At 51.6% G+C, this 116,182-nt stretch overlaps 5 protein-coding genes across 12 annotated transcripts; all 5 read left to right on the top strand.

Annotated features, from left to right (window-relative positions):
• Positions 1–1,021: 1,021 nt before the first annotated feature.
• ZNF541 (zinc finger protein 541) lies at positions 1,022–34,134 on the top strand. The gene is made up of 15 exons (XM_055311568.1): positions 1,022–1,328; positions 5,624–5,867; positions 7,498–9,325; positions 11,290–11,348; positions 12,843–13,002; positions 13,224–13,397; positions 14,293–14,617; positions 20,979–21,042; positions 21,668–21,810; positions 22,204–22,307; positions 23,510–23,585; positions 24,326–24,414; positions 33,306–33,446; positions 33,613–33,794; positions 33,908–34,134. The coding sequence occupies exons 1-15, from the start codon at positions 1,022–1,024 to the stop codon at positions 34,074–34,076; spliced, it is 4,065 nt and encodes a 1,354-aa protein (XP_055167543.1). The 3' UTR covers positions 34,077–34,134.
• Positions 28,748–29,047, top strand: LOC129500785 (mitochondrial import receptor subunit TOM6 homolog). Its single transcript, XM_055311569.1, has one exon. It carries the CDS (start codon positions 28,748–28,750, stop codon positions 28,970–28,972), a length of 225 nt encoding a protein of 74 aa, XP_055167544.1. The 3' UTR covers positions 28,973–29,047.
• A 4,834-nt stretch (positions 34,135–38,968) lies between the features above and the next one.
• On the top strand, positions 38,969–62,737 carry NAPA (NSF attachment protein alpha). 2 transcript variants are annotated; one of them, XM_055310281.1, is made up of 11 exons: positions 38,969–39,206; positions 48,083–48,162; positions 50,710–50,826; positions 56,656–56,702; positions 57,916–57,993; positions 58,251–58,306; positions 58,413–58,497; positions 59,328–59,432; positions 60,507–60,575; positions 61,168–61,218; positions 61,965–62,737. In XM_055310281.1, exons 1-11 carry the CDS (start codon positions 39,109–39,111, stop codon positions 62,064–62,066), a joined length of 888 nt encoding a protein of 295 aa, XP_055166256.1. In that variant the 5' UTR covers positions 38,969–39,108; the 3' UTR covers positions 62,067–62,737. The 2 variants fall into 2 exon arrangements, with proteins under 2 accessions (XP_055166256.1, XP_055166257.1); XM_055310282.1 differs by lacking the exons at positions 38,969–39,206; positions 48,083–48,162; positions 56,656–56,702 and having other exon boundaries at positions 50,767–50,826.
• Positions 62,738–65,443: 2,706 nt separating this feature from the next.
• KPTN (kaptin, actin binding protein) lies at positions 65,444–74,009 on the top strand. The gene is made up of 12 exons (XM_055310297.1): positions 65,444–65,688; positions 66,023–66,105; positions 66,228–66,312; positions 66,406–66,460; positions 67,482–67,557; positions 67,679–67,752; positions 68,142–68,251; positions 68,334–68,411; positions 69,025–69,103; positions 69,839–69,974; positions 70,063–70,245; positions 71,919–74,009. Exons 1-12 carry the CDS (start codon positions 65,466–65,468, stop codon positions 72,045–72,047), a joined length of 1,311 nt encoding a protein of 436 aa, XP_055166272.1. The 5' UTR covers positions 65,444–65,465; the 3' UTR covers positions 72,048–74,009.
• A 494-nt stretch (positions 74,010–74,503) lies between these two features.
• SLC8A2 (solute carrier family 8 member A2) lies at positions 74,504–104,669 on the top strand. 7 transcript variants are annotated; one of them, XM_055310293.1, is made up of 11 exons: positions 74,632–76,232; positions 78,250–78,325; positions 78,673–79,717; positions 83,911–84,575; positions 90,706–91,128; positions 95,077–95,180; positions 95,338–95,355; positions 97,072–97,196; positions 97,512–97,611; positions 101,676–101,954; positions 103,271–104,669. In XM_055310293.1, the coding sequence occupies exons 3-11, from the start codon at positions 79,043–79,045 to the stop codon at positions 103,645–103,647; spliced, it is 2,766 nt and encodes a 921-aa protein (XP_055166268.1). In that variant the 5' UTR covers positions 74,632–76,232; positions 78,250–78,325; positions 78,673–79,042; the 3' UTR covers positions 103,648–104,669. The 7 variants fall into 7 exon arrangements, with proteins under 7 accessions (XP_055166267.1, XP_055166270.1, XP_055166266.1 ...); XM_055310292.1 differs by lacking the exons at positions 74,632–76,232; positions 78,250–78,325 and adding an exon at positions 74,504–74,574 and having other exon boundaries at positions 78,669–79,717; XM_055310295.1 differs by lacking the exons at positions 74,632–76,232; positions 78,250–78,325 and adding an exon at positions 74,528–74,574 and having other exon boundaries at positions 79,028–79,717.
• Positions 104,670–116,182: the final 11,513 nt, after the last annotated feature.

Raw genomic sequence — 116,182 nt, forward strand, 5'->3', positions numbered from 1 at the left:
TTTTTTGCATTTGCTTCTCCATTTGTACTGTCTCAGCTTCTCATTCGTATTTTCCATTTATCTCTCTGTGCTGAATTCTAGGGGAATTTCCTCAGATTGCTCTGCCAGTTTATTATTTCTCTCTTCAGCACTGTTTTTCTGTTGCTTAACCCTTCCAGTGAGCTTTGAATTTAAATGTCTTCATGCAAGTTTCACTAGTTTCTTTAAAAAAATATTTGTTCTTGTCCCATACTGACTTACTCTTTTTCTCATGCTAGGTTTTATTGTCTCTCATCACCCTATTTCCTTCCTAATTCTTGGAGTACCTCTTTAGGCTTGTGTGCAGTTTTTCCTTTTTTTTTTTCTTTTCTTTTCTTTCCTTTTTTTTTTTTTTTGAAGACTTTATTTATTTGAGAGAGAGTGCATGAGCTGGCAGGGGGAGAGTAGAGAGAGAGGAAGAAGCAGACTCCTCACTGAACAGGGGGCCCATTGTGGGGCTCAGTCCCAGGACCCTAGGATCACGACCTGAACCAAAGGCAGACACTTAACCAACTGAGCCACCCAGGTGCCCCTTCTTTAAGTTTTCTCATTGCTGCTGGCACATGGGGTTTTTACCTGTCTCTTGAGCTTGGCTATATATTAAAAATTATCTTCTGTCATATTTCTCTGTGTTTATAGCTGGAGAAAGAGGTCAGTTCTGTCCATGTTGCCGGAAATCCTTTCATTTATTACTTACAACAACCTTATGATGGAGGTACTCTATGCCCAGTTTACAGATGAGGAAACTGGGGCTCGTGGAGCTTAAGTGACTTGCCCACATTCACATGGCTGTTAAGTGGCAGAGAACAGACCCAAACACAGGTCTGTTTGAATTCCAAGTCTGCGCTCTATCCACCATGCTGTATTGCTATCTCATAATTTTAATTCCTCCTCATTCATTTTTAGGAATTAGACATCAACAAGAGCTTTTCCTCCCTGACTCCTTACACGGTCTTGCTTGTTTGGAGAGTAGGTCTTAGCCAAGACCTGGCAGTGGAGAGCCATGGACCAGTACAGCCTTGGGGACGAGGGTGCCCTTCCTCCAGAGATGCATCTCCCTTCGTTTTCCGAGAGCCAGGGACTCAATTGCAGCGACACCCTCAACCGGGATCTGGGTCCCAGCACACGTGACCTGCTCTATGCTGGCCTGAGTGGTTTGGACCTGGACTCCAGCCTCCCCACGCCTGACATGCCCAGTGAGGCACTGGAGGACAACTTAGATACCCTGTCCCTGTACTCCGGGAAGGACAGTGACTCCATGAAGCTGCTGGAGGAGTATGCAGATCCGGAATCTCAGGCTTCCTTACAAGGTGAGGCTGTCCACCTGGGTCCGAGGGCCTACAGGGCTGTGTGAAAACCCCGGTGGCCAACTATGAGATTCCTTCTGCATGGAGTGGATAAGAAAATATTTACCTTCTACAGGTGAATAGGGAACAGGGATAATCACTTTCTTTTTTTTTTAATTTTTATTTATTTATGATAGTCACACATAGAGAGAGAGAGAGAGAGAGAGAGGCAGAGACACAGGCAGAAGGAGAAGCAGGCTCCATGCACTGGGACCCCGACATGGGATTCGATCTAGGGTCTCCAAGATCGCGCCCTGGGCCAAAGGCAGGCGCTAAACCGCTGTGCCACCCAGGGATCCCTCACTTTCTTTTTTAACTTGGGAATTGTTTCCAGTGTTCTGGTCAAGGACTGAATATTGATCCTAAGAAATAATGTTGAGAAACTTGGCCGTTTCTGAATGTCCTAATCTTGTGTGTGATGTGGGCAGACCTTTGAGTTCACAGGAGACTTTCCTACCAATTACATCTCAGAGGCCCCTTTCACATTTTCAGAATGCCCTGGGATCCTGTCTGTCTGCCACTTGGCTGTCTAACCTTCCCTAGCCTCAGTATCTTCATCTGTGAAGTGGGGGGGATGATAATGCCCACTCTGCTTCCTCAGAGTGATAGTGAAAGCAAGAGAAGAAATGTATGTAAAAGCACTGTGTGAACTGTAAAACATGGGACAGATGGTATTTTCATCCATATCAATAGAGTTCATCCCTGACAGTCCATTGATTTAGTTCTAAGTTTCTCTCTTCAACAGCAGAGGAGCAAAAGGAGAGCTGATGGAATGGCTAAATGCCATGGTGCAATTTTCATTTGGTTTTTTGGTTTGCTTTCAGGGTTCCCTTACAAGATAAATCCAACCTAAAAAATTTTTTTAAGATTTATTTTTTAATAGAGCACATAAGAGGAGGGGCAGAGAGAGAGAATCTCAAGGAGACTCCCCACTGAGCCTGACTCCGTGTTCAATCTCACAACCCCGAGATCATGCCCTGAGCCAAAATCAGAAGTCAGACACTCAACCAACTGAGGCACCCAGGTGCCCCAAATTAGGTTTTTGCTAACTCTTTTCCTGGGTTCTTGGGTAAGTAGCTTAGATGGGTTGACTGAGCCAGAGCTTTTCGATAGTTAATTCATACCACATGCACGGAGGACCACGTCCATGATGGCTCTGCAGAACAGATGTTAATGTCAGGATAAGCAGCTCAGGAAATGTCCTGAAGACTTGCTAAAATGAAAAACTCATGAAGCCTCCTCTCCATACAAGACGCAGTAGACTAAGGGTCAGCCTTATCACCATGTTGGAGTGATAGCTGACACAAAATCCTAGAATCATGGGACATGTGCAGTGTTTAGGCACTGGGCCAACCCCAGGGGATATGGGATTAGGTGCTCAGCCCTGGCCACAGGAGCTACCTGAAAAATGCTGGTAGTGTGAATATGGGTGCATTTTGCTGAACAGAGAAACCATGGCTTTCATTAGGTTTTCATGGGGGTTCTGTGTCCCTGCCTGCAAAATGCATTACAAATCATTAACCGACTTTTTTTTTAATTTATTTTATTTACTGATTCATAAGAGACAGAGAGAGGCAGAGACATAGGCAGAGCGAAAAACAGGCTTCCTTTGGGGAGCCTGCTACAGGACTCTGTCCCAGGACCCCGGGATCATGCCCTGAGCCAAAGGCAGATGCTCAACCACTGAGCCGTCCAGGTGTCCCACAAATCATTAACCTAGTTCATTTTTCCTAATTTATTTTATTTTATTTTATTTTATTTTATTTTATTTTATTTTATTTTATTTTATTTTATTTTTATTTATGATAGTCATACAGAGAGAGAGAGAGAGAGAGAGAGAGAGGCAGAGACACAGGAGGAGGGAGAAGCAGGCTCCATGCCGGGAGCCTGACGTGGGACTCAATCCTGGGACTCCAGGATCGCGCCCTGGGCCAAAGGCAGGCGCCAAACTGCTGAGCCACCCAGGGATCCCCTTTCCTAATGTATTTTAAACTTGAATTTTTTTTATATCTCATAAAAAGAGGAGTCCACTGTACATTAAATTCTAACTCCTTATACTTCTCCAGCTTAACTTCAGGCCAGTGTAACACTTGTGTTCATTTTCCCAATTAGGAAAATAGTACACAGTTACTAATGAAAACTTAGGAAATAGAGAAAAGTAACATCAGGAAAGCTCCCCAGCCTGGCTCCCACATGTAGATTTTGAAAAACATGACTGAAGGCACTAAGAAAAACATGGTTTTGCTCAGGGGCAGTGAATGTGTGATGCAATTTGAGGTTTTTTAAAAGTAGCGTATTTGCTTATTTGCTTTCTTCCCTCATCATTATAAATTACTCCATCGTGCTCTTTGATTCTTGCTTCTTAGACTGCGTTTCTGTGAACAACTTTTTTACGCGTCGAATTTCCTTTTTTGGCCACGTTCTTTGAACATATTCCTTCAAGGAGGTTTGCCTGTCAGAGAACATACACCGTTTTTTTGTTTTGTTTAGATTTTATTTATTTATTCACGAGAGACAGAGAGGGGCAAAGACACAGACAGAGGGAGAAGCAGGCTTCATGCAGGGAGCCCGATGTGGGACTCAATCCCAGCCCTCCGGGATCATGCCCTGAGCCTAAGGCAGACATGCAACCACTGAGCCACCCAGGCATCCCAATACACCGTTTTATAACATATTTGTAACACTGCCTTCTGTGAGCATCATGCAGCTTCTCAGGCCAGAGCCTCTGCCTGATTTTCAGTGTCCTTGTCAAATTTTTACAACATTTGGTTTTCTGGTTTATTTATTTTTAAATTTTATTTATTTGTTGTAGCTCAAGCAGAGGGAGAGGGAGAAGCAGACTCCCTGCTGAACAGGGAGCCCTATGTGGGACTCCATCTCAGGACCCCAGGACCATGACATGAGCTAAAGGCAGATGCTTAACCAACTGAGCCCTGGGCCCTTGGATTTTTGGGTCCTGCCCCTGGCAGCACCCCAGAGAAGTGGAGGTTTCTGAACTTGCCATCTCATGAGGCAGTCTGAATCCATTCAGATACTCCTCTAAAGAGAAGGAGTATCTTCCACTGTTGGTCTGTCCAATAGATGATTGTGGAGTGTCCATGAGTGCGAGGAGGGAAATGCTGGGGATAGCAGGAGCCTGCAGAGTCCTCGCATCCATGGCCCCTGCATTTCCAGTGATTTGAAATCAGCTTCTCTTTAGTCTGGAGGAAAGCAAACCTATCTCTGTCCCTTGGAACAAAGCAGAAGCAGTCTGTTCCCTCCCTACTCACTGGCCCTGGAGATACTTGACAAACCCCACTTCCCCCCATTCCTCAGGTGAATGATTTTGAACATACCTTTTATCATTTTACCCAGAGGGACACAGAAAACATGGAAATGCAAATGCATTCAAATACACAAGAAGAGTAAAAGAAGAGGCCCACAATCCTACCAGTATATGCCATTCTCTCAGCTTGTTTTCTATTCAGATTTATTTGTCTTTTTGTGTTTTGTAGCAGGTTGCTGTTTTCTCAGTGAGTAGCGCGGCGTGAACATCCATTTGTGTTGGATGTTTTTCCATAGTTTTATCTTTTTTTTAAGATTTTATTTATTCATTCATGATAGACATAGAGAGAGAGAGGCAGAGACACAGGCAGAGGGAGAAGCAGGCTCCATGCAGGAAGCCTGACGTGGGACTCGATCCCGGGACTCCAGGATCATGCCCTGGGCCAAAGGCAGGTGCCAAACCGCTGAGCCACCCAGGGATCCCCTATAGTTTTATCTTAAATGCTGTTCTAGACCACTCAGACCATCAAGCAGTCACCTGTGTGCCCTTTTATCAAATGTTAGGTTGTGTCTAAAGGAAATCCAGGCAGTGCTGCTGTTAACTACTTTGCTAGTTACTTCTTTGTATAAATCTGTATATTTTTACTTTAAGATCCCAGAGGTGGAATTGGCTGGAAGAAAGGATTTATACTTTCCTAAGGCTTTAGATTGTATTTTTCTAGGTTGACCTTCTGAGAGCACCATGGGTGGCCTGGCCCATGTTGGTCAGTCACCTCCTCACCTCCATGTCCTAGGAGTGACAGCTGCTGTCCCTCTGCATGGCCTGGCTGGGATCCCTTCTCTTTCACATCCTTTTCTCTGTGCTCAAGGTGGCTGAAGCTGGAAGACGCTGTCCTGACCCCAGTGGGTCATGGCCCCAAGACTTGCCGAGTGCCTTAGCCATGCCCTTTGTCATCCCCACATGTCTGTAACCTGTGCTTTCTCCTTCTGTTTAGACCTGGGCCTTGGCGTGCTCAAGATGACTAAGGAGGCTGATGAAGGAGGCAGGGCTACCTGTGGGAGTACCAGGAAAGGCAAGCGGCAGCACACTTCCCCCCAGAACCCGCTTCTGGACTGCAGCCTCTGTGGGAAGGTGTTCAGCAGCGCCAGCTCCCTTAGCAAGCACTACCTGACGCACAGCCAGGAAAGGAAGCACGTTTGCAAAATCTGCAGCAAGGCCTTCAAGCGCCAGGACCACCTGTATGTGGGAGCACGGTCAAGGGGCCAGTGGGGAGTGGGCATGCTCCCACTTCCCTTAACGCCCTCCCAGGCAACCAGGCCTGCCCTCAGCTGGGGTCCCCTCCCACTCCCAAGATGGCTGTGACCCATGTGCAGATGTACCTCCCTTCTCCCAGTGCCAGTGCTCCTGAGCCCAGGGCTCGCTCCTCCCAGGGCAGATCACTTTTCCCAGCCCCCATGTTCACACCAGGGAGGAAATCACTGCCTCGATTCTGCAGGCAGGACCCTTGTGGGTTTCAGGACACATAAGGGCTCACTCCCAAAAGAATTTTGTCACACAGGGAATTGGGCTAACTTTAGAGAGAAATGTTTTGGAGGCCCTGGCAGGTGTCCGAGGAGAATGGATCTGCGTCTCATGAGGAGTGTGGATGGGAATAACTCAGGGGCCTGAGAGATTCTGAAATGCCTGTTTATAGAATATGTTAGTGGAGCATTAATTTTTTTTAACTCCATTTTGCCCTCCGAAACTCATGATTTAAAAAATAAAGCCCACTTTTTTTTTTTTAATAAAGCCCACTTTAAGAGTTAGCCAGAATTCCCTTTGTTCTCAGTATCTTGGAAAATCATGAGCTTTTCTTGCTAATGAGGCAGGAAAGGCAGACTTTTTTCAAACTAAGAGACTTGCCAGTGGTAGATGGCAAATCCTTGCATTTTTAGGATGCACCTAACTATGGTTGGGGCTAGAAATGGAATCTCCCGACTCTTCTCTGCAGCTGCCCTCAGATGGAGGCCAAGGCCAGTCTTTGAGGAAGGGCTGTGTTATTTATTGGAGATACCCCATGTGTCATGTTGATTAGACTGTCCAAGGGAGGGCTGTTGGGAACCCAGAGCAAGACAGGATATATTAATGTACATAGAAGTATGATATAGATGTAGTACATATTTGTATTCTTTTATAATTGCAGAAATTACAGAAGGCACATTTGACTGCTAGAAAGTTTTTACTGATGGAGCATCTGTAATTTTTTTATTTTATTTTATTTTTTTTTTTTGCTGGAGTGGGTTCCAGGTAGCTGTCTCCTTAGAGGAGTGCTATGGGAAGGCAAAGGCTCTTTTGGCTAAGGCAATGGTTATCCTGAAGATAGCATCTCCTTCACTGTGTCCTGCAGAACCTTGGTCCTCAAGGATGCTAAAAGGGGCTGTTTAAATAAATGGTTCTGTGGGCACATAGGTTTGAGAGATATGGGAGGTTAAAGAGATGTCTCTCTATGCACTATATAGCTTTTAAATTTGCTACGCCGAACCTCCAAGGAGCAAATGGTGTTTTTTTCAAAACTTCCTTGCCAGCTGAGCCCACGTCCTCAGGGAGCGACTCTGGAGGACTGGTGTTCCTTGGGAACTCACTTTGGGGAACTCCAATCTGGCTTTCATTGATTTTTTTTTCCCCTCATATAAGGGTTTTGCTCAAAGGTGAGGGAGGGGAGCACCCCTTGCATTGCTTTGCCCATAAGAGTGGCTGCCTGGGTCTTTCCTCAGAAAGGCTCAGTGTAGCTTCTGATAAGTGCCACCCCCTGGGGACACACCTGGGGTTCTGCATGTGGTAAGGGGCAGCTGAGAAACCTGCTGACTGACTTCTCTCGTGTGACTCCAGGACCGGGCACATGCTCACCCACCAGAAGACCAAGCCCTTCGTGTGCATCGAGCAGGGCTGCAGCAAGAGCTACTGTGACTACCGCTCCCTACGTCGGCACTACGAGGTCCAGCATGGTCTGTGTATCCTGAAAGAAGCCCCCCCGGAAGAGGAAGCCTGCGGGGACTCCCCCCACACCCACGAGGGGGCCAGCCAGCCTGCACCCGCTGGCCTGCGATCTCTGGTGCCCCCAGAAGCCAGGTCCCCCAGCTCCCTCTTGCCCAACCGAGACCTCCTGCGCTGTATTGTGAGCAGCATTGTCCACCAGAAGATCCCTTCTCCCGGCCCGGCCGCCGCGGGGCCCTCAGATGGCAGTGAGGGGAGGAACACAGCCTGTCCCTGCGCACCCTCTTCCGGGCCCTCCTCCTGCACCCCAGGAGGCATCCCAGTGGCCCCTGGAAACCTGGGCTTTGACGTTCCGGAAGAGCCTCGTCCCCCAAGGAAGGAGCCTGCTGCAGCCATGTTCACATCAAGAGCAGTGGAGAATGGGGGCACTGACCTGGCCGAGTCTGAGCCCCCTCTGCTCCCAGTGCCGCCCACCCTGGATGGGTGGCCTGAGGGTGGCCCCCTACCTGCCTGCCTGCCTCTGTTCCGAGGCCAGACTGTCCCCACCAGTTCCCAGCCAGCCAGCCACAACTTCCAGTGGCTCCGGAACCTGCCCGGCTGCCCCAAGAACAAAGGGAACAATGTGTTCATGGTCCACAAGCCTCCGTCAGTGCCGTCCCGGGAGGGCTGCGAGTCAGCCCCTGGCCCCAGCAGCACCTCCCCCGTGGGGGAGCCCTTGCCCAACTCAGGCCCCAGTCTGGAGGACGCGTTGCCCTTCCCTGCCACGCTCCTGAAGGCACCTGGGGAGGCTTCAGGAGACCCCAGATATGTTGGCGGAGAAGACAACTCCTGGGTTTCCAAGAAGAGCAAGTTTGACTGTGACTCCTTCTTGCGGCAGAACCCCGGGGAGCCCAGCCTCCCAGAAGCCCAGAAGCCCAGTGGGCTCCCATCGGATGCCACTCCACTCTTCCGGCAGCTGTTCCTGAAGTCCCAGGAGTCTCTGGTGAGCCACGAGCAGATGCAGGTGTTCCAAATGATTGCCAAGTCCCAGCGGATCTTCTCCCAGCTGCCGGGGCCCGAGGGCAAGCAGGCTACCCTGAAGCCACTGCCGGGGCCGTGGCCGCAGCAGCCCCCACCACCAGCAACTCCTATTGACTCTCTCCATGCTGGCCCTGGAAACCCGGAGCCAGAGGGGTCCCCAGGCCGCAGGAAGAAAACCACACCCGGGTTCCCCAGAGAGGCCTCTCCAGGCGGCACCAGACGGGACACCAAGGGAGGACCAAAAGTGGCCACTGCTCCGCTGCCCCTCACAGCGGCATCATTGGACCCTCCTGGGAATCCAGACATCTCCTCTCTGGCCAAGCAGCTGAGATCCACTAAAGGGACCTTGGACTTGGGGGACATCTTCTCCCCCGGGGGCCCCCGGCAGACCCAGTTAGGTGGGGAGGAGACCCTCGGAGCCCTGCTCCCTGGGAAGCAGGCCCAGGCGGAGAATGGCCCGGCTTTGGGGGCCGGGAAAGGCGAAAAGAGCCAGGCCTGCACCCGGGGCGGAGGCTACAGGCTCTTCTCCGGCAACCCTAGGTCCCAGCGCTTCTCAGGCTTCAGGAAGGAGAAGGTGAAAATGGATATGTGCTGCACGGCCTCCCCAAGCCAGGTAGCCATGGCCTCCTTCTCATCAGCTGGACCACCAGCAGAGCCACCCCAGGACTCCAAGTCCAAGCTGACCATATTCAACAGAATCCAGGTACGTGGGCCCTGCCCTCATGCCACCCCCAACCTCTGACCCACCTGTCCAGGCCCCAGGCCAGAGTCTCCTGCGTCCCATGTGTGACTTGCTTCTGCACCTATTGGTTGGCCGGATCCCTGGGGGGAGGATCCCTGGGGGTCCTCCTCCAGAGCAGATTTGCTGAGATTGTGGCTCTTCTTGTCACCCCCTCCCCCGAAAGAGCCAGAATGAGGTCTTCAGCGTTGTCAGAGACCCTTCCCTCCCCACCCCATCCCCCTGAGCTTTTTCTGCTGGCTTGCTTTTTGCCTCTCACTTCCTTTTGGATTGCCCTCCTTAAATTCTTCAGGGACATAAAGGTAGAGTTCTGCCCCCGTAAATGTTCCTGCGCATGACGCCCTGCCACTCCTGGTGGGAGTCTTGGTCCCGATGCCAGCCAGCGCTTGTGGAATGGTAGCTCCGTCCTTGCGGGTGGCATCCACCAGGTCTGGGTGCAGAGAGTTGGGCCATCCTTCCTCGTGACGGCCCGGGGTCCAGCACCCTTCCTGTCACCCCAGAGCTGTCTTTTTCTTCTCTCTCTCTCTCTCTCTTTTTTTTTTTTTTTGACAGCACACATGATTTAATTCACCATGTTGAAGTGTACTCTCCAGTGGCTCTCAGTATATTCACAGGATTGTACATCCATTACCACTCTTTGCCAAACGTTTTCATCACCCCAAACAGAAGCCCTGTACCCTGAATTGTCACCCCCAATCTCTCCATCCCTCCTGACCCCTGGCAACCATGAATCTACCTGTGTCTATGGGTTTGCCCTTTCTGGACATTTCACGTAGTTGAAGTCATACACTATGTGGCCTTCTGTGTCTGGTTTCTTACACTTGGTGTGGGGTTTTCAAGTTTTGTCTGTGTTCTAGCACCTGTCAGTGCTTTGCTCCTTTATACAACTGAGTAATATTCCACAGTATGGACGCATCACGTTTTGTTAATCCATTCATCAATTGGCTTTGGGTTGTTCCCACTCCTTGGCCATGGGGAATAGTGCTGCTGTGAACATCTGTACACAAGTTTCCATTCAGACATAGGTTTCCATTTCTCTTGGGAAATGCTTAAGCGTGCAATTTCTAGGTCATAAGGCAACTCTGTGCTTAACCGTCCAAGGGACTGCCTGACTTTTCCAAAGTGGCCACGCCATTTAATATCCCCACCCACAGTATAGGAGGACTCTGCTTTCTCTGCATCCTCACCAACCCTGGTGGTTCTCCAGGTTTTTGTATCCCAGCCATCCTCCTAGGTGTGATGTGGTATTGCATCACTGCTTTGATTTGTTTTGCTTCAGTGGCTAATGCCACTAAGCATCTTTTCATGTGCTCAGTGGCCATTTGTAAATCTTTTTTAAAAAAGATTATTTATTTATTTATTCATGAGAGACATGGAGAGAGAGAGAGGCAGAGAGAGAGGGAGAGAGAGGCAGACACAGGCAGAGGGAGAAGCAGGCTCCATGCAGGGAACCTGACGTGGGACTTGATCCCGGGTCTCCAGGATCACACCCCAGGCTGAAGGCGGCACTAAACCACTGAGCCCCCCGGGCTGCCCCCCATTTGTAAATCCTTTACACTAAGTGTCTTTTAGACCCTTTGCCCATTTTTAAATTGGGTTATTGGACTTTTTCTTATTGAGCTGTATATGAGTTCTTTATATATCATGAATACAATCCCTTGCCAGGCCTGTGACTGGCTGTGATTTTCTCCCATTCTACCATTGTCTTTTCACTCTCTTGATGGTATCCTTTGAAGCACAGCAGTTAGAAATTTTGATGGAGTCAGATTTGTCAGTTCTGTCTTTTTGTTTTGGTCTTATCTGGGAAACCAGTGCATCCTCTAGGGTCATGAAGAATCACACCTATGCTTTCTTCTCAGAGTTTTACAGTTGTAGCTCTTGTATACCTTCTTTCCAATATGTTGGCTCACATGTATTTTCATCTTTAGGGTGGAAATATCTACCGGCTCCCCCATCCGCTGAAGGAGGAGAATGTGGCAGGTGGATGGTAAGTTCAGAAGCCATGCCCTGCACACCCTGGGGGAGCTCAGCCCCTCAGATTCCTCAGGTGGCCTTTATGCCCTGACCCTGGGTCACCCGAGTTCTGGATACTTTAGTCTTATTTTTTTTTGTAAATTTATTTTTATTGGTATTCAATTTGCCAACATACAGAATAACACCCAGTGCTCATCCCGTCAAGTGCCCCCCTCAGTGCCCATCACCCATTCACCCCCACCCCCTGCCCTCCTCCCCTTCCACCACCACTAGTTCGTTTCCCAGAGTTAGGAGTCTATGTTCTGTCTCCCTTTCTGTTATTTCCTACCCATTTCTTCTCTCTTCCCTTCTATTCCCTTTAACTATTATTTATATTCCCCAAATGAATGAGAACATATAATGTTTGTCCTCCGATTGACTCATTTCACTCAGCATAATACCCTCCAGTTCCATCCACGTTGAAGCAAATGGTGGGTATTTGTCATTTCTAATGGCTGAGTAATACTCCATTGTATACATAGACCACATCTTCTTTATCCATTCATCTTTCGATGGACACCAAGGCTCCTTATAAATAGCTCCTTTAGCTATTGTGGACATTGCTGCTATAAACATTGGGGTGCAGGTGTCCTGGCGTTCACTGCATCTGTATCTTTGGGGTAAATCCCCAGCAGTGCAATTGCTGGGTCGTAGGGCAGATCTATTTTTAACTCTTTGAGGAACCTCCACACAGTTTACAGTGAGACTGAAGAAGGAGAAATTAAGGAGTCAATCCCATTTACAATTGCACCCAAAAGCATAAGATACCTAGGAACAAACCTAACCAAAGAGGTAAAGGATCTGTACCCTAAAAGCTACAGAACACTTCTGCTTTAGTCTTGAAGAGGTATGCACCCGGCTGTGAAGATTTGTGGTATCCTGTCTCCGCTTCTTAGGGTTCAAGAGTTATCAGTTGATCAGACTTAAAAATGAAAAAGAAAAAAAAATAAAAAGAAAATGAAAAAGAGGGATCCCTGGGTGGCGCAGCAGTTTAGCGCCTGCCTTTGGCCCAGGGCGCGATCCTGGAGACCCAGGATCGAATCCCACGTCAGGCTCCCAGTGCATGGAGCCTGCTTCTCCCTCTGCCTATGTCTGCCTCTCTCTCTCTGACTATTATAAATAAATACAAAATTAAAAAAAAAGAAAATGAAAAAGAAAAAAACAAAAGGAAATTAGTGATGGGGACAGAGTCCCATTCTCCTGTTCTTCCCTCCTGCCATGTCTCCTCACAGTAACCAGCAAAATGGGGGCCCCGCAGACTGGGACCCAGGATCGAATCCCACGTCAGGCTCCCAGTGCATGGAGCCTGCTTCTCCCTCTGCCTATGTCTGCCTCTCTCTCTCTGACTATTATAAATAAATACAAAATTAAAAAAAAAAGAAAATGAAAAAGAAAAAACAAAAGGAAATTAGTGATGGGGACAGAGTCCCATTCTCCTGTTCTTCCCTCCTGCCATGTCTCCTCACAGTAACCAGCAAAATGGGGGCCCCGCAGACTGGGCAGAGCCAAGGAGCACTTATGTCTGCAAGAATTGCAGCCAGATGTTTTATACAGAGAAAGGGCTGAGCAGCCACATGTGTTTTCACAGCGACCAGTGGCCATCACCTCGAGGGAAGCAGGAGCAGCAGGTGAAGGGGCGCGCGCAGTAGGTTCTTGCTTTCAGGGTTTCTGGCAGGCTTTTTGGGGAGTAGGTGCCTGGATGTCATCTATCTCAGGATGGAGCTGTCCCCCTGGGGGAAGCCTGGGCAGGGGTTCCAGGAGTCAGGGCTGTCCGGCGCTTCAGGCCAGAGCAGCTCTTCCTGTCCTGCCTACTAGGAATCTGAAAGAGCCTTCTGTTTTCTGCATTTAGGTGTTTGGCACGGAGTTTTGCAAGCCACTGAGACAGGTGCTGAGGCCAGAGGGGGACGGGCAGACTCCCCCAGGGGCTAAGAAGTCCTTGGACAACACAGCTGCAGCCCCTTTGGCGATCCCTGTGTCTGCGCCTGTAGCTCCAGCAACCCGACCCATTGGGAGCGCTGCCAAGGTGGGTGCTGGTCAGTCCACTTCCTTCCTGCTGCTTCCCCTACCTGCTGGTGGAAATGGCAAGGGAAAGCACAAACCAAACATCAGAAAAATGTCTGAGTCTCAGGAAGCTTGGTTTGCGTGTTCAATCAGTCATTAACTCCCACTGAGCTTCCCTGGTGCCAGCCTGTGGACTTGGTGACCATGACAGCCCTGGGCCTGCCAGTCCGGTAGAGTCAGTGGACCTGTCCCCAAACAGTGATGCCCCAGAGTGCACGGAGCTGAGAGCATCCCAGAGGGGCCCCAGGGACTCAGCCTGAGGAGATCAGGGAGGTCTTCCTGGAGGAGGGTGTGTCGGAGCTGAGACGTGGAGGAGAGGAGGAGTAGGCCTGGCAGAGAGGAGGGACTGCATGGAGGTGAGACAGAGCATTGTAATTTCAAGTGACCAGTCTCCCCAGCCTCTACTGGAGGATCCCACCAGGCAAGCCCAGGCTAGCCTTGGGGGATGAGGTGCACGGATGCCATTGCCCATCTCACAGGACCTGTTGCTGTTTCTTATTCTGTGATATGGCTGCACTGTCTCTGGCCCCAACTCTGTGCGGGCCAGGCCTTTTAACAACTGAAACCAGCCTTCCCTGTTTGCACATTGCTCTGTGTCAAGGCCTCTTTGAGGGCACAGATGCATGGGAGGGCTCCAGCCTCAAATGTCACCAGGCTTAGTTAGGATCTGGGGTATGGCTCAAACATAGTAGCCCTGCTTGGCTCCCTTTTCTGAGGGCGCCAGGCGTGGTCACATGGCCCTGAGTCTCCGGAGTCTGTACTCTCTGCCCACTGTCCTGCTATCCCAAAGACAGAGCTGTGGGGCAGGTGGTCTCCAGTACTCCCATGCCATTCTGAACTCTCTTCTTCTTCTCCAGGGACAAGAGAAGGATGGGGAAGACAGAGACAGCAAGGAGAGCAGCCAACACAGGAAGCGGAAGAAGCGCCCCCAGCCCAAGTCACTGTCCATCCCTCCCGCACCCTCTTCGTTAGGGGAGCTGGGCCTGGGAGGATGCCACCAGAGCTGTCTGAGGTCCCCAGTGTTCCTGGTGGACCGCCTCCTGAAGGGGTTGTTCCAGTGCTCTCCTTATACACCACCCCCCATGCTCAGCCCCATCCGCGAGGGCTCTGGGCTGTACTTCAACACCCTCTGTTCCACCTCCGTTCACGCCGGGCCCGACAAACTCATCAGCAACATGCTTGGTGAGTGAGGCTGGGCATTATTACAATCTCTGCTCAGCATGCGGTTGGCCTGCTATGGGCCAGGTCCACTCCCTCCTGCCATATTTTTTCCAGAGATTCTCTCTGGTCTGTGGCTGTGCCTGACTATGAGTGCCATTGCTGTTCATAGGTATCCCAGGACCATCTGGGACCAGCAACCTTCTAGATACTTAGAGTGTTACACCTAGAAAGAAAATCTGGAGACTGTGTAGCCTGAAAACCCTTCTGCCTGGGCTCTATAAGTACTTTTTAACAGTGTTGCTGAAATAGAATTCACATACCATGAGAACCACCCGTTTAAAGTATACAGCATTTTTTTAGTGTATTCACAGGGTTCTGCACCGATCACACAATCTAATTTTAGAGCTTTTTGATCACCCCCAGAAGAAGCACCGAATCCATGCATCACACGCACATTCCACAGCCCCCATCTCCAGCTCTGAGCAACCTCTAATCTGCATTTTCTCTCTATGGATCTGCCCTTTCTGGACATTTTGTACAACTGGAATTATATAGTAGGTAACATTTTGTGTTTAGCTTATTCACTAGCATCCATGTTCATCCATGTTATAGGATGTGTCCGTGCTTCTTTCCTTTTTCGCTCAGATAACATCCTGTTGTCTGAACATAACTGCATATTATTTATCCATTCATCAGTTGATGGGCATTTGGGTGGTTTCTGCCTTTTGGCTATTGTGAATAATGCCGCTCTTGAATATTCACGTACAGGTTTTTCTTGGACGTATGTTTTCATTTCTCCTGCGAATACCCCCAAGAGTACAATTGCCAGGTCATAGAGTAACTCTATATTTAGCCATTTAAGGAGCTACCAGACCATTTTCCAAAATGACTGGACCATTTTAAATTCCCACCAGCGTTGTATGAAAGTTCCAGTTTCTTCATATCCTTGTCAACACTTGAGATCTTTTTTTCTTATATAACCAATCTAGTTTTGAGCTACATTTCCCTGATAGCTGTTGAGATTGAGCATCTTCCTGCATGCTTACTGTCCATTTGTAATCTTTTCAGATCCTTTGCCTATTTTTTTGAATAGGGTTGTTGTCTTTTTATTATTCAGTTGTAAACTTTCTCATATATTCTGGAATTAAGTCCTTTATCAGATATACAGTTTGCAGATTCTCTCTCATTTTCGGCATCATCTTTTCATTTTATTTGTGGTCTTGTTTGCAGGACTAAAGTTTTTAATTTTGATGAAGTCCAGTTTATTTTTTGTCACTTGTGCTTTCAGCATTGTATCCAAGGTTTTTGCCTGACCAAAGCTCACGAAGATTTACTTCTTTGTTTCCTTGTAAGAGTTGTATCATTTTCAGTCTTAAATTTGTGTCTGATCCATTTTAACTCTTATATATTGTGTAAGGCACGAGTCCAGATTCACTCTTTTGCATATGGATATCAGCTGTTCCAGCACCATTTATTGAAAATACTATTCCTTTCCTCTTGAATTGGCTTGGCTCCCTGTGGAAACTCAATTGACCATAAATGATTTGAGATTTTTTTTTTCTTTTTTAATACTGTCATTAATAGTTATAAATTTTTCTCAGAGCACTGCTTTAGCCACATTCATAAGTTTCAGTATGTTGTATTCTTATTTTCATTTATCTCAAAGTATTTTCTGATTTCTTTTTTTTTTTTTAAGATTTTATTTGTTTAAAAGAATGAGCAAGCACAAATGGGAGGGACAAAGGGAGAGGGCTGAGCAAGGAGCCTGACATGGGGCTCAGTCCCAGGACCTTGTGACCTGAGCCGAAGGCAGACACTTAACCAGCTGAGTCACCCAGGTGCCCCTAAGCATTCTTTTATTTTATTTTTTAAATATTTTATTTATTTATGTATTCATGAGAAACACAGAGGGTGGGATCCCCGTTTTTTTTTTTTTAATTTAATTTATTTATTAATGAGAGACACGGAGACAGGCAGAGGGAGAAGCAGGCTCCATGCAGGGAGCCTGACATAAGACTCGATCCCAGGTCTCCAGGACCAGGCCCTGGACTGAAGGCGGCTCTAAACCACTGAGCCGCCCGGCCTGCCCATCATTCTCTTTTAATATTACATTGATACAGCTGGATTTACATCTTTCATTTTGCTTTTTATTTCCTATTTGTCTCATGTCAATGTCATTTTCTCCTTCTGTTCCTCTTTTTCTGCTTTCCTTTATATTAAGTGAATGTTTTCCTATATAACACATCCGTTCCTCTAATGTTTCACTTTTTCTTAGTCATTTCTTAAGAGTTGCTCTAGGACTTAAACATATGTCTTAATTTATCATGGTGTGTTCAGTTGTGTATTAATAAAATACAGAAATATTGCTACCGAGTTCCATTCCTTCTAGCCTTTTTTTGCTATTACTGTTATATATATATATAGCAATATGTTATATATATGTATATACATAGACATATACTTGAGAAACTCAGAAATATGTTATTGTAATTATTAACTTATATAATTTTATGCTATATGAAAAAATATTAAAGGAAAACAGGTATTATTTATAGAGTTTGTTATATTACCCTTCTTATTTACTGTTACTGAAAGCTTCATTTATTCCTGTGGATTCAAGTTACTGTCTGGGGTATTATTTCTTTAGTGTAGCTCCTTTATGATATTATTGTCACCTATAGTGTATTTCTATATTTTATAGCCCCACAATACATATTGTTTTGTGCAATTGCTTTCTGAGTCAATTAAGAGAAGAAATAAGTGATTATACTTTTATAATCATCTTTACCAACATCCTTTGTTTTTTTGTTTTTTTTTTTGATTCACATCACTATCTGGTGTCATTTGCTTTCAGTCTAAACTTTTTTTGGGTTTTGTTACCATTTTTTTTAAAGATTCCATTTATCTATTCACGAGAGACACAGAGAGAGGCAGAGACACAGGCAGAGGGAGAAGCAGGCTCCATGCAGGGAGCTCGATGCAGGACTCAATCCGGGACTCCAGGATCACGCCCTGGGCTGAAGGCAGCGCTAAACCGCTGAGCCACCCAGGAATCCCCGTTTTTGTTTGTTTTTTTTTTAATTTAATTTATTTATTGATGAGAGACACAGAGAAAGGCAGAGACGTAGGCAGAGGGACAAACAGGCTCCATGCAGGGAGCCTGACACGAGACTGGATCCTGGGTCTCCAGGATCACTCCCTGGGCGGAAGGCGGTGCTAAATCACTGAGCCACCTGGGCTGCCCGATCCCCGGTTTTTGTTATCATTATGGAGATACAATTTACATAAAATCCATCCCTTTAAAGTATGTATTACAGTGGTTTTTATTACATTCACAGAACTGTGCAGCCGTTGCTACCATTAATTTTCAGACATAGTCATCACCCTCTAAAGAAGCCCCACACTTCTTAGCAGCCACTCCTGTCCCTGACCCCCACCCCCAGCCCTGAGTAACCACTAGTAGTCTCTCTGTCTCTGTAGATTTGGCTAATCTGGATATTTCCATATATATGGAATCCTACAATATGCGGTTTTTTGCCCACTGTCTCCTTTCACTTGGCATGAGGTTTCAGGCTTCACCTGTGTTACAGTATGTCAGTATCCCATTCCTTTTTGTGACTGAATAATATTCTACCTTTATTTCTTTTTTAAAAAGATTTATCTATTTATTTTAGAGAGAGAACATAGGGGAGGGGGGATTTCAGCAGACTCCCTGCTGAACACAGAGCCTGACCCAGGGCTCGATCCCACAACCCTGAGATCATGACCTGAGCTGATCATGACTCAACCGCTCAGGCACCCCTCCACGTTTTCTGTTTCTTATAAGACAGATATAATAGGGGATCCCTGGGTGGCGCAGCGGTTTAGCGCCTGCCTTTGGCCCAGGGCGTGGTCCTGGAGACCCGGGATTGAATCCCACGTTGGGCTCCCGGTGCATGGAGCCTGCTTCTCCCTCTGCTTGTGTCTCTGCCTCTCTCTCTCTCTCTCACTGTGTGCCTATCATAAATAAATAAAAAATTTAGAAAAAAAATAAAAAAAGACAGGTGTAATAGCAACAAATACCATTTTTTATTTGAGAATGATTTTATTTTACCTTTATTTTTGAAAAGTAATTTACTGGATATGATTACTAATGGACAGTTTTTTTACTTTCAGCAATTTGAATATGTTATCCTTCTGCCTTCTGACCTCTGTTCTGATAAGTCAGCTGTTAATCTTACTCAGGTGCTCTTGAATGTAACAAGTTTTTCTCTTTTTACTTTCAAGATCTTTATCTTTGGCTTTCAGCATTTTGCCTATTATGTGTCTAGATGTAAAGCTTTTTGTGTTTGTTTTATTTGGAGTTTATATAATTTCCTGGATGTATATATAGGTGGGTTTTTTTGTTTGTTTTACCAAATTTGGGAAGATTTCAGCTGTTGTATCAATGTCATTATATCTTACATGTTTTTTTCCCTTTCTTCTCTTTTTCTGGTACTCTCCTTACAAGTATTTCATTGTACTTAATGATGTCCCATATTTCTCTGAGGCTCACCCCATCTTTCTCCTCTTTTTTTCACTCTGTTCTTCTGATTACATAATCTCCATTGATCTGTCTTCAGATTTGCTGATTATTTCTCATGCCAGTTCAAATCTACTGTTGAGCCTCATCTTGGTTATTGTACTTTTAAAAAAATGATTTATTTCTTTTGGTGGGAGAGTGGAGCAGAGGGAGAGGGGGAGAGAGAGAAGCTCAAGCAGACTCCCCACTGAGCACAGGAGCCCCATGTGGGGCTCTATCTCATTATAACCTAAGCTGAAATCAAGAGTCAGATGCTAAACTGACTGAGCCATCCAGGCACCCCGGTTAATATACTTTTTTAGCCCCAGAATTTCCATTTGGTTCTTTTTTAAACTCTTCTGTCTCCTAATGGTATTCTCTCTCTGATAAGAAATCTTCCATCATACCTCCCTTTAATTCTTTAAGCACTGATGCTGCAGGGAGAGGAAGCCTCTCTCTTTAGTTGCACCTGCCTAGAGTTGGGCACTCCAGGTAGAGCTTCTGTTAAAGAGAGCTGGGGATTGGGTGGGTAAGGGATGGGCAGATGCCACAGACTCTCACTGTTCTTACCAATATTTGGTCATTTTCTTAAATGAGTATTTCCCAAAATACTGTATGCCTTTAGGACAACTTCCAGAGACTTTAAGTTGCTGTTTTTAAAAATAATTTTTATCAGTTAGTCATCCTGCTGAGTTCCTTACTCTGCTTTTTAGAAGTCCACTCCCCCTTTCATGCCTCTTGGTTTCAGCTCAGGTCATGATATCAGGGTCATGATACCAGGCCCAACATTGAGCTCCATGCTTAGCACAAGAGTCTGCTTAGGTTACTCTCTCCCTCTCTGACTCCCCCTCCCTGTTCCCCCGCCCCAATAAATCTTTTCAAAAAATGTTTTCTCATGATAAGAACAGTTAATATGTTATGATGTTTCTCATGATAAGAACAGTTGCCCCCTTAAATGAGAAGGTATACAGTACATTGTTAATTATAGCTACTGTGCTGTAGAGCAGAGCTCTAGAGCTTATTCGTCTGTCTTAACTGATACTTTATGCTCATTGATTAGTGAATACCCACTTCTCACTCCCCCAGCCCCTGGCATCCACCATTCCACTTTTGATTATGTGAATTGGACTATTTTTTAATTTTTATTTATTTATTTTGAGAGAGAGGCAGTGAGCAAGCATCCATGTGTGAGAAGGGGCTGAGAGAGAAGGAGAGGGAGAGAATCTCCAGCAGGCCCCATGCCTTGTGCAGAGCCCAATGTGGTGCTCAATACCAGAACCCAAGATCATGACCCAAGCCGAAACCAGGAGTTGGATGCTCAACCAACTGAGCCACCACAAGCCCCTGAATTTGACTATTATAGATACTTATACAAGTGGGGTCATACAATATTTTCTTTTCTGTACTGGCTTGTTTCACTTGGCATAATGTCTGCAAGGTTTATTCATGCTGTTGAATACTGAAGGTTTCTTTTTAAGAAAAAATGAAAAAAGTCTACCTAGTTTTCCATTAGATGTAAATACTAGGTTTTCCTTACCCACTCTCCTGTAAGTGGACAATTAGATTGTTTCTACTTGGCTGTTGTGAATAGTGCCAAGTAAACATGGGAGTGCAGGTATCTCTTTGAGGATACTGATTTCAAGTTTTTTTGGACAAATTCCCAGAAACGGGATTGCTGAATCATGTGATAGTTCTACTTTTAATTTAATTTTTTTTAATTTACCTACCACTCAGCTTTAAGAGAGGCTGCTTTTAGCTGCTCTGCAAAGTCAGGCAGAATGGGCCCCCAGAACACTTCTTATCAATCTTCTTGAGACTTTTTTTTTGTTACGTGTTTCCTAGATCAAGTGGATGGCTCTTTTGGCATTTGCATGGTAAAGGATGACACCAAGATCAGCATTGAACCGTGAGTTGGAACAGACTTAGCACCTGAGAGTGGATCCTTCCAAAGTAGGGGTGCTTTTGCCCTCCTTGTGGCTAGTGTCAGTTTTTCCCAATGGCCCCTTTATCATAGAGGATCAGATCTAACTATGGAGCCTTCCTAAGAGAGAAGTGCATTTCTGTGGGTGTATGTGGGAAGTTCCTCCAGTGTTCTTTCTGTTCAGACATACCATAGCTGGGACCAGGGGAACAGAATGCCCAGGACCCTGGGGTTCTAGGTAGAATTGGTGATGTTACAGTGCAAGACATTTTAGTGTCTGTGGAATGTGGCTGGATAGATATGGCTGTGGATGTAGAAGCATGCCAGCTATCAGCATATACCTTCCCTGTCCTAGACCCAAAGAGACACCTGAGGCCAGAGATGTGGCAATAAGGAGAATCAGGGGAAGGAAGGAAGCATCCCTTGAGAGGTTTCTGGAATGCCTGTACATATCTATCAGGGATGATGGACACTTCACATGTCTGACAGATGGCACAGAGCGGGGCTGGGGCCCAAGAGCAGGGCACAGCACCACACATCCCTGTTTTATCTCCTGTCTTAGTCACATGTGTATGTCTCGCATGTCTGTGTGTGTGTGGCCTCATTTCAGACACATCAACATAGGAAGCCGGTTTCAAGCTGAGATCCCAGAGCTTCAGGAGAGATCGCTGGCTGGAATGGATGAGCATGTAGCTTCTCTGGTCTGGAAGCCATGGGGAGATGTGACAACCAACCCAGAAACACAGGACAGAGGTGGCTGAGACTTGGGGCCAAATTCCCCGGGGCCCTGCCGCCACCCCCTATCTGAGGCTTTTTCCTCCCAGTTCTCCCCTTGGCCAAGAAGCAGTGCCCTGGAGTGAGGGGGTAGGAAGGGCTAGCCCTTGGTGCTGTGATGCTTCTCTTGAGTTGCAGCCTCCTGCTCCCACCTCCCTTCTCACACAGTCCTGACCAGGCTGCTCAGAGCAGGGGCTGGGAGCAGGATTTATGCCCTTCCTCCTTGGCTCTCTCTACCCTCATTCCACTTTCAGCTAAGATGTGAGGGGGGTCAGTGACAAGAAGCCCCCATCTCTGTGCTGTCAGGAAAATCTCCTCCCTGGAGCTCCCTGACTCTTTGTATCTCCTCTCTCACATGCTTGCTGGCAACAGTGACCGAGCTGTGCAACGTGGCCTGCTCCAGCGTGATGCCAGGAGGGGGCACCAATCTGGAGCTTGCTCTGCACTGCTTGCACGAAGCCCAGGGCAATGTTCAGGTGAAGTGAAGCAGGGGCAGGATGAGGTAGGGTGGGGAGGCTGTCACAGGAAGCTCCCAGCTCTCCTGGGGCTGGGAGCTGCAGGTGCATGGAGCGTGCCACTGGCTTGGGGGTTTGTGGCTCACGAAGAATGAAGGAAGCCCATCACCCTTCTTCCAGTGGCTTTGGGATTGGTGCAGGTCTTGTGAGCTGCAGATACGGGCTCAGCGAATCAGCTGTCTGACACAACAGTGGTGCCAGGGTTCCTCCAAGAGGTCTCAGGGGCAGTGGGGAGCTGGGAGCCCAGTAGGCCCAACTCAGATCCTGTGCTGATTGGGTTTATTTATTGAGCTTTATTATCCCTCTTCAATTAAAAACCCATGTATGAAAGCCTCTAATGCAATAGAAATGCCTCTGCCTATTTCAAGGACCCTGCTCACATTCTTGAATAGTGGGAGAGAAGAGACCTGTCACCCGAGATGGGTTCCCCAGGAGTCAGTGCCACAGTCATATTTTTTCTGCAGCTGAGAGGCAGCGGCCAGCGCATAGTGGGTGCTCAGAAGAGTGACCAACACACATGGGGTCCTACTGAGCACTTGGTAATGTGGCACTGGGGCCAGGGCTGGCCTAAGGGTCCCAGCCTTGGCTTCATGCTCTGCTGCCGCCATCGTGAAATTATCAGTCAGTTTCGAACAAGGGCCCCTGTTTTCATTTTGCACTGGGACCCACAGACCACATGGCTGGACCTGACAGGGTTGTTCTGGTGAGCAGGACAAAAATCCCTCTCTCTGTGGGCTGACATTTGAGAAGAGTCAAAACAGGAAATACGTTTTAGAAGATTGCTGGACACTGACTAGTGCTATGAAGGAAGTAAAGCGAGGCAGTGAGCACAGGCAGCACTGTTCCAAAGGCCGGACCCTGATGGTGAGGGACTCACAGCAGAATAAATCTGCGCACACTTTCCTGCATCAGGAGAACCTTGCCAGGAGGAATCCACATCTGCTGCACTCTGTGTTCAGTGCTATAGTCCCAGTGTCCACAGGTGGCTCACAGGCAGTGGCTGCTCTGTGCACCAGCCCCATGCTGAGTTGTAGGGAAGGGCAGGCCTTTGGGAGGGTCCTGAGTGTTTTACGGAGGAACAAAGGAATGAAAGTAAGACTCTTTGTCGTCCCCCTTCTCCAACCCTGTCCAGCGTAAGTAGCCTGGCACTACTTTTGCTCTAGGTTGCCCTGGAGACCCTCTTACTCAGAGGACCCCAGAAGCCACAGACTCACCCACTGGCCGACTACCGCTACACAGGTGAGTGGAGCAGGGTGTGGGTGTGGTTTCTGCCTACATGACACCAGCTCAACAGTCAGTCCCAACAGCACACTTTGCCTGTGCCTCTTGGGAGTTCTCTTAGAGGCCTTCACCTGCTTTTCCAGAAAGGCTTGTTCTTCCCGGGGCGGGGCAGGGACTCTGTGGGCGTGTTCTCTTCTAGTTGTATCCCACCATCCCCCTTTTCAGTGGTTCCCTCAGGGGCTCTGTCCAGCCAGGAAGGGGCTGCCTGTGGCCAGGGAGAGGTGGAGGCAGGCCAGGGTTCAGAAGTGGGCTGAACCACCCTGGAGTCAGGCAGTGTGGGGCCCTCCCTCAGCCTTGGCAAGCCTCTCAATTCAGGGAAGCCTCAGTGGCTGCATCTATAAAGTGAAAATCATCATGGCCCCTACCTGCTAAGGGTTTTGTGAGGATTGTATGAGATAAAGCAAGTCAGGGGTTCAGCAGACTGCTTGACGTAATTGTGTTTGCTGATGGCAGCCTTATTTATTTTTTTAAAGATTTTATTTATCCAAGAGAGACAGAGACAGAGACCTAGAGGGAGAAGCAGGCTCCCTACAGGGTGCCTGATTCGAGACTCAATCCCAGGACCCCGGGATTACAACCTGAGCTGAAGGCAAACGTTCAACCTCTGAGCCACCCAGGTGCCCTGATGGCAGCTTTAAAAAGGAGGATGCTCTGCCCTTCAGCCATGTCCTTCCCCCTCTCGGCTCTTTCTTTGATAGGTTCAGACATCTGGACCCCCATGGAGAAGAGGCTTTTTAAGAAGGCGTTCTGTGCCCACAAGAAGGACTTTTACTTGATACACAAGACGGTAAGGTGAATGTGGGGCACACTGGTGTAGACAGGGCCTCACCTCCTACAGCAGAGCTAAGCTAGAGCTGAGGAGCCCATTGAGGGTGATGCTGTGCTTGTCTGTAAACATTTCATAATTTTAGAAAGCCATGTGGACACCTCCAGACAGTACAGAAATGCAGCAGTGCTCAATGCTCCAATAAATGAATGCTCCTATTCTCAGCTTGAGAAATGCTCCACGAAAGGCCTCAATCCCCCTGCCCAGAGTCCTCCTCCTGATGGATAACCTCTGCTTTTCACTCTTGAACTTCAGTCATCACGCTGCCTGCACAGATCTTAATATACTTAATATCCTGCTGATTTTTCTCTTCTTTTGTTAACTTGATATACACAAAGCTGCACGTAATCAAAGTGTAACATTTGATGTTTTTGTGTACTTACACAACTATAGGATCATCACCACCGTCAAGATAACAAACATGCCCATCACCCCCCAAGACTTTCCCCCGCCCCTTTGTAGAGTCCCTCTTTCCTGCCACCCTGTCCCTAGTCAACACCTTGTCTACTTTCTGTCACTGTAAATTAGTTTGCGTTTTCCAGAGTTTTTCATCAATGAAACCATCATAGGGCATGTGCTATGCTCTCTGGCTCCTTACACTCAGCATGATTGAGATTCATCTGTGTTGTTGTGTGCCAGTGGTTCACCCCTTTTCATTGCTGGGGTATATGTCATTGTTGGATGTACTGAAGTTTATTTAGTCCTTCACCCATTGAATCTGGGAGGTTTCCAGATACTAGCCATTATAAATAAAGCTGCTGTGAACACTCCTTCACGTTCAAGGATCTCATGGACCAATACTGTTCTTCTGTGGGGTGAATAGGCAGGGGAGGAATGAGCACATCATACACTAAGTGTTATGTTTAACTTTTAAGAAACTGCCAAATGGTTATCCAGAGTGGTCATGCCACTACACATTCCCATGGGTGGGTGGGCAGTGCATGAGAGTTCCAGGTGGCCCATGCCATCACAACACCCCCCCTCTTCTTACTGTAGCCATTCTGGTGAGCGCACACAGTGGTTCCCTCTCTGTACTCCCAGAAAGACTGACAGTGCTGAGCATACCTGCTGCTTTGCTGTCTGTGTGCCTCATTTGATGAGGTGTCTGCTCCCAATCTTTTACCTGTGGTTTTTGTTTTTTGTTTTTTGTTTTTGTTTTTTTTTTTGTCTGTGTGGGTTTTCTTTTTGGAGTATTTGTGTTTTTATTAAATTGCAAGAGTTCTTTATTTGTTCTGAACACAAGTTCTACATCCAAGTACCTGCTTTGCGGATGCTTGCCCCTGGTCTCTGGCTTCTCAGTCTCTGTTCAAGTGTCTTTTGAGGAAAAGTTTTAAAATTTGAGTGAACTCAATTTATCAATTTTTCTTTTATGGACCATGCTTCAAATGGCATCGCTAAGAAACCTTTGCCTAATCCAAAGTCATCAGAATTTTCCCCCATGTTTTCTTCTAGTTTCTTCTAGTTTTATGATGTCTTCTAGTTTTATATAATATATATATATATTGTTAGATTTTATTTATTAAAATGTTACGGGTTTTGGTTTTGGTTTTTGAGATTTATGACCCATTCTTGGTTGATAGTGCAAGGTAAGGATTAGAGTTCATTTTCTGCATTTGTTTATTTATTTATTTATTTGTTTGTTTATTTATTTATTTATTTATTTATTTTTTAAGGTTTTATTTATTTATTCATGAGACACAGAGAATCAGAAACATAGGCAGAGGGAGAGGAAGGCTCCCTCCAGGGAACCTGATGCAGGACTTGATCCCAGCACCCTAGGATCATGACCTGAGCCAAAGGCACTCAACCACTGAGCCACCCAGGTGCCTCTGTATATGCATATTTAAACGTTTTGGTACCTTTTGTTGAAAAGACTATATTTTCTCTACCCAACTGCCTTTATACTTTGGCCAAGTATCAGTTGGCCATACACCTATGTGTTTATTTCCGGACTATCCATTTTGTTTGATGTTTGTCTACTATTAAGGTCTTTATTACTGTTGTATTATAATAAGTAATGAAATCAGAAAACATTAGTTCTTGAACTTTCTTATTCTTTTTCAAAGTGTTTTCTATCCTAGGTCCTTTGCATTTCCATGTGAATTTTAGAATTAGCTTGTCAATTTCTTTAAAAATTTTTTTTGATAGGATTTTGTTTGGTACAGCATTGATTCTCTAGGTCAGTTGCAGAGAATTGATCTCTTAATGGTACTTAGTCTTTTTGACCAATGAACAAAGTATATTTATTTAAGTCTTTAATTTCTCTCCACAGTTTTGAAGGTTTTAGGATTTAGGTGTTGCGCATTTGGTATCCATTTCTTCCTAAGTATTTCTAATTTTTATGCTGTTCTAGAAGGTTCTTTTTAATTCTGATTTCCATAGTTTCTTGCTAATATACATAGAAACAAAATTGAAATAATAATTGATCTTGTGTTCTACAGTCTTGCTAAACTCATGTATTAGTTTTTGTAGCTTTTTTTGTAGATTCTATTAGATTTTCTACATAGACAATGATATCAGCTGCAAATAAAGACAGTTTTATTTCTTCCTTTCCTATCTGGAGGCCTTTAATTTCTTCTTGCCTCACTGCACTGTGTAGAACCTCCAGTACCTTGCTGAGAGTGGACATTCTGGACTTGTTCATGATCTTAGAGGGAAACCATCCCATATTTTCCCTCTTCAGTATGACATTAGCTGTGGGGTCTTTGTAGATGTTGCTTATCAGATTGAAGAAGTTCCTTTTATTGCTAGTTTCTGAGAGTTTGTATCAGTAAAGGATATGGGGTTGTATTGGTAGTGGTTTTTCTGCACCTATTGAGATTATCATATGGTTATTTTTTATTTTAGAATGACCAATTACATTGATTTTTGATTGTTAAATTGACCTCACATTTCTGGGATGAGCTCCACTTAAGCCATGATGTCTTATCCTTCATATATATAGGATGGAGATTCTATATAGTTGGATTCTATTTATTAAAACTTTGTTTAGAAGGTTTCATTTGTATTCATGAGGGGATATTGGTCTGTAACTTTCTTTCCTTTTAGTACCTTTGGCTTTTGTATCAGGGTAATGCTGACCTTATCAAATGAGTTGGGAAATACTCCCTTCTCCTCAATTTTTTGGAAGAATTTGTTTAGAATTGGCTTTTTTTTTTTATTCCTTAAATATTTGATGGTGAAGCCACCTCAGCCTGGAGTTTTCTTATGGGAAAGGTTTTGAAGCGTGGATTCAGGTTATTTCCTAGATGTAGGACTAGTCACGTTATCATGTCTTCTTGAGTGAGCTTTGTTTTTCTTTTGAGAAATTTGTTCATTTCTTCTAAGTTGTCTGATATATTAACATAAATTGTTCATAATGGTCTCATATATTGTCTTTTTTATAATCCTTGACTTATAGAGATGTCCCCTCTCTCATTCCTGATATTGATAATTTGTCTTTTTTTTCTGACCACTGGCCAGAGGTTCATCAGTTTTACTGATTTTCTCAAAAAACAGCGGGATGTCCGGGTGGCTCAGTGGTTGAATGTCTGCCTTTGACTCAGGGTGGGTTCCCAGAATCTGGGATCGAGTCCTGCATCAGGCTCCCTGCTCCCTGCCTGCTTCTCCCTCTGCCAATGTCTCTGCCTCTTTCTGTCATGAATAAACAAATAAATCTTAAAAAAAAAAAACAGCTTTTGGCATGTTGGTTTTTTTCTATTTAATTTATTTCTGCTCTACTGTTTATTATCATTTCATTTCTTCTGCTTGCCTTGAGTTTAATGTGCTCTTTTCTAGTTTCTGAAGGTGGAAGCTGAGACCATTGATATGAGACCTTTTTTCTTTCCTAATTTAGGTATTTAGTGCTATAAATTTTCTTCAGAGTACTGCTTTGATATCTTGGGTTTTCACTTTTATTCAGTTCGAAGTACATTTTCACTTTTTGATTTCTTTTTTGACCAATGAGTTATTTAGAAGGGTGTTATTTAGTCTCCAGATATTTGGGGATTTTCCAGGGTTTTTCTGTTACTGACTTTTAATTTAACATCGCTGTGGTCAAAGAAATACTTCATATAACTCTAATCCTTTTAAATTTTTTAAGCCTTGTTTATGGCCCCAAATATGGTCTATATCCTAGTAGATGTCCTGAGTACACTTGAAGAAGGTGTATTCTGCTGCTGTTGGTTGGAGCTCTAGAAATACCAGTTCGCGATGGTTCATAATGTGGTTTGAGTTTTCCATACCTTTATCATCTACTTGATCTAACAGTTATTGAGAATGGGTTATTAAAATATTTGGCTGTGAGGGTGCTGCTATGGCTTCCAGCAGGGTTGGCGTGAGCGCTGCTGGCACGCCAAATGAAGCACCAGAAATTCCAGACAACGTGGGAGATTGGCTCTGGGGTGTCTACCGTTTCGCCACTGACAGGAACGATTTCCAGGGGAACTTGATCCTCAATTTGGGACTTTTTGCTGTGGGAGTATGGCTGGCTAGGAATTTGAATGACATTGACCCAATGGCACCTCAGCCGGGAGTGTAGCCAAATAGACACATGGAACCCCCTGTGCTGTACTTGAACCTTCCAAAACCAGAGCCTCCAATTTATGACCGTCACAAGACTAGCCTTCTTGGAAGTTGAAGCTTCAATCAGACCGCCTTCCCTTCCCGATTGCTTCGTCTTCTTGAGCCCACTCAGAACTCCATTCTCTGGTCAGCAGTCAGGTTTCAGCCAAAGTGTTGTCCTCTGTTTTGTAAAGTTCTGTACATAGTTCCTAAGTTTCTGCAGGGGTGATCTTTGCTCTTGTCCTGAGGAATAACCTAATGATATTTTAACAAATATTTGGAATAAAAACATATACAAAGACAAAATAAAATAAATAAAATAAAATAATAAAATAAAATAAAATAAAATAAAATATTTGGTTGTAACTGTAGATGTATTTTTCCCTGTAGTTCCATCAGGTTTTGCTTCATGTATTTGGAAGCTCTTATTTAGATGCCTAAACATTTGGGATTCTTGTGTCCTCTTGATGAATTGAACTTTTTATCATTATGAAGTGATTTCCTTTATGCCTGGTATTATTCTTTGTTCTGAAATTTATTTTTCTGGTATTAATATAGCCAACTACTCCAGTTTTCTTATAATGGGTGTTTGCATGGTATATCTTTTTTCATCCTCTTATTTTTAACCTATTTGTGTTTTTTTTAATATTTTATTTATTTATTCATAGACACAGAGAGAGGCAGAGACACAGGCAGAGGGAGAAGCAGGCTCCATGCAGGGAGCCCGATGTGGGACTCGATCCCAGGTCTCCAGGATCACACCCCAGGCTGCAGGCAGCGCCAAACCGCTGCGCCACCGGGGCTGCCCCCTATTTGTGTTTTTATATTTAAAGTGTGGTCTAAAGTATCATGTGTTGTATGGTGCTTTTTTACTTGTTTTAACTGAAGTATCATTAACATACAGGGTTATATTAGTTTCAGGCACACAGCAAAATAATTCAGCACTTTTGTACATTGCTCAGAGCTCATCAAAATAAGTGCTCTTGATCCCTCTTCACTATATCTCCCATCCCCCACCCACATCCCATGTGGTAACTACCAATTTGTTCTCTGTATTTTAGAATCTGTCTTGTTTGTATTTTTTCCTTTGTATCTTTTGTTTTTTAAATTCCATGGTTTTGTCTTTATCCGACTTACTTCACTTAGCATTATACTCTCTAGATCCATCCATGTTATCACAAATGGCAAGATTTCATTCCTTTTTTATGGTTGAGTAATATTCCATTATATGCTTTAAAAAAAAAATCCAGCCTTTTAATTAAGGTGTTTATCATTCGCATTTAACGTGATTATTGAGATGGTTAGGTTTAAGTCCATCACCTTGCTGTGTGTCTTGTTGATCTTATCTGTTCTTCATTTCCACTTTCTGCTTTTTCTGCCTCTTTTGGACTAATGAAGTAAAAATTAGGGTTCTGTTTTATCTCCTTTGTTGGTTTATTGGCTGTAACTCTTTATTATTTTGGTGGTTACTTTAGGGTTTATACTGCGCATCATTAACATCACTGTCAAATCTTCAAGTGACTTGATAGCACTTCATGTGCAGACTGAAAACTGCAGAGTAGCAGACTTCCATCTCTCCTCCTGGCCTTTATACTATTATTGTTATGCCTTTTATTTTATATATGTTATAAAGCCCTGCAATATCTTGTTACTGTTTTTGTTTGACCAACTATGTTTAAAGAGATTTTAATAGTGCAAAGGCTTATATTTACACATGTGGTTACCATTTTTACTGTGCTTTCGTCCCTTTGTGTAGATTCATGTTTCTGTTTGTTATCATTTTCCAGAAGGAAATAGATGCAAATCCTTTACTACTTCTTGTGGTGCAAGTTTGCTAGTCATGGATTTTTCCAGCTTCTGAATATCTAAAAAAATTTTTTATTTTGCATTCATTTTTGAAAGATATCTTTGCTAGGTATACAACTCTAGTTAGAAGGGTTTTTTTTTTTAATTCTTGAAGTCATTTAAAGATGTTGCTCTATTTTCTTCTTGCTTTTGTTGTATCCAGCAAGAAACCGACTGATTTCCTTGTCTCTGTCCCTGTATAACATGTTTTTTGTTTGTTTGTTTGTTTGATGGTGGTTTATATGAACTTCTCTTTATCACTGGTTTTGAGCAGTTTTATTATGATGTGCTTCAACATGGTTTTCTTCATTTTTTTTCTTGTGGTTGGGGTTGATTGAGGATCCCACTGATGTGTGTGCATGCACACATGCACATGCCTTCCTGCACTTGCCCCATGGCTCACTGGTGCTCTTTTTCATTTCTCCTGACTGTTTTTCCTCTGTTTCATTTTGGATGGTTTCTATTGTTGTGTCTTCAAGTTCACTCATCTTACCTTCTGTGGTGCCCAACCTGTCATTAATCCCATGTTCTGCAGTTTTCATTTCAGACATTATAGGTTTTGTCCCTAAAGTTCTATTTTGGTCTCTCTCATATATTCCATGTCTCTAACTTTTTGATCATATATTATGCAGATATAATAAACTTAACATTTTTCCCTGCTGATTCTAACATCTGTGTGTGTTCCGAGTTAATTTTGACAGTTTGATTTTCTCCCCATTATATGTCATATTTTCCTGCTTCTTTGCATGCCTGGTGATTTTTCACTGGATTCCAGGCATTGTGAATTTTAGCTTGTTGTTTGCTGGATATTTTTGCACCTTATAAGTATTCTTGAACTTTTTTCTGGCATGCAGTTATTTGAAAACAACGTGTTCCTTTAGGGTATTGCTTTTAGGTTTTGAAGATGGTACCAGAACAGCTTTTTGTCTAGGGCTAATTATTTCTTGTTTCTGAAGCAAAACCATTCTCATTGCTCTACCAGTACCCCATGACTTATGAGGCTTTCCACACACACACACACACACACCCCGGCGGAGACAGACACCATTCCTGGCCCCTGTGAGCCACAGGCACCTTTCCCTCTGATCCTTTTGGTTGGTCTTTGCCTGGCATTGGGTTGTCTCTTCACACGGACTTTGCTGAATCCTTGAAGGGAACTCTGTCCAGATTTCTGGAGTGTTTCTCTGTGCCTCTGTCTCCTCTGCTGCACCTTGTCCTGTGGACTCTAACCATCTTGGTCTCCCCAGCCACTCAGCTCCGTCTCAACTCAGGAGGTCTGCTGGGGTTACTCCCCCTGGGCCATGGCCTGGAAACTCTCCTGAGGTGGTGGTGGTTTTTTCTGCCTCTCAGAAAGAGGTTTTTGGACTGATGCCAGGTGTCTTACCAACCACTGTTTCATGTATTTTGCCTGTGTCTTTTCATTGTTTTGGATGGGAGGGAGATCTAGCTCCTGTTGCTCTGTCTTGTTAGGAAGCAGAAGTTCAACTTTTTTGTTTTTTTTTTTTTTAACTTAGTGCTATTTCCTAGGTGGACAGGAGTGCACTATTTTGCCTCTTAGTTTGTGAAAACACACAAAGTGGAAACAAATTCACATGGAGAAAGGTGTCTTCTGAAGTGAGATCCAGATACTAAATGGCTAATTTACCTGAGAAATATTCTTTCTGGAGCAATTAAACTTTTCCATTCTGTTTTGTTTTTATGGAGGTTATTGTTAATGGGATCTCTTCTTTAGTGGACAGTGAGGGGGAAGCAAACAGTGGGGTCTTACTGGCCAGGATCAAACTGTGCCCTCAGAACCTCTTCCTTCTCTCCTGGGCCACTTCCCTCTGTGCTTTAGGGCTCTGCCTCACTGTTGCAAAGGCTGTGTGGCCCCCAAAGCCTGAGGCATTCTGCTTTTGTTAGTTCTAGTTGGCAGAGGTATGGCTACTAGACATGAAGTTGCAGTGAGCATCCTTGTATGCCTTCTAGTGCACTGTCCCATAAGGAAGAATCCCTGAGATGGACTTGCCCCCCAGGGCGTGAGGGGCTTAGCTGGTGTTGGCTGTGGTGGTGACTTCACTCTGAACCCCTCATCGCCTGCGAGGACTTTGCGATTCTCTGCCCCTTGCAGTGAATCAGGGGCACACCAGGCCAAAGCAGAGAGACATTTCAGGAAGCCTTTCAAAAAGTGACTGGCAGGGGCAGCCCGGGTGGCTCAGTGGTTTAGCACCGCCTTCAGCCCAGGGCCTGATCCTGGGGACCTGGGATCAAGTCCCACGTCAGGCTCTCTGTGCAGAGCCTGCTTCTCCCTCTGCCTGTGTCTCTGCCTCTCTCTCTCTCTCTCTCTCTCTGCCTCTCATGTATAAGTAAATAAAATCTTAAAAAAAAGTGACTGGCCCCCTAGGGAGGGTATTTGGGGTGTCATGGTGACACTCAAGGCTGCTCAGGAAGTGTTGCTCATGCCACCTTCTGTTTTCCTTCACCAGATTCAGACAAAGACTGTAGCCCAGTGTGTTGAGTATTATTACATCTGGAAAAAAATGATCAAGTTTGACTGTGGCCGAGCCCCAGGACTGGAAAAGAGGGTCAAGAGAGAGCCAGATGAGGCAGACAAGACAGAAGCAAAGGTAGGAGGTCTGGGGAATGTTGGGTGCTGATGGGGATGCAGCTGCCCATCCCAGACAGGGAAAGGGGAGGGCACCCACCAGGAAGGGCTTCCCTGTAGTGGAAAGCATCTCCCTTAGAAGGGTGGAGGCTTGGTGCCCTTAGACCATCATTTCTGCTGTTCTGCAGGTCACTTGCAGCCCTCGGGAGAGACCCAGCCACCGTCCCACTCCTGAGTTCAAGATAAAGACCAAGAGTTACAGGAGGGAGTCCATTCTCAACTCCAGCCCAAATGCTGGTCCCAAGCGGACCCCTGAGCCACCAGGCAGTGTGGAGGGCCAGGGTGTCTTCCCCTGCAGAGAGTGTGAGAGGTACCAGCCCTTTCCCTGGATGCGCCCACACCACCTTCCCTCGGCCCCCATGGCTGCCCTTGGGTGGCGTGCCTTCCCCCTGCTCTGACCGGTGTTCTCTGGTGACTCCTCAGGGTGTTCGACAAAATCAAGAGTCGAAATGCCCACATGAAGCGACACCGCCTTCAGGACCATGTGGAGCCCATCGTCAGGGTGAAGTGGCCTGTGAAGCCCTTCCAGCTGAAGGAGGAAGAGGAGGAGGAGGAGGAGATAGGGGCTGACATCGGCCCCCTGCAGTGGTGATTGGGTGGGGTGGGGAGCTGGAGCCAGGCAGCAAGTCTGGATGGGGGCCTCCAGCCCCCCGACGGCCTCTCCAAGGGGTTGAGGGCCCCCCTCTGCCTCCTCCCCACCCCCACTGTCCCTCACTGGCCAGCCTGGCTTGGAAACGTGGTGGGCATTTGGCCATAAATAGGCAGGAGAAGCACCCAACCATCAGACCACCGTGAAGTCCCAGTTGGCTGGTGCCAGAGGCTCCATTCTCTTTAGGTTAATTAGTCACTCCTCCCACTCCATCTAGAGCAGGGAGGCTTGGGGAGGTAATGAGGTAGATCTGGGTAGCTCTTAAATCTTAGCCTCAGTTTTGGGGTTTGGTTACATTTGTTAGATAAGGCCAAGACGTAGAGAATCAGTGGGAAGATACCTTCAGATCTCCAACATGTTGGGCCCCCCTCTCCAGGGGAGTCTCTCTGCATTCCAGATTCAGTCCCTAGTTTTGCAATGACTTGTACATTGTTAGGTTTTTTTTGTACGTGTCGACTTGTAAATCTTATTAAATTGGGTTCTCGAGCAGCTGTCTTCTGGCTTCCCCAGCCTTTTGATCCAACAAAGGCTTTTGAATCTTACTGGAGCCACAGAGATGAGTAAGCTGAGTCCCCTCCCCAGAGGAGCCCAGGAGGCTTTGTACACTCATTCAGCCAGCAGTTATTAAGCACCTACTAGAGTATAAGCCACACAGTGCCCAACTGGTGCAGCAGGGCTACAGTGATGCAAGGGAACAAAGTCCCTCTCCTTGTGGAGCTTCCATTTTAGGAGTGGGAGAGTAGCAGTGATGAATGAATGAAAAGGTGATTTGAGATCTTGATTGTGGGTGTGCTTGCAGTCATAGTAGCAGGAGAGGCAGCGTAGGATTCAGCCGTCAGGAGTTGTGGTGATTCCAGGGGCCTGCATAAGGTCAGCATGTTGGCTGCAGCAGTGGCAAGCATCAGCCCCTGCTATACCAACGTCCAGACCTTCAGAAGAGTTGCAGGGAAGAGAGCGTGTTCCTCCATGTCCCCTTTGAAGAGCCAGGCACACATGTAGCAGCCCCTAGCAGAATGCTCCTCACGTCTCACTGGCACAACTGTAGCCCATGCTCTTTCTCAGCTGATCCCTGGAAGTTGGAAGGAAAATTGGCTGTGGTTCTCCCAGACACTTAGGGTTTGTCTCCAGGAACTATGGGAAAGCAGTGTGACCCCCTAAGTTTGTAGTCACCAAGTCAAAACTGGAATTCTGTTTGCCGGGAAAAGAAGACACAGAAAGGGCTACTGGGCAGGTAGACCTTGTGTCCACCACAAAGTGACATAAAGAAAATAAAGCCAGGAGCTGAGTCCTAGGGAGTGTCCCGGGCATGGCAGGTGGTGTTCAGTGGCCAGCCAGGGCAGGCCAGAGGCTGCCGGAGCCAAAGTTGGGATTCCAAGCCATGGCATGGCAAAGCACTTTGCCACAGAAGCTAGTGGAGGGTGTTCTAAGAGCCTCTAGCTGTTCTGTGGAGGTTGGAGGAGGCAAATGGCAAGTGAGCACAGTAGGCATGGTGGCCTGAGCTGCAGAGGGACAGAGAGACTCTAGGATTAGGGGAGCCACCTTAGTGGTAGCCTCAGACTTGCTGATGGGTACCCTCACAGGGAGAGGTGCTTAAGGAAAAGGACAGGACAAGGCCGGCATGTCAGCTTTGGGGCTTGGCACTCTAGTAGATGCCAAGATGGGGAAGAGCAGGGCCACATCAGAGGACCGATGGCTTTGAGGCACGATTGTGTCTGTGATAGAGGGTGCTCCGTTCTGAGGGACTGGTGGGGAGCAGGGCAGAGGGTAGTGTCAGGAGCCATCCCAGAGGGGCTTTGTTTCAGCTAAGTGAATCCTAAAGCCTGGGCAGGAGGGGGAGCAAAGGAGCAAGATGAATTTGAAACACTTAAGACCCTTGTGGTTAAGAGGAAGGACTCCGGGCTCAGGTATCCTAAGAGCCAGAATTTACAGCTGGCTCCTTTGTGACCTTGGGCAAGTCACTTTCCCTGTTTCAGTCCCTGTGTTCCCATTCTATAAAATGAGATGGAAAGTGCCTTCCCCTTGGTATCCGGTTCAGTGAGAAACCATAAATGAAGCATTTGGCAGAGTGCACCGCAGGAAGGAGCAGCTCCTGTTTAATGCATTGTGTTGCTCTTACTGTTTGGGCCCTGCCTGAAGAACAGGCTCAGCATCTGGAAAGGAAAGGCCCTGACTTGACCGGTGGGTGGTATAGTATTAGTTCTCTAGTGCTGCATAACAAATGGGCCTGAAATTTAACAGCTTTAGACAAATAAGAGCTTTTATGATAGTGCCACTCACACGGACAGGGAACTGAAACTCTTTGTGGTAATCCAGACTCCCTCCTCCTGCCAACCCAATCTGATCTGTGGTCAGAATACAGTGGCCACTGCAGGAGGGTAGTCCAAGGGAGTCTCCAAACATCAGAAGAGAGCAAAGGTTTCCTTTTTTTTTTAAGATTTTATTTATTCATGAGAGACACACGGAGAGAGGCAGAGATACAGAGGGAGAAGCAGGCTCCCTGAGGGGAGCCAGATGTGGGACTTGATTCTAGGACCCTAGGATCATGACCTGAGCCAAAGGCAGATGCTCAACCACTGAGCCACCCGGGTGTCCTGAGAGCAAAGGTTTCTTGTGAATTACTCCCCCTTCCCCTTCAGCTAAATCCTGTCCTTACCCCCAGATAACAGTATTTTCTTACCCAGTCCTGGATTATTTGCATCCAAATTTCCTGGGAGTCCTGTAAGAAAATGCATATTCCTGTAGCCTGCCACAGACTTTCATAATTGGAATCATTGGCAGTAGGGGCCTAGAACTTGAATTTTTTAAAAGAAACTTTCTTAGTAGTTTTTAGATTTTTAGAAAAATTGTGAAAGTGGTACCAAGAATTTCCATATACCCCCATATATTCTCTCATTGTTTTTTAAAAAGCTGTATGTATGTATGTATTAATTAATTTATTTATTTATAAGAGAGAACTTGAGCAGGAGGAGGGACAGAGAGAAATCTTCAAGCCGACTTTGCACTGAGCTGGGAGCCTGATAGGCTCAGTTCCAGGACCCTGATCATGACCTGAGCCAAACCAAGAGTTAGACACTTAACTGAGCCAACCAGGTGCCACTACCCGTATTAATATCTTAGATTCTGAGTGTGGTACATCTGTCACAATTACTGAACCAATATTGATATACTATTAATTACAGTCCATACTTTATTCACATTTCCTTGTTTGTTTTGTTTTTGTGTTTTTGTTTTTTGTTTTTAAGATGTATCTATTCATGATAGACACAGAGAGAGAGAGAGGCAGAGACCCAGGCAGACGGAGAAGCAGGCTCCATGCCGGGAGCCCGACACGGGACTCCATCCCGGGACTCCAGGATCACGCCCTGGGCCAAAGGCAGGCACTAAACCGCTGAGCCACACAGGGATCCCCACATTTCCTTAGTTTTTACCTAACATTCATCTTCTGTTTCAGGATCCCACCCAGGACACCACATTACATTTAGGGGACATATCTCCCTAGATTCCTCTTGGCTGTGACTGTTTCTTGGACTTGACATGTTTCTAATGAATTTGACAGTGTTGAGAAGTCCTGGTTAAGTGTTTTTGGAGAACGGGCTTCAAGTCGGGTTTTTCTGATGTCTTTTTGTGATTAGATGGGTAGAGGGTGGTGTCGGGAGCCATCCTCCACAGAGGAGAAGTGCCCTTCACATCACATTATTGAGAGTACATCCTGTAATCATGATTCCCCACTGTTGATATTAACCTCAGTCACCTGGCTATTTGTCAGGTTTCGCCCCTGGAAACAGTTCTCCCATCTGCTTCCCATAGGCATGCTGAAGGAGCCCCTGTGTGGTCCACACTGAGGAGTGAGGAGCCCACGTGCATTATTCAGAATACTTCTGCGTGAAATACTTGTTGATTCCCCCTATTTGTTCATTTATACCAGCATGGCCTCAGGGATATTTTTTACATTTGGTTATGCTCCAGGACTAGTTCATGGCGTTGCTCAAATGGTTCCAGCTGTGGCCATGGGGAGCTCTTTCCCTTGGCTCCTGCGTCTTTCTGACGGGCCCTACCATTTGTGTGTGTCTCTCACACACGCACTTCCTTTTTGGCACTACAAGATGCTCCAGGCTCATCCTGTGTAATTTCCTGCCCAAGCCTCAAACCAGGCGTTTAATCAAGGAGCCCTGGTTCCTTTTATTGGAGAATGGTATTAAAAACAAAGATCTGGGCTCTGCGTGTCTGAATTTTTGACACGCGCTCTCCAGCCTTTTTAATCGCTCGGTGGTGTTTCCCGTGTCTGAGTACAGTACTGGCCCGCCCAGAGCGGTTCCAGTGTCCGTCAGCAGAGGGCGCAGGAAAAGGCCGCGCTTCCCCCACCACTGACGCCTCTCCCGGCGAGGGACCGCGCGAGATAACGAGTGGAGGCGGGCACAGCTTGGCGCAGGACACCTGTCAAACCCGGACGGGGCGGGGCCTATCTTCCGGCCAGGGCCGGGAGCTGTCACGTGAGGGTCGGTGGTCAGCTGACTGGGGCGCAAGTCCCGCAGGGATGTTACCCTCCGAGCCGGAGGATGCTGCTGACTGGTGGAGCCGGAGCCAGACACTAGCACCTCGAGGCGAGTCTTTGGCGGTGGGAACTACGATTGGCTTATGCGAGTCACGTGGGACGTCGTGGAGCGCACCAGGAAGACTGGGGTGGCCTACGCGGAAGTATGCGCAAGCGCTGAGGCATCGCGTCGCCGATTGGCGGCCGTGAGTCACCGGGCGGCGTGCGGCGGCTAGCGGGGGCGTGGCCAGGAAGGCGCGCGCCCCCTGCCCGGCCGCTGGTTGGCCGGCGCACATCACGTGGGGCGGGGCAGGGGGCGGTCCGCACCGGTGCGACGTCAACGCAGCCCGCTAAGCTCCCCCGACCTGTCCGCCGAGGCCGGGCCTCGGCTGAGACCCCCGTGGGCCCGGGTGGGGCTGTTTGCTGAGCACCTTTGCGGCCGCCATGGACAACTCCGGGAAAGAAGCGGAGGCGATGGCGCTGCTGGCCGAGGCGGAGCGCAAAGTGAAGAACTCGCAGTCCTTCTTCTCAGGCCTCTTTGGGTGAGAAGCGCGCCGAGGGGTCAGCTGGGACCTACGCCGAGAGGACGGAGGAGTCATGGCCTGCAGCGGCGGAGGAGAGCCGCCGGGCTGGAGCCTAGAGGACGGGGGGACTCCGGGAGGAGGTTCCGTGGTCTGAAGGAGCAAGGGGCCAGGCGGCGGTACCACGGTTGGAGGAGAGACCGTCTGAGGTGTGGGGAGGGCCCTGGACCGAGGGCGCCCAAACCGAAGGGGACCGGCCTGGGAGGGCAGCTGGATCGCGGAGCCTTCTAGAGTTCTGGGAGAGAGCCTGTTTGAAGGATCCCTCACGGGCACGGTGGGGCCTGGGACTGAGGGCATCTGCCCGACCGGTGACCTTTCCCAGGCGCTGCAGTGGATTTGCATGAGCTCTGGGCGGTGGGGGTGAGGGGGTCAGGGCTGAGGCCATCCTGGGGGTGAGGAGCCCAAGTCTGAGGGGTGTGACGGTGCCTGTGAGAAAGCTGCATGGCCTGGAGAAAGGGCTCGGGCTTGAGGTGCTGGAGAACATTGCGGATTCTAACGGGGGTCCTCTGTGTTGGACCACTGTACCAGTACGTAAAGTGGGTGGCTTAGAAACGACAGAAATTTGTCTCTAGCAGTTTTGGAGGCTGGAAGTCCAAGATGAGGGCGCTGGCAGATTTTGCATGTGGTGAGGGCCTGCTTTCTCACAGACAGGGCTTGTCACTGAGTTGTGGAAGAGGCGGTGGAAGGGGTAAACGGGCGCCCTGGAGTCTCTTTTATAAAGGCACTTGTCCTGGTCAGGAGGGCTCTGCGTCGTGCCCTGATCGCTTCCCAAAGGCCCCCATCTCCTCATACCATCATCTTGGAGGTTAGGACCTGACACATGAACCTTGGGGGGACACAGTCCATAACAGGGCTACCTTTGGAGGGTTCCCACTTCCCTGTTAGGACCACAGCTGCTGGTGTGGGGGAGGGTGAAGGCACTGACAGGAGAAATACCAGATCATATGTATTAAGTCCTCTGATTCTGAGTTAGACCCCGGCCAGGCACTTTACCTGTGTCTTTGCATTGAATCCTCACAGCATCCCTGTGGAGGTGGACAGGTCTACTTGCTTGGTTCCCCAGTAAGTGGGAGACGTGGGCCTGTCCGATCCCAGAGCTGCCTTGCTGCCACACTGATTTCTCCCTGAGGCTCATGTCCATTTCTGAACACTACACTTAGGAAGGATGTTGGCAGACTTGGGTGTCTTAGGAGCCTCCCACCCTAAACTCCCTCTCTCTCTCTCTGCCTGACCTGGCAGTTTTTCTCCATACATTTGAAAGAAAGAGCAGGTATATTCATCCCAGTCCCTTCCAGCTCTAAAAGCAGTTGAGATGGTGCTGAGAGGGGAATGAGCAAGGGGAGAACAGAGGGCAGAGATACTGACCGGAGCCTGAGAGCGGGGAGTCTAGCAAGAGGTCAGCCCGGAGGACTCCTCATGGCCAGCAGCCACTCCTGGCACCTGCTCCCTTTGGAACTGGGGTTTCATGTGTTCAGCATTTCATAGCTGCCTTTTCTTAAGGCCCCCGGTGGCTTTGGGGACTGGAGAAGGGAGTGTTGGGGCTCAGCTTGTCCCTCATGCCTTTTCCTCTCCTTTTAGAAACCTCAGCGGTAGCATTGCAAATTGAGAGGTCCCTGTTCACATTAGAGGGCCAAGTAGGATAGCCCCCACCTGGGATCCGGAGCAACCCTGTATCTTTGGATGTTACGGCCTTTGTTCTTCACTGTTTCTGGGAAGCCAGACACTAGAGGGCTTTGGGGCACCAGCAGCCCGCAAGGGAGGCGGTACCAGCCAGTTAGTAGATCAGAGCTCTGTGTACCTTCCCTCTGGCTCCTTTCTCCTCCCTCAAGTCCCCAGCCAGAGCACATGCACCTGGGGCAGGGAGCTGGGGGGTGGGGGCAGTGGGGAGCAGCCCAGACTTCTCTCTGGAAACAAAAAGCTGCAAAGTTCCTGAGTGAAGTGTAGTGAAACCACAGAAATGGGAGGGGAAGCGTGCTTCTTCCTGCTCGGAGGCTTCAGATGGATCCAGAAACTTCCCCACTGTGCCTTCTCTGGAATTATACAAGATTTAAACAGTGGTTGTGTTCCCTGGGGCTTGTCCTCATCCCTGACACCTCCACCCTCTCCCCCTGCTCCCCCAGCTCCCCTGCCTACCGAAATCCAAGATAAAAACTTCTTCCCACTTGGATACCAATGTTAGGAAGTTTCCTGCATCTGTAAAATGAAAATCGTGGTAATATCTACTTCTTGGAGTGGTTCTAAAAAGTAATGGAGAATGTGCTTGTGAAGTGGGGGACACCCAGTGCCTGACCCTGGTAAGTGTTTAGGTACTTAACTATTATTATTAAGTCCCATTACTGGAAGTTGAGCGGGAGGCACTAGAACAATAGGGATGATAGGGTGTTCTGTAGACAAAGAGCACGGAGCACATTCCTAAAGATTAAAAGGTGACAATCAGTTCCTGTTTAAACTGCCTATAGGTACCAGCAGCCCCCCAGGAGCCCTGGAGGCTGGCTTTGTGAGGGAAGAATTGATGCCCAGGTAGGGTGGGTGGGCCCTTATTAGCTAAGCGTGGTATGGGAACCAGAGCTTCCAGCTCTGCTGAGAACTGCCTTCCACCTGCAGAGCATGCACTCAGCCCCATGGGCCTGTTTGCATTAGGCATTATGGTGACTCAAAGTGCCCTGCCAGCTGCCAGGCTCTGCAGCTGAAAACTCTCGTGCCCCTCGCCCAGTCTCAGAGTGGAGTCTTTCCCGAGGGAATGCAAGCTTTTGAGGGTGCCCAGCCATCATTTTGCTGCAATCCCAGGGTTCTGCCTTTCTCGACGGTAGGGACTTCGCCACCTGGTTACACAGAGTGTCCAGTGCTCCTGTTTGGGACAGGACAACTGAGAGCCACAGGTCTTCCAGAAGCAACTGTTAAAAAAGGGAAACACGTTCAGTTCTAGGGCTGCAATAAGGTCATCTTGTTGGGGTGCAGAGCGTCATCCGTAGGACAACTAGAGGAGTACCCACCTTGTCATTCACAGGCATGGCCCCTGCCATCCAGCTTACGGTCAGGAAGGCAGCAACCCGTAAATAAGCACTATCAGCAGAATGTAGTAAGGGGTGGGGAGGGGGGCAGGCCAGAGGCCCAGAGCTCTGTGGATATCAGAGGAGGGTGCCACCTTGCCAACCTGGGGTAGGGAAGGAAAAGCCCACACTGAGATTGGAAATAGGTAAACAATTCTAGAATATGCTCTGTCAGCCTGACAGGAGCCAAGCTGAACACCTGCCGTGTGATTGGCACGCTCCCAGATGCTACCTGCGGGATTGCAAGAGCCTCCGGCAGTCCCCACCGGGTATGGGAATCTTCCCCCAGTCACAGAGGGACCCGGGTCACAGAAGCCATGAGCCCACATTTTGAGTCCAGGCATAACTACAGTCCTTGGTTTTTCCACCACCCCACGTGACTCTAGAATTCCCCTTGCCAGGTGGCCAGCAGCCCTCAGAGTGTGTTTCTCCTCCTTCACATAATAGCCAACGTTTGAGCACCTGCTCTGTTCTGTCCTCTGTGCCAGATATGTCATCTCTTATCCCCACAGGGCCTCTTCCCAGATCGGGTTCGTTGTCTCCATTTTACAGATAAAGCAGCCGAGGCTCTGGGGTTGCTAGCCCAAGGTCACGCCATTGTCAAAGTGCCTGGAACTGATCTCAGCCCAGGTCCCCTGGCCCCCAAGTCGGCTCTGTTTCTGCTTCTTGCCTGTTAACAGGCATGTCACAAGAGTGTTCTGTGATGGTTGCAGAACTGGGCAGTTGGTGTGCAACAATTTTCTCGTCCTTTCATTCCTGGGGCCTGTGTGCATTGGGTGGGAGCCCAGGTCGTGCCCCACAGGAGCTCATACCCTTTATGCCCAGGAGGACAGGGTGCACTGCAGAGTGGGGGTGGGGGGTGGCGGAAGAGGGTGAATGGCTTAGCCTTGCAGGTGGGGCAGGAGGAGATGCCAAGGGATCCCGCAGCTCTGGCCCTGACAGCTCAATGCGGTCAGTGGTGGAGCAGGGCTGGTGGCCGCCTGCTCCCTGGGCCAGGTGGACCTTCCTGTTTTCTAACGTTCCTTCCGCCTGCGGCACTGCTTGGGGCCTCTGGTGGGGGGACTGGTTTAAGGACTCCCTCCCTTGCTTAGAGGCAGCTCAGCAGGGCTCCAGCAGAGAGCAGCGTCTGCTCATCAGGTGAGGGAATACTGCACAGCCTTGGCTGTTGGCTCTGTAGAGAGGAGGTGAGAGCGGGCAGGGACCCCGTCCACCTTCTTGCTTTCCAGAAGACCCTTGGACATGGGAAAGCAAGCCTCCCCCATCACTGAGTGAGTGAGACTCAAGGCAGAACTTAATCTCCAAGGCCTGAGTCCTGTCTCTGGGCCCTGCCGCTCCCTGGCAGCGTGAGTGTGGGCAAGCCCCTTGACCCCACTGAGCCCCACTTTCTCCTCGGGGTAATAGCCAGAGCGCTACTGTGAGGAAGCCTGCGCCTCCTACCAAGCCGTTATAATCAAGTAAAGGAGGTGTGTAGAGCAACATGAGAGATGGTAAGGGTGGGACAGGCCCTGGGATCCGTTCTTCCCCGTCCAGGACTCTGGCCAGAGAACCAGAGAAGCCCAAGGCGGTGGCTGTGGCACAGGAGGGACAGCGAAGGCCAAAGACCTAAAATGGGACTTCCTCTCTCCGCCCTGCCCTTTGAGGCCCTAGGAAAGTGCAGGTGGGCCGGGTGACCTGTTTCTGGCAGCCAGGAAGTGCCCAGGGGGTGGAGGAAGGAGCGAGGGAGGCTGAGACTCTGCCCTGCAGACCCCCCTGGCCTGAGGCCCACTGAGCCCGTCTGTGCATTGCTGGCACCACTCGCTCCTCTCCATATGGCAGTCGCTGGAGGTTGGTGGCTGTGCCTGGGAGCCCTGAGCCTGCTTCCTCCGCCTGGGGAGGGGGCAGAAAGCAGAGCTGAGTGGGTAATTATAGACAGCCGTGCACCAGGCTGGCCCAAACCAGTTCCCTCTATTCCCAGCGTGACTTGGTGCTGGAGCTGCGGGATGGGGAGAGCTAAGCAGAGGCAGCTGGGGAGGGGGGGGGTTATCAGCGGGGGAAGGGCAGTCAGCTGTCACCTATGTTGCCACTGGGCTCTTCAGGAGAGACAGGCCCAACTAGCTTTTCTGGATCTCCTGTGGGAGGCCTTGGAGGAGACCTGGTTTCTTCCCCCAAAGGGAGTTTGCCACTCTCTGATGAGTGCTCTGAGCCACCCTAACCTCAGGGACAAGGCCTGTAGGAAACTGCAGATTTACCGTGCAGGGAGGCAGCTTTGTAGAGCACCCAGAGCTGGGGACTTCTCCCTTCTGGGCACTCTCCCTGCCAGAAACCTCCCTGTTACATTACAACAGGGCCTCAGCCCTGGAGTCTCTTTTATAAAGGCACTTGTCCTGGTCATGAGGGCTCTGCGTCATGCTCTCATCGCTTCCCAAAGGCTTCCACCAGGGAGGTCTCCCGCCTGTCTCTCCAGCCTCATTTTCTACCCCTTCCCTGCATGGTAGCCAGCCTGCCCGCCGCTCTTCCTTGAACCTGAACTGGCCACACTTGTTTCTGTTCTAGGCTTTTTGCACCTGCTGTGACTGCTGTCTAGAATGCTCTTCCCTCTTTCCACAGGGAGCTCCTGAGTCATCTTTGAGGACCAAGCTTAAATCTTACATCCTCACTGTGGCAGCTTGCCGTGATCTGCCCATCCAGGGAGGCCCCTCCTCCCCCAATCCCTCTAATGCTTACTCACTCTGAAATTTTCTTGCTGATTTCCTGTTTACTGAGGGCCAGGTCCTTCTCCTTGGTTTACTGCTATTATCTGCAGTGTCTGGCACATAATAAATGCTCACCTTTGTTTCCCAGGTGAGTAAGTGGCTGTGGGAATGGCTTCTGTTTCAGGATGGACCAATGACCCTGAGCAAGTCACTCATCCCCTCTGGGAACTCCACCTCCATCTCTAAAAGAAGAGGATGGGGGATCCCTGGGTGGCGCAGTGGTTTGGCGCCTGCCTTTGGCCCAGGGCGCGATCCTGGAGACCCGGGATCGAGTCCCGCATCGGGCTCCCGGTGCATGGAGCCTGCTTCTCCCTCTGCCTATGTCTCTGCCTCTCTCTCTCTCTCTCTCTCTCTGTGACTGTCATAAATAAAAAATAAAATAAAATAAAATAAAAAAAAGAGGATGGAGTTCCAGAGATTCCCCTGTTGTCACTTGGCATGGAAATGGCCAGGACCCAAGTCCTCGGAGGAGGCAGGCCTGAGCAGACATTAATCCCTCTGGTTTTCCCACTACACAGTTAGAATCGTTGACCCAGTGCAGGGCTGGCGTGGGATCACAGAATTTCAGCCCGGCAGCTGACAGCCTTTGTGTTCTGTGTTCACTCTGTCCCACTGAGCTGAAACAAACCAGCTGGGGCTGACTCTGTTCATTGTTGATCACCCCGCTTTGGGCCTCTCAGTGGGACAGACCATTTCTGCTCATCCAGGAGTCTGAGTTTTTGTTGTTGTTGTTGTTGTTTTCTTTTTTCAGAGAATGGCTGAATCTGGCTAGAACCTTGTCATTCCCACAAAGAAGGGAATGATGAGCTAGGGGATCCACAGGATGGAGAGATAAGATATCGGTCTATATCCCTGGGTGGCGCAGCGGTTTAGCGCCTGCCTTTGGCCCAGGGCACGATCCTGGAGACCCGGGATCGAATCCCACGTCAGGCTGCCGGTGCATGGAGCCTGCTTCTCCCTCTGCCCGTGTCTCTGCCTCTCTCTCTCTCTCTCTGTGACTATCATAAATAAATAAAAATTAAAAAAAAAGATTTAAAAAAGGATATCGGTCTGTGAACGCATCCATCTCCTTGAAGTCTGAGAACATTCTAGTGAAGGTCCCCTAGAGAATTTTGTTGGTAGGCCCTAAAGGTCCCTATGCCTGTGCAAGTCCCTCGCCTCTCCAAGGCCAAGAGTGGGTTCAAAGAGGTCACTCCAAGCAGAGGTGCCCAGGCCAAGGTGTGTCAGGCCAGCTGGGGTAAAGTTTGCCAGAGAAGACCCTGGGACCCAGCAGGGTGAGCGTGGGAGTGCATTCCTCAGGGGCCACTTCCTGTGGAATAGCAGAGGGTAGAGGAGGCAACATCAGCGCAGCCCCAGAAGGTTCTCAAGAAGAACCTTACCTGGCAGTGATGTGGATTCAGAAGGCCGGGATTCCAGCCCTGGCCAGCCAGCTAGCCTGTCCTGGGGTATTTACCAACTGACACAGCCTGACTCAGAAGAGAAGTCACTGGCTGGCTGCTTTCCGAGCGGTGGGTTTAGATCAGCTTTTTCATCCCCAATTCACCGGAGCTTTCTGAATCACCTGAGGCCATTGTTTAAAAACCCTGATCCCAGGCCCCACCAGGACCTACTGAGCGAAATCTTCTGGGAGGGTGGCTTAGAGGTCTGACTTGATTATTGTTAGCCAGGAACTCCTGTGATTCAGTGGAATAGACAGAAGGAAGGAGCATTGTGAACACAACTCCCAAAATTACCCTGGAGGCCCTCCACGGCCGCAGCTGGGGCTGGCTGGTTTCCAGGTCCAGTGGACATGGGTCGGGGGTGGAGGGGACAGGACCAATGATTTGTGTGGCTTTTTATTGGAAAATACCTCTCTTTTCTTCTCTTTCCACACAAAACACTGACGTCAGCAAAGAGAATCTGAAATTCATTTGGAACTGAGCATGTGGGTTTTTTTCCTACTGGTTTATGTGGGCCATGGGATTTGGAACAATTGCAGAGACCACAGACCCCATGGGCTGAGGTGGGTTGCATTATTGGAGGTGGGAGGATAGAAATGTGGCTGAGACTCACAGACAAGGTGCTCATGAAGGGTCCCCCCAATTCAGGAAGAGCTTCATCTGCACTGCTTGGAGATCAGGAGGGCAGAATAAAGCCCAAACAGAATGCTCACTCACTCTCTTTTTTTTTTTTAAATATACTCCTCCGTATTTCTCAGGCCCCTACTCTTGCACAATAAGTTCTTTGAAGGTGGTTTTGCTATTTTAAATAATTCTGCACTGAACATCCTTACGACTTTTCTGATGCATTTCTCGGGGTAGATGGCTAGAAATGTAATTCTTGCTGGACAACAGAACCAAATGTAAATCTTGATATTTAAAAGGATCTATATATGTACGTATTTTTGTATGTATTATATAAATATATTTTAGCAGATAGAAAATAAGAAAATCCAGACAGTACAAAGGAGGAGTGTATGGTGATGAAACCTTGTTTCTCATGCCTGGTCCCCAGTTTTGTAGACCCCACCTTGGAGAAAAAAGGTCGTGACTAGTTTTTTGCATATACCTGCTCTGTTCTGAGTTAGTAATGGCACCCTCCTAGGGTTGAGGGGTCTTCCCTGAACAAATGCAGCATGCAGGGCATGGGATTCAGGGAGATGGACAAGGCATCCAGAGCTGAGTTCCTCCCTGAGGATTCTTTGCAACCTCTTGGGTGGGGTGGATTTGCAGAGAGCCTGGAAACCAGCGGTCACTGAACAAAAGTGGAAGATGCCATCGGAGACAGGACTCACGGGGAGATCAGGAAGGCTCCCCCACAACCATGCTGAGTCGGGGTGGCCCAGGCCTCCCCAGGGAGGGCCCCGGCACTCTGCATTCAGTGTGCCTTTGTGCAGAGGGAGCAGGGGGCCACGGGCTTGGTCTCCTCTGAGCCCTCAGCAGAGGCCTGAGCTGCAGCAGGCTTCACAAAGGCATGGGGGTGAGGATATGTCTCCCCTGTCACGGGGGGCAGAATGCTGGCTTGTTCTTCACTACCAGACTCATGTGTTTCATCTCCTTTTCTCTTCTTTCCCCAGAGGCTCATCCAAAATAGAGGAAGCATGTGAGATCTACACCAGAGCAGCAAACATGTTCAAAATGGCCAAAAACTGGAGTGGTATGTGATCTCGGCTAGAACCCCTTCATGCTCGTTTCTCCTCTTCCCTCAGCTTCCAGTCCTGAAGTCCTGGCTCATGGGCTACCCTTATAGCCCCCTGTCTGGCAGCAGAAATCCATCAGCCTGCCATCGGCTTGCTTCGAGCCCATGGAGTTACTGTACCTGGGTCACGGGGTTTGGCTAGAGGGCTCTAAGGGTAGGGATAAATAGATTGTTGAATCCAGATAGCTCTTGGAGTGGTTTCTCCTTTAACTCAATGTCCGGTTTCCCCGGAAACTCCTGTCTCGTGTTTTTATCAGCATCTGAATTCTGGGCCTGGGAAGCCATTCCAGTGTTCCAATAGTAACCTTAACCATTAACCATTTCTCGAGTGTTCCCCTAAGTGCTGAGCATGTGCTACTTGATTGAATAGTCACAGCAGCCCCATGAAGGGCACTGCAATTAGTTTGTTGGAAACTGAGTCTTGGCTCAACCCCGTCCCTGAGGTGTCACGACTAGTAAGGGTCAGAACCAGAATTCAGAGAACAGAGGTCTGACTCTGGAGCAGGGTGCTTAACCTGCCCTTGTGTGGCTTCTTGACCTTTACAGCCAGAGTGACTTAGGTTCATGGCATGGCTTAGCCTGGCCGCGTGGCCCTGGGGGAAGTTACTTGGGCTCTCCAAATCCAATCCGTCCTCAGTCCAACCACAGGGACAGCAGGAATCCCAGCCCTGTGGGGCTGGGATATGGACTAGTGGAGATCCAGCGTCACCAGTGAGGGCAGCCAGCACTCAGTAGACGTGATGTCTGTGAGCTCCACATCCGTCATGCCCGTTAGCGACACCACCTCCCGCTTTGGGATGGAAGGAAAAGCTCTGTCAGGACACTGGTCAGCAGATGAGCAAACTTAAGGAGCCAGCCATGAGGCGCCAGCCACAGCCTTCTGTGTGCTCTTGCTCCAACTAGGGGAGTACACATGGTGGCAATGTCATATTCTGCTGGAAGGGCCTCCATCCATCTGGAAGAGGGCATCCCAGGTCATGTGCCTCCAGAGAAACTCACAACATATATTGGTGGGTGGAGTGTGACCAGAGTCACAGCTCCTCTGACCTGGCTGTGAGGCTGTGGTCGGACTCTGGCGAGGTTGGCGCTTGGCTGGCTCCACCAAGGAGAGGTGGGCAGGCAGGGATGGGCTCCTAGAGATCAGAGAGGCTGGAAGATCTAGAGGAGAGCTTTGAAAATCTAGCCCATCAGAGCTCATCGAGACTGATCTCATTACGTTACCCTGCCTTGCACATCAGCAAGATTGGATCAAGGAAATCGAGCAGAGACAGGTTTGGGATCCAAGGAGGAACTTTCTTACCCAGAAGGAGACAAAGCCTGGAATGGGACCCTGGAAGCAGAGTCTGGAAGCCCAGGGTGAGACAGATTCTCCCCGTTTTCTGAGAATGCTTTTGGTTTCCTGGAAATTGGAAGGGTTTTCCCTGAGCTGTCACCAAATACATTGTACACAAAGCCACACACCATGTGTAATTTCATGCTCCCAAACTAATAAGGCGCCAGCAGAAAAAGAATATTTCTTCATCACGTAGATGTCACTTTGCCCCTAAAATTTGGCACTTCCCCAGGCCCCAGCCATTCAAACAAAAGTGCTGGGCTGTTTTCTCATTTTTCTCCAGTGATGCTGCTTTTCTGGAAATTATGCTGTCACGTTTGAGCCCTTAAAAAATAAATCAGACATAATGGAAACTGGGCTGCTTTGTCTTCCCTACTCCTCTGAAGTTACAGGATGGGGCCAGGCGCTTCTTCCCCTTCCAGTTTAGGAATTCTGTAATCCCAATTCAGCTGGAGTAGGATGAAGGGAAGCGTAACCTCAGGTGGAGACTGGCTGAGCCGGAAGTGGGTGTTGGAGCTTCCAGTTAGCACAGTCCTATCCCTGCTCTCCAGCCTTGGAAGAGGAGAGATGCCATCGTCTCCTGCAAGCTGCAAGGCAGTATGGGAGGCAGACAGGCGACCCCAGTGGCTTGTGGCCAGTGCAGGATAACAGCATGCAGCTAGGCAAAGGACAGAAGAGGCTTCCCATGTGGTCTGTACCGGCCTCTGCCCGTGGGCACTTGTCCCCATACACTGGAGTTCTTGCTGTCCCCTGGGGCCACTGCTGGGGTTAGCTGGGGATAGTTTATATATCTTGCAGAGCTCTTGGCCCAGTCTGCCTTCTCCTTGGATCTTTAGAAGTGGGTAGCCCTGGAAAACTGGCAAAGGCTGGGATCAGGGCCATGGGATTTTAGCTGACCTCAGCCTGGCTCTCTCTATATATACATGGGGCTCAGGGGCTTCTCCCCAATGCTGCTTCCTCCTCCCTCCCGAGTCTACCTCACGGGTCTTCAGAAGTCTCAGTCCAGGGGCCAGGAAGCCTGAGGTTGAGGCCTTCACCTCAGCTCACCCAGGCCAACCGCTTCCTCACTCAGGCCCCACTGCATTCTAGAGAGCCACCCCCCAGGGCAGCGTCTGCATGGCTCCTGACAAGCGGAGCCCCACTCAGGCTGAGCTCACTGTTTTCTGTTCCAGCTGCCGGAAACGCTTTCTGCCAGGCAGCCCAGCTGCACCTGCAGCTCCAGAGCAAACATGACGCGGCCACCTGCTTTGTGGATGCCGGCAATGCCTTCAAGAAAGCTGACCCCCAAGGTGAGCCTCCAAGGGTCACTGGGGCCCTGGCTGCCCCCAGCACAGACATGACTGAACCCTCTCCAGGGAAGGCCTCGGGTTTCCGCGAGGCTCCAGTTTTCTCCAGGGGCCCAAAGCATACCAGAGGCTGGCAGGGAGACGCTTGTGCTTGAACTTCAGAATTGGCTCCCTTCCGGTTGGCATTTGCATCCCCGTTCCAAGCCTCTGCCGCCTCCCCCCCACCCCTACTTTGTGTGCGCAGCTGATGGCTTCCCTCCTGGAGCCTGGGAGCATTTGGGAGTGGGAGTTATATTGCAGACCCACCGCATGCCAAGGAGAGACGAAAATCTGTTCTGTTGTCAGAATTAACATGCAGAAGGGGGTGGGAGGGGGTTCTGAGACCAGCCAGGTAGGAGTTGCTGCCGAAAAAGGAGCGGAAATTATCCTAACCTGGCTTCCCTACACCCTGGGGGGGGGGGGTGGAGAATCAGAACAGAGCCCTGGATGGAGTTGCCAGAGAACAAGTTACTTAAAATGAGGAAGTGTTGGGGATAGAAGCCCAGTTTGGGACTGACTCATGGTGAGAAAACCATTTGTCCCACTGGGCTCGTCCTGAAGCAGAGGCACAGCCCAGTGGGTACCAGAATTTTGGATTTCAGGGAGCTGGGATTTTCTTTTCTTTCTTTTTTTTTTTTTTTTTTTTTAAATCTCTGTGCCAGACACAGGTTGCTGACTTTCTTAATTTTAGCAAACCAAGATACTTTTTTTAGGAGACAATCTATTGTTACTATTCTCTTGTGAGAGAATAGGGAATAGGTGAATGTTTTAAGAAAAAAAGAAAAAAGGAGATGCCTCATCTTGGAATAAAGGGGCTGCCCTTCCCAAGAGGACAGTTTACACCCAGGTCCAGAGGTGTTTGTAAGGCTTGGTGAACCCCAGTTCCCGCCCCAGTGCTGGGGAATTGTTGGCAGATCTGTTACTACTACCAGGGACACATAGTTCCCAGTCAGGGATTTGATCTCTGCAGACCAGATAGCTTTTCTGTGTCCACAGACTTGACCAGTCACTGCCCTGGAGCTGAGTATCTCACAGAGGTTGGCCTGATGGTCACATGGTGGGCCCAGGCTCACCATGAGCCAGAGGGGAGGCCCTGTGACCAGATGGGTCATGTGATGATGAGGACTCAAGGCAGCCTCGAGTCACCCAGGGATGTCTGTCCCCCCTCCCCCTGCCAACCAGCTTTCCCTTTGGTCCCTGGGGAACTGGCGCTTCCTGGAGATGCCACCGTAGCATCTGTGATGTTCAGCTGCTGCTCCAGAGTGACTGGAAGGACTCGTTTCTGGGGCGGGAGTTGAGCGTCAGGCTTCATGACATGTGCATGGCGCCCTTTGCTCTTTAAACAAAAACCCCAGCACTTCCCTTGGATGGGCCTCCACCCAGCGCCGCCGTGATGTTGTGCCTGTGATGTTGCGTCTATAGGTCCTTCAGTGGCTTTTGATCTGAGCTTTTTCGGCTGGAGGCAAGGCTCTGCAGGGGGTGTGTTGGATGCTGGGGCCTTGGGAAGGGCCACAGCCCCATGCCTGGCCTCAGGAAGTGCAGAGCATGGCAGAGGTGTCCCATGCCAGTGAAAGCAGCAGCAGTTACGTCTCCTGACATGGCCATCGTGGGGCCCAGAGGCAAGCTTGGTTTCTCCAGGGATCAGCAAGCATGGTTTATTGCCTTGGGAGCTGAGGCACAGGGAGGGTGTGTTTGGGGTGGGAATTACCTTTCAGGGAGCAAGAGAAGCAGTGATGAGGAGGGGAGCCTAATTTGGGCCCAGCCCAGAGTGAGTACCTTAGCTGGAGTGCCAGGTTCTGGCAGGGAGGGGCACGGGAGCAGTGTCCCAGCACTGCCGCCTCACAGCCTCCCCACCCTAGTAATGGTTTGTGGGGCGTGTGGCTCCGTGTGATCTCCTAAGTCTAGATGGAGCCCATTCCCCGTAACCTCAGGCAGTCACTTCATCTTTTGGGGCGTCCATGAACTGATCTGGTAAGGCAGAGACCACAGGTGAGAAAAAGCACAGACCTGGCCAGCATGATACCTGGTATGTGATAAACATCTAGTGAGGGGTGGCTCTAGGCTCCCATCAGAGGCCTAACCTCCTCCCCTTGGCCATGTGTCTTGTGAAATGAAGCACAAGGGACCCACCTGGAACCCCTCCAGGTTTCCCCCAGTGGGTGGCTAGCTCCCTAGGGCCTTGCTGGTCACCTCGGCCTCCTCAAAGACCTCTGTCCTGTGTCAGCACCTCCTACGGGAGTCCTGGAGGTCCCTCCCCACAAGAGGCAGCTGGTGCCCAGCCTGCACAGAAGGCCTGTCAGCGTGCTCTCTGTGAGTCTGCCCAGAATGGTGGACCAGGGGGTGGCCTGCCCTGGTGGCTGGAAGGGAAGGCGGGGGCGTGATGCCCATAGCTGTCGGTGATTCCCCTGTTTCCCCACCACTGCCAGCCGCTCTGGAGGGACTCAGGCCAGGGAGGCCTCTTACCCCAGCCACCTGAGAGCCAGGCCCAAGGCTGTGCGTGTCTGCATTACTGGGTGCCTACTGAGTACCAGACACGGCAGCAGCTTTTTTTTAACCCATTCCTCTTGTTTGCTTCTTCAGTCTGTCCGGTTGTACCCAGAAGGGCTGAGTCCCAGGCTTTTATTTTTTTTATTTTTTTTATTTATTTATGATAGTCATACAGAGAGAGAGAGAGAGAGAGAGAGAGGCAGAGACGCAGGCAGAGGGAGAAGCAGGCTCCATGCACCGGGAGCCCGACGTGGGATTCGATCCCAGGTCTCCAGGATCATGCCCTGGGCCAAAGGCAGGCGCCAAACCGCTGCGCCACCCAGGGATCCCCGAGTCCCAGGCTTGATGTGGGAAACCGCAGCTGGACCCAGAGGCCACTAGAGCACAGTGGAGGGTGGGGAGAGGGCTCTGGGTTGCAAGGGTCCCAACTCCTGGTGTCCCTAAGCCAGTGCCTTCCCCCGCTCTAGACCACAGCACCACCAGCCCCCAGCCTGGGCTAGATCTTGTCCAGGGGAGCTCTGGCCACTCATCCTCCAGGCCCCAGGACTGAAGTGACCTGACTAAAGATGGGCCAGTCATATCCAGTGTGTCAGCAGCTTGTCTACCAGCACTTGCTGGGGTGTCAGCTGGCAGCCTGCCACTTTCAGGGACAGGTATCCCCGAGCAGGTGTGAAGGGGACTTAACCCCATGAATCCATGTTGCCACCTGGAGGTGAGCCTTCTGCCCCCTGCCACTCCAAGGGCCATGCCTTGTTGACAATACTCCAGCGCCAGCACCAGCAGGCCTGGGGCAGCAGCTGTGGGGGAGCCTGTCCTACCAGAAGAGCTCACAGCCTCTTTCCCCCTCCTGGGCTGCTCCTCTCACCGGGAGCAACCTCTGCCACCTCTGAGCATATGCGCAGGTGCCAGGTTGGGCTCCCTGGTATTCCAGAAGAGGGAGCCGGTGAGTCTCCCTGTTGGCCACAGGCACCCCCTGGTGTGGAGAATGCAGCAGGGGTGGGACTTGCAGAGCTGGCTCCCTGCAGCCCAGCGGGCTAGCTCCTTATCAGTTAGCATCATGTTACAACCAACCGATTACAACCAACCGATTGCTGGTTCCTGAGTTCAAAAATGCTCTGTTTCAAAATATGTTGCGTGTGTTCAAGCGAGACTACTTCCGGCCATAATTTTTTTCTGTGTTCTCTGCCTTTTCTGTGACTCTGCCTCCTTTTTGGCCTTGTTTTCTTCTTTGGTGCCCCAGGCTTCCAACTGTCTGCCCCAGAACCTTGACAGAATGGTGTACATTCTCTGAATCTTCTGGACATCCCTAGAGGCCTTTCAGAATCAGACCAAACCTGTGAGCCCTCCCTCCCCCAGAGCACTGCTCTGAGATACTCACCTTGCACATGTAAATTTGGGGGGGCTTTGTGGACTCCCTGAAGGTACAGCCACAGGTCTGAGGCTGAGAGCCTCTGTTCACATATCCCCCACCCCCACCCTACCGAGTCTCAGGTAGTGAGTTATTTAGCACCATAAGAGCAGGCACTAGGTTCGGCCCTCCTTGGCCTCTACCCAGTGGGCCCAGCGACTAGGGGTCATCCTGGATGGCAGGATGAACTTCTAGCTCCACCCCACCTTTTTTTTTTTTTTTTTGAGCTATGAACAAAACTATTTACTTCTTCATATTATTTTTGAAAGTATACAAAGCTTACAGAATAATAGTACATGTTGAGATTCATGGAAAGGATATCCAGGGAAACATGGAAAATACAATAAAAATGATTAAGTAAATATACGTGCTAAATGAAAGTGATCAAGTAGGTACACTGAGCCATCATTCCAAAGGCCCCAAAGTTTGTTCCACATTGTTCCAGCAACCAAGAGTAGGGCCAGGAATGAGAGGTGGCAACTAGTTCATGCAAGGTTAAGTACTGATTAAATTACTGTTCCTAGTACTAATTTCACAAGCAGTTTGAAGAGATAAGCTTACTTGGAAATTGATATACTGAATACTAACGACTGGAAAGCTAAGTGCACACAGAAAAAAAGACAGCAGTGTTGATCCATGAAAATGACACATATGTTTTTAACATAGAATTTTATAGTTTGAAAGGACTGTCGTGGTAATCTAAATATATAACACCTGCTAGGTGCTAATTTCCAAAAAGCGCTAAGAAAGTAAAAGAAAACAGTAACAATGGTAGATTCTTAATTATAGGAAACAAACTGAGGGTCACTGAAGAGGAAGGGGGTAGCAGGATGGGGTAACTGGGTGATGGGCATTAAGGAGGACAGGTGATGGACTGAACACTGGGTGTTATATAAGACTGAGGAATCACTGACTTCTACTTGAAACTAATAATACATTATATGTTAATTAAATTTAAATAAATAAATTTTAAAAACAGCAACAAAACATATACACACACTCAGATACACAAATGGAGTTGCTCATGGATCCCTTCCATTCAAATTCATGTGAGCTAGGGTCTGTCCAGGCTCTCTGTCCTCTTCCCCACACCTCCCCCCACACCTTTTCCTCTGAGATGCATTTAAAAAAATCTACCCTGAGAGCTCATCGCTGTCTGCTAGAAAATGCCTCCCACTCATGCTGCTCTCTCCTCCAAATAACGTGTCAAAAGAATAAAAAAGCCATCCCCAAATTTAAGGTCTTGGGAGAGGTAGTACGACAAAGGTAGCTGAATATCTCCCCTTGTGGGCCTTCCTGGTGTTTGCTGTGTTGGGGGTCCTATGGTTTGAGGAGCAGATGAGTGGCGGGCAAGAATCAGTGATGGAGAATCTAGCTGAAGGGGCCTGGGTATCATGGCATCCAGCACCCTCCTGCCATGGACAGAGGCCAGGCAGGTGCAGGGGACATGGCTGATGCAGGATCCTGCAGCGACACAGTGGAACTTGGGCCTTCCAGCTTGGCCACCTCCGATCCCACCTCTCCCCCTCTCCAGCACCACTTGTGGAGAGCAGGGCCTTAGTGGGCCTGGCTCATAACGCCCACGGGAGGCTGGCCGTGAGCCTGTGGTTCTGTCCCTGGGGCTGCTGGGAAGGTGGTGGCATTGTGGCAGCCCTGAGGGAGAGGACAGCCCTCGGCAAGTCAGGGTCTACACAGTCCATTTCTCTGAGCACACTACCTGGGACTTGAGGATCTCCTTCACCTCCCCTCCCAGCCATGACACCGCAGCCCCGGCAACTCTGTGTGCCTGGTGTTCTCTGCAGGCCACCGAGCGCCTGCCCTGTCACCACCTTCTGTCCTGGTTTCTGCTGAGATGACTTCTCTTCTTCTCTTCCTTGCCTCCCTTTTTCTCTCCCCAGAGGCCATTAACTGTTTGATGAGAGCGATCGAGATCTACACAGACATGGTAAGGGTCGCTGCCTGTCCTGTCCCACTTCCTGCCCCACCATATTGCTCCAGCCTGCTCTCCCCAACCCTGGCATGAAGAGCAGGTAGGAGGGGTTGTGAGAGTGGAGGGAGTCTGCTCACCTGGGTTCTGGCAGCCCAGGGTTGGCTCAGCCCCTGCCCTGCCCCAGGGAACATCCTCATGACAGGTGAGGCCCAGAGGCGCCTCTGCCTGGGAGCCAGGACCAGGGACCAAGACGAGGCTCAGGCTCCTGTCCATCCTTGCTGCTTGTCTCTTCAGGCCCCTTCCCCAGGCGGGAACACAGTCCCGCCCCCTGACAGACCCCAGGCAATACTGAAATATTGTAGTGAGCACAGTGATCGCCACTACCATCTGTTGAACCTGACATTGTCAGCTAAGTGGTTTAATCCTCCCCTTCAATAGACCTGTGGGGTGGGGGCCGTCCTCCATGTGACAGAAAAGGGGGGCCCAGACGAGTGATGTGACTTGCCCAGGGACACATGCCCACAAGCAGAAGTTGCTGAGACCCAGAACTAGGCCTTGCCGGGCTCAGAGCTTTGCCCTTTCCTGATGTCCCTCCGCAGGGGCAGGGGCTGTGGAGCAGCCCTGCGTGCCGAGTGGGCAGCCTGGCGCCTGGATGCCCACCGGGTGGAGGCTGGGGGGCTCAGCCCCTCTGGAAGCTAGAGGCCTCCTTGGGGAGAGCCATCGTGTCAATGTCAGCTGGGGGTTGGCCTGTCAGTGGGGCGGCCTCCATGGCCACATTGGGGGCAAGGGGAGGCTTAGAAAGGCTGTCCCCTCCGCAGTAGGGATGCCTGGGCTGTCAGCCTGGTTTCTCCAGAGTGTTTACAGGTGATTCTAGGCTGGTCTTTCCCCCTCTCTGGGCCATCTGTCAGATGCTTCCCCAGGCCAGGCCTGGTACCTGGGCCCCATTACCTCTGGCATTGCCTCGTCGATCTGTATCCCTGTGGACAGGAGAAACCTGGAGGCTGAATGTGGAGGGGCGTGACTAAGGTCACCCCATCAGGGCTCAGTGAAGCCTCCCATTGGAGGCCTGTGCCCCTCAGCCTCCCGGTACCCTCTTGTACACGCCTCATTCGTGTGACTGAGGTGCAGGAACCCACTGGCTTTGGGGGCCCAGAAAAACAAGGAGGGGCAAGTGGGACGCTGGGGACATTACTCCATCAAAAAGGGCCCCTTCCTGTGTCCCACCCAGGGCCGGTTCACGATCGCGGCCAAGCACCACATCTCCATTGCTGAGATCTATGAGACAGAGCTGGTGGACATCGAGAAGGTGAGTGGCAGTCGGTGGCCCTGCCTGGCTGACAGTGGGGGAGGACTGCAGCAGCCCATCCCCTCAGACTGGGGCTCGTCTGTCTGCTCTGTCCACCTGGGGCATCCTCTGGTGTCTGAGTACCAGAAAGGGGGTGTGGCGCACCGGCAGAACTTGGGTAGAGGGCTCCCGCTGTGGCCCAGGCAGGGCTGGCCCTGTGGTGGACCAAGGTCACATTGCCACCTCCTCACCCCCTGCCTCTCCCCGTGTCTCCCCAGGCCATCGCCCACTACGAGCAGTCTGCAGACTACTACAAAGGAGAGGAGTCCAACAGGTACCGGCTGTGGGCACCCTTCCCCCTTCCCTATACCCCCCCACCCCACCCCTTAGCCCCCAGGCCGGCCACCACTGACCTCTGTCTCCTCCGCCCACCCCTACAGCTCAGCCAACAAGTGCCTGCTGAAGGTGGCTGGCTATGCCGCACAGCTGGAGCAGTATCAGAAGGCCATTGACATTTATGAGCAGGTGGGGACAGCCAGGGCTCTGGGGGAGGGCCCTGCACCCCATCATCTGCACAGTGCTCCCTCCCTCCCCCTGGCCGCCTCTCCCCTCCCCTCCCCTCCATCACCATCCTGGCACTCCCCTTGTCCTCACTGGCTAAACAGTTCACTGCCCACAACCCCACAGGGAGTCCCCACCCTCTCCCTGTATGCTTCTCACAGAAAGCTTTCTAGGGGGCCTAGGGGCCCAGAGGGAGTGGGAAGAGAATCCTTGAGGCCTGGGGTAGCCAGAGGGAGCTGAGGAGCCCACAGGGAGGGGTCAGAAAGCTAGTCCTTCACACACCATGGGAGTGACAGGGAGGGAGCATCACGTGGGGGCGCAGGCTCCCCTGGGCTGTGTGGGGAAGGCTGGGCGGGCCAGGCCGTCCTGGTGGGTTCAGCTTGGCCAAGAGAAAGGCAGGCAGCTGGCCTCGAAGGAGTAGGGGGCGGGTGCCACCTCTCATGTTCCCGCAGCCTGCCGCCCCTCTGCCCACCGACATGCCAACCTCCTGTGGGGCCTGACAGCGGGGCCGCCTCCTCCCCACCGTCTCAGGGGGTGGGGGGAGCCCACAGACACCTGGCTTTGGCCCTGTGACAGCACTCGCCCCCTGCCATACCCTGGTCTTTGGCTACCCACACACCACTGGCTGACTTCCTGGGGCTGGTCCTTGGCCTCCCTGCCCTTCGGGTCCCGGGTTGATGGGGCTTCATCCGGGACACAGATGAGGCTCCCCGCCGGCCCCCCGGTGCCTCGCAGTGACCCTGGCCCTCTGGCTACCTGCCCAAGGTTATAGTGCCACCACCACACCTCCACAGGTGGGGACCAATGCCATGGACAGCCCCCTCCTCAAGTACAGCGCCAAGGACTACTTCTTCAAGGCGGCCCTCTGTCACTTCTGCATCGACATGCTCAATGCCAAGGTGAGCTGGGGCCCAGTCGGACCACCCAGAGCGTCCCCCACCTCCCAGTGACCACCGTGGTGCACCATGTTTATCACTAGATCCCTTAATAGGGGTGAGCCCTCTCTCATGTCCAGCACCTGCCTGTCAGCTGTGGGCCGGAAACGCTTGTTCTCACCAATCTGCTCCTGTCCCAGGTGTCACCTGCCCAGTGTCTGTAGCTTTTGAGTTTATCCACCTTCTCACTTACTTGGTGCCAGTGAGGGAGAGCACGATTTGAGTTTTTGCTGCATCCCTCGAGGTCAACACCACTGTCACCTGTTGTACAGATGATGACACTGAGGCTAAGACACAGGGACCCTTATTCAAGGTCACATGGCTGGATTCCAGATCTTTCTGACTCCCAGTGTCATGATTTGAACCATAGTTTGCGTGTCCACACCACCCCTTTTGAGGGCTGTTTGGCAAGACAGGGGTGAGTGGTGGGCGAGGGGGTGGGGAACTGCTGGGGGCGGGGAGCTGGAGTCTTCCAGGGTTCCACATTTCCTGGGGTCTCCAGCCGCCCTGCCCTCCGCCACATGGAGTGTCTGAGCCCCACCACCACCCCTGCTCCCGCTGCGTGTAAGAGCTCACTCAGGCTCGGCCTCAGGCTGGTTCGCATCCCTGCCCCCATATACCCTGTGCCCTGAGCAAATCTTTCAGAATGGGGGTCACTCATTCCACCTTCCCTGGGTCCACTTGATGGTTAAATGTAAGAAGTACCCAGCACCAGCCCTGCCATGTAGGATGTATTCATAGGAGGCAGCTGTCATTTGCGCCCTGCCCTGGGCACTGGCCTAGGAGCCCCTCCCCAAGCTTCCTCCACACAAGCTGTCTCTGCAGCCAGGTTTGGCCAAGTACAGCCCCAGGGAAGTACCCTCCAGGCACAGAGCCAGGTGACACTGGGGGAGGGGGAGAGAGAGGGGCGCAGAGCACTGCCTGGGGCCAGGTGTCTCAGATCCCCTTGGCTGTCAGGCCAGTGGCTCCAGTGGCCCGTCTTCATTAGCTTGTCCCCTTCCTTCCTTCCTTCTTTTCTTCCACCCTCATGATGTCCAGCTCGCTGTGCAGAAGTATGAGGAGCTGTTCCCCGCATTCTCTGGTTCCCGGGAGTGCACGCTGATGAAAGTGAGTGCTGGGTGCTCAGCACCCTCTCCCCACCCTTTCCCTGCCTCTGGGCCTGGAGACTCAGCCAGGACTTGGGGCAGAGGACACCTGGAGTCTTAGGTTCTCCTTACCTACCGTAATCACCAACTAGGGAGGGTTCTTTTTTTTTTTTAATTTTTATTTTTATTTATTTATGATAGAGATAGAGAGAGAGAAAGGCAGAGACACAGGCAGAGGGAGAAGCAGGCTCCATGCCGGGAGCCTGACATGGGACTCGATCCCGGGACTCCAGGACTGCGCCCTAGGCCAAAGGCAGGCGGGAAACCACAGAGCCACCCAGGGATCCCCACTAGGGAGGGTTCTTAAGGGTCTTTTGTTTTTGTTTCATTTTTCCCTCTTCTCCCATTTGGGCCTCTGTTCTCTGTCAATGAGAGAAGGTTCAGGTGGTGATGGAGGTAGGGGCAGACCTAGGAGGCTCTTGAATGCACCCGGGCAGGGCTGGAAACCGCCCCTTCCTCCCTCCCAGCACAGGAGCCCCCAGCCCACATCCCCCGATGGTGTGTGAGGGCCAGCCTTGGCCCCTAACCCCTGCCTGCCTGCCATCTTCTTGCAGAAATTGTTAGATGCCCATGAGGAGCAGAACATCGACAGCTACACCGAGGCCGTGAGTAGCCTGGGGGCGGGGGGGCAGGATGGAGGGAGGCTCCCTGCTGAGACATGCTCTCCCCGTGAATCCCACCCTTTCTCCCACCCTTTCTCGCCTGGCCCTGGCTGTGAATTCCTTTCTCCTGTCAGCCCAGAATCCTCAAAGGGAGCCCCAGGGATACAGGAGGTGTTCCCCCTGTATTAGAAACCCCCCCTTGGAGGCAGAGCTGGGAGGCAGACCCGTGTCCATCTATCTGTTCCTGAAGGCCAAGTCCTTTGCCCCATCAGAGTGCATCTAGGCTGCATCTGTCAAGTGTGGCTCCCGGGTACCCCTCAAGAACCCTGTACCACCCACGATAACAGAGATCAAAGTCTCTCTGGTCCACCCTGCCCCAGACAGTGGGCAGGACATCAGGAAGCTCAGCCATGGAGAAGAGAGAAGTGGGGCCACAGCAGGGTGACAAGGTGCAAGTTCTCTCTCTGACTTCCTTCCCCGTGGCACTTGGAACAGGCCCTCCATCTCCAGGACTGTTTCCCACCCAGAAAACAAGAAAGCTGGACCATTTTATGCTGGAGCATCTTTTTCTTTTTCCCCAAGGCAGCCTTAGAGGGAGCGCCCCTCCCTTCGCTCCTCCTCAAGGAGGCTGGCTGGGACACATCTAGAGAATTTGGGGACCAGAAACTCGGACTGGGGACAAGGAGGGAGCCAGGCCCAGGTGTGGGACCAGCCCCCCTGTCACTTTCCCTCCCCTCCACGTGTCACAGGTGAAGGAGTATGACACCATCTCCCGGCTGGACCAGTGGCTCACCACCATGCTGCTTCGCATCAAGAAGACGATCCAGGGGGATGAGGAGGACCTGCGCTAAGCCCCACCCAGCCCCCTGGCACCTGTCTTCCTGCCCTGTCTTCTCTACCCCCGCGCCCCTCCAGCGCGTGAGCCCAGAGAGAGAGGTGGGGCCGAGACCTTGGCTGTGAGACCTTCCTTCCCTCCCCGTAGAGGAGTCTCCCCAAGACACAGTGCGGGCTCAGCCCTGCTTCGGGGCTCCTGAGGCCGGCCGGGCCTGCTGGCTGGACAGACCCCTCCTCTGTTCTTGCTGCATCCCTCACCTCCTGCCCGTTTATTTAAGCCCCCCAAAGATGCCCCTTCTCCATCCCGAAACACAGAACCTGACACAGACCTACTTGCTGTGGGTGCTGCCAGGGGTGGGGGTCAGCACCTGGTCCCCCATCTCCTGAGCCACAGAGGTGTGAGGCTGGCTTTGGTCTTGCCCACTTGTCCTCCAGCCCAGCTCCGAGCACATGTAGCCACTGAGATTTGCTCTCACCTCAGGGGTGGGCTCCTTCCCCACTAGTGCCAGGAACCACCACCGACCCCCAGCCTCCTGCAGCCTTGACCTCTCAGGATAGACCCCAGGCCCTGGAGCTCAGAGGGTCACCCCTGCACCCACCCCTCCATCTGCTCCTTCCCTAGTGCTTTGAGGTTTTGTGGTTAGAAGCTGCAGCTGGCCTAAGGAAGAAAATAAAAAAGAACACTGCATGAGTCTCTCTTTCTCCTCACGTCTGCTGCCCCCTTCTCCCTTAAGGGCTGCTGTCCTGTCTTCCTGTCCCTCCTGGTCCCCACCTGGGGCTCCAGGCACACGGTGGGAAAGAAGAGGGCGAGCATGACTGGGAGGGCTGTGTCAGAGGCCCTGGGGATGGGTGGCTCGGGGAGGAGTCACGGGCTTGAGAGTCTGAGAGTGCCTGGCTTGATCCAGTGGCATCTGGGTTCTGCAGGCCTCGTTTTCCAACAGTGGGATGGTGGGTGGCAGTACCAGCCCTCAGCGAGCTGGAGAATAGAGGGTAACCACAGTGGTGGGGAAGGAGGATGGCAGAGGGCTGCTGAACCTCACGGCCTCCCCTCATGTCCACGCTTCCCTGGAGGGAGGGTTGAAAGCCCCAGTGGCATTTGTTCTAGGTGTCCCAGAACAAAGGAGGAAATGACTTAGTTGAACAGGGCACAAAGTCCAAGTGGGCATGTCAAGTGGAAGAGGGCATGACAGGAAGGAGCCCTCTGCCTGGGAAAGGTGGACAAGAACCACCTGCCACCTCCACATTGCCTCAATGTAGGCTTGCATGGAGGTGAGCAATCTGATGTGTGTGCTATGCCAGGCACTGGGATGTGGCACGGGGACAGAGCATCCAGAGCACAGAGCCACCCTAGGATGGGATCTCAGGAAGCAAGGGTGGGTGGGCAGGATACAGAGGAGGGGCCACCTGGGAGACCAGGTCAGGCTCCTGGAAGAGGTACTGTAGACTAGATTCTGGAAGATCTAGAGAGGTTCAGGTTCACCGTGTCGAAAGAATGGACTACGGCACTGTGCCCTGTCTGGTCCCCTGCATCTCCTCCCACAGCTTCAGTGGATGGATTGATGATGGTTGCCTAGAGGTCAGCGAAGACTCCTGAAACCTGAGATTGATTACTGATGTCTGCCATGGGCACAGGCTGAAGGGTAAGTAGCACCACAATCTCTTTTCTGCCACCGGTGACCTCAACAGTGAGTCTCGTCCCTGGCTGTGCTTCAAATCATTGAAAGCACACAAGCTTGGGTCACAGCATGATAAATTGTGTTTTGAAGTTCCCCACTGTCTTTTGGGGGTTTTGTTTTGTTTTCCTGAAAATGCCACTGCTGATTCACAGGGTGCAGCTAGAGGTAGAGATCACTGAGCAGGACAACTCTTTCTTCCGAAGCCTATAACTTCATTTATTCACTCATTGGATATTAAGTCAATGTAGTTTAGAGGTCACCATGTGAAGGGAGACAAAACCTGAAGAAGAATTTCTTCAGAAGCAGAATTAGGCCCCACATTCAGTTGACTCAGCAAGTATCTACTGATCACCTACTGTATGCCATGACCCTGCCCTCCAAGAGGTTTTACTCACCAAATCCCGAAGTCTGGAATAGACACCAGCTCCCCTTCTCCACCCTCCAGATCCCGCGTGCCTTTGAGAACTTTCCTCTTGTGTCTCTTACGTAACAATGTCCTTGGTGCCTGGCAAAGGGGCTGGCACAGAGTTTGTGGATTTCTAATGTATATTTACTGGATGCTTGCTTTGTGTCAGGCCTTGTGGCCCAGGTGCTGGGGATCTAACTGAGACCAAAGGAGATCCAGTCACAACCTTCACAGATCTTGGAGTCCTTGTTCATGTGTGTGTGTGTGTGAGTGCGTGCACTCGTGCTTTCTGCATTGGTGGGTGTGTACATGGGTAACAGAAGATTACTCAACATGGCCAGAACAATTGGCCAACTCATGTCTTCTGGAAATAAGGTACAGGTGTGTCCAGAGTCCCCAAACCCCTGACGCCCTTCTAGCCCCCCCCCCAAAAAAAAAAACAAAACAAAAAACCCACACGTTTATGAAGACCCCAGAGTTAGAAACGCTGAGTTAACATCCAGTCTCCACCACTTCCTAGTAATCTCAGAGCCACAGTTTCATCCTCTATAAATTGGGGTTGGAAGGGTTCATTTAGATTGATGGGTAAAGGACCACCTGGCACACAGGAAGTGCTCAATAAATGCTGAGTAAATGAATAATGCAGAGTAACAACAGCTGGAGGGGAGGGGTCGGTGTCAGGATTCAGAGATAATCAGGCTGACACGACTGGCACAAAGTAGGTATTCAGTGAAGGAGGTGGTTATTTGCCAGGACAGCCAGCCAGATCCTTTTTCCTTGAGTAGGAACGCATTTCACCATTTTAAAGGTAACATGAGATAGAACGATCTTGTTTGGATTCCCGTGTGCTGCTTACTGGCTGTGTGATCGTAGACAAATTACCTCCCGCGCTTCGATTCCTTCATCAAACATAGTACCTACTTGAACCTGCTTGTGAGTTTGAAATAAATCAATAAATGGAAAGCACTTAGAAGCCAGTAAAGACTGGCACGTCCTTCCTGGCACGTAAGGACTATACTGCGTTTTATGATTAATATTCTATCTTCCATACTGCCCACGGAGAGGGCCACCCCCTCCCATGTTCAGGAGCCTGTGGGAGCCCCCTCTCTGGGCCTGTAAAAGCCGGTAGGAGCGCGCAGGCGCGATGGGGCAGTCCTAGGGGAAGCCCGGGCAGCCCGGCGGGTGGCCATCTTGGTAAGGGGCAGCGACGGCAGCTTCTTGACGTCATCAGTGTGCGCGACGGGCGGGCACCAGCGGTCCAGGTCGCTTCGGGAGCGGTGGGTGGGGTGGGGCAGGGCGGGCGCCACCGGTGGGGTGAGTGGTTGAGGGGCGTGATGGGGGAGGCGGCCGTGGCCGCGGGGCCTTGTCCGCTGCGGGAGGATAGCTTCACGCGCTTCTCGTCGCAGAGCAATGTGTACGGGCTGGCGGGCGGCGCGGGCGGGCGCGGAGAGCTGCTGGCCGCCACCCTTAAAGGCAAGGTGCTGGGCTTCCGCTACCAAGACCTCCGACAGAAAATCCGGCCTGTGGCCAAGGAGCTGCAATTCAACTACATTCCCGGTGCGTGGCGCCGTGGGGTTGAGGGGCCGGGTATGTGGTGTTGAGAAGGCTTCTGAGGCTCTGAGCTGGGTCACCATGATGGGAGGATGGGATGGGGTGATTGAAAGGGATCAGGGCTGATCATCAGGACATATTGGTGTCAGTGGATAGGTCAGACCCAAAGGTTAGGATCCCTCATGCCACGGTTATGATGATCAGGACTCACATGGACCCAGAGATGATGGTAATTGCTGTGGTCAGAGATGAGTGAATCCCAGAGGTCAGGGATCATCATGAGTGAGGATATGGGGGTCAGGAATCTTCCTGACCTGAACCTTCAACTGTCCCCTCCCAGTGGATGCAGAGATTGTCTCCATTGACACCTTCAACAAGTCACCCCCAAAGCGGGGCCTGGTTGTGGGGATCACGTTCATCAAGGTACCCAGGCCCCCTCCATCTACCCATGCCCTCCTCCTTACATGAACAGAGGATCCCACTGCTTCTGACCCCAATCCCTCTGGCTACCCCTACTCTCCTCTGAGGCCAGTTTCCTACCCCAGGATTCAGGGGACAAGGGCAGCCCCTTCCTTAACATTTACTGCGACTATGAGCCTGGCTCTGAGTACAACCTTGACTCCATTGCCCGTAAGTGTGGCCTCGAGGGAAGAAGGGAGGGGGACGATGGGAGGGGGCACCTGTCAGGTCCCCTGTGCCCATCTGTGTGTGCTCCCCTTACAGAGAGCTGCCTGAACCTGGAGCTCCAGTTCACTCCTTTCCAGCTGTGCCATGCAGAGTATGTAAGCCGCAGGTGTAATACAACAAAGTGTGCTCATGTGTGGCCGTGCACGCGTGTATTGGGGAGGCTTTAGCAAACAAGGCAGCAAACCTACCTGTAGACAGTCAGACTCTGGTTTTGTTTTTTAGAGCATTGTGCTTTTAAAGTGGCTATGGACCAGCCTCGGCCCTGAACTAGATAATCAGAGCTAATTGAGCACCTGTGTTTTAGACATCTAGAACTCTCAGGTACTGATGTTCTAGGTTTTGATATAGCAGAATCCAGAGATGCTAAGTTTTCTAGAGTTGTAAGCTCTGAGATTCCAAGATTTAAAAGTTCTGGAGATTCTGTAGTGATAAAGTCATTTTCCTATTTCAAACTCTCATATTTCAAGGAGATAGAATATAGATCATCTAGAATGTGAGGTTCTAGAATCCCAAAGTATGAAAATTCCACTTTAGACCTCTGAGTTCCATTCTGGAACACCAGTGGTCTAGCATAGCCATTGACCAAGTTTTTCTGTTAGGGGCTAGACAATCTCTGTTATAACTACTCAAGTCTGCCACTGTTGCAGGAAGGCAGCCATTGATACTGTGTAAATAATTGGTATAACTGTGTTTCAGTAAAACCTTATTTACAGCATTAGGGGGTAAGTTGGATTTGGTCTGTAGGTCATAGTTTGCCAACCTCTGGTCTAGCAGGTGAGAATTCTAGAAGCTGATGTTCTGGATCCTGGGATTTGGATGTTCTGACATTTTATGACTGTGAATATATCCATGATGGCAATTTCTAGAAATTCTAGTATTTCAAAGGAAATGGAAAACAGAATTTCTGGAACACCAGAGTTCTAGATTAAATAAGTTCTAGTGTTCTAGAACATGGAACACCGGAGCCCCATGTTCCATGCCTGAATCCACACCCAGAGTGAGGATTCCGGCAGGTGAGAACTCTAGAAACAGAAGGTTTCTGTTATTCTGAGGTTGGAAGGTTCTACACATGGACTCTACCACACTGGGGTTCTAGATTTCTCTGCTTTCAGGGTCCAGGTCGGGAATCACCTGGAGACAGTGTTTCTCCTGAGTGGGAATGACCCAGCCATTCATCTGTACAAGGAGGTGAGGCAGAGGGAGGCTTGGGGGGTGTAGAGCCCTGTTCAGGTGGCCATGGGCTGGTGCTGGGTATGAGGCTGGCCACTGACTCCCAAGGTGGGGGGGGGGTCGGTCTTGGTTCCCCCAGAATGAGGGTCTGCATCAGTTTGAAGAACAGCCGGTGGAAAACCTCTTCCCAGAACTCACGAACCTGACCAGCAGGTAAGAGCCCCTGAAAGAGGCCCAGGGGACCAGGAAAGGTGGCTTCAGAGAAATCGGGTGGCGGGAAAGCCCTTAGAGACAGCTGGGTTGGAGATGACCTCAGAGAAACTGGGCAGGGGAGGGGAGTTGAGCAAACTCAGGCTATGGATAGGACTCCGGAGAAGTTGGTCAACAGTGGTGATCCCAGAGAAAACACAAAACGGACTCAGTGAAATCAGGTGATAGCAATCGAGCCCTAAGAGAAAGTGGGCAGTAGAGGTAACCTCAGAGATAACAGGCCTGGCGGGGTCCCAGGGCTACAGAAACAGAATGGGTGCTCCAGGGGAGGCAGAATATGGGGCAGTACCTGGTGACACTCTCCGGCCCCTCTGTCCACCTGCCCCCACCAGTGTCCTCTGGCTTGATGTCCACAACCTCCCCGGCACATCCCGGCGACTCTCCGCTCTTGGCTGCCAGAGTGGTTATGTCCGAGTTGCTCACGTGGACCAGCGAAGCCAAGGTGATGGCCGGAATGGGGCCTGGGACAGGGAGCTTAGAGCAGGGGTCTGGGGCAGGGCCCTGAGTCCTCCCCCTCTGCACAGAGGTTCTGCAGACATGGACAATCCTGCAGGACGGCCCCATTTCCCGCGTGATCGTGTTCAGCCTCTCGGCGCCCGAGGGTGAGCTCCAGACCTGGGTTGGGGTGGGGGGGCGACTATGCAGGCTCAGCTCCCCATACCCAGATCCATGCCCCTCTCCCAAAGTATCCAAGCCCCCTGCACCACCACCCCCGCCATCCCTCCCATGCCCCTCCCTGCCCTCTGTGCTTTCAAATTCACTTCAGTGACTTGCCCCTGTGGTCTGATCTCAGACGTTCCCTGGAGTCTTTCCCCTGGTGGTGGAATCCTCAGCCTGCACACTGACTTCCTCTGATCCCTCTCACTGGCCTCTTCATTCTGTCTCTTGCTGTGATCTAACCCCAAGCTTTCCTCCGGAGACTCTGCGCTGCCCTCCTACTCCTGCTAGGGCTCACCTCTCCCCTCACGCGGTGCTCTGTTCCTCTTGCTGTGCCCTGGCCTTTTTTGGTGCTTCCCTTTGCCTGACCCCTGCAGGCTGCCTTCTGCCGTCTGGTTGGTCTTCACTTCTCTCCCTCCCACTCTGGCCTCACACCTGCTCCTCCTCCTGGCATCTCCCCTCACTCATGGGCTCTTCCTCCTCTCAGGGAGCAGGGGTGTGAGGAGGAGCCTGGAGCCTGTCCCCTCACGCCTCGCCCCCTGCATGTCCCTTCTCCAGAGACCAAGGACCGGCCACCACAACAGGAGGAGTACAGCGTGCTCGTGGCCAGTATGTTAGAGCCAGCCGTGGTGTACCGGTGAGGGGCCTCAGCGGGAAGTCCCCTTGGGGGAGGTTGTTCAGGGCTGGGCAGGTAAAGGTGTTCATGCTCCAGGGAGGGCAGTGTGAATGTTTGGGTCTAGAACTTACAGGAGATACATTGAGCCTTTGGGATGGGCACCTCGATGTCTCCTCTGCCTGGATAAGCATGTTGGCAAATGTTTAACAACTGGCTCCATGGGTGAGAAAGCCCCAATTTCATAGTGTTCGCTGATCCACTCCCACCATGGTGGATTTTGAGCACTCACATGATGCCAGCCAGCCAGCAGAATTTCTAAAAATGTCCCAGTCTGCTCTTGTGAGCCAGTACAAGCCGGCTGTGGCTCACCTGGAGGGCAGCAGAGATGTCCAAGCTGGGACCAAGCTCCCCTGGCTCTACAGAGGCAGCATCAGTGTCCAGCCTGGAGACAAGGGATGTCACCAGAAAGAGCAAAGTGGGCCTCTGTTTGGGAGGGAGATGGTCCCGCCTTCAGGGAGCAGAGTGGGTGTCCCTACTGGGGAATAGCGGGTTGACAGTCTGAGCGAGCAATTTGAGTTCCCTTTGGTGGAGATGAAGAAGTCCAGGTCGGAAACCAGGGTGTCCTGGCATTGGGATGAAAAGCGTGACCAGACCTGGGATGGGGAGCTACTGTGTGGGCACCCAGCCCAGGTCTGTCACCAAGGGTGACAGACACTGGTATGACCTCAGTCTTCCTACCGCCTTCGGGACCCACAGGGACCTGCTTAGCCGGGGCCTTGAGGACCAGCTTCTCCTGCCTGGCAGTGACCAGTTTGACAGCGTCCTCTGTGGCCTGGTCACCGATATAGATTTGGATGGGCGACCTGAAGTCCTGGTGGCCACCTACGGACAGGTGGGACCTGAGGGATCGGGGCCACCACCACCTATCCCCTCCCACTGCCCTACATCCCTGTGTGAGCCTCACCCCTTACCTCCTGCAGGAGCTGCTCTGTTACAAGTACTTTGGCCCAGAGTCTGGGCTGCCTGAGGCCGAGCGTGGATTCCGCTTGCTGTGGCAGCGGGGCTTCTCCAGCCCGCTGCTGGCCATGGCACACGTGGACCTGACCGGGGACGGGCTGCAGGAGCTCGCCGTGGTCTCCCTGAAGGGTGTGCACATCCTGCAGGTAGCTGGGCAACTCGGGTTGGGTTCCCCTCAAAGCAGAGCCTGAGATGGGGATTTTTGCACACCTGTTTTGTCACAGGCGCATTCTCCCAGGAAACACGGAAAGGGATGGGAAGAAGCCACACTAGGGGATGGATTCAAGGGACTGACCCCACAGGAGCTCTGTAGCCTGAGTCCACCCTCAGCAGGGGGACCCCTGGTTGCAGGCCCTCCTGGAGGAGGGAGGAACTGTTTCCGGGAGGGGGTTCTGTTGGCCAAGGACAGTCCCCGAAGAGGGGGCCGCTGTTGGGGAGGGCGCCATCCTGGCAGAGGGGATTCTGACGTGGCATCTGTCAGTCCCTGCCTACCCTCAGCCTCCCTAACTTCAGTCCTTGATTTCTTGTGCTTTGTCCGACTTTCTCCTTGCGGTAATTTAGCCCACATCACCCCCACCCCCACCCCCGACTCCATGACTTAAACCTCGGTCCTTCCACTGCGGTCTAACCTCTTCCATGGCAGGAGGGGACCTACCCTCCCCTGTACCCTAATCTCCAGCCTTCCGGCATCCAGTCTCTGGTTTTCCACTAGCTCCTAACCTCGAATCTTTCTGCTTTGGCCCAGCCTCTGAACTTTCAGTTATGGTCTGGTCCTTGAGCTGTGGGGTCCATAGTTTGGGCCTTCTGCTATATTTTCACACCCCCCACCCTGCCATAGCAGCCTACCTGCCATAACCCCTGTTAGGGTCTAATAATCAACCGTGTCCATAATCCAAGGTCCAAATTGAACCCTCCATCGCAACTAATATAGTCTAACCTCAGATCTTTTCCCTGTGGCCCAACTGCCACCTCTTGGGCTGTGGTCTGCCTTTGTTTTCTGGCGTGTTGTTTGCCTTCTCTTTGCCTTTGATCTGCTTTTCTATGTGGTCTAGCCCGGGTTCTTTTCCTCAGAGGCTAATGGTACTGCCTCCTCTACAATCTTTGCTTGGGTCTTTTCCTGCAATCTGTTCCTCAGTGGAATGGTCTAGGTTAGACCTCAGCAGAAAGGAGAAAGGCTGGACCCCAGTGGAGAGGTCTGAGGTTAGACCCTAAATAGAAAGGACCTAAGTTAGATCCCAGTGGAAGAGGCTGGAGTCCAGCTGTGGGACAGAGGACTTCCCTATAGTGGCCAAACCATCCCCTCACCCCTGCTCCTTCATTCATCCAGCCATATCACTGTAATCCCTTCTGTCCCTTCTATTAGGATCTAGCTTCAGACCCTCCAACCAGGGTCTCACTCTGTCCCTCCTGTGGTGCCATATTCCTCTCCTTTGTACTTGGGTTGGCTCCTCCCCTGTCTTACTGGCCTATCCTTCGCCGTTGTTTCCCCCACTATGGTCTAACCTTAGCCTCATTCCTGTACAGTGCAGTGTGTCTCTTGTGCTTTGGTCCCTCTCTGTCCCTCCTGAGTTCTAACCTCACACCCATATGTTTGGGCCTGGGCTTTGTTTCTCCCGCTGGAAATACACTGAACACCATCCTCCTGGGTCTAACCGTCACCCCATCACAGACATCCATTCCCACCCACATGCTGGTCTGCTCTCCGACCTCCCACCACAGTCAAGCTCCTGGCCCCTCTGCTTCTCCAGACCATCCCGCATGGTCTAGCCTGTACTCCTCCTGCTCTGTCTCATTCCTGGCCTCCTCTTGTTCCCCACAGCACAGCCTGGTCCAGGCCTCGGAGCTGGTCCTGACCCGGCTTCGGCATCAAGTGGAACAGAGGAAACATCAGTCCCAGAGGCCTGGGGACAGGGCAGGTCCAGGGCCTGCTGAGACCTCGGCCTCCTGAGCTCCCACCCACTGCCTGCCCCAGACCCAGGGACAGTTCACTGGAGAAATCGCCTCTAGCCATTCATGGTGGAGAAGCATCCTGAAGGAGGGATGGTCTCCCCAGAGCCCCCCCAGGGCAGTGGAGCTGTGAGTTCCTGCTCTGCCTCTGCCCCACCGTGCCGTGCAACCCTGGCTGACACACTCCTGTCTCTGTACCTCAGTGTCCCCATTTGAAAGTGGGATGATCACACCTGACTCCCCCCTTCTGTCCCCAGTGAGAATTGGTCAGCCAACGATTATTTATATGTCCAGAGGAAGCCGACTTCGAGTTGCCTTCATTCTTTTGTTCTGGGAGGTGATTGATGTGTGCCTCCTATGTGCCAGGCTCTGTGCTGGGTGCTGGATTCACCCAGAAGAATGGAGGGAGGGGCATATGGGGAGAGAAAATCCAAGGTTAGACCTAGAAGCAGGACTAAGGTGAGATCGTAGTGTAGACCTCAGAAGACAGAAGTGAGGTTAGAAATGAGGCCCTGGCATAAAAGTTGAATTAAAACCAATGTGGAAAAAAATAAATAAATAAAACCAACGTGGAAGAGATTGTAGAAACCAAAGAAAAGGACTGAGGCTAGACCCCAGTGGGGCCCTCTGGATCTGAGGATAGACCCCTGTGGGGCCCTCTGGATCTGAGGATAGAACCCAGTGGAGAAAACACAGAAATTAAACCTCAGAGGAAAGGATACAGTTGGGAAGGACTGCCATGGGAAGCTGTGGTCAAATTGTAGCAGAGGGATTGAGGCTAGACACCTCCCTCCATGAATAATGCTGAGATTGGACCCCCGACAAATTACTGTGGTTAGACCTTGTGCCAAGGGCCAAGGCTGGACCCCACCAGGAAGCAGCTGAGTTTAGATACCAGTGGGGCATACTGAGATGAGACCCAGGAGGGAAAGACCCAGGGTGTGCCATGCTAGAAAGGACTAAGGTTAGACCTGATTGAAAAACCCAGGGGATCCAGGGACCAAGAAGTTTGAGACAGGGCTGATTTCCCTGGCCCTGAGCTGTGCTGGGCTCCCTTGTCATCTCCTAGAACCTGGGCCCAAGCGTGGGAAATTGCCTGGAGCTGAATCACCTCTCCCTGACAGCCCGCCCAAGGGTGTCCAGCCTGGACTAGTGGTGGGCATGGACGGTCGATGCAAGCAGGGTCTCCTCTCTCCTGCTGCCCGCCTGCTGAGGTGGAGAGCTACACTGCCTCCTGGCCCCAGGTGGGAGTGGGACTCCAGCGTGGGATTTATTTTTTTTTAAAGATTTTATTTATTTATTCATAGACACAGAGAGAGAGAGAGGCAGAGACACAGGGAGAGGGAGAAGCAGGCTCCATGCAGGGAGCCCGATGTGGGACTTGATCCCGGGTCTCCAGAATCACACCCCAGGCTGCAGGCGGCGCCAAACCGCTGCGCCACCAGGGCTGCCCTCCAGCGTGGGATTTAGGTGAGTTTAGATGGTGTGGGTCTGTGAAGTATGTGCTCGTGGGCGTGTATGGGCACCTGCGTGGACACTTCAGGGCTCAGGATTTTGTATCTTGAGGACTCCAGCCACTCACCTGGCCTTTTGCGGTTCGCTGCCTGACCTCTTGCTCCTCAGTCTGGGACAGCACGTAGTGTAGTGGTTAATGGTGCAGAGCCTGAAGCCATACTTGGCCCCTCTGTGCCTCAGTTTCCCCAGCTGTAAAATGGGGCTAATAGCATTTACATCACAGGCTTATTAGGAGGGCTTAGCTGTGTCAACCCATGTCAGTCACTTCCAAAAAAAATCATAACCCCGCCTGGCCCATGGCAAGAGCCTATGAATGGCAACAGTTGTTACTATTACTAACGGGTGACTTTGTGGTTGTTTCTGGCTTGCTTTGCAAGGTTATGTCTGTCGGCACAGCATGTGAATTTGGATCTGACTCTGATTAAACATTCTTGCCCTCCCCCCCCCACCCGGTTCTGTGAGCCTGTAACTATTTGTGGCTGTTTTTTGCCTCCCTGGCCCTTGTATGGATCGGAGAGTGTATGTGTTGGGGAGAGGGAAAGATGCCTCTGGATGACCCCCAGCCCCCCCAACACACACACACATACACACACACAGGAGCATCCGCCACCGCTGTCCCTTGCCTGTGGTGCTGAACCTGAAGGGTTGGGGGGAGGCTCAGGCTCCCCCCAACCTCCTCTCTCCAGGTGCCTCCCCCGCCTCTCGGCAGCCTCCCCTCTCCCCGCCTCCTCCTCCTCCCCTCTGACTCCGGCTCCTCCTCCTCCCTCCCAGCACTCTCCCCCATCCCTCCTCCTCCCTCTCTCCCGACTCCCCCTCCCTCGTGTCCCTCCTCCCTCTTCCTCTCCTCCCTCTATCCCCTCTCCCTCCCCTCCTCCCTGGCTCTCCCTCTCAGTCTCCAGCTTTCTCTCTCTCTCTCTCTCTCTCTCTCTCTCTCTTTCTCTCTTCTGTCGGGCGGAGTCGCCCACCACTGCCAGCCCAGTGCTAGGGGGACCTGCTCCAGACTGCAGCTGCAGGTAAGAGACCCCCCAGTTTTGGGGGGGGCGTGGAGGAAGGATGGCATTGCCTCAGGCGGGTGGAGGGGACATTTGAAGAGCCAGGAGCCGCTGTTCCCCGAGCTCGCTTATGGGGGTTGGGGGGCTGCATATCCCGGGTGGGGATACCAGGTCCCCTCCGTGGATTAGGGGCGCCACCGACACCCTCAGCCCCTCCTGTGTTCCTGGGAGCACGGCCGGCGGGGAGGGGGTGCATCCTGGTCACTGAGGGGGCGAGAACACCCCAGCCCGTCTGGGGCAGCCCCCCTTCGCCTTCTCTCCCTCCGCCCCCGCCTTCCTGCGTCTGGGTCTCATCTTTCTGCCTCTCCACATCTCTCCAGGGTCCTGTCCTGCACAGTCTATCTGGCTCTCTGAGTCCCTGTCCCCGTGCCCCTGTCTCTCAGTCCCTCACTCCAGCCTCTGTCCCCCTGGTTCCCTCTGTGCCCCGGTCTGTCCTGTGTCTTTTCAGGGATTCTGTCTCTAAGTCCCTGGTTTCTTTCTCCTTCACCATATGTGTATGTCTCTCTATCTCTCTCTCTCCAGTCTCTGCTCTCCTGTCTCTTCTATCTCTGTGGGTGTCCCCCTGTCTCTTCTTGCCCCTCTCCCTCCTCTCCATCACCCGTCTGTAGGTATGTGGTCTCTGTTTCTCGGTCTCTCTCTTCCCTAATAGCGGGTTAACTCTCCTCCTACACACCTTGGTCCCCGCCCCTGGCAAGGGGGAGACCTGGAGGGAGAAGATCGTCCCCTCCCCAGGGTGGGCTCCCTCAGAAGGTGCGGAGTCCCCCCAAACTCCTCCAAGCTCCCTCCCATCCTCCCAGCTGCCTCGCTGGTGCCCCATCCCTCCCCTGAGGCCAGAGCTCTTCTCTTCTCCCCTGCCTTGTGTCTGGCATTCTGGGGCCAGTCCTTCTTGCAGTCTACCCTATACCCTTTGTGGTGGAGCCGGCCCCAGTCCTTCCATCTTGCCTCCCCATTCCTCTTCATAGAGACTGGACCAGTCCTTCCTGCAGTCTGACTTCTGTTCCTCTTTCGCCCATTTGTCCATTGCTTGCTCGACTCCTCCCTTCTTTTGGCAGTTACTGAGCACCTTTCCTACACCAGGCACAACACTAGGCACTGGGGCGAGTCAGGCCAGTCCCTCCCGCAGCCTCACCTCCATCCCTCTCATTGTACTAGCCTCAGACCTGTCTCTCCGTGGGGGTGGATCTCAGAAATTCTCCACCATCCCTTGGGGGTTCCGAGAGGGCCCCTCTGAGTCTGGAGGTCCCTGGCCAGGGACCAATACATCTTCTTCTTTCCTGGGGGGAAGGCGGACCCAAAGAAGGTGGGTGGGGAGTGAGCGACTAGGGGAGAGGTGTGAACCTAGCCAGTAGCCCAGGCTGCGATGGGGTGAGGTCCTCAAATATCCACATGGGGCCCGGCTGGCTTCAGAAGAACACCAGGTTAGGAGTTCCATGCCTTGAGTTTCCATCCTTCCTTGCCCCTGTTCCGAAGCTGCTTGACCTGACCAAGCTCTTTCCCCCTCCAGACCTCAGTTTACCCATCAATGTGTCGTAGCCCTGAGCACGGAGACTCTGTGTGACACTCCCCACCCAGAGCAGGATACGGAGTGGTGCTAGGAGAGCCTGGCTCACCCTGGAGCAGTAAGTGGGTGTGTTTAGAAGCCCGTTGTGTCCCTGCCTAGAAATCCCTCCAAGGGGTGGCAGGCAACCCCTGCCCCCACCAGAGCACAAGCAGAAACTGCCACCTCCATCACCAGTGCGAGGGACATGCAAGAGGGAGGAGGTCCCACCTGGCACACCAGACTGCCCCCCTCACGCTTGCAGTCCCACTCTAGGCAGGTGTCTGAGACCCTGAGGGGTGTGTGAGGCAGAACCAGGGTGCTCACCACCGACCCAGCTGGCCACCTGCCTGCGAGGGTGGGGAGACATGGAGAGATGCCACCAGCTGCCCTCCGGACTCCTACCCTGGCCTCAACCTGATCCTTTTGCCCCTGGATTCTAAACCCAGATTAGGTTTCAAGGCTGCTGGTGGATGGAGAGAGGCAGATGCAGGCGTCTCTAGCAGAGGAAGCCCAGCTGTCCCCAGCGACAAGGCTCAGAGCTCTTGGTCGTTCATCTCACAAATATTTATCTAGTACTTTCTCCGACCCCACCTCCCCTAAGGGCCTTGGTGAGAGGAAACCACGTTTTACAGGAAAAGGGCTGCTTGGCCCAGCCCCTGGGCAAGGGGGGCAGGCATGAGAACACCCATTGGCGGACTCTGGTCTCCCTTGGGGACTGCAGCAGGAGGGACAGGTGGTTAGACTTGAGGGGGCACTTTCCAGGCCAGGGCCCTCCCATGACAGAGGGAGCTAGATGCTTGAGATGAATTCTTGACTCCAGGTGGCCCTTGTTACTCCTGAAAGCCACGGAGAAGGGAGGGAGAAGAGAGCATGAGTCTGCTTGAGATCCTGGTGGGTTTGTAATTATGCCTAAGTTGTTGCTAATTAGGGGGCTGCTAATTAGATGTATCATTAGGGGCCTTGCATAGGGGGCTAATTGTGTGGTGGCCCTTTAAGAATCCCCCCTCTCACCACCCACACACACACACACACACACACACACACACAGACTCCTCAGGGAAGTTCTGCCAACATTCTGCCTCCCTCCCCCAGGAGCCAGCTCCCTGCCCGTGAGTATGTGGGCGTGTTTTGGGGGCAGGCTGTGAGTTAGACTGATAGAAGAACTTCCAGACAGAAATGCAAGTTACCTGGAGATCTGAAGCCCCCAGCAGCCAGAGGAGACCGGATCAGGGAAGTGGAGGCGGAGGCTCGGAGGACCCCTCCTTCTTCTCTCAGAACCTTTTTTTAATAGGCTACTGGGTTACCAAGACAACGCAACAGTGGGGCAGAGGAGCTGGGAGTTGAGGCCACTCTAGGAGAGAGAAATGAAACCAGAGTTGGTACTAGGGGCTTGGACGAGTTTTTAACTTCTGAGCCTTGGCCCTCCCCAAAGTGAGGTGGTGTCATTTGGAATGGGGAGCTCAGGGAAGGTGACGTCTGAGTGGAGAACTGGAGAAGAGAGGGCGAATATGTGGGGAAGAGTGTCCCAGGAAGGGGGAACAGCAGGTGCAAAGGCCCTGAGGCAAGAACTTGTCTAGTATGTGAGGAACCTCGAGATGGCTGGAGCCATGCAAGCAAAGCATACAGGGAGAGAGATGAAGCCAGAGAGGGAAAGAGGGAGGCAGATCCTGTGAGATCTTATGAGCCAGGGCAAGGGCTGTGGTTCTCTAAGGCGGAGTTGGGAGTCATGGAGGGTTCTGAGCAGAGGGAGGAGGTGAGCTCATTAGCGCTTTTAATGGGAACCAAGGCAAGACATGAGATAGCCACTCAAACCCAGGATTAGAGGCCAGAGGAGTTTTATGGTGGTTTTTTTTTAAGTTTTTATTTATTTGAGAGAGAAAGAATGAGCAGGGGGAGGTGCAAAGGGAAAGGGAGAAGAGCAAGGAGCCTGATGTGGGGCCTGATCCCAGGACCCTGGGATCATGACCTGAGCCAAAGGCAGATGCTTAACCAACTGAGCCACCCAGGCACCCCCCGGGGGGGGGAGTATTGAAACCACAGAGACCCCATAACCCACAAATGGGACAGAAAGCTCAACATGGGGCCTCCCGTCACAGCTGCTGAAGACCTGGGCACCTCACAGAGACCTATGGGTACTTGAGGGAGACACCTGCCACCATTGCAGGGAAAAATGTGAGTGAGAGACCCTCCAGCAGCCCCTCCCCAGCCCCGCTCAGACAAACAGACATACCACCACATCCCAGACCCGAGGCAAGAGCCCTCTGAGGGCCAGGTTGGAAACCATTAGAAGGACCTAATGAATTTAGGGCCTCGGGACCCTCACCTCACCCACGAAATCGTTCAGTCTGTGTTCTTTGGGGCCTGGATTCATTCCTCCGTTGTCTGTGGGATTCGTCTGTGTGGCTGGGCGGGTCAACAGCCGATTCCTTTCCAGGGCCATATAGCATTCCACAGTGTGAGTGCTCTGTGCTGTCATTCTCCGTTTACTGCCAAGAGGCATCTGGGTTGTCTCAAGACAGGAGCTGTTAAAAATAAAGCAGCTACGGACATTCTCGGATGTGCCTCTTGGCAGACATACGACCTGTGGCTCCTGAGTGCATGTGTACCTGGGCTGAGTCCTAGGACACAGGACGTTCAGCTGTAGTTCCTCGAACTGGTGAGACCAATATGCACCCCACTGGCAGTGTGTGATGCTCCTCTGTCTTTATCTTTCTCTCTTGGTCTCTATCTGGCACTCTCTGTCTCTCCATCTCTCCATGTCTCTGTGTCTCCCTCTGCCTCCATCAGCCCTCTGCTTGACACCCAACAAGCTTTGGCTCCTGTGCAAATGGGAGGGGTTCGTGCCCCTCACCCACACTTCCTCCTCCTCCACAGGACCCGACACCCTCCATGGCTCCCTTGGCCTTAATGGGGTTTGCACTCCTCCTGGGGACGCCCCTATGCTCAGGGGCGGCCACCCCCACTCCCTCCCTGCCACCTCCCCCAACCAATGACAGTGATACCAGCACAGGGGGCTGCCAGGGCTCCAACCGCTGCCAGCCGGGGGTCCTGCTGCCTGTGTGGGAGCCCGATGACCCGTCGCTGGGTGACAAAGCAGCGAGAGCAGTGGTCTACTTCGTGGCCATGGTTTACATGTTCCTGGGCGTGTCCATCATCGCTGACCGCTTCATGGCATCCATCGAGGTCATCACATCAAAGGAGAAGGAGATTACCATCACCAAAGCCAATGGTGAGACCAGCGTGGGCACCGTCCGCATCTGGAACGAGACGGTGTCCAACCTCACACTCATGGCCCTGGGGTCCTCAGCCCCTGAGATCCTGCTGTCTGTCATCGAGGTCTGTGGCCACAACTTCCAGGCGGGCGAGCTGGGCCCTGGCACCATCGTGGGCAGTGCTGCCTTCAACATGTTCGTGGTTATTGCCGTGTGCATCTATGTCATCCCAGCCGGCGAGAGCCGCAAGATCAAGCACTTGAGAGTCTTCTTTGTCACTGCCTCTTGGAGTATCTTCGCCTACGTCTGGCTTTATCTCATCCTTGCCGTCTTTTCCCCGGGTGTGGTCCAGGTGAGCAAGGAGCCATGGACACCTCCTTGGTGCATGCATGTCTGCAAAATCCAGAGGGGTGGCTCCCTGGGCTTGGAGACTTGATTTATGTGTTTGCAGAAATGCATGCTCACATCTGGGAGGGCAGTCAGGTATGCCCTGGTCACACACTGCACAAGGGCATTGGGCTGGAGAAGGCAAGGTGGGGCTCAAGTCCATTGAGTGTGCTCAAGCCATGTTTGTATGGCTCCACAGGCCCTGGAAAGGACTCCTCTGCCCAGAGGGAGGTGACATTTTGCAATATACCCATCCAGAAGGGGCCCCTTTTTAGCTCTCACGATGGTGCCATATGTGTTAACAGAGTCCTTGTGATCTGTGTAATGCATACCGCACGTAGTTCACAGTCTAGCCAGGTATTTGCCAGGTATGTTCACGTGTTACACTCCCTGTCTTCTGCATAATTTATTCCTGTCTTTATAATAAGACCTCCTCCATTTTCCATAATTCATGCCACAGTTGCATAATCCAGCCTTGTGTTTTCTGACAGTGCTAATCAATTTGGGTAACTTGGTGCGATTGGCTTAATGTATCCACGGGCTTGTATAGATGCAGGCCCACATCTGCATGATCTACCTCTGTATTTGCCAGATCTGTGATTGTGATTTGCATAATTAATTCATTATTCATAATTGATCTCTGATAGGAGGATAATTTATGCCACATCACTATAATTTATACTCAATCCAATCCAGCATAGGTATAAACCCAGTTCACTGCAAAGGCCACTTTGCATAATTTATTCCAGCAGCGAGACAAAATTTAGCCCCACCACTCAGTAAGTTACACCCACGTTCACATAACCATTTGCCTCTCGTTCATCCAGTGTGTTAACCACATTCTGCTTAAAACATGTGCCTAATTTATTTCCCACAATCCCATGACTGCTGCCCATATTTACATAATTTATTTATGGGCCTGGCCTAATTTGTTCACACATATGCATAATTTATTTGAGGCTACCCAGAATTCCTTCACACATGTGTATAATCTCTCAGTACATATCTGCCAACTATAGTTTCTTTCCAGGAAGGAGCTGAAGTTAGAAGTATAAAAATTCTTTGCAGGTGATATAAAAGCAGAAGGGAGGGAGGGACCAGAAACCGCAGATGAGCTAAGGAGGAGCTAAGGGACCAGAAACCACAGGTGAGCTAAGGTAGCACCAGAAGACAGGGATGAGAGAGGGCAAGAGACATTTGCTGCAATTGACCAATGACTATAATGCTGAGTCTCCTGGCTGCTATGGTGAAAAGTACAGAAGGATGTGTCACGCAGTTCTCATGCGCTATTAAAAAGGATGGTATACTGACTTAGGTTTGCAAAGTGGTCTTTGATGAGGATTTACAGCAAAAATATGAAGAGAACTTTAGGCACCATGAGCGACAGGTGGGTAGGGATGAGGGTAGAAGAGAGATATCCCCCTGAGAAGGAGCCCTTCAGACTCAGAAAACAGGGTGGAGAGTGCCACAGTTCTGGGGAAGTAGCCATGGGGGGATCCCTTCAGGAATAATGTGAAAGCCAAAATTATGGGACATTTTCATGAAGTAATGGAAGGAACTGGCATGAGACCAAGATGGTGCCACTTCCTCCTCAACACAGTGAACTGAGACAGTGAGATGGGTCTAGCTCTGGATTTTGTCCCGAAGTGCTGTGTGACCGCAGGCAAAGCCTGTACCCTCTCTGGCCCTCAGTTTTCATATCTGAACCATGGAAGGGATTAGGCCAGGCCCGTTGGTTCTTGACCCTTCATACCCAATGCTCCCTTTTTCTGTTAAATGTCCTGGTACACCCCACTTCGGCTGTTTCCTGGCTGTTCTCGGGCAGGTTCCTCACTTTGCCTGTGTCTCAGTTTCTGGGCCTGTCACCTGGCCGTTGTCATAGGACTGAATCTGGAGGGGCTGTGTGAAGATCAAATAAATTACACGTGGAGGGGCTCAGAACAGCAGGCCTGGAACAGAGTAAATGTGAGCTATTCCTACTGTTAATGAATTTGCCTGCACTGTTGGCTTTCTGAAAGTCAGTATAATGCCTGAACTGTGATATAAAAGAAAGTAATCTCTAATAGAACGATGTGCATTTCCACATGTAAATGCTTTAGCATGGCTACTTTAAAAGTCATGATGGGGAAGCCAGATGCCAGCACCTACTTAGATTGAGCAAGTTTGGGTTTAAGAGAAAGAAAAAGATCAGGAAACATTCCATGCAAAAGTTGAGCAGAGGAGTGGGTAGCTACAAGATTAAAAATAAGCATATTCAGCATATATTAAAGCATCAGGAAAATACTTCATATACACATAACAGAGCTGAGTTCCAGACTCCAATTATTATAAGCAGGTTTTCTTCACCAACGTGCATGTCCAGCAGGAGGTTCTGAAGTCAGCAAGACATGGGACAATTCTGTATTATGTGGGACTGCCCCATGACTTGCTGGATAATATCCCCCTCCCCAGTCATAGTGGCAGCCCATAAAAACCCTAGATTGGTGACACCCCATCTTGGGGGTGTTCCTGTCCACTGAAGCTGTCTCACTTCTCTTCCACGGTGGGCAAGTCCATTCACAGTGGGTACCCTGGAAGGAAGATATGAGTCTCCTAGAATCAAAAGCAAATCTTAGGGGTTCAAGGTTGTCTTCCGATTAGGGAAGAATCCCCTGCAATATACACAGTGGCCAGTGCAATGAACACAAGCCCAGAGTTCATTTTACAGCTTGTGTAGGAAACCTGGCTTCTTTTCACAGGCCTGCCTGGTGGCTTTGTGAGGCTCTGTTTCCAAGTCCTACCCTTCTCTCTGAGCCATCAGTAAACATGGTGACGAGGTGTAGGGATTGGATCTTAAAAGGTATTTTCCCTTCTGGGCCCATTTTAAAGATACCTCTGGGGGCCATCTGACTCTAAATAATCTGTAATCCATTCTTATCTTTAATGAGAAGGGTAACCAGGGGCGGAGTGTGTCCTGGACCTCAACGAACACTAATATAGTTACAGCACTAGTATGATAATGGTAATGTTAATTTCACATTTTGAGTATGTTGCGTGTGTCAGGAACTGACAGTGGTAAGTGTTTAGGGGTACAGGGTCTCATTCAGTCTTGGGATGCCCCCATTTTACAGACAAGAGGCTGAGCCAGACCTCCCTCTTCTAGAACCAGGATCTGAACTCAGCATTGCCTTGTCTCTCTGGGGAGGCAGCATGTAAACATGGGAACTTGCGCTATGAGGCTGTGAGAGGAGCCAAACTTGTGCCTCTTTTAGAGTCAAAGTCCTGTCCCTAAGGGCCAAACAGATTCTAAAGAAGGAGAGGCTGGCAAAGACTGTATTCCCTGGTGGGGGGAAGGGTGGGGAATCAGGGAGCTTTAGGAAGAGGTGAGTAGAGAACTGGCCCTGGATGACTGATGGGTAGGGTTTGGACAAGCCGAGGCATCCCAGGTGAGGAAGGATAGAGGGGAAATGGAGCAAGGAGAAAAAGATGGAAGGAGAGAGAGGCAGGAAGGGACACAGGCTCTGCCCCTTGACTGGAGCTGAAACCACAGGGTGGGGACCTGTTGCCTAGTGGCAGCTGAGGGTGTCTGGATTCCCGGCACTGAGGCAGCTGGGAGTGGGTCTCAGCATAAAAGGTGGATGGGTGGGTGGATGGATGAGTGAATATGGATGGATGGGTGGACAGATGGATGGGTGGGTGGATGGATGGATGGACCGCCGGAGGGATGAATGGGTGGACGGATGGATGCGTGGATTCATCAGGAGACCAGGAAAGAGGGAGAGGGAGAGGAACCTCTTGTAAGGGAAGAATCTCACAACGGGGACAGATGAGTATCTACAAAAGACCTAAAAGGAGGACAAGGAGACAGAGGCAACAAGGCAGAGAGAGAGAAGAAAGGTTCAAAAACCGACCGACACCGGGTGGGACGGAGTCAGGGAGAGAAAGAGACAACGACCTAGACAGAGAGAGATGGGGAGAGGCAGAGACCAGCCGACCCGGAGCGAAGTAGCGCAGGGACAGAGATGCGGGGAGATGCAGGACGGGATAGACGGGGGGGGGGGGTCGCGCCCGCGGACCCCGGGACCCAGTGCCCCGTGGGAGAGACGCAGGGCGGCCGGACGGCGGGCTGCGAGCGCGCCCCCTGGCGGCGCGGCGGTCCTGACCCGCGGCCGCCCGCAGGTGTGGGAGGCGCTGCTGACCCTCGTCTTCTTCCCGGTGTGCGTGGTGTTCGCCTGGATGGCCGATAAGCGGCTGCTCTTCTACAAGTACGTGTACAAGCGCTACCGCACCGACCCGCGCAGCGGCATCATCATCGGCGCCGAGGGCGACCCCCCCAAGAGCATCGAGCTGGACGGCACGTTCGTGGGCGCCGAGGTGCCGGGCGAGCTGGGCGGCCTGGGCCCGGGCCCCGCCGAGGCCCGCGAGCTGGACGCCAGCCGCCGCGAGGTCATCCAGATCCTCAAGGACCTCAAGCAGAAGCACCCGGACAAGGACCTGGAGCAGCTGGTGGGCATCGCCAACTACTACGCGCTGCTGCACCAGCAGAAGAGCCGCGCCTTCTACCGCATCCAGGCCACGCGGCTGATGACGGGCGCGGGCAACGTGCTGCGGCGACACGCGGTGGACGCGTCGCGCAGGGCGTCCCCGGCCGAGGGCCCCGGCGAGGACGAGGACGACGGCGCCAGCCGCATCTACTTCGAGCCCAGCCTCTACCACTGCTTGGAGAACTGCGGCTCGGTGCTGCTGTCCGTCACCTGCCAGGGCGGGGAGGGCAACAGCACGTTCTACGTGGACTACCGCACCGAGGACGGCTCCGCCAAGGCCGGCTCCGACTACGAGTACAGGTGGGTGGGCTGTCCCGGGGCCGCAGCCTCAGGGCTCCTGGCGCTCAGGGCTGCCTCCAGCGCCCGTGTCCTTCACCTTGCCTGGTGGGCAGGCCTGAGGCATCCATCCATTCACCCCTCGCCGGTGCATTCACGGTGGAGAGCCCTCACCATACGGTACCGCACAGCCTTCTAGGTATTGGCCAGATGGTGTGCTGTCCCCCTCCCCCATGCTTGACACTACTCCTGTGTTAATTATTAGAGCTCCATTATAGGTAGTGTTACCTGGAAGAACAGGTAACCCCTTACCCACACACCCACACACGCGCTAACTAAAATAAAAATGTGTATTGAGCGCAAGAATGGCATGCATAACAAGACAGCTTGGGTCCCTGCCCTCAAGCTGCAATAAGGTTATGGACTATTAAACATATAAAAACAGCAGGTGATGGTAAGCATTATGTGGGAAAATTAAATGGTATAGAGGAAAGAGGCAGCGCCCACCTTATCCCCAGGTCTTTGGTTGAATCATAAAGAAGCCCACCTCCCCTTGTACCTTCCTACCCTCCTGTGTCTCCCTGCCCCCATCCCTCTCCTCACCCCTCTTTGAAGGGACCTGTGATTTTCCCTCCTTCCGCAGCTCCTAGTGAGCACCTACTATGTGTCAGGTCCTACCTTTAGAACACAGAACAGTCGTGGGGGGAGCCTGGGTGGCTCTGTCTGTTTTAAGCGTGGGACTCTTGATTTCGGTGTAGGTCATGATCTCGGGGGCATGAGATCAAGCCCTGCATTGGGCTCCCTGCTGGGCATGGAGTTGGCTTAAGATTCTCCTTCTCCCTGTGCCCCTTGCCCCTCCCCTCCTAAAAAAAAAAAAAAGAAGAAGAACCCAGAAGTAAACAAGATAACTTCTCTATCCTTGTGTGGCCCACAAAATTTTATCTGCTAGTAGTTCTTCTGTCCGTGCCACACTCAAGAATGATAGCTTTATAGTGTATTTTGTTGAGTGATGTGCTGTCATTGTTGCCTATAATAACACCAACATTTATTGTGGGTCTACTACGTGCCAGAAGTGGGTCTGGACAATGAAGACCAGCAGTGAATGAGACATGTCAAGGCCCTGCCCTGATGCAGCTGGGATTCTTGTGGGAAGGATGGGCCACTGGGGAGTGAGCAGTGAAGCTAGAAGAGTGTCAGGGAGTGGTAAGAGCTGCAAAGGAATTGAAGTAGAGGACAGGCTGAGCTTCTCATGGGTCCCACCTGCCACCTGCTACTTGGTGTGCGATACCCCCCCTTTCATCCTCTTTCTGGAGTAAAGCTGAGGCGGAACTGGTCACAGATCTTTGGTTCTGCTCATGCAGTCACCAGTCCCCTCGTGCCTCTAACTCTTCCTGGGGCTGGATTTCTGGGTCTCATAAATCTTTAGCTCCACCCCGGTACCCCAGCAAAGACTATCAATAGGCCACCTCCCCTGCCTCTCTGCCTATCACATCTTCCTATCTTTCTACTGCTCTGGGCATTTGTAGATCAATCTGTCCACCTGGGTCAGCCTAGGATCCTCTGATCTGCCCATCCCCATTCATTTCTCTTCCTCTCCCGGCCCCACCCCGCCACACCCCCCCCACTCTGTTTCTCCCGAGTGGGGCTCAGGATCTTTGTTCTGTCATCCTGTAGCATGGGATCCCTTTGGCCATCTGTGACCTCCTCCCTCCATCCTCTCCCTACCATTCCCCGTCTCCCAGCCTCCTTGGACTAAAGAAAAGGCATTCACCATACTGGCGCCTGCTGTCACTCAAGCTCAGCATTCCACTGCTACCCACACCCCGAGTCTGCCCTGCCCCCATCTTTTGCAGAAGGAAGTGAGTATGGGTGTCACTGCAGGCATCAGCGGCGCCTTTCTCACCTGCATATGACCTCAGTAGTGAGATGTCTGAAGTGCAGGAGTAAATGCTGCTCAGTGGTGGCACCAAAGAGCTAGGAAAAGTTGACGCCTTCCTCCTATCCCTGCTCTCCCATCCCAGGTGACAGTCACAGGCCTGGCATCACTTATCAGTGCAGCATAAGTCCAGGACTAGGAGGGAGGACACCTGGGTTACAGTCCAAGTTAGCCCTGGACCCTGTTCCTTGAGCAAGTTTCTGCCTCAGCATGGGCAATCCAGGCTGTCACATACAGTTATTGAGGTTGTGCACTGCGTAAGAGCACCACATCTAAGAAAGTTCTATTCATATAATGGATATTGTGGATTTGTATGTCTATTATGACAATGTCCTGATTCATGGAAATAAAAGTGTCTTGAAGAAGAGAACCCATTTTCAGATTTGCCCACAGCCACTATACAGATTAGGGTGGTCCATGGGCCTTGGTTTCTCCAAATTAAATATGATCTCTGAGGCACCAAAGGATCATGGCTGTTCCCAGATTCTGAGATTTAAGCCCTATAATTTTAATATGCTAAGAATCTAAAATTTTAAGTTTCCAGGATTCCCATATCTGGGTATTCTAACCCATATCCCAACCAGTTTCTGATTTGATGGTGCTAAGATTTTCATCTTCTCAGATTTTGTGCATCCACTGTTGAAACACGAGTCCAGGGGATCCCTGGGTGGCGCAGTGGTTTGGCTCCTGCCTTTGGCCCAGGGCGCGATCCTGGAGACCCGGGATCGAGTCCCACGTCAGGCTCCCGGTGCATGGAGCCTGCTTCTCCCTCTGCCTATGTCTCTGCCTCTCTCTCTCTCTCTGACTATCATAAATAAATAAAAATTTAAAAAAATTTCTAAAAAAAAAAGAAAGAAAGAAACACGAGTCCATCATCTTCTTTTTTAATTTTTATTTATTTTATTTTTTATTTATGATAGTCTCACACACACACACACACAGAGAGAGAGAGGCAGAGACACAGGCAGAGGGATAAGCAGGCTCCATGCACCGGGAGCCCGACGTGGGACTCGATCCCGGGTCTCCAGGATCGCACCCTGGGCCAAAGGCAGGCGCCAAACCACTGCGCCACCCAGGGATCCCAATCTTCTATATTTCTATCATACCTGGTTTCTAAAATCCCCACGTTCTTTTTCTGCTCAACCATTTATTGTGAAAAAAAATTCACACCTGCAGAACTGCAGAGATGGCTTAGTGAACCCTCATGTAACCTTTCGCCAGATTCACCAATTGTTCATGTTCTGTCCTGCTTGCATTCACTCACTCTCTCGAATATATAATAGTATCAATAATTGTGGCACGAGATGGGAGCGAGTTGCAGACAGCATGACCACTCACTCATGAATACTTGAGTGTGCATCGGCTAAGATTTATGACATTCCCCCCCCCACCCCACCACAGACACAATCCGATCGCTGCACTCAAGAAATGTAATACTGAATCAATATTATTACCCAATCTGCAGTCCCTGTTTGCATTTTCCCCAGTTGTCGCCATAACATCCTTGTGGCTGTGTTTTTGCTCCCTCCCTCTTTTCCGGTCCAATCCAGCACCAAATGTTGCATTTGGTTGTCATTCTCTAAATTTAGAGTTCTTCTGGATCAATACCTCAGCTTCTCTATGACTTTTGTGTCCCTGACACTTTTGAAGATAGGCCAGTTAGTAGAGCAGTCCTCAATTTGGGTTTGTCAGATGTTTCCTCATGATTAGAGTCAGGTGATGGCCAGAGTTCATGCAAGTGATGTGATGTCCTCTTCAGTGCATTATACCAGGAGGCTGTGACACCTGCCTGTCCCACTATTAGTGATGTCCAATTTAACCATTTGGTAAAGAGGGTGCTAAAATCCCCCCATCTACTAACCCTTAAGTTTACATTTCTAACATCCCATAACTTTAGCATTCTAAGTTTCTAATCTTTTTTTTTTGAGATTTTATTTGTTTATTTGAAAGAGAGAGTGTGCAAACAGTAGAAGGAGCAGAGGGATAGGGACAAGCAGACTCTGTGCTGAGTATGGAGCCCAATATGGGGCTCAGTCTCATGGCCTTGAGATCATGACCTGAGCCTAAACCAAGAGTTGGATGCTTAACTGACTGAGCCACCACCAGGCACCCCTAAGACTCTAATCTTAATACACAAATATCACTAGCTAACTTTTGTAGAGTGCTTCCCTTGCATTATAACTCAATCCTCATAACACAATCACGAGGTAGACACTGTTGTCAGCTCCACTTTACAGATAAGGAAGCTGAAATTCAGAGGGCTGCAAATCCTAACTGCCCTAGATCACACTGCCAGCACAGCAGCCCAACCCAGCTTGGAGCAGGTGGGCTCACTGGGCTGGGTGCCTCAGCCACCATGGACAGCGTCTCCTGAGCAGAAGGCTGCCGCCACAGGGAGCCCCTTACCTGGAGTCTACTCCAGGCTTGTCACCTGGGTTCTACCTCTTCGCCAGAAACTTGGGGTCCCTCTGCCCCTCCCACAGAGCTGGACTGCTCTGGGAGAACTGGAGCTCAGGACCTCTTATGAAAGTGATCAGAGTAATGATAGAGAACACTCATAGATCATATAGCACCTTTCAGAAATGGTGCCAGAGGTGCATGGAGCGAGCATCTGGGTGGGAAAATTATAGATGCATTTACATCCCAGAGGCGTTTTGATGCCTGCAGCCCTGCCAAGAGCCCACTCATTCCCTGTCCCCTCAAAGTTTCACCCTGACTACCCTGATGTCACTGTCTCATTTCTTCCCCTGCCCCATTATAGAGCATCTCGCATGTGCTTCAGAGACTTACACAGCTGATGCTCCAAGGCAGCTTATATCCTTCCCCACCTCAGAGGCCTCCCATGCTTCCCATCCCACTCCAAGTAAGCACCAAAGTCCTCACTGTGGCCCACCACAACCCCGTGACATCTGCCCTGTTTCCCTCCTCTGGGATGTCGTTTTCCTCATCTCCCACTCCCTCTTTCTCCCTCCACTAGAGCCAGGCTGGCCCCCTCAAACACTCCAAGCTTCTGCCTCAAGACATTTGCACTGGCTGTCCCCTTTGCCAGAGATATTTTTCCCCAGATACCCTCCATATGGCTCTCTCCCTCCTCTTCCTCAAGTCTCTGCTCAAACGTCCCCTCTCAGAAAAGCTTGCCCTGATATCCTAGCACAACAGCTTCTCACTCTCTACCCTCCTTCCTCTGGTTTCTTCTATTTTTCTTCATAGTACCATCAGCACCTGACACTTTATTATATGTTTGCTTATCCGTCTCCTACACTATAACAGAAGCTCCACTGGAGTAGGGATTTTCTCTGATCTCAGAAAACACTAAGAACAGTGCTTGGCACACAGCAGCTGCTCAGTAAATATTTGTTGAATGAATGGCCTGTAATTAAATTATTAAATGTGTAATTGTCACTGCGATGTGACTCTCTCACGAGGCTGTGAGTCTGGTGAGCCCTGTGCAGACAGGGCCTCATCACCTCTCTGTTCCCAGCACCGCCCAGCACAGGGCACAGAGAAGATGCTCAGGGAGTATTTGTTGACTGAATGAATGAATGGCACCAAGTTAAGAAGTGTAGACTTTCTCTTGCGGGTACCCAGGAGTACACAAGGGTTTTCATCAGAAGTGTGAAAAGGTCAGCTCTGGGCCCTACATCCCTGCTACTCCTAAATGTGGTCCCTGTATCCTATGGGAGCATCCACATCCCATGGGATCATCCACATCCTGTGGGAGGAGAGACTTAGAAATGCAGTGTTGAAACCCGGGGCCACTGAACCGGAATCTGCATTTTATCAAGATCTCCCAGAGGATTCGTGGGCACAATAAGGTTTGAGAAGTGTGGCTGTGGAACATTGCAGGCTCTCTCCGTTCTGGGATTTTGCATGTGCTGTTCCCTCTGCTTGGAGCATTCCCGTCCACTAGAAACTCCCCCAGGAAGCTGGTGCCGATCTCTTTGTCATCATTATTTATTCATCGCTGGTGCTCCTAAACCTCAGGGGTTCCATGGGGGGAGGAGCTGTCCTGTTTCCCTGCTGCATCCCCTCCCCGCACCCAGCCCCAGAAGCCCACCCTGATTGATCCTCAATATTATTTAATGCCGGCCCACCCTCATACTTGGAGGTCTTCCGAGGCGCCTTTCCCTCCTCTAGGACGCCTGCCCTGACTCCTCTCCTTCCCACAGAGCCGCTGACCCACCTACACCCCTTTCTCCCCCAACCCTCCCGCCGCAGCGAGGGCACGCTGGTGTTCAAGCCGGGCGAGACGCAGAAGGAGCTGCGCATTGGCATCATCGACGACGACATCTTTGAGGAGGACGAGCACTTCTTCGTGCGGCTACTGAACCTGCGCGTCGGCGACGCGCAGGGCATGTTCGAGCCCGACGGCGGCGGGCGACCCAAGGGACGGCTGGTGGCGCCGCTGCTGGCCACGGTCACCATCCTGGACGACGACCACGCGGGCATCTTCTCCTTCCAGGACCGCCTGCTGCACGTGAGCGAGTGCATGGGCACCGTGGACGTGCGCGTCGTGCGCAGCTCGGGCGCCCGGGGCACCGTGCGCCTTCCGTACCGCACGGTGGACGGCACGGCGCGCGGCGGCGGCGTGCACTATGAGGACGCGTGCGGCGAGCTCGAGTTCGGCGACGACGAGACCATGTGAGCGCGCCGCGGCGGGAGGGAGCGGGGCTCCGCGGGGAGGCGGGGCGGGGCGGGGCCGGGAGGGCCGGGAGGGGCGGGGCGTGCCCTTCGGTGGGTGGGGCCTTGCGGGGAGGCGGGGCAAGGCCCAGAGAGGGGGCGGGACAGGGGTGAGGAGGGGGAAGGCGGGAGAGACCGGGTGCGACCAAGATTCAGGGACCGGACGCGGGAAGGACTTGGGAGAAAGAGGCAGGTTTGAGGAGAGGAGGGTGGACCCGAGGAGGAAGGGCCAGGTGAGGCGAGGGAGAAGAGGTAGGAGAGAGGCCTGGGGACAGGAGGGTAGAGGACTGAATCGGTACTAGTGGAGATGGAACGTGGCCTGGGCAGAGGGGCCTCGAGGGCAAGAGGGGGCGTCCGATCGAGGTGGGACGGTGCCGTGGAAACGGAGAGGCAGCAAGGCCTGAGGCGGTGGACGGGGTCTGGGGAGGGACCCAAGGGGGTGGACGGGGACAGCGGGGGCGGGGCCTACGGGAATGGGGCGGGGCGGGGTTGTGGGTCGCGGGAAGAACCTGGCGGCACCGCGGGACCCTTGAGGGCAATGCGGACACCGAGTAGGAATGTGGGGGCAGGGCCCGGAGAGACACTGGATTTGCGGGACTGGGGTGGGTCTGGGGAAGCGGCTGGATTCACACACGCTGGCGCGCACAGAATCCGCGAGCCACAGACACGCTCGCTAACAGCGTCGGGGCTGGTCTCACGCCCAGACACGCGGCCGCCCCCTTACACAGATGCCGAGTCCACCCCCCGCCGCCCGCCTGGATGCAGGCGGCACCTCCCCCTTCGCCCGCTGCCTTCCGCCCCCGCACGCCCGTCTGTCTCCCTCCTCCGGCCGCCCACGCTCCTCCCACCCAGCAGGGCCCCCCCGCGCTCCCTCGGCTCCTCCTCCCCGCCCCGCGCCTCGGCCTCCGCTCAGCCTCCCGCTGCTCTCCCCGCCCCCACCCTCCCTCCGCGCCTCCGCGTCTCTCGCTCCCGGCAGTCTCTCTGGGTCTCTGTTAATCTCTAGATCTCGATCCCCATGTCTAGCTCTCTGACTCGGGTTATGTTTCAGTTACGGACTCTCCATACCTTCCCCCCCCCCCTCTCTCTCTGGCTTGAGCTAAGAACTTGGGTTGAAGGCTGAGAGCACCAGCCCAGATCCCGTCTGTCACATTCAAGAAGCAGGGGGAATGGGGAGAGTTGTCTTTCTGCCCTTTCTGGTCCTTCCTGTAGTCTAACTCGCCTCCCTCCTGCTGCTGCAACCCCACAGGCCCTCTCCTCCCCCAGGCGGCTTCCCCAGGCTGGGCGCCCTCTGCCCCCACTCATACCCTCGCCCCCACCCAAGCTTCCAGCTGTGGCTTCTGAAGGCAGAGTACAGGAGGCTAATTAGCGTTTAGGGAAACACATCCTTCCTCTCACGGGCTGGCGCTAATTAGAGGTGCTTGGAAGCAGCCCCGCTGGAGGGGGCCCCAGGCAGGACTGGGCAACACTGAGGTGGAGGAGAGACGCCCAGAGATGGAGTGGCGGGGAGAGAATGCGACAGAGACAAAGGGAAGACCTAGAGAGAGAGATGGAGGGAAAGAGTCACAGAGAGAAAGGGACAGAAAGAAACTTTCATTCAGAGGGAGAAGGAAACAGAAATATGTGGAGAGAGAGAGATTAAGAGGATACGATCCAGGAAGCCTGAAAGGAGGTGAGATGCAAGGAAGAAAGAGACCTTCTTACTGAGAGAAACTCAGTGGGACTCAGGGAAGGAGACGTCCTCTTGATGCTACAGAGAGAAAAGAGTTTGGGTCAGAGCGGCACAAGAGGCAGGACATGATGGAGACTGGTCCGAGATCAGAGGCTGCAGAGGGTGGGAGAGTGGGGTTTCCAGGAAACAGAGAGGGCAGGCATGAGGGCAGCAGTGTCAGGCTGGGGAGAAAGGCTGCTTCCTCTGATCTCAGGAAGTCCTGCTTTTGTCTAGCTTGAGTCCCTCATGCTGTCCCCTGCCAGTTGGGTTTCCCCTCCCTGGGTCCCCCGAGGGCACGTGCCTCAGGGTGCCAGCTGGCGCGCGTGTCACTGCGTGTCAGTCACCACATGTCAGTGGATCACGGCGTGTCTGTGAGAGACGGAGCGTCGGAGGTGTGTGTGTATCACTCTGTCAGCATGTCACCCAGGTCGGCAGCTGTCTGCATGTCAGGGTGTGTGCAGAGAATGTCTCCAGAGACCCTGCGTCTTGCCACGGCATTCCAGCACCTTGGACAGCTCCCAGCCCACTCCTGAGGTTGGGGGCGGCTATTCCTCTTCACCCACAGAAAATTTAAAATATCCTGAGACCAGGAGGGGGTGAGGGTGGAAGTGGGCACATGTCCCCACATGACTGTTTTGTGTGCATCTGTCTTTGCATGGGTGTCGCTGTGTCTTGTGCGTCTGTGTGTGGAGATGGGTCCATTGAGAGACTGTATGATTGAGAGCCTCTTGCTCTAGTTGTGTTAACTTTGGCTCTTCCATTCTATGGACACCGAGAGACCAAGATGGGGAGAGAAGAACACAGATAAAGAAAGGCAGAGAGCTGGGGAGGAGCCTGAGACAGAGAGGGTCAGAGATGGGGAGAGAGACGGAGAGACTGAAGGGAATAAAAATAAACAGACACAAAGAGGCATAATGAGTGAGATATAAGGAAGAAGAGTCTACATGGTACCACAGTGGGGCTCTGCAGGTTGGCGAAGTCGCGAGGCTGTGGTGGGGGTGTTGTGCTAACAGGCATCTGGTCTGTGCGATTTTGCCACTGCATAGAGAATGGCTGCGGGGTGCGATGGTGTGTGGGTGTGGGCGGTGTGATTGGCTGAGCTTCCTCTGCTGGGTGACTGTGTGGGCTGGGTGTTTGTGTTTCTGGGTTCTGAGGCCGGGCCTCAAGGTTCCTACAGCTGAAAGAGCTGCTAGTGGCAGGGCTGTGGGCTTTCTGGGAGTTGTGGGTCTTTGTGAGTGAGGAGGAGGGGTGAGTTGTGTGCCTGGAGGGCACGGATAGCTTCTGGGTCTTCCTCCCCAGTCCCTACTGCTCCCCAGTTACCATAGCAGTGGGGATGCTGGGAAAATCAATTAACACTCACTTAACCCTCAGAATGCGGTCAGGGCAGAGAGCAGGAAGCAGAATGTCTCCTGAGTGGAAGGATTAGAGTTAACAAATGTTTCTGGAAGGCATACTATGTGCCAGGCACTGTTCTAGGCATTGGGGATACAGCAAAGAACATAAATGAACAAAGGTCATTGCCATGGCGGAATTTACATTTTAATGAGAAGAAGCAAGTGGCAAAGTACAAGCAAAATAAACACACTAAGTGGTATGTTAGAAGGTGACATGCAACAAAGAAGACATAGAACAGAATAAGGGAGCCAGGTGTGCTGGGGTTGGGGCAAGGGTGAATTTCAAAATTAAAGAAGGTGGTGGGAATGGGCTTCATTGAGCACATGGACTTCATGTTTGAGCAGGGATCCAGGGGAACTGAGGAAATGAGCCTGGGGGAAGACTGTTCTAAGTGGACAGAACAGTCAGTGTAAGGGCCCTGTGGCACAAACAGGCCTGGCATGTTCAAGGAACAGTGAGGAAGCCGGTGTAGCTGGAGTGAGTGAGCAAGGGGGAGCAGGATGGGGAGGCCAGAAAGGGACAAAAGGCCACATTGCATGGGGCCTTGTTGGCCATTGTGAGGACTTTGGTTTTTATTCTGGCTGAGATGGGAACCATGTGAACATTTTGAGTACAAGAAAGACCTACTCTTGTTTCTTTCAAGCAGGGATAATAGAGAGCCTTCCTGGGATGGGCAGTTATAAGGATTAACTGAAATTATGGAGCTTGGTTTGGAGGGGTGCTCAACATAATGGGCTAGTGGGTGAGTCATCTGGCGATCTGGGGAGGGGCCTTATGCTGGGTGCTCTTCCTCCTCCCACCCTCAGGAAAACTCTTCAGGTAAAGATAGTTGATGACGAGGAATATGAGAAAAAGGATAATTTCTTCATCGAGCTGGGCCAGCCGCAGTGGCTGAAGCGAGGGATTTCAGGTGAGGGGTGATGGTTGGGCTGCGGGAGAGGTAAGGGGTCCAGGATGGGAAGACCCGGGGAGGCTCCGTTAGAGGGTGCTCCTTCAGGCTCATGGATCTGAGCTTCTCAGGGAAGCAATCTCACCTGCTCTCTGTTTCTCTCTGTCTCTCCCCCCAGCTCTGCTGCTCAATCAAGGTGAGTGGAGTTTGCCTCTAGGCTTTGACTAGTGGGGCACACTGGAGGGAAGTCTTGGGAGAGGGTCATAGCCTCAAGCTACCCTTCCATGTCATGTTTGAGGCAAGTTAGAGGTGAGACAAAGGCAGATTTGGGGCTTTGGAAGGTTGGAACTGACATCAGAGTTGCCGGGGCCCCTTGAGTTTGGAGTTATATTTGGGGGTTTGGAGGCCAAGATCATGTTTTTATTTTGTTATGTTCTGAGAGAGAGAAAAGAGAGAGAGAGAGAGAGAGAGAGAGAGAGAGAACATGATTGGGAGGGCAGAGGGAGAGGGTGAGAGAGAATTTCAAGCAGCCTCCACACCCAGCACAGAGCTCAGTGTGGGGCTTGATCTCACAACCCTGAGATCGTGATCTGAGCTGAAATCAAGAGTCAGAAGCTCAACCAACTGAGCCACCCAGGTGCCCCAAGGTCATGTTTTGTTTGTAGTTAATGTTGGGGGGATGATAAGTCAGTATCTCATCCGGGTTTATGGTGAGATCAGATTAGAATTGGGGTCAGATTTATGTCAAAGTCTAGGTGTGGGTTTGACCAAATGAGTTTGGGGGAATTATGGTTCAAGTTGGGGCCAGGGTCAGAGATTGGGGTGAGGGTGGGGTCACTGGCTCAAAGATAAAGGACAGAGTACTTTTGGAACAAGATCAGGATTGGAGTTTGGGTTTAGGATTAGGGTCAGACTAAAGATCATATTAGTCAGGGTAAATAATGGGAGCTGCCATAACAAATAGGCCCCCCAATCCCAGCAGCTTAACACAATAAAGCCATTGGTGGCAGAGTTTTCTGAGGGTGTTCCTGGTGGGAGTAGCTTTCCACTGAGAATTAGGGTTAAGTAGGTGCTAGGCTTGAAGCAAAAGACCAACATGCTTTGGGGAGATAAGTGAGGTAAGAGCTACCTATGGCTGGGTCTGGGTCCAAGTTTTGTACCAAAATTGGGTATCCCGTCTTTCCTCACCACCCCAGCTACACTCAAGAATGTTTTTCAGAGCTTAGATGTAGAGACAAAGCCTCCTCCCACAGGGATGGTAATGATGATGATGGTTGTGATTTTTAACAAGTATTTATTTTTTAAAAAATATTTATTTATTCATTTATTTATTTATGATAGACAGAGAGAGAGAGAGAGAGAGAGAGAGAGAGAGAGAGGCAGAGACACAGGAGGAGGGAGAAGCAGGTTCCATGCCGGGAGCCCGATGTGGGACTCGATCCCGGGACTCCAGGATCGCACCCTGGGCCAAAGGCAGGCGCTAAACCGCTGAGCCACCCAGGGATCCCCTTAACAAGTATTTAAACAGTCCATTTTGGACTGTTTATTGTGTGCCAGGCACTGTGCTAAGGTGCACATGAATTAACTTCTTTAACCCTCACAACCACTGATAAGGTAGCTACTATTGTGCCTGTTTTACAGATATGAACACTGAGATACAGAGAAGGTCACGTGGCTCCTTCCATATGAAGCCCAGAGCCCACCAGCTGAACCTCATAGACTAGCTGGGTCTTAGGTTGGGGAAGATAGTGATCAGATGGGACACTGGGGCAGGCTGGGGGCATGCCATCAGGAAGCCTTCCCAAAGGACAGCAGACAGGTTTTCTTTCTCAAGAGGAACAGATAGTGAGGACACCATTGGCCCGGTGAGGTAGGCCTCCCTGGAGTTTAACTCCCATCCTTCATGCTGCAGGGGATGGGGACAGGAAGTTGACAGCCGAGGAGGAGGAGGCTCGGAGGATAGCAGAGATGGGCAAGCCAGTTCTTGGGGAAAACTGCCGGCTGGAAGTCATCATCGAGGAGTCATATGATTTTAAGGTGACTTTCTGGGTCCCCAGCTTCCTGGAGTCTTGCCTGAGTCATTTCCTGGGGGAGGGGGGTCCAGGAGGAATCAATTATGAGGGTCATAAGGGAGGGATGGCCAAGGGTCCGAGACCATCCTCCCATCCCTCTGCCAGCACCATGGACAGTAACACTCCCTTTTCCTTTCTTGCTGTGAACCAGGGTATGGGGGCATGGGGACCCCTGAGCATGGGCTGTGAGTCCCAACCCCAGTGTTCTGCAGGGAGCCTCAGGGGTACCCTGAGGTGATCATGGGCAATGATCCTGCTTTCCCCCTGCTTTCATCCTCAGAACACAGTGGATAAACTCATCAAGAAAACCAACTTGGCTTTGGTGATTGGGACCCATTCCTGGAGGGAACAGTTTTTAGAGGCAGTTACGGTGAGCGCAGGTAAGTGGGGAGGGAAGAGGAAGAAGAGAGAGGGAGGGAAGGAGGGAGAGACAGAGGAATGGGGAGGAAGAGAGAAATATGAATAGAAAGAGAGAAAGAGCGACAAAGAGAGGACAACACGTTAGAGGAAAAAGAACAAGAAAGACACAGACAGAGGAAGAGCTAAGGAATGGATACAAACAGGAGACACAGATATACAAAGAGACATGGAGACAGAGAGAGAGAGAGAGAGAGAGAGAGAGAGAGAGTCAAGTCAGTAAATTGCAAAAGGCCAGAGAGAGAGACACAGAGAGAAAGATAGCAGGAGGAGCTGAGGGAGGGGCAGACCGCCGGGGCTTTCTCATCAGACAGCCCGAGGGTGGGACCAGGTTAAAACTCTTGGCCTCCCCAGACAGCCTGGGCTCCTCTGTTGCCATGGAGACAGTCACCAGGACACCCAGCTCACTCCCACCTGTGCCGGGAACCCTTAGGTCTCAGGCGGGCCCATACTGCCCCCCTGTGGCCAGAGACACCATGACACTTGCATTCACAGGCTCAATCTTGGAGACCAACAGTGGCCCTTTGTGATGCCGATAGGAGAAATTGAGGCCCAGAGGCAGAGGAGGGACTGGCCTGAAATCCCCCACAGGGACTTCACGTGGAGCTCAAGCCTTCTGTCCCTTACACAAACCTCAGGTTTCCTTCAGGGAGGCCTAACTGGTGGGAACTGAAATCACACCAGGGATTGTGGTTGATGCGTAGGATCAAAAGCAACGTGGCTTTGAAGATGGAGAAATACCAGGTAGTAGACCTACAGACAGCAGCTCGTAGGTCCAATAGAAACAAAGTGGTGTCTTCCTCTGAAGCCACATTCTTTCCACATCTATTTCTGAGGGATCCTCTGGACTCAGCCCTGTGTAGGACATTGCTGGGGACAAAGGGATAACCATGACAGATGACAGCATGGGCCTTGGTTTCACAGAGCTCACAGTCCAGTGAGGGAGACAGACCTGTCACAAAATGACCAGAGTGGGCAGGGCTGGGACAAGGGACCCGAAGTTGCTGCAGGAGCCCAGAGGGACTATTGACTCAACCTGAAGGTCAAGGAAGGCTTCCTGGAGGAGGAGGCTTCTGAGATGAGACTTCAAATTGGAAGAGGAGTTAGCCAGGAGAAGGGAGAAGACAGTGAGGTATTTCAGGCAGAAGGAAAACCAAGTACAGAGACTGGAAGTATGCCGGGTCATGGCACATCTGGGGAGGGTGACTAGTTTCAGGAGTGAAGAAACAGCACGGGATGTGGCAGAGTCTAGACTGTGCAAATCCTCACAGGCCACGGTAGGGAGCTTGGGTGTCATTTCGGTGCATGGGGTCCCCACGGAGCATTCTGAATAAGGGAAGTTCTGGGCGCTGGAGGGAGGCCGTGGAAGGAAGAAGAGGCTGGGATGGGGCATGAGTTGAGGCTGCCAACCTGTCAGGAGATGGGCCCTGAGAATGTGATGAGGAGATGGGGCTTCAGTCCAAGAATGCTGGGGAGCCACCGCCCTCCCTCTGGGCTTAGTGGGAAGGAGAGGGTGTGAGACGGTGGTCATGAGGGCCAATGTGAGTCAGCCGATGGGTCTGTAGAAAACAGCTGATTGGATCAGAGGGAGTAGTGGAGCGGGGGAAAGGGAAACCATGGCAGAGATAACTAATCATCCTGATGGTGACAACGATGATGGGGACTATGGAGTGCCAGGCAGCTTGGAAATCCATTTCCTGTATGACCTCATTTAACTGATGTTTCCCAAGTATCTGGCTCGGTGCTTGATCATTTTGCACTTTGTTCAACAAATGCCTTTCGATTCTTGATGTGAACACAAAGCTGCTTGAGGCACTGCCAGAGAAGGGTGGTTCTCACCCCCTTGGAGGATGAATCATGGCCTGTCTTGCACTTAGAGGTGCTTTTGTATTATATCCTTTACCTCCCTGCCTTAACTGTAATAAGCTGTTTGCAGGGTGGCCTTGGTTTGGAGCATCTGTGAATTTCCCCAGGCACTGGAAGAGCCTTCAAACAATAACCATCACACTGAGAGGTGCCAGGCTGCGTGGAGAGTACTTTCCGCGGCTTGACTCATGTAGTTATCGCAGCCTTCTCTTGAGGCTGGTCCAGTTCCTACTCCTATTTCTCAGATAGGCATCCGGAGGCTCAGAGAGGTTAGGACACTGGTTCAAGATCACACTGCAGATCCAAGGTTTGACAGCAGAGAGGTAGCTCCAGAGCCACAGACGTAACCATGAGGCTCCCTCTATGGGAAAGGTGGAGGAAGAGCCTCCCCTGATGGAAAAGGCCAGAGAAATGAACAGAGGCCAGAGCCTGCAGGTTCTCAAATGCCAAGCACAGGAGTATGAGCCTGGGTGTAAGGGCAGTGGGAAAGCAAGGCAGGATTTGAAACAGGGCAGGGAAAGCCCCCGAAGATGCATTGATAGCAGCCCCTTCCCTCCCAGGAGTGTGTTCTGTTCTCCCCACTCTGACTTTGGCCATGTCTCACTGTGGCCAATTTGGAATGCGCTCAGCAGCAAACACCAGAAAACTCAACCACAGTGGCTTAAGCACACTAGAGTTTCTTTTTCTCACAGAACAAAGAAATCTGCAGGAGGCCATAAGGAATTGGCAGCTCAGTAACATCCTTAAATGCCCAGACTTCTTTATTTTTCTTCCCCACTCTCAGTGGTTGCCATCATGGTTGCAAGATGGTTGCTGCACCTCCAGGTATCAAGTTCACATTCCAGGCAGGCAGAAAGAGGAAGCAGGGAAGCAAGGAGGGGCAGGGGGCCTTTTACATTGCAGCTGACAATTCCATTTACCTGGGGTCACAGCAAATATCTCCTTATTGGATATGTAGCATGAAGAACCAAGAAAGCACACGAACCACTTAGTCAAGCATTTACAAGTTCAAACATATATGTATTTATTTACCAAGCCAAGAGGCTAAGTGGCTGGAAAAGTGGGAGAGGGCTATATGACCTGAATTCCCGAATCCATCCATCTGCCTCTGTCTCCACTGCCACCAGGTATCCTCTGCTTGCTGACATTCGGGGTGGAGGGAACTGGGGTTGACCAATGAGAAGCAGCCCATGGCTTGGTGGCTGGCCTGGCTTTTCCTCCCTGACTTGCTCAGTGTGACCAGTCCAGGGTTACCTTGTTCCTTGTCTGTGTCCTTCCGGATGTCATTGTGCATGGCCACTTGAGTTGTTCACTACTTCTCATTCATTGCTTCGTGATTCTCAGTCATGGGCAGGGTAGACAAAACATTCCATTTGTGCTTTCCTGTTACAAGCTACTGCAGGTCAAAAGCAAGTCAAATTCAGTCACAGGACATGACACAAACAACTCTCAGGGTGAGTGAGGCATCCTTTTGCAAAGGTCAGAAAAACAGATTCGTAACACAGTGCCCGTGTCCACACACACCTGTGGGTGTGTCTCACTGCCAGACTGGGTCACATGGCCACTGTTGCAAGGGATTCTGGGAAGGCAAGTATTTAGCTGAGGACAGGAGTGCCACTAGCTGCAAGGAATTCCAGGAAAGTGAATATTTTGTCTGAGGACCTGGCCTTTGCTGGCCCAAAGGCATTCTGGGAAAGTGAATAATGTTAGCTGGGTGTCTGGCGTGCTCTAACTGCAAAAGATCTGAGAAAGCAAACACTGTTAGCTGAGTATGTGGCTACTGTTGGCTGCAGTGAAACAGAGGAAGTCAAGATTTCTAGCTGCAGAAATGGCTGTCCATAGATGGTAGTTGTAAAGGCTTCTGGGAAGGGGACTCTTTTTTTAGCTAGGCATGTGCCCTCCCTCCCTCACAGCAAGGGATCTTGGCATGCCAGATATTTTTAGATGGGCACATAGCCTCTAGCTTCAAGGAATTCTGGAAAAGCGAATATTTTTATCTGGGCCCATACATTCTCCTAGCTGCAAGGGATTCTGGGAAAGCATTTAGTTTTATGGAACTCACTGTCTGGAAATTGCACAAAATACGGGAGGCGGGGGGTTGTCTGTAGGCGAGGAAGAAGGAGGCATGGGTGTGTGCCCCAGCTGGGTCGTGTGCCCACAGGGGACGAGGAGGAGGAGGAGGACGGGTCCCGGGAGGAACGGCTGCCTTCCTGCTTTGACTACGTCATGCACTTCCTGACGGTGTTCTGGAAGGTGCTTTTTGCCTGCGTGCCCCCCACCGAGTACTGCCACGGCTGGGCCTGCTTCGGGGTCTGCATCCTGGTCATCGGCCTCCTCACCGCACTCATCGGGGACCTGGCCTCCCACTTTGGCTGCACCGTTGGCCTCAAGGACTCTGTCAACGCTGTAGTCTTCGTGGCTCTGGGCACCTCCATCCCTGGTAACCCCCTGGGAAATTGCTTGTTGGGGTTGAGTCTCAGAGAAGTCAGACAGTAGAACTGAAAAGAAAAGTTCTGCAGATATTAGGTGGTAGAGTCATACAGAGCCCATATGGTGGGTCCCATAGAGATAGGATGATGGAGCATAATAGAAACTAGGTGACGAAGGTCCTGTAGATTCAATATGCAAACTGAATCCTCCCCAAAAGCAAATGGGTAGAATGTCCCATAGAACTAAGGTGGAGAGAAATGTAGAAACCAGACAATGAAGATTCCATAGAGAGGGAGGTGAGGCATTGAAGAGAAAGGTAGGAGAGGGGTCCCATAGAAATAAGGTGGGGACTTAATGGTTCCATCCAGTGGGTGCCATAGAAACAAGATCGTAATTACCTTTCCCTCGAGAAACCACATGGAAGATTCCATCGAACTAGGTTGGTGGACACGACAGGAACAAAGCCAATGAGTCTCAAAGCTTTAACTAAGATGAGAGGGCAGAGTCAAAACCAAATGTTGGGGAGCGATGCCATAGAAATAAGAGTGGAGCCTCAAAGACTGTAGTGTATGTCCCATTGAAGCACAATGGCCATGATCCCCCTCTTTCCAAATGAATCTGAGGGAGGGTCCCTTAGAAACCAGGCACCTCAGTCAGAAATCCTTACAGGACTGGGAAGACCAGATGTGGGGAGCCTGACACCTCCCTCCTCCACCAACCCCCATAGGATGTGTTCACCTGTCAGGTGGTGGCGTTGTAGGCCTAGAGAGCAGGCATTGTGAATGGTTCTCTGATGCCCCTGCTTCCTGCCAGAGATCTGAGTCACTAGTGAGATGTTCAAAAGTGGGCCGAGGCCATAGAAACCGGGCTGTTTGCTTGACAGAAACCAGGTGGGGGTTCCATGCGGATGGAACCTAACACTTATTTTGTCCAGCCAGGTGGCAATGGGATGATTGGCCCAATAGAAAGTGGGCAGCAGGCCCCATGGAATGCAGCGAGTCTCGGCCCTGCCTCCCCCCAAATCAGACAGCGAGTCCACAGGGGAGCAGGCAGTAGATGCCATAGAAAGGAGGAAGTGGATACCTCTGAATGCACACGAGCCCCCTAGAAAGCAGGCAGCGGGTCCTGCAGAGGGCAGGCAGAGGGACGGTGACCCCCTTTGCCTTTTGGGTGGGGTCCAGGGCCGCAGGCGCGGACTGGGCAGGCGGCACGGGGATGCTGTCGGGCCTCGGGTCTCCGGCCTCGGGCCTCGGGTCTGGGGTCTCGGGGAGGGCAGGCGTCGGGGACCGGCCGAGCCGCTCTGACCGCCCGTCTGTGCCCACGCAGACACGTTCGCCAGCAAGGTGGCGGCGCTGCAGGACCAGTGCGCGGACGCGTCCATCGGCAACGTGACAGGCTCCAACGCCGTGAACGTGTTCCTGGGCCTCGGCGTGGCCTGGTCGGTGGCCGCGGTGTACTGGGCGGTGCAGGGCCGCCCGTTCGAGGTGCGCACCGGCACGCTGGCCTTCTCCGTCACGCTCTTCACCGTCTTCGCCTTCGTGGGCATCGCCGTGCTGCTGTACCGGCGCCGGCCGCACATCGGGGGCGAGCTGGGCGGCCCGCGCGGCCCCAAGCTCGCCACCACCGCGCTCTTCCTGGGCCTCTGGTTCCTCTACATCCTCTTCGCCAGCCTCGAGGCCTACTGCCACATCCGGGGCTTCTAGGGCCCCCCACCCCACCCCGAGAGACTCGGCTGCCCCCGCTCCGGACCCGCGTCCTCTTGGTCCTCCAGAGATGCAGCCTCCTCTCCTGGGACGCAGCCTCCCTTCCTCCTGGGAACTGTACCCCCGTCCTCCGTCCCCACGAACATCCTCCTCCCTCCCATCCCCTCAGGAGTCTCCCAGAGATACCCACGACTGCAGCACATCCCTGTTAGCTCATCCCTGAGATGTCCACACCCCCGGGGACATCTCCACCTCGAGGCCCCTCCCCAGTAACCTCCTAGAGAATCTACCGTCTGTCTACCCTAGACACTTAGCCTTCCCCTATCCCTTAGGACCCCCTTCCTCTAGAGGACCCTCCCCATCACCACCACCACCACCTGTGCCCCAGGACCTCGGAACCCAGCCCTCCCTGGGGGACCTTGGAAGGAGGCTGATCCATCCCAGGATGTCCCCAATCTCACCTTTCTCCCCAACCCTCAGGGAGCTCTGTTCAGCCTCCGGGGGTGGGGCAGAGGAACAGGTAGGTGCGTGCATAGGGGGCCACAACTTCCCTGATTTCTCCACTCAGGCCCTTGGGAGGACACTAATCCTCGAGGCTGGGAGAAGTTTGGGGTTTCAGAGCTGGAGGAGGCACATATGAACCTGCAACTTCTCACATTCCAGCGCCACCACTTGCCTCCACTACCTCTGAGAGCCCAGCTACGCCTTGGAAGGGGAGAGGGGGCCTGTGTGTATATATAGTGTGTTTGGGGAAGGGGGGACGTGGGAGGGTGCATGTCTTGGGGAAAAGGGGTGACAGACTTTCCTTTTGTGAGGGCAGCAGACTCCCCCAGCCATGAGAATTGGCTTTGGGGAGGAGGCCAGGAATCAAAGGGAGTCCAGCCATCTCCCCTGACAATCTAGAAGGCTCATTTTGCCCTCAGTGCCAGCCAATCCAGGCAGGACCCTCGAAGAGGAGACCGAGGGTCCCAGAGGACCAATGCTACAAGCCAGCAAATGCTGCCACATCTCTGCCTGATGGGGAGCAGGGGTGGGTGGGAGGGTGGGGCTGGGACCAGGGGGTCTGGGTGGGCATTTTTAACTTCGGAGGCCACCCATCTGTTGGTTGGCCATCTGCATTTTCTTACTGTTGTTTCCTGCCCAAAGGACACACTTGGGGTGTGCGGAGTGCCGCCCACTGCTTGGGACCCTGAGGATCACCTTACAACCCCCATAACGCCCTGCTTCCCACAGGTTTTTAGCGTTCTATCGTCCTGTTGTGCATCACCCCAATATCCCAGACCTGTTACCCATTCCCCTTTCTCTACTCCTAGCTCATCAGCACCAGTCGCTGTCTCTTCTCTGTGATTTCTGTAAAAGTTGCCATAAAAATTTGAAATTCTGCCTGAAAAACAGCCTTCCCGTGAGAAGTTGGGATTCTAGAGGAGGGAGTTAACGAAGTCTCTGACTGAGACTTGGGCAACTGTGGAATAGACCAGGTACTCTGGGTTTTTCCATGCCCCCGGTCCTCTGCAGGACACCCACATGCACCAGCCACACTGGAAGTCCACACTTGCTTCCCGTAGCCACTCCCCGATTCGCCACCCCATTTTCCCTAGCCACGCCCCCGCACGCGTCACCCGGGAGCCTTCCTAGCCACGCCTCCATTCCACCAGCCACAAACTATTCCTTTTCACTGGGCTTCCTGGGAACACAAAAGGGGAAGACCCAGATTTGCCTGATCAGAGGAGCTGGGGCTGATGGGAGTTTCCTGAATAAAGCAAGTGATTTTCTCAGAATCCTGAAATAGAAGGAGGGGTGTGTGTGTGTGTGCGCGCGCGTGCCAGTAGGTGCGCGCTCTTCTCCAGGAAAAGGGCACAGCCTACGTAAAGGTGTGCAGACTTGCGAGTTACTGGCTTTTTCACTCTCCTGCCAGCGGTTAGCATGAATGGAGCATGGGTTGCATGGGGGTGGGGAGTGGAGAGAACTCAAGAGACTTTCACAGCCCACTCTAAGGAGTTGAGAATTTATCTCAAAAGCAAAGAGGAGCAATGGAAGGGTTTTAAAGAGGGGAGGGAGGCGAAGGGCAGGCAGTTGATGTCTGATTCACATTTTCAAACTTTCCTTCTGGCTGCCTGTGAGATTGGAGGCTCCGAGATCAGGGAGGAGGCTGGGGCAGCAGAGGAGGTGTCCTGGGGTAGGGAGGTGGAGGTTGGAGGGGTTATAGCAAGAAGGGGATGGTTTGGAAGATAATGGATCAGGCCAGATGAGGGGTTTTGGAAAGAGCGTGCAGGCGGGGCCCTGACAGGAAAGAAGTGGTGCACTCCAGTGGAGTAGTACATAAAGTAGCACCTTAATGAAAGGACTATTAAGGGATTAGGGGGTGGACAAGGTCAAGGAAAACAAGCCCAGGAAAGGCGCAGTACCGCGGGGCCGGCAGTAGAAGGAGCAGTTACCACCTCCCCTACCCGCACTTGAAGGTGTAGGAAGAGTTACCTGAAGCTGCTGAGACTTGGAGCTGTAGCTACAGGGAAGGCCAGGGGCATGGGCGCCCAGGACCCACACTCAAGAGAGAAGGGGGCTGGAGAGTGAACACCCCAACTGACTCTCCTTCCGCCCATCAGTCTCCTGTGGGTGTCTCCCATGGGCTGAACTCAACCAGAAGCTGGAGGTTAACAGTTCAAGGCATAGGTCAGCCTCTTGGGACACAGCATGACAGAGAAGAGTGGAGAGTGGATCTGGGAAATTGAGCAGTGAGGTCTCTCCCCGGTTTGGGAGTGAACGTGGAGACAAGTATGGGGAATGGCTTTGGAGAACAGGCTGGCTTCAGGTGAGTACATGCTGAGGGTGATGCCGATGGGACATCCAGAGATGTCAGGGAGGGGAAACATCCAGGGGACACCTGGAGCTCAGGAGAGGGGGAGGTGCTTGAGATTTGGGATCTGTTGGCAGTGAGGTATCACCAAGCCACAGGGGGAGGTGGGGGGATGCACATGAGGAGCCTGGGACACCTGCCGATGGAGGACACACCAGAAAGGTAGGTGGGAAATGAGGAGACTGGGGCACCTGAAGACCAGAGATGTTTCGGGAAATGAGGGCATGGTTGACAGGGTCAAAGGTCATGAAAGGTGGAGGAAGATGAGCAGCCAGAAGTGACCTTGGGATTTAGGACTTGACAAGGTGGTTTGGTGGAGTGTGTGCGGGAGGGCGGTCAGGCTGATCTGGACTGTGGAGGGAGTGGAAGTTGGGGACACAGGTAGAGCATGTAGGTCACATTTTGGAGAATCTTGTAGAGAAAGAGAGTGTTGCTGGAGGAAGATATGAGCACCCCCCCCCCCAAGGTGGGAAGAGGTGTGGAGCAGCAGGGCATCGAATGCAAGGGCATAAGAACATCTGCCGGACAGCCATTCCTGAGAACAATGCCAACAGCTCCTGGCACTTAGGGAGAGGCCACTGTGCTGGGCCTTCCTAGGGATCACCGCCCTTCTACAGGAGGGAAAACAGGCTCAGGGAGGGGATGCAACTTACCCAAAGTCTCGTGGCTAGGAAGGGCGGGATCATGAGAGAGGATGAGGCCCAGAGTGCCAATGGGACAAGGACACCCCTGTCTTTTTTTATATATGTAAAACCTTGTGCTTTTTTTTATTAGATTTTGTTAATTTATTCATGAGAGACATAGAGAGAGAGAGAGAGATTGAGGCAGAGACACAGGCAGAAGGAGAAGCAGGCTCCATGCAGGGAGCTCAAAGCGGAACTCGATCCTGGGACTCCAGGATCATGCCCTGGGCTGAAGGCGGCACTAAACCGCTGAGCCGCCGGCGCTGCCCTACCTTATGCTTTAAAAAAAAAAAAAAAAAAAAAAGATTTTATTTATTGGAGAGAGAGACAGAGATAGCAACAGAGAGCACAAGCAGGGAGCAGAGGGAGAAGCAGGCTCCCTGCTGAGCAGGAAGCCTAATGTAGGGCTCCATCCCAGGACCCTGAGATCAGGACATGAGCTGAAGGCAGACACTTAACCCACTGAGCCACCCAGGTGCCCCAGGACACCTCTGTCTTACCAGGCTGAACAAGGACAGTGGTGCAGAGGCAAGGAAATGAGTGAGCCTGGTGCAGGAAAATGAGTAAGATCTCAGCTTCAAAGAGAAACATGTCCAGAGCTTGGGACGTGGATGAGATGAAGACCATCCTACCCCAAAGTCATGATCCTTCCCTGGGTGCTAGGAGTTCCAAGGCAGTCAGCTTGGGAGTGGTTGAAATTACTTGTCATGGCAGGAGGCAATAGCACAACGATTTCCTCTCTTAGGACTTCAGTTCCCTCATTTGGAAAATGGGGTCAAGGACAATAATAATGAGGACGAATGGTGCAGGGCTGTAATAAGTTATATATATTTTTAGAATAACCCCTAGCACATAGTAAGAGCTCAATAGGTGGGAAAGTTGTCCCTTTGAGATATTTCCAGCTTGCTCACTTTTATAGTTCATATTCTCTCTCCCTCCCCTGCCCACTTGCACATGGGCACACACGCCCCACAATGGCCATCCTAGAAAAGCCTCAGAAGGAACGAGAAATGCAGACTCCCTATAAATCTGCTTTGCCATCTGAGTCTCGGTTGCTAAATCCCAAACCCAGGGGAGGAGAAATGGGGAATATCCCTCCTCTCTCTGTGGCCACCAGACTCTTTCATTCACTTTATCCAGCCTGTGCCTGCTCTGTGCCTGGCATTATGTAGGGGCCACTGCGGCGACCAAAGTATCCCTGGGCCCCGCTCTCACCTGGTTCACCGAGCAGTGGGGGACACATGCCAAACATGGTGCAAGAGGGGGTGGTCAGGCTGGGATCTGTGAATGGAATGACTGTAGCAGGACACAGGTGGTGGTGAACTAGGGGACCGGAGCTGGTATAAACAAGCAGGGTGCAGGGGAATGGACAAGGAGAAGGATGGTGCAGGAGTCTGGGGCTAGCAGAGGGGACAGCTAGTATTGCCCGGAGCCTGGCAAAGTGGGGATGGGGTGAGGAGTGGACAGTGACTTCCAGAAGCTGGAAAGGATGGCCACATGGAAAGGCAATCCCACAAGAGCTGTGGCATCCAACCATCCCACACGTAGGGGGTGAGGGTGGGGGGCAGTGGGAGGTGCAGGGGCGAATGCTTGACCTCACGCTCCTGGGGCAGGGCTCTACAGGAATCCATAGGACAGAGAGCCCGTGGATGCATTCCACTAGGCCACACTGTGGTAGGCTGAATAATGCCCCCCCCCCCGTAGGTCCACTTGCTAATCCTCAGAACTTGTGATATGTTCCTTGACACAGCCAGAGGGACTTCGCAAATGTGGGTAAGCTCAACATATTGCGAGGCAGACACTACATTCGATTACCTGTGTGGTTCCTAAGTACAACCAGGAGGGTCTCCAGAAGAGTGGGGTGGTGGTGACTGCAGGAGGACATGGGACAGGGGAAGCAGAGGTAGGCATTGCCAGGGAAGGGCCACAAGCCAAGGAGCACAGGTGCCTCTGGAAAATGGAGAAGGCAAGGGAAGACTTCTCCCCTAGAGCCTCCGGAATGAGCGGCCATCACCTCGATTCTGGACTTCTGGCCTCTGGAACTCTAATACACGTATGTTGTTTGAAGTCCCTAAACTTAGGGTGATGTGTTACAGCAGCAACAGGAAAGGAATACAGAGACTTACCGAAGCCACCTAATGCCAACTCCGATCTCTCTGGACCTCAGCAACATCAGCATGTAGTAGAAACTTCTCGTGTCTCTGGCTACTAAATGCACTCACTACATGTAGGGATGTTTCCAGCCTTGAGAGTTCATGTCCTCCAGATAGAAGCTCTGGATCTCACCTTCCCAGCCTCCTTTACAGCTGAGACATGGACACAGGACTTAGATCCCATCAAACAGACTCCCCAGCAGGAGCCCTGAATTCCAAAGGAGCGCCTTGCCCAAGGAGGCCCCCTAGGGGACCCATGTAGCTGGTGGGAATGATGTGACACAGGCACCCTCTGACGTTGGGAGGGCTCGGTGGTTGCAAGAAGGAGCACAGACAAAGAAGTGGCATTGGTGCTGGGAGCAGGTGCAGTCATGTCACGGTTCTGGCAGCAGTGCAAACTGGGACACCCAAGACTCAGACACGCCGGTGGCTGTGGAGGTGGTTTCCTTGTCAGGTCAGTTGTGGGCGTGGTTTGCGGGCTCTCTTTCTAGAACCTTAGCCTCATGCCTGGTTATCCGGGGCACTCAATGCTTCTGTGAGTCACAACTGTCTTTTAAGTTCCATATAGTAAATGGTGTTAGCATTCACTAAATTCTGTTTGCCTTCCCTTTGCAAATATCGTACATTCACTCCTCCTTTGAATTCAGTAGTGACCAAGTGACTTGCCTCAGCTAAAAAAAGAGGGCAGATGTGATAGTGTGGCTCTTCTGGGCAGAAGCTTTCTTTTTTTTTTTTAATTTTATTAATTTATTCATGAGAGACACAGAAAGAGAGAAAGAGAGGCAGAGACACAGGCAGAGGGAGAAGCAGGCTCCATGCAGGGAGCCTGACGTGGGATTCAATCCGGGGTCTCCAGGATCACACCCTGGGCTGAAGGCAGGTGCTAAACTGCTGAGCCACCAGGGCTGCCCCAGGCAGAAGCTTTCAAAGCCAGTGTGTGTTTTGCCACATCTCTTTTTCCTTGGCCATGATGAGCTATAATGTACATAGTGAGCACTCTAACTGCCTGGGGTCCTAAAGTGAAGGTGTTATGCAGCCAACTTGCAGCGGGTTTTTAGATTGATCAAGAAACAAACCTGGGGTGCCTGGCTGGCTCAGTCAGTAGAGCACATGACTCTTGATCTCAGGGTTGTGCATTTGAGCTCCGTGTTGGACATAGAGATTACTGAAAGAAAGAAAGAGAGAGGGAATGAAAGGAAGAAAGAAAAAGAAAGGAAGGGAGGAAAGAAAAGGAAGGAAGGAAGGAAGGAAGGAAGGAAGGAAGGAAGGGAAAGGAAAGAAGGAAGGAAGAAAAAGAGAGAGAAGGACAGAAAAGAAAGAGAAAGAAAGAAAGAAGAAAGAAAGAAAGAAAGAAAGAAAGAAAGAAAGAAAGAAAGAAAGAAAGAGAAATGAAGGAAAGTTGTTTCATTCAACTGAGATTTGGGGGATGTTTGTCACTGCAGCATCACCCAGCCTAAGCTGACACATACACTCTGCTGTGGAATCCATCAGTCCCCTTCTGCTGTGTGTCCCAAGACCACAGACAGGAATAGAGTGCATGAGGATTCTCAAGCTGGAGCCTACATGTACTGAGACAGATCAGTGGAAAACTGTGCAAACTGCATGTGCAGGAGCATTTTCCCAGGAGAGGGCCTGTAACATTCACTGGACTTTCATTTTTTTCTAAGATTTATTTATTTATTCATGAGAGACACAGACTGAGAGAGGCAGAGACATAGGCAGATGGAGAAGCAGGCTCCCCACAGAGAGCTCAATCCCAGATTTTGGGGTCATGACCTGAGCCGAAGGCCCACCCAGGCGAGGACTTTCAGATCAGTTAAAGATAAAAGAAGCCAAGACGTTGGTCCTTCAATTCCCACTCTACCTCTCACTAGCTGGGCCACCTTGAGCAAGTTACTTAACCTCTCTGGGCTTGTTCCTTCATCCGCAAAATAGAGATGATAATTGGCTGAAGAGGGAAGTACGTGTAAAGGGCTAACCGGTAATATTTTTAGTGACAGTAGTTAGATGTGGGTTTACTGTGAATAACAGAGATCCAACATAGGGCAAGAGTTTATTTCTCTCTTGTGTGACAGTCCGCATCTGATATGGCAAATCTACTCCATGAGGGTGATAAAAACCCAGGTTTCTTCCGTCCTGTTGCTCTGGCACAGCCAGAGTATCAGTTTAGCTCAGGATGGCTCACCTCCGTGGCATCATTCCAACTAGAAGGATGGAGAAGGAAGGAGAGGTCTGGGATCCACTGCTCCCTGTAAGGCTGTGACCCAAGATGCCACATATCATTTCCTTCCGCATCTCGGTGGCCAGGCCTGCACCCCGTGGCCACGTTTTGCTGTGAGAGGAGGTGAAAAAAAATAAAATAAAATGTGGTTTTTATCCTGAGTCATCATGCTTAAAACCTCTGAGGATGAGATCCCTGGGTGGCGCAGCGGTTTAGCGCCTGCCTTTGGCCCGGGGCGCGATCCTGGAGACCAGGGATCGAATCCCACGTCGGGCTCCCGGTGCATGGAGCCTGCTTCTCCCTCTGCCTGTCTCTCTGCCTCTCTCTCTCTCTCTCTCTCTCTCTCTCTCTCTCTCTGTGTGTGTGTGTGTGACTATCATAAATAAATAAAAATTAAAAAAAAAAAACAACCTCTGAGGATGTTTCAGGAAAAGTGGGAGCATGGACATTGAGGGACGATGAACAATCTCTTCTGCAGAAACATTTGAGGAAGCATGTGCAATCATTGCTGAGAAACTGTGCCATCAGAATAGGGGTGCCGGATGAAGTTGACACCGACATCAATGCCAGAGGGTCCCGGACCCTTTGTGTTGTCACCTGTTCCAAGATCAAGGTCCCCAGCAGGACCGGATCCCGACTCTCTTACTCTCCCCGAACCCAAAACCTACATTTCCTCAGCCTCATCTCCCCAAGCCATTCCCCAAGTCCTTAGCCTGTTTCCCCCAAATCAATCTTCCACCCAAGACCCCACCCCCCAACTCCCCGGTGTCCTGGGGTCCCACTCCTCAACCACCTTTCCCTGACCCTCCGAGCTCCCTGTCCGGGATATCTGTTGCTGTGGAACAAAGCACCCCAAGACTTAGTGACTGAAAGTGACGGGTTCCTATCCTCTCCTGTGGTTCTGTCGCTGGCTTGGCATGGGCTCTATGGGTTGACTTGGGCCGTCTCTGCTTGGGGTCTGTCCCGTGTCCGCAGGCAGCGATCTGAAGGCTCAGCTGGGCAGGTGTCACAAGTAACACGCTTATGGGGTTGATGGCGGCGTGTGAGCACTGGGCCGAGAGATCTGAGGACACTGGCCTTCAAGACTGGAGTCCCTCGGACAATGCCAGAACCTCCGGAAGCTGGAAGAGGCAACGAACGGGTTCTCCCCTCCAGCCTCCAGAGGGAACGCAGCCCTGCCGACACCTTGATTTTGTCTCGGAGACTGATTTTGGAATGTTGGCTTCCAGAACTGTGACAGGATAAATCTGTGTTTTAAGCCTCTGAGCTGGTGCTAACTTGTTACAGCAACTGCAAGAAGTTAAAGGTAACTGATACGCTTCCTTTAGAGCTGACTCACCACGGCCTCTTGTCTCTTATTTTCTGGGTATCACTACATCCTGAACCAATCTCTTTCTTTCTTTCTCTTTCTTTCTTTCTTTCTTTCTTTCTTTCTTTCTTTCTTTCTTTCTTTCTTTCTTTTTCAGATTTATTTATTTACTCATGAGAGGCACAGACTGAGAAAGAGGCAGAGACACAGGCAGAGGGAGAAGCAGGTTCCTGGAAGGGAGCCCAATGTGGGACTCGATCCTGGAACCCCAAGATCACGATCCGAGCCGAAGGCAGGCGCCCAACCCCTGAGGCACCCAGGTGTCCCTCTTTCTTTCTTTTTTTTTAATTGAGAGTGGGGAGGAGCAAAGGGAAAGGGAGAGAGAGAATCCCAAGCAGGCCCCACACCCAGAGTGGAGCCCGATACAGGGCTTGATCCCATGACCCTGAGATCACAACCTTTGCTGAAATCAGGAGTTGGATGCCCAACCAACCGAGCCACCCAAGCGCCCCTTGAACTCCTTTCTTCTTTTTTTTTTTTAATTTTATTTATTTATTAATGAGAGACACAGAGAGAGAGAGAGAGAGGCAGAGACACAGGCAGAGGGAGAAGCAGGCTCCATACAGGAAGCCCGATGCAGGACTCAATCCCAGGACCCTGGGATCATGACCTGAGCCAAAGGCAGCCACTCAACCACTGAGCCACACAGGTGCCACCCAGGAGCCCCTCGTTTCTTTTTTTAATTGTGATAAAATACACATAATATAACATTCACCATTTTAACTATTTTCAAGTGCACGATTCAGTGGCATTTAGTGCATCCATGATGCTGTGTAACAATCAGCACTGTCTGCTTCCAGAATTTTCCCATGGCCCCAACAGGAGACCCCATACCTGTGAGCAGTCACTCCCCGCTTTCCCTCCCCCAGCCCTGGTGACCACTAATCCACTTCCTGTCTCTATGGATTTGCCTATTTTGGACATTTCCTACACTTGGAATCCTACAATATGTGGCTTCTTGCCTTCTTACACTTCGCACAGTGTTTTCAACGTCCATCCATGTGGTACCTGGCATCCATACTTCATTCCTCTTTATGGATAAATAATATTCCATTGCACAAATATACCACATTTTGTCTGTCCGTTCATCAGCAGGTGGGTGCCACGTCTTGAACTCTTATGTTCTTTCTTGTTTCTTTGCCACGTCTCACAGGCTCACAGCATCGTTGGCATGGGAGGTACGTTAGTGAGGCTTCTCCAGAGAAATAGAACCAATAGGATGGATAGATGGATTGATAGGTAGATTTATTTTAAAGAATAGGCTCATGGGATTGTGAGGGCTGGCGAGTCCAAAGTCTGCAGGGCAGGCCAGCAGGCTGGAGCCCCAGGGCGAAGCGGTGCTGTTGCAGCTGCAGGTGGAAGGCAGTCTGGAAGTAGATTTCCCTCCTTCTGGGGGTGGGGGGTGGGGGGTAGGGGTGTAAGAGTGGGAGGGGGGTGACTTTGGTCTTTTTCTCTAAAGGCCTTTCAACTGATTGGGTGAGGCCCACCCCACGGAAAATTATTTGTTTAAAGTCAACTGATTTAAATATTAATCTTTTTTTTAAGATTTTATCTATTTATTCATGAGAAACACAGAGAGAGAGGCAGAGACAGACACAGGCAGAGGGAGAAGCAAACCCTATGCAGGGAGCCCAACGCGGGACCCGACCCTGGGATTCCAGGACCATGCCCTGGGCCTAAGGCAGGTGTTAAACTGCTGAACCACCCAGGGATCCCCTAAATATTCATGTCATCCGAGAAACACCTTCACAGCGACATCTAGGCTGGGCTCCATAGTCTAGTGGACAGATGTGATTCACAGGGGACCTCTCCTCTGCTTGCCCACTCTCTGTGCCTGTCCCCCGCGTCCCTGCCTGGCCACCTGGTCTGGCTGGGCTCCACAGAGGCTGGCCCAAGGCAAGGATGGGCGATTATTTGTGGCTTATTTGGGAGGTGATCCCAGGATGCACTGAGGGGGCAAGAAAGCACTAAGGGTGTGTTGACGCCCTGGCAGTTCACCTCTGCGGGCGACAGTGTCTCAACCCCGCTGGGACCACTCAAGGGTGGTGCAGGATCTTCGCTGAGATGCCCAACCTCAGGGTGAGGAAATTGGGGTGTTTATCCACTAACTTGGGGCAGCTGATGAGGAGGCCTCCTCCTAGGGCTCGGCTCACAGCACTTCCTGGTTTGGCCTGAGAGTGCATCCCTGGAGGGTGGCAGGTGCCAGTGAGGGAGATGCTGCTGGGTCCCCGGGACAGGAATGGGGCACCCGCAGCCCATAGGGCCCTCCTCCTTCCCTGGGCCAGTGGGAGAATGCATGAGCACCACAAAGGGAGGCGCAGTGTCCTTCCGGGGAGCAAGGAAGGGCTGGCTCCAGGCACCCCCTGGGCATCCTGCTGTCCCCCTGAAGGACAAATCTGGGCCACCTTCCCAGCACTCAGGGCAGGGGCCAGAAGGGGTGGGCTTCTGGGGCCTCAGTGTCTCCCAAGGCACTGGCTCTCTGGCCACCCCCGCCCCTCCGCAGTTGGCCTCCTGACTCCCCTGCCCTCCTCTGCAATCTTCTCCCCAGGAGGTGGAGGGAAGGAAATGTCAGGGATGATGGATCGGAAGGGGCAGGTGGGGTCAGCAGAGGAGGGACCACAGGGCTGGAGGGGAAGAGGAACAGAACGGAGGGGTGGGGGGCGCACAGAACAAAGCAGAGACAAAGACCCAAGGAGACAGAAAATTAGACTGAGAGTGGGGAACCCAGAGACTAAGATGCGGGGCCCAGGGAGATGGAGAGAGAGAGACAGGGAGAGATGGGGCGGGGACGGTGCCTGGGGTCAAAGCCTGTTTCCATCCAGACAAAGAGAGACAGAGACAGGAAAAGATGGAGAGAGAGACACACAAGAGACAGACAAGTGGACAGACAGACACACTCAAGACAGGGGGCTGTGCGGAGAGAGGAACCAGGGAGGGAGAGGAGGAGGAGGGCGAGGGAAGGGGAGGGAGGAGGGGAGGAGGGCGAAGAGGGGGAGGGAAGAGCAGAGATGAGACCCAGAAGGCGGCCGCGGAGGCTGGGGAGACGCTGCCAGAGGAAAGCCCATTGGAAGGAAAAGGAGGGAAGGTTCAGGAAGCCGGGAGTGGGGTGGGGGGTGGGAGCTGCGGTCAGCGCCCCTCCCCCGCCTGGGTCAGGCTGGTCCTCCCGGTGGCCTCTGCCGAGCCATGGCTAATGGTATGATTGCTTGGCGGGGTGGCGGGCGGCAGTGACAAATGAGCCACCGGAGTCGCCAGCCC

Source organism: Nyctereutes procyonoides, unplaced genomic scaffold, assembly GCF_905146905.1.
Source record: "Nyctereutes procyonoides isolate TBG_1078 unplaced genomic scaffold, NYPRO_anot_genome, whole genome shotgun sequence".
NCBI classification, from domain to species: domain Eukaryota; kingdom Metazoa; phylum Chordata; class Mammalia; order Carnivora; family Canidae; genus Nyctereutes; species Nyctereutes procyonoides.

Coding starts and splice junctions, on each gene's coding strand:
- ZNF541 (XM_055311568.1), top strand. CDS start 1,022: ATGGACCAGTACAGCCTTGGGGACGAGGGTGCCCTTCCTCCAGAGATG. Junction 24,415..33,305: donor TTTACTTGATACACAAGACG/GTAAGGTGAATG, acceptor TTCCTTCACCAG/ATTCAGACAAAGACTGTAGC. Junction 33,795..33,907: donor CCCTGCAGAGAGTGTGAGAG/GTACCAGCCCTT, acceptor GTGACTCCTCAG/GGTGTTCGACAAAATCAAGA.
- LOC129500785 (XM_055311569.1), top strand. CDS start 28,748: ATGGCTTCCAGCAGGGTTGGCGTGAGCGCTGCTGGCACGCCAAATGAA.
- NAPA (XM_055310281.1), top strand. CDS start 39,109: ATGGACAACTCCGGGAAAGAAGCGGAGGCGATGGCGCTGCTGGCCGAG. Junction 56,703..57,915: donor TCGAGATCTACACAGACATG/GTAAGGGTCGCT, acceptor TGTCCCACCCAG/GGCCGGTTCACGATCGCGGC. Junction 61,219..61,964: donor TCGACAGCTACACCGAGGCC/GTGAGTAGCCTG, acceptor CACGTGTCACAG/GTGAAGGAGTATGACACCAT.
- KPTN (XM_055310297.1), top strand. CDS start 65,466: ATGGGGGAGGCGGCCGTGGCCGCGGGGCCTTGTCCGCTGCGGGAGGAT. Junction 66,313..66,405: donor CAACCTTGACTCCATTGCCC/GTAAGTGTGGCC, acceptor CTCCCCTTACAG/AGAGCTGCCTGAACCTGGAG. Junction 68,412..69,024: donor CAGCCTCTCGGCGCCCGAGG/GTGAGCTCCAGA, acceptor TCCCTTCTCCAG/AGACCAAGGACCGGCCACCA.
- SLC8A2 (XM_055310292.1), top strand. CDS start 79,043: ATGGCTCCCTTGGCCTTAATGGGGTTTGCACTCCTCCTGGGGACGCCC. Junction 91,129..95,076: donor TTCGGCGACGACGAGACCAT/GTGAGCGCGCCG, acceptor TCCCACCCTCAG/GAAAACTCTTCAGGTAAAGA. Junction 97,197..97,511: donor AGGAGTCATATGATTTTAAG/GTGACTTTCTGG, acceptor TTTCATCCTCAG/AACACAGTGGATAAACTCAT.